The 144,179-nt window shown below is 40.0% G+C and overlaps 1 protein-coding gene across 1 annotated transcript; it reads left to right on the top strand.

The window, feature by feature from the left end:
- Nucleotides 1–43,608: 43,608 nt before the first annotated feature.
- RGS5 (regulator of G protein signaling 5) lies at nucleotides 43,609–131,476 on the top strand. The gene is made up of 5 exons (XM_003415209.3): nucleotides 43,609–43,727; nucleotides 85,078–85,188; nucleotides 92,271–92,332; nucleotides 111,223–111,389; nucleotides 125,703–131,476. The coding sequence occupies exons 1-5, from the start codon at nucleotides 43,684–43,686 to the stop codon at nucleotides 125,862–125,864; spliced, it is 546 nt and encodes a 181-aa protein (XP_003415257.1). The 5' UTR covers nucleotides 43,609–43,683; the 3' UTR covers nucleotides 125,865–131,476.
- The last annotated feature ends 12,703 nt before the right edge of the window (nucleotides 131,477–144,179 follow it).

The raw sequence follows: 144,179 nt of genomic DNA, 5'->3' as shown, positions 1-144,179 counted from the left end.
ACAAAGAAAAACAAAACAAACAAAAAATGACCATTATTCCATAAATATGTCACGGTTATAAAAGAAAATAAAAACTCAGGAACTAAAGAATCATGACAATAAAAGTGAAGAGTCTCTAAAGAGTCAGAGGTGTTGGATTGGATCCTGAATAAGGAAGAAAAAAAAATGAGATAGAGAACATTTTTGGTACAATTGATGAAATTTGTATATAGATTGTATAATAGATTGTATTATACTGTGTTGTACTGGTGTTAAACATTTGATCAATGTATTATGGTTTTATGAAGAATGTCCTTGCTTCTAGCAAAGACACATTGAAATTTGTGTAACATATGAAATGTGTGCACTTTCAATTTATTTAGAAAAAAATAGATGTGTGTGTAGATGATACGTAAATATATAGAGAGACTGGGAAAGCTAATGAAGTAAAATGTTAATAATGGGTGAATCTAGACGAAGGAGTGCGTTTTACTATTCTTGCAACTAATATAAATTTTAAATTATTTCAAAATAAAATGTTAAAATTCAAGAAGTGATGGAAACTGTGATAACCAGCAGAACACATGCCCAGTGTAATGCGTTCAAATTTAATTTTTTAAAACATTGTGTATCAAACAAAACACATCAGCAGTTCAGTTCAAACTTATAAACCACCAGATTGCAATCTCCTGGACTACATAACATAAAGCTCAGATTTCTTTCTTCAACCATCCACAGTCTCAACCTCACTTATCTTTCCAGACATTTTTCCCAAGGCTCTTCACACTTAATCTTGATGCTAGTTAATCTGGGCTGCTCCAGTACTCCCAGGAACATTCTGTTCTTTGCATCTTGGCTCAAGCTGTCCTTCACCTTGAAGCATTGTTTTTATTTCTCCATCTATGAATTTTCTCATGTCCTCCAAGTTCCTGTTCAAATTCGACCTCTTCTCTGAAATCTTTTCTGATGACTTCGGCTCACGTTCAAGTTTCCTTCCTTAGAACTCCTGTAATGTTTATTGTGTGTTACATACCATTGTGTTGATTGGTTAGTTAATCCAAAACAAAGTCAGCATATCGGCAGACTGAAGAGACAGGATTCAGGGCCTGCGTATGTCTTCTATTTAATGACATTCACTTTTACTTGTTGCTTGCCTTTGTGCAAGCGGGTCCCATTCTTGACTACCCCAATTCCCCAAAGAGGCGACCTATACTAAATACATGATTTGTAATGCTGCTGTAACAAACAATGCTACAAATGTTGGCTTTAAAGAACAGAAATTTATTTTCTCATAGTTCTGAAGGCTAAAAGTTCAGATCAATGTCTTGTGGCCCTCTCTCCTAGTTTCTGGTGGCTGCTGCCGTCTTCAGTGTTTCTTTGTTTGTATGTGGGTCCTCACATGGCATCTGTCCTCCCCTCTGTGTGTGTCTGTGTATCCTGCTCTTTTTATAACTCAGAAGTGATTAGGTTCAGAACCCACCCTATATCAGTAGGACCTCATTAACACAACAAAAGAAAACCCATATTTATAAACAGGATCACTTTCATAGGTACAGGGACCAGGCTTTCAATACATATTTTCGGGGGGAGGGGACACAATTCAATTCATAACACATAACAAACTTCAATCTACAGTCTCTGTTGCACCCAGACTTAACGAGGATAAAACTAAGTCTCTTATAACTGTGTTATACTGATCTGCAAGAGTTTGGTGAAGACGATATTAGATATATATATCAGATAGTCACTGTTTTCTTCAGAAGGCCTGAAGTATGAATAGTGAATGAAGAGGTATCTAGGTCATTTTTCTCTGCCCATGGTGTAAGAGTGATTCAGAGAACTGATTGTACTTTAGACAAACTGATCAGCATCATCCCATAATTTTTCCACTAAATAACCTATTAAAGAATTACATTGTTAGGTTTGAAATCAAGCTAAGAGAAAGCTTTGTTCAAGTCACCTTCACCATTTTACAGGAAAACAAACAAATCAAAAAATAGAGGCTTAGTAAGACTAAATGGATCACTCAAGGCTACAATTAGAAGGAAAGATGGATCTGGAATCCAGATCTCATGGCTTTTGTTCTTTTCTCTGTATATCAGCTTGTCTGATCTCTCCCTTAAATATGAGAACTTCATCTGTTAGGTTATAACAACTATTGTAGTTTGTGGAAACATTCTATTTCTGCATATCTACCAATAGCAAGGAAAGGTGAAAGGCCTGGTGTTCTAAAAGTGCTTTGAATCAAGCACCGATTTTAACCCTAATGAGAAAAAAATTCCCATTTAGTCTTTGTTTGATTTTACCGTTCACCAAGTAACAGAACTCTAACGAACATAAATGGTCCAAGGGACTTCGGGGCGAGGGCATAGACAAAAGGAAATGATACCAAATAAGTTCAGCTTATTCCCCATCATACAACCCACATTTCTTCAGGCTTACTTAAGCCTTGTGCAACCCTTTGGATTAAAAATAGACCCAACGTTTATTCTTGGGACGTTGTTTGGTTTACTATTGTTAAATCCTCCAGGCAAAGTGGTTTTTCCCAAGAGATGACACTTGAGGATCACAAAAGCTAAGGTTTTCCTGGAGTCTCGCCTACAAAATGTCCTTCCCTCCTAGTCACTCATAATGTGAACACTGACTCTATCCTTCACCACTACACAAACTTCAGCAGGCCAACTGACCTCTCCATGCTTCTTTCTTCTTGTCTGTAAAATGGGAATAATAATAAAACTGCTCTAGTCATTCCACACGTTCCATACAGCTCTAATTACGTGAATATGTGTAAGGGCATTTTACCAATCATAAGACACTGTACAAATGCACCAGGTTATTATGGTTGTCCGGGCCCCATATGAGGTATATTTCTTCAATACTATCTGTGATGATTGTACATTAAAAAGAGGAAAAATGTTGGGAAGATTTTGCTAGATCATATCTTTATACTCCTGGCCTGTTCCACTGTCTATCATAACTCCTGAGCTGCAGGCCGTTTCTCTCTCTCCCACCTCCACCCCATCGAATATTCTCATGTATTGGCCAGAGAGTGTCACTGAGCCAGGTGCCAGCAGAGCCTGAACTTTAGACTTCTTTTTAAAATAGAATAAGAAAGGCATGTGTTGGAACAGTGAGACCTAATTACCAGCCTTCCCCAGTAGACATGTTTGGCTGGGGTGTAGGTGAAGTCATGGATGACAAAAGCTAATTAGTTCATGTGGTGTTAAATTCACCTAAATCTTGGCCTTTTCTAAGTTAACCACTCAGAGACAAATAATATTACAGTTATTAGAATTAGCCATATAACTAACTTACTTTCTCCCCTCTTCTCTCCTCTCCTCCCTCCCTTTCTCCCTTTTTCTCTCTCTCCCTCTTTCCTTCCCGTTCTTCCACCATCCCTTTCTCTTCTTCCCTCCTTCTTTCCTTCCTTCCCTCCCTTTCTCCCTCCTTCTTCCCTCCCTTCCCTCCCTCTTTTCTTCCTTCCCTCCCTCCTTTCCCTTCCTTCCTTCCTCCCTTCCTTCCCTCCCATTCTTCCTTCCTTTCCTTCTCTTCTCCTGGTTGACAGAGAAGAAAAGAGAAAAGAAACTCTTTATTGCATTCCTACTATGTTGAGAATGACAACTTGAAGAAGAATGGTGTTGCATTCATCTTCAAAAAGAACATTTCAAGATCTATCCTGAAGTACAATGATGTCAGTGACTGGATACTATCCATACACCTACAAGGAAGGCTAGTTAATATGACTATTATTCAAATTTATGCACCAACCACTAAGGCCAAAGATGAAGAAACTGAAGATTTTTATCAGTTTCTGCAGTCTGAAATTGATCAGACATGCAATCAGGATGCTGGATAATTACTAGTGATTGGGGAATGCAAAAGCTGGAAACAAAGAAAAAGAATCCATAGTTGGAAAATATGGCCTTGGTGATAGAAACGATGCCAGATATCACATGATAGAATTTTGCAAATATCTTTTCACTAACATAAATGATGGCTGTCCACATGGATCTTGCCAAATGAAATACACAGGAATCAAATCAAATACATCTGTGGAAAGAGATGATGGAAAACTCAATATCATCAGTCAGAACAAGGCCAGGGGCTGACTGCAGAACAGACCATGAATTGCTCATGTGCAAGTTTAAGTTGAAGCTGAAGAAAATCAGAACGAGTCCACGAGAGCCCAAGTATAACCTTGAGTATATCCCACCTAAATTTAGAGACCCTTTCTAGAATAGATTTGACGCTTTGAACGCTAATGACCGAAGACTAGAGTAGTTGTGGAATGACATCAAGGACATCATACATGAAGAAAGCAATAGGTCATTAAAAAGACAGAAATGGAAGAAAAGACCAAAATGAATGTGAGATGAGACTCAGAGACTTGCTTTTGAACGTAGAATAGCTAAAGCAAATGGAAGAAATGATGATGTAAAAGAGCTGAAGAGAAGAGCAGCTTGAGAAGGCAAAGTATAATGACATGCGCAAAAATCTGGAGATAGAAAACCAAAAAGGAAGTACATACTTGGCATTTCTCAAGCTGAAAGAACTGAAGGGAAAATTCAAGCATGGAGTTGCAGTAGTGAAGGACTCTGTGGGGAAAATATTAAACAATGCAGGAAGCATCAAAAGAAGGTGAAAAGAATACACAGAGTCACGGTACCAAAAAGAATTGGTCGACATTTAACCATTTCAGGAGGTAGCATATGATCAGGAACGGACGGTACTGAAGGAAGAGATCCAAGCTCTACTGAAGGCATTGGTGAAAAACAAGGCTTCAGGAATTGACGAAATACCAGTCGAGATTTTTCAACAAAAGGATGCAGTGCTGAAAGTGCTCACTCATCTATGCCAGGAAATTTGGTAGATGGCTGCCTGACCAACCAACTGAAAGAGATCCATATTTATGCCTATTCCAAAGGAAGGTGATCCAACTGAATGCAGAAGTTATCGAACAATGTCATTAATATCACACAGAAGTAAAATTTTGCAGAAGATAATTCAAGAGCAGTTGCAGCAGTACATCGACAGGGAACTGCCCGAAATTCAAGCAGGATTCAGAAGAGGATGTAGTACAAGGGATATCATTGCTGATGTCAGATGAATCCCAGCTGAAAGCAGACAATACCAGAAAGATGTTTATTGTCTATGGAAAGGCATTCAACTGTGTGGATCATAACAAATTATGGATAATATTGGTAAGAATGAGCATTCCGGAACACTTATATTGTGCTCATGAGGAGCCTGTACATAGATCAAGAGGCAGTTCTTTGAACAGAACAAGGGGATACCATCTAGCTTAAAGTCAGGAAAAGTGTGTGCCAGGGTTGTATCTTTTCACTATACTTATTCAATCTGTATGCTGAGCAAATAATCCAAGCTGGACTATATAAAGAAGAATGTGGCATCAGGATTGGAGGAAGACTCATTAACAACCTGGATTATTCAGATGACACAACCTTGCTGGCTAAAAGTGACGAGGACTTGGAGCACTTACTAATGATGATCAAAGACTACAGCCTTCAGTATAGATTACACCTCAACATAAAAAAAAAAGAAAACAAAACAAAAATCCTCAGAACTGGACCAACGAGCAACATCATGGTAAATGGAGAAAAGCCTGAAGTTGTCAAGGATTTCATTTTACGTGGATCCACAATCAAAACCGATGGAAGCAGCAGTCAAGAAATCAAAGGACACATTGTATTGGGCAAATCTGCTGCAAAGGTCCTCTTTAGAGCATTAACAAGCAAAAATGTCACCTTGAAGACTAAGGTGCGTCTGATCCAAGCCATGGTGTTTTCAGTTGCCTCATATGCATGCGAAAGCTGGACTATGAGTAAGAAAGAGCAAAGAAGAATTGACACCTTTGAATTGCAGTGTTCGTGAAGAGTATTTGAATATACCATAGACTGCCAAATAAATGAACGCATCTGTCTTGGAAGAAGTACAGCCGTAATGCTCCTTAGAAGCAAAGATGGAGAGACTATATCTCACATACTTTGAACATGTGATCAGGAGGGATCAATCCCTGGAGAAGGACATTGTGCTTGTTATAGTAGAGGGTCAGCAAAAAAGAGGAAGACCCTCAGTGAGATGGAGTAACACAGTGGCTGCAACAATTGTGAGGATGGCACAGGACCTGGCAGTGTTTTGTTCTGTTGTACATAGGTTCGTTATGAGTCAGAACTGACTCAATGGCACCTAACAACAACAACGACTATATTCGATGCTCTTTTTCAATGTTAACAGCAATCCTATGAAGTTGAGAGGCCATTTATAGTTGTTTCTATGAATTTCAAAGTGATACCCGGGTTGTCTCATCTGTGTTTGATCCCAAGACTTCTGACTTCAATACAAAAGCTATTTTCAGTTTTACCTATAAATCTGAACATCTCATCTGCCAACGCTTTTTATTAAAAAAGCCAAAGGCCTTTGTGAACATGAATTCACTATCAATGGTGAGATAATAACAAGTTAGGTGGAGGTGTTATGACCTTTAATTTACAGAAGAATGAATTAAGGCTCAAAGAGATGAAAGAGAGGATTACTTCCAATCAGCCAGTGATTAGGTACCCAGGTTTATTATATATCATTCGTTCACTTAATTATTTAATTGATATATATTTGTTGAAAACTTGCTACGAGCCAGATATCTGGAAGGTAGTAGGAATTTGGCAATAAGCAAAAGAGATAAAAATCCATAACCTTATGGAACTCAGAGGTTGTAGGAGGCACCAGACAGTAAAGCAGGAAGTGGCTAAGAAGAATATGTCTATGTGTATGCCGTAATTTTAATTAGAATCGCCAGGAAAAGTAGTGCTGAAAGACTTTCAGCAAGTTAAAATAAAAACCTGAAGAAGGTGGGGGAGAAAGCCACACAGGTATTTGGAGACAGCATTCCAGGCAGAGGGAACTGGCAGGGCAAGAGCCCTGAGGAACGAGCATGTCTGGCTTTTGGGAGGTCAAGCAAGGAGGCCAGTGTGGCTAGAGCAGAGTGAGTGGGAGACAAGTGTTGAGATGAGTCTGGAAAGGCAGCAGTCACCACGAATGGGCATGGACAGAGTATACATCAATCTTGTGAGGCCTTGAAGGCTATTACCCTAACTTTGGCTTTTACTTAGTGAGATGGGAAGCCATTTGGATGTTTCCAGCAGATAAGCGGCATACTCTGACTCAGCTTTTAACACGATGTGATCACTCTGGTGGCTGTGTTAATAACAGAATAAAATAGACAGGTGTGGAGGAATGGAGAACACACAGGAGGCTGAAACAGTTAATCCAAGTGAGAGACCCTGGTGGCTTGAGCCAGACTGCTCACAGTGGAGGTAGTGAGAGTGGCTTATCCTGGTTATCACTTAGGATTATCACTCCTGCTTTGCTACTACTAAAACCTGTGAAACCAAACCTGTTGCTGCCGAGTCTATTCCGACTTATAGTGACCCTATAGAACAGAGTAGAACTGTCCCGTGGGATTTCCAAGGGGTGCTGGTAGATTCAAACTGCCTGCCTTTTGATTAGGAGCTGTAGCTCTTAACCATTGTGCCACCAGGGCTCCTCTCATCACTTAAATAAATGCCCATGTCTATAATGATGAATTTTTAAGACCAAAATGGATGAGGGCTACAAAACAACTTTGGCCTTGACAGGCAGTTATGGAGCAAGCAAGCATTTTATCCAGCTTTCTGTCATCTCTATATTAAAAGAGAGTTAAACACAAATAACCATAAAACCCCAATTACTTGAACTTTTTATTTTCAGCTAGGCATGACAGCAATCATCTCCAAAGACTTACACATCACATAAAAGTCGGCCTCATTTGTAATCATTTTTCTATTGTTGATTATGATAGTAATTCTGCAGCTTAGCTGTTCTTGGTACACATGATTGGCATTTGTTTCACTGGCAAAATCAAGTCAAGGAACATTCTATGGCCAACATATTGAGCACATTTAGCAGGATGGAGTTGCGTCTCAGAAGCCACAATAGATTCATGACACAGGCTCCCTCCTCCGAGGTCTCAGTCTCAGCCCCCAGGGAACCCTCCTTGGAGCCCAGAGGCACTAGCCCCAGTAGAGCAGGCTCCCTCCTCCTCGGAGATGTGAATTACAGCTCCATGGAGCCACTTATCCAGCCTTCAGATTAAACAATTCCAACCTCATCCCTTTGTTCCCCCAACCCTAGATGTGTTCAGTAGCTGCTTCCTGAAATTCCTATCTCAGTAATAATTTTGTGTTCCCTTTTTGCCTATTCAGTGTAATGCCTGATTTACAGCTTTTACTAGATTCTTTTCAAATCACTTGTGATTTTTACTTCCTTTGTGGACTCTGATTGAATTAGAAATTGGAACCAAGATTGTGCCAAGAAACAATCCCTCAGAGAAGGAGTTTCAGGACTGAAACTCATTGCTTAAAACTCATTGCTGAGCTTCTGGGCATGGGAATGGGATTCTAGTAATTTATGGAATACTGTGATGGCGTAGTGGTTGAGAGCTCGGCTGCTAACCAAAAGGTCAGCAGTTTCAATACACCAGCTGCTCCTTGGAAACCCTGTGGGGCAGTTCTACTCTGTCCTATAGGGTTGCTATGAGTCAAAAATGACTCTATGGCAATGGTTGCCCACCCCGCCCACCACTGGTGATATCAGGAGTCCCTGGGTGGTGCCAATGGTTAAGCGTGCAGCTACTAACTGAAAAGTTGATGGTTCAAACGCAATCAGAGGTGCCTCAGAAGAAAGGCTGGTGATCTACTTCTGAAAACTCAGCCAGTGAAAACCCTGTGGAGCACTGCTCTACTCTGCTAACACAGGGTCGCCATGAGTTGGAATTGACTCAACAGCAACTAGCTTTTACTGGTGGTAAACCCCAAAACCCAGTGCTGTCGAGTCGATGCCTACTCATAGCGACCCTAAAGGACAGAGTAGAACTGCCCCCTAGAGTTTCCAAGGAGTGCCTGGCAGATTCCAACTGACGAGCCTTTGGTTAGCAGCTGTAGCACTTAACCACTAAGCCATCAGGGTTTAACAATGGGCTCAAAAATAGCAACAATCTTGAGGATGATACAGGACCAGGCAGTGTTTTATTCTGTCGTAGGCAGGGTCACTATGAGTCAGAACTGACTCAACAGCATCTAACAACAACATAACGGAGGCTGTCTGCACTCCTTCTCTTGTGGCGCTTTCCTCACGTCAATCCAACCTCTTGCTTCTATAGTCACATGTGTTACTACTAACTCTGATCCCCCTACCTCCCTTACAAGTATGCTTGTGATTACATTGGGCCTACACAGATAATCCAGGATAATCTTCCCGTATCAAGATCCTTAACTTAATTGCATCAGCAAAGTCCCTTTTACTGTGTGTGTAGTAAAGGATTTAACCTTGCCCAAAGAAAGAAAGGTCTGATCTTTGCCTTCTGCTTCTAGATGGTAATCTCTAAGCCTTTGGAACGTCATGCCTGAAAGGAGTTTCTTTTTGCTTGCCTGGGAGTTTTGAGTCATACTAGGTAGTCTCACAATATGATTTAAGTTGGGGACTTTGGGTCACAGAGTATCAGCTAGACCTCTGAAGGGGCAGGAGACTGAGATCAACTGTGTGGGCAGTCAACTATGCACGTGTGATGGAGGCCCAACAAAAAATAACGGATGTGGAGGTTCAGGTGAGCTTGCTTTCCTGGTTGGTTATATTCCATATGTATTATTGTACATAATTGCCAGGATAAGCAGCTCTGCCCATGATTCCACTGGGAGAGGAAAACACAGAACTTTCCCGGACTCTGCACCAAGTATCTCTTCCTTTGGCTGAACAAATCTGTATCCTTTCACTGTGATAAACCATAACTATAAGTAAAACAGCTTTCAGTGAGTTCTGTGGGTCCTTCTACAGAATTATCAAAACTAAGGGTGGTTTCGGAAACCCTTTAACCTTGAAATTGGTGTCAGAAATGAGAGTGGTCTTGTGAACCATTGTCTAATTTCACACCACATGGGTTTAAGTTGACATAATCACAGGTTCCAGGAATTAGGACATGAATATCTTTGGGGTGGTCATCTTTCAGCCTACTATAAAAGAACAACATTAATTCTATAATCTTCCATAGACTTGGTCACATGGAAATATTGGATAGATTAATTTTGATCATTATCATATAAAAATATATAGATTGGAAAAATCTGAGCTTGTTAAGACTGTCAAGTACATAGGAAGAGGAAAAGATTGAGGAGCTGTTGCAGATTGAAAGAGACAATGACATGATGACTAAACACAACACATATTTGTGTACAGATTTCTGCAACTGAAAGAATAAAAAGGCATTATATGAATAGGTAGTGAAATTTGAATGGAATCTGTGGATGGGACAGTGCACTAACTATATTGATTCCCTGAATGGGAAAGTATGTCTTTATTTTAAGTGGTTTTGTACTGAGGTATTTATGATGATTGGGCATCATTTTAGAGAAAAGCTCTGTGTGTGCGTGTGTGTAGACAGAGGAGGAGACAAATAGAGATGAAGATGGAGGATAGAGTGAGAGAGGAGGAAATGTGGAAAAATAACAATCTGGGTGAAGAAAATGTAGGAGTTCTTTGTATTATTACAACTTTTTTTAGACTTGAAATTATTTCAAAATAAAAGTATATTGAGGTAAAAAACACAAATTATCAATATAAATAATGAAAAAGAAATGATCTTTACCAATTTTATGAAGATCAAAAAAAAGAATATTATGAACACCTTTATACCCATATATTTGATAATTTTGATAGAATAACTTCCTCAAAGATTACAACTTACTAAAACATACAAAGTAGAAAATTTAAGTAGTCTGACATCTACTAAAAACATTGAATCTGTTATTTAATACCTTTCTGTATAGAAAACCCCAAATCTGGATGACTTAATGGATAAATTCTTTCAAATGTTTATGGAAGAAATAATACCAATCTGGAAACCCTGGTGGCGTAGTGGTTAAGTGCTACGGCTCCTAACCAAAGGGTTGGCAGTTTGAATCCACCAGGCGTTCCTTGGAAACTGTGGGGCAGTTCTACTCTGTCCTATAGAGTCGATATGAGTTGGAATCGACTCGATGGCACTGGGTTTGGTAATACCAATCTTGCACAACATTTTCCTGAGAATAGAAAAAAAGAAACACTTTACAACTCATTTTAAGATGCCAATATAACCTGGATTCCAAAGGATATTACAAAAAAAAAGAAAAGTTATAAACAAATTTTTCACATGGAACGAGATGCAAAAAGCCTTTAAAGAATCAGTAAATCAAGGCCAGCAATATATAAGCAGGACATGCACCATTACCAGGTAAACTGGGTTCTCAAGGGTAGATTAAATTTTTAAAATCAATCAATATAAGATATGTTAAATTAGTGAGAAAAAGAAAACATATGATCATTACAATAGATGCAGAAAAAAATTTTCAATAGATCTGAAAAGGACTTTTCCTTTTATATAAGAGTATACAGATTTAAAGTTGCTTAACTTCATTTGTTATCAGGGAAATGCAAATTAAAACTCTGATGCAATACCACTGCATAACCAACAGAACAGCTAAAATGGTAAAGATAAACCATACAAAGTATTGGTGAGAATGTAGAGCAACTAAAACTCTTATAAATTGTTGGTAGGAATGTAAACTGGTATAGCCACTCTGGCAAACTGTTTGACAGTATCTGCTAGAAGCTAAATGTATACCGTATGTCCTGGCCATCTCCTAGGTGTGTGTGTGTGTGTGTATATGTTATGTGTGTGTATATATATATACACTAGACCCCTTGCTGTCAAGTTGATTCTGACTCATAGCGACACTATAGGACAGAGTAGAACTGCCTCCACAGGGTTTCCAAGGAGTGCCTGGTGGATTTGAAATGCTGACCTCTTGGTTAGCAGTCGTAGCACTTAACCACTACACCACCAGGGTTTCCTGTAGGTATATATGAATAGCCAAGAGAAATAAGTACATGTGTTCACCAAAAGACGCGTTCATAGTAGCAGTGTTCATAATAGCCCCAAATTAGAACAGCCCAAATGTTCATCAACAATGTACTGGAAAGATAAACTGTGGGTATAGTTACACAGTTATAGGAATGGCTCCCTAGTTTTATGGTCTCAGGAATTCTTTACGTTCTTAAAAATTATTGCAGAACCCAAGGAACTTTTATTTACCTGGCCAATGGTTAAGTGGTCAGCTGCTAACTGAAAGGTCGGCGGTTCAAACCCATCAGCTGCTCCATGGGAGAAAAGGCTTCGTGAACTGCTTCCCTAAAGATCACTGCCTAGGAAACCCTATGGGGCGGCTCTACTCTGTCCTGGAAGGTCGCTATGAATCAGACTCGACTTGATGGCACACAACAACAACATATCTATTAACATGTGCCAGATTAGAAGTTAAAGCTGAGAGAATTTTAAAAACAGGAATACGCAAGCACCATTGCATGTTATGTAGTCTCTGGAAAACTCCACTGTACACTCACGAGAGAATGAGAGTAAAAAAGGCAAATATCAAAATATTATTATGAAAATAGTTAAGAGCTGCAGACACCCTGAAAAGATCTTGGGAGTCTCTAGATCACACTTTGAGAACCTTTGCTTTTACAGCAATAGAACTGAACAAACTACAACTACATGGAAAAATATGGACTCGTCTCGCAAACTTAGGAAGAGGATGTACCATGTGACTCCATTCATGTAAAAAATACAGAAATTAGGAAAACTGAATTACGCTGTTAGAAGCCAGAATTAGGGAGTGCGGGCAGAAGGAAGCAGAAGGGGGATTTCTGGGGTGCTGTTAAGGCTTTTTTTGTTGTTGTTAAGGCCGTTTCTTAATTTGGGTGCTTGTTATACTGGCGTGTTCCATTTGTGAGAATTTATAGACCTGTACACTTGTACACACTTTCCTGTGTGCACACTATGCTTCAATGAAAAGTAAAACAGACAAAAATAAAACTTTTTTCTCTTAGTGAGCTGTTGATCTCTTTACTTCCACTCAGAGCCATAAAACCTGCTCATAAAAAATCGTTAAGTTTGAGAATTCTAGGCCCCCAGGAATAAGCCCACCTTTCTAGCCCTCGCATTAATGGGCTCTGTTTGAGGCCATTATAAACAATCGTTTTTGGGTGTGGAGGCACCAGTTTAATCTTCCTCTTGGTTCCCAGCAGTTTCCTTGTCCCCTTTGTAGGGTGGAGAACATTTAGTAGAAATTGCTTGGGAGTGGCTGGAGGCAATGTCTTTCACCACAATCCCTTTTCTTAATCGCCTGTCCCCCCATATCACTTCTCATTAATTTTACTTGGGGTAACACGAAGGGTGTTTTTAACCTTTGTTATGACATCCTTATGCAACAGAAAATTCTTTTGGTGAAACCTGTAGACCATTCTCAGAATAATATTTTTAAATGCATAAAATAAAATGTATAGGATTTAGGAAAAATTATATTGAAACATAGTTATGAAAAGATTAAAAATATGTTTATGACATTATCATATACATGCTCTTTATTAATTCAGGAAAGTTAATATCCAAGATATTAAAAAACAATTGATTTAAGATCTAGCAGTGGGGTCCACTGTAATTTCAAAGTTGTAATGAATGAAAATGATATTTTGAGATATCTACAACTATAATGTAGTATGAAAATATCTGGGTGACTAGTTACACAGATCCTACTGTAGGTTTGCTTGTTTGGTCTACATTTAAAATTAAAGGAAATACTAAATTTCAGTTAGAAGTTAGTAAAAATATATATATATTTTTCCTTCTGAGTACAAGTATCCTCTGAATTCTATTGACAGAGCCTTAAAGTGCCCCAGATACTTGGAACTCGTCAGTCAGTTTCAGCTTTCCTAACCCTGTTGTTGTTGTTAGTTGCCTTCTAGTAAATTTGACCTCGTGTGTCAGGGTAGAACTGTGCTCCACAGAGTTTTCAAGGCTATGGCCCTTCGGAAACAGATTACCAAACCTGTTTTGTAAGGCATCCCTGGGTGAGTTCAAACCACTGACCTTTCAGCTAGTAGTCTATCTTGTCACTTAACCCTTTGTGCCACTCAGGAACTTGTTTTCTAACCCTGTGTCATGGATTGAATTGCATCCCCCAAAATTGTGTGTCAACTTGGCTAGGCTGTCATTCCCAGTATTGTGTTATTGTCCCACCTCTATGATGTTAATCAGGCAAGATTAGAGGCAGTTATGTTAATGAGGTAGGGCTCAATCTACAAGATTAGGGATTGTGTTTCAAGTCAATCTCTTCTGAGATACAGAAAAGAGAAGCCAGCAGAGAGACAGGGGGACCTCCTACCACCAAGAAAGCAGAGCCAGGAGCAGAGCACATCCTTTAGACCTGGGGTCCTTATGCTGAGAAGCTCCTAAACCACGAGAAGACTGATGGCAAGGACCTTCCCCCAGACCCAACAGAGAGAGATAGCTTTCCCCTGAAGCTTGTGCCCTGAATTCAGGACTTCTAGCCTTCTAAATTGTGTGACAATAAACTTCTCTTCGTTAAAGCCTTTCACTTGTGGTATTTCTATTATAGCAGCATTAGATAACCAAGACGCACTGCATAGATCCAAATTATTGGATCTTGTTCATTTAGATTGCAGATTATAGCAAAGCTATATTTCTTCTCTTTTTTTCAGACAGGCCACTTTAAACCTAAGACCATCTCGGTCTTTATAAACCCATAACAAATAGACAATACAAGCCAACATTATAAATAGTGGGTTCCTCACTGCCCTATGTCCTGCCTCTTGCACTCAATCATTTCTACATTTTAGGATCTATTATTCAAGGCATGCTACCATGGGTACCAATTTCTGTATCAGTTAGTTTGCATTACAGACAACATGAATCCTAATTTAAAAGTTTTAAACAATAAGATTTAATAAATCACATATTTTAAAAAAAAAAATGCCATCAAGCCGATTCTGACTCGTAGCAACTCTATAGGACAGAGTAGAACTGCTCCATGGGGTTTCCAAGGAGCGCCGTGTAAATTCGAACTGCCGACCTTTTGGTTGGCAGCCGTAGCTCTTAACTGGGTTTCCAGTACAAGAAGTCTCAAAAAATGGTAGAATTCAGGTTCAGAATTATTTAGTGTCTCAACAATGTCATAAAGGTCCCAGGTTCTCTGCATTTTTCTCAGTGTTATTTCCAAAATGAATTCTGTAGAAAGCTAATCCCAGGAAAGATGTGGCAAAATAAAGAAGTAAAACCCCTGTGTGCTCAGGAAACATCATATTTTTTTAATAGAGTTGCAGTGCTCATTAGTATCTGTATGCATGTATGAATATTAGTCTTAAATGGTGGCTTTACTATTATAATTTATAGAATGTGTGCAGTTGTTTTAAGGAAGAACACGGATAGTGCTCTGTTTCCAGCCCCAAATTTCTTCTTCTTTTTTTTTGTTTTTTAAGTGTCAAATGATGATGCCTTCCAGAGACATTCTTACTGCATCCAGTGTTCCTTCACCCAAAAAACTCATAGCAAAGGCATGAGAGTTCTCTTCTTTTGATACACAGAGAAGGTGGATTAAATAGTTGAATCTTGTCATCTGAAAGAGACAGTGACTTGTTAACGATGCAGAGAATGTAGTTATTATGAAAAAGCTATACATAGGTCTTCGAGGTTAAAAAAAAAAGAAGCCAGACACGATGAGCCTCATTTCTCTGTTGTCTGATTTCACTCTGTGAGGAGTTTGTCTTTGATGTGGAACTCAAACACCTGTCAATCATGCAAGCAATGCCGAGGTAGTTAGTATTGAGTTCAGCAGACAGAGTAGCTATGAGAACCTGTGTGCAGGCACTGAGCAATTCTTCAATCTGAAGACATCATCTCTACCACTAGCATCTGATATGGCCAGTCCACTCCCGGGTGAACCTGGGAACTCATTGCTAAAGAATCTTGATCTCTAACTGTACATACTGGGGCTGGGAAATATGTGGCACCTAACGTCTCGTTTTGACATCTCAGTGTTACACACACACATACACACTGCTGGTGAGTCGGACTCATAGTGACCCTATAGGACAGAACAGAACTGCTCCACAGGGTTTCCAGGGCTGTAGTCTTTACAGAAGCAGCTGCCATATCTCTCTCCCCCATAGCAGCTGGTGAGTTCAAACCGTACACCTTTTGGTTAGCAGCTGAGCGCTTAACCACTGGGCCACCAGGGCTCGTTTTCAGCGATACATGGAGATCCTTGATTTAACGCTACAATAAGCTTTGAGGAGTCTAAAAAAAAAAAGCCAAACCTGTTACCATTGAGTCAATTTTGACTCATAACGACCCCATAGGACAGAGCAAAACTGCCCCATAGTTTCCAAGAAGTGGCTGGTGGATTTGAACTGCCGACCTTCTGGTTAGCAGCGGTACCTCTTAACCACTACACCACCAGGGTTTCCTTGAGGACTCTACAAGGAAGAAAATCTGATGAGTAGAGAGATCCTTTGGGTGCCATTTTTTCTTCTTCCAAAATTCAATGCATAAAGACAAAATCACACTGCTGTAGAACAGGCTGTCTAGCTCTCACATATAGGAGTTAAGGCTGCAGCGAAAGTTCAAAGAGCCCTTTTTCTTGAGCTGCTGTATCTAATTTGCATATTTTAGAGGCTGGCAGTTACTCTGTGGCTGTCAATTGCCGAAGTTGCAGGTACTGAGCAAACTGGGAGACAAAAATCTTGCATCATTTAGCCAAAGAAATAAGACATCAATGGAGTAAGATGATTTTTTTTTTCAAATACCTGCATTGTATTTTTTTTTTTATGATTTTTATTGTGCTTTAAGTGAAAGTTTACAAATCAAGTCAGTCTCTCACACAAAAACTTATATACACCTTGCTACCTACTCCCAATTACTCTACCCCTAATGAGACAGCCGGTTCCCTCCCTCCACTCTCTCTTCATGTCTATTCCACCAGCTTCTAACCCCCTCCACCCTCTCATCTCCCCTCAAGGCAGGAGATGCCAACATAGTCTCAAGTGTCCACCTGATCCAAGAAGCTCACTCCTCACCAGCCTTCCTCTCCAACCCACTGTCCAGTCCAATCCCTGTCTGAAGAGTTGGCTTCGGGAATGGTTCCTGTCCTGGGCCAACAGAAGGTCTGGGGGACACGACCACCAGGGTCATTCTAGTCTCAGTCAGACCATTAAGTCTGGTCTTTTATGAGAATTTGGGGTCTGCATCCCACTGCCCTCCACTCCCTCAGGGGTTCTCTGTTGTGTATCCTGTCAGGGCAGTCATCGGTTGTAGCCAGGCACCATCGAGTTCTTCTGGTCTCAGAATGATGTAGTTGCTGGTTCATGTGCCCCTTTCTGTCTCTTGGGCTCGTAATTACCTTGTGTCCTTGAAGTTCTTCATTCTCCTTTGATCCAGGTAGGTTGAGACTCATTGATGCATCTTAGATGGACAGTTGCTAGTATTTAAGACCCCAGACGCCACTCTCCAAAGTGGGATGCAGAATTTTTTTTAATAGATTTTATTATGCCAATTGACTTAGATGTCCCCTGAAACCATGGTCCCCAAAACCCTACCCCTGCTACCCTGGTCTTTGAGGCATTAAGTTCATTCAGGAAACTGCTTTTGGTTTAGTCCAGTTGTGCTGACCTCCCCTGTATTGTGTGTCGTCTATTCCCTTCGCCTAAACTAGTTCTTATCTACTATATAATTAGTAAATACCCCTCTCCCACCCTTCTTCCCTCCCCCCTCATAACCGCAAAAGAATGTTTTCTTCTCAGTTTAAACTATTTCTCAAGTTCTCATAAAAGTGGTCTTATACAATATTTGTCTTTTTGCAACTGACTAATTTCACTCAGCATAATGCCTTCCAGGTTCCTCCATGTTATGAAATGTTTCACAGATGCCTCACTGTTCTTTATCGATGCGTATATTCCATTGTGTGAATGTACCATAATTTATTTACCAATTCATTCATTGATGGGCACCTTGGTTGCTTCCATCTTTTTGCTTTTGTAAGCAGTGCTGCAATGAACATGCGTGTGCATATATCTGTTCTTGTAAAGGCTTTTATTTCTCTAGGATATATTCCAAGGAGTGGGATAGCTGGATCCTATGGTAGTTCTATTTCTAGCTTTTTAAGGAAGCACCAAATCGATTTCCAAAGTGGTTGTACCATTTGACATTCCCACCAGCAGTGTAGAAGTATTCCAACCTCTCCACAGCCTCTCCAACATTTATTATTTTGTGTTTTTTGGATTAATGCCAGCCTTGTTGGAGTGAGATGAAATCTCATTGTAGTTTTGATCTGCATTTCTCTAACGGCTAATGACTGTAAGCATTTCCTCATGTATCTGTTAGCTACCTGGATGTCTTCTTTAGTGAAGTGTCTGTTCATATCTTTTGCCCATTTTTTAGTTGGGTTATTTGTCTTTTTGTAGTTGAGTTTTTGCAGTATCACGTAGATTTTAGAGATCAAGCGCTGATCAGAAATGTCATAGCTAAAAACTTTTTCCCAGTCTGTAGGTAGTCTTTCTACTCTTTTGGTGAAGTCTTTGGATGAGCATAGCTGTTTGATTTTTAGGAGCTCCCAGTTATCTAGTTTTTCTTCTGCATTCTTAATTATGTTTTGTATGCTGTTTATGCCATGTATTAGGGCCCCTAACATTGTCCCTATTTTTTCTTCAATGATCTTTAGATTTTATATTTAAGTCTTTGATCCATTTTGAGCTCATTTTTGTGCATGGAGTGAGGTATGGGTCTTGTTTCATTGTTTTGCAGATGGATATCCAGTTATGCCAGCACCATTTGTTAAAAGACTGTCTTTTTCCCATTTAACTGTTTTGGGGCCTTTGTCAAATATCAGCTGCTCATATGTGGATGGATCTATGTTTGGATTCTCAATTCTGTTCCTTTGGTCTATGTATCTGTTGTTGTACCAGTACCAGGCTGTTTTGACCACTGTGGTGGTATAATAGGTTCTAAGATCAGGTAAAGCAAGGCCCCCCACTTTGTTCTTCTTTTTCAGTAATGCTTTACTTATCCGGGACCTCTTTCCCTTCCATATGAAGTTGGTGATTTATTTCTCCATCTCATTAAAGAATGTTTTTGGAATTTGGATCGGAATTGCATTAAATGTATAGATCGCTTTTGGTAGAATAGACATTTTTATAATGTTAAGTCTTCCTATCCATGAGCAAGGTATGCTTTTCCACTTATGTAGGTCTCTTTTCGTTTCTTGCAAAAGTGTTTTGTAGTTTTCTGTGTATAAGTCGTTTACATCTCTGGTAAGATTTATTCCTAAGTATTTTATCTTCTTGGGGACTACTGTAAATGGTATTGATTTGGTGTTTTCCTCTTCGATGTTCTTTTTGTTGGTGTAGAGGAATCCAACTGATTTTTGTATGTTTATCTTCTATCCTGATACGCTGCTGAACTCTTCTATTAGTTTCAGTAGTTTTCTTGAGGATTCCTTAGGGTTTTCTGTGTATAAGATGATGTCGTCTGCAAATAGAGATACTTTGACTTCTTCCTTGCCAATCTGGATGCACTTTATTTCTTTATCTGGCCTAATTGCTCTGGCTAGGACCTCCAGCACAATGTTGAATAAGATTGGTGATAAAGGGCATCCTTGTCTGGTTCCCGATTTCAATGGGAATGCTTTCAGGCTCTCTCCATTTAGGGTGATGTTGCCTGTGGCTTTGTATAAATGCCCTTTATTATGTTGAGGAATTTTCCTTCTATTTCTATTTTGCTGAGAGTTTTTATCACAAATCGGTGTTGAACTTCATCAAATGCCTTTTCTGCATCAGTGTGATTCTTGTCTTTTGTTTTATTTATGTGGATTACATTAATTATTTTTCTAGTGTTGAACCATCCCTGCATACCTGGTATGAATCCCAGTTGGTCATGATGAATTATTTTTTTTGATATGTTGTTGAATTCTATTAGCTAGAATTTTGTTGATGATTTTTGCATCTAAGTTCATGAGGTACATAGGCCTGTAATTTTTCTTTTTTTGTGGTGTCTTTTCCTGGTTTTGGTATCAGGGATATGCTGGCTTCATAGAATGAGTTTGGGGGTATTCCGTCCTGTTCTATGCTCTGAAATACCTTTGGTAATAGTGGTGTTAACTCTCCTTTGAAAGTTTGGTAGAACTCTGCAGTGAAGCCATCTGGGCTAAGGTTTTTTTTGGTTGGGAGTTTTTTTTTTTTTTTTTACCTTTTCAATCTCTTCTTTTGTTATGGGTCTATTTAGTTGTTCTACCTGTGTTTGTGTTAGTTTAGGTAGGTAGTGTGTTTCTAGGAAATCATCCACTTCTTCTAGGTTTTTAAATTTGTTACAATACGATTTTTCATGGTAATCTGATAGGATTCTTTTAATTTCAGTTGGGTCTCTTGTAATATCGCCCATCTCATTTCTAATTTGGGTTAATTTCTTCCTCTCCTGGTTTCTTTTGTCAGTTTGGCTAATGGTTTATCAATTTTGTTGATTTTTTCAAAGAACCAGCTTTTGGTCTTGTTCTTTCAACTGCTGTTCTGTTTTCTGTTTCATTTAGTTCAGCTCTAATTTTTATTATTTGTTTTCTTCTGGTGCCTGAGGGTTTCTTTTGTTGTTCTCTTTCTATTTGTTCAAGTTGTAGGGATAATTCTTTGATTTTGGCCCTTTCTTCTTTTTGTATGTGTGCATTTATTGATATAAATTGACCTCTGAGCACTGCTTTCTCTGTGTCCCCAAGGTTCTGATAGGAGGTGTTTTCATTCTCGTTGGATTCTATAAATTTCTTTATTCCATCCTTAATGTCTTCTATAATCCTGTCTTTTTTGAGCAGGGTATTGTTCAGTTTCCACGTGTTCGATTTCTTTTCCCTGCTTTTTTCTGTAATTGATTTCCACTTTTATGGCCTTATGGTCGGAGAAGACACTTTGTAAAATTTCAATGTTTTGGATTCTGCTAAGGCTTGCTTTATGACCTAATATGTGGCCTATTCTAGAGAATGTTCCATGTGCACTAGAAAAGAAAGTAAATTTGGTTGCTGTTGGGTGGAGTGATCTGTATATGCCTATGAGGTCAAGTTGGTTGATTGTGGCATTTAGATCTTCCGTGTCTTTATTGAGCTTCTTTCTGGATGTTCCGTCCTTCACCGAAAGTGGTATGTTGAAGTCTGCTACTATTATTGTGGAGCTGTCTATCTCACTTTTCAATGCTGTTAGAGTTTGTTTTGTGTATCTTGCAGCCCTATCATTGGGTGCATAAATATTTAATATGGTTATATCTTCTTGATATATTGTCCGTTTAATCTTTATATAGTGTCCTTCCTTACCCTTGCGTCGTATTTCTTTAACTGCTTCTTTTCCATGAGTGGAAGAATCACTAATTGTGGGTCTACATTTCCACAGTTCAGTTTTATCAGGTGAATGCTACATTGCTCACATAGTAATAGTGATGCACAGTTATCTTGGTCCTATGTTTTGCTTCTTATTACTTAGAGTGCAACTAAAAATAACAGAATACTATCTAATCATCTATGCCTACTGAGTTCATAGGTCTGTCTGCCCTTGTTATTAAACTTGGTGACATATAGCATAACAGAGCTGGTAAGGGCATGATTTGGCCAAGTATATCAATTCGAAGTCCCCAAGCTGTAACTTCCTGACAGCACCATCTGATAGGCAGTTCAGAGTCCTGATGGTGCATTTCCATTTTGGCTCATCCATGTATTTTCTACTCATAAGCATCTTCTGAAGAAGGTTATGTGATGGGGCCTTAAAAACCAATGGAGTCTATAAAGCCAACTATAATGTTCATACTTGTATGTTGCCAACTTTGGTTGACAAATTCACTGCCAAGTAATATTTATTTCAAATTGGATTTTGTTTGGAATAATTTGAAATGGCTTTATTTACCTATTATCAGGGCCACTTATAAGTTGAGAAGTCTGGGACTGGCAACCTTGCTCATAATGGGTCCTACAAAGCCATCTGCAAAATACTTGATGCTTTGCATGTCTGAGTTACTTGATAATATCTTCAGTGAACCCAGTATTACAATTACTGTTATACTTAACACAGAGTCTTTGTGGTTACAAATCTTTAAGATTGCAAGTCTTTAGAAAAATCTCCTAAAAGCAGTTTACTTACCGGTTATAAATTTCTACTGAGTGTGTGTGTGTGTTTCTTGAATTCAATCTGTCTATGGGGTTGCTATGAGTTGGATCCAACTGAATGGCATCTAAAACTAACAACAGTTATTATATACCATAGAGTAGATCCCTGCCGTTAAGTGCCATCAGGTCGGTGCCAACTCATAGCGACCCTGTGTACAACAGAATGAAACATTGCCTGGTCCTGGGCCATCCTCATAATCGTTGTTATGCTTGAGCCCATTGTTGCCACCACTGTGTTATTCCATCTTATTGAGGGTCTTCCTCTTTTCGATGACCCTTTACTTTGCCAAGCCTGATGTCCTTCTCCAGGAACAGGTTCCTCTTGATAACATGTTCAAAGTATGTAAGATATGTTCTCACTATCCTTGCTTCTAAGGAGCATTCTGGTTGTACTTCTTCCATGACAGATTTGTTAGTTCTTTTGGCAATCCGTGGTATATTCGATATTCTTCACCAACACCATAATTCAAAGGCGTTAAGTCTTTGGTCTTCCTTATACGTGGTCCAGTTTTCGTATGCATACGAGGGGATTGAAAACACTATGGCTTGGGTCAGGGGCATCTTAGACCTTAATGTGACATCTTTGCTTTTTAACACTTTAAAGAGTTCTTTTGCAACAGATATGTCCAATGAAATGTGACTTTTGATTTCTTGACTGCTAGTTTCATGGGTGTTGATTGTGGATCCAAGTAAAATGAAATGTTGACAACTTCAATCTTTTCTCCATTTATCATGATGTTGCTTACTGGTCCAGTTGTGAGGATTTCTGTTTTCTTTATATCGAGGTGCAATCCATACCGAAGGGTGTGGTCTTTGATCTCATCAGTAAGTGCTTCAAGTCCTCTTTGCTTTCATCAAGCAAGGCTGTGTCATCTGCATAACACAAGTTGTTAATGAGTCTTCCCACAATCCTGATGCCCCATTCTTCTTCATATAGCCCAGCTTCTGGTATTATTTGCTCAGCACACAGATTGAGTAAGTATGGTGAAAGGATATAACCTTGACACACACCTTCCTGACTTTAAACCACTAATTATCCCCTTGTTCTGTTCTAACAATTGCCTTTTGAAGTATGTACAGGTCCCTCATGAGCACAACTAAGTGTTCTGGGTTTCCCATTCTTTGCAATGTTATTCATAATTTGTTATGATCCATACAGTCTAATGCTTTTGCATTGTCAATAATATGCAGGTAAACATCTTTCTGGTGTTCTCTGCTTTCACCCAGGAGCCATCTGACATCAGCAATGATATTTCTTGTTCCATGTCCTATTCTGAATTTAACTTGAATTTCTGGAAGTTCCCTGTTGATGAACTGCTGTTGCCATTTTTTAATGATCTTCAGCAAAATTTTACTTGCATGTGATATCAATGATATTGTTCAGTAATTTCCCATTCTGTTTGATCACTTTTCTTTGAACAGGCACAAATATGGATGTCTTCCAGTCAGTTGACCAGGTAGGTATCTTCCAAATTTTCTTGGAATAGATGACTGAGTACTTCCAGTGCTGCATCTGTTTGTTGAAACATCACAATTGGTATCCTGTCAATTCCTGGAGCCTTGTTTTTCACCAATGTCTTCAGTGCAGCTGAGACTTCTTCCTCACAGAAGGAAACACTGCTGAGTCCTGCACCACCCTCACAATCATTGTTATGCTTAAGCCCATTGTTGCAGCCACAGGTGTCAATCCATCTCACTGAGGGTCTTCCTCTTTTTCGCTGACCCTGTACTTTACCAAGCATGATGTCCTTCTCCAGGGACTGATCCCTCCTTACAGCATGTTCAAAGTATGTGAGACATAGTCTTGCCATCCTTGCTTCTAAGGAGCATTCTTGTTGTGTTTCGCCCAAGATGGACTTGTTCGTTCTTTTGGCAGTCCATGGTGTATTCAATATTCTTTGACACCACAGTTCAAAGAGGTCAATTCTTCTTCAGTGTTCCTTATTCATTGTGCTGCTTTCACGTGGAGAGGAGGCAGTTGAAAACACCATGACTTGGGTCAGGTGCACCTTAGTCTTCAAGGTAACATCTTTGCTCTTCAACACTTTAAAGAGGCCTTTTGCAGCAGATTTGCCCAATGCAATGCATCTTTTGATTTCTTGACTGCTGCTTCCATGACTGCAGATTGTGAATCCAAGCAAAATGAAATCTTTGACAACTTCACCCTTTTCTCCATCTATCAGTATGTTGCCTATTGGTCCATTTGTGAAGATTTTTGTTTTCTTTATGTTGAGATGTAATCCATACTGAAGGCTGTGGCCTTTGATCTTCATCAGTAAGGGCTTCAAGTCCTCTTCACTTCCAGCAAGCAAGGTTGTGTCATCTGCATAACGCAGGTTGTTAGTGAGTCTTACTCCAATTCTGCTGCCCCGTTCTTCTCCACGTAGTCCAGCTTCTCAGATTATTTGCTCAGCACACAGTCTTCCTTGTAGGCATATGGATGTTATCCTATCACTGACTGTGTTGTACTTCAGGATAGATCTTGAAAGTTCTTTTTGATGACGAATGTAAAGCTCTGAGGGGACAAATTAGAAACATATATCGATGAATTTTATTTGTTTCCTCCATAAGAGTAAAGGAACTCTGTAAGGGCTGGAATGAGGGTTTGCCAGTCTTTCAGCTTTCACTTTTTACATGGTTTGCATTCCCTAGGCCAATGAGGGGTACAGGATGGGCTTAGTGAAACCTCTTGGCCTGGGGAATTTGAGCCCAAATGGCCCCCTGCCACCTCTTCCCCTTAATCTAGATGACTACAAAACACCACCTTTCCTTAGTCCTCTGGTGCACCTTGAAGTCTTGGACAAGGGAATGAGGCAGAGTAAGTAGTGCTCTCCTCAAGCACCTTCCCTAACTCCCATTCTTGTCATTGTTGGGTGCTGTGGAGTGTGACCCCATGTGACAAATTAGAACTGGCCCATAGAATTTTCTTGGCTGTGTTCTTTATTCTTTATGGAAGAAGGTCACCAGGTCTTTCTCCCATGAAGCGGCTAGTGGTTTTGAGCCATTAACCTTTCAGTTAGCAGCTGAGCACTTGATCACTTGCACCATCAGGGCCCCTTGACTCCCACTTTAGCAACATTAATGCTCTAAGAGGTTCTGGTGAAAAGAATTGTTTAATTTAGTTTCAAGCACTGCTCCCTAAATATATTTCACAATAAACATATTAATATCCTACAGAACCACTGTTCCACTGAACATGTTTCTGGAAACACTAGTCTAAACCAGACATTAAACTTGGCCTTCGGTGACTGTACAAGCCTTCTGCCTTGTAAAACTTTAAGCAATTTTCAGGGAGAGAGTATGCATGAAGAATGGACTCAATAAGTCTTTATTGAATTGAGGAAAAAGGAAATATCACCTGACCTCCATATTCTTAGTCTTTTCAGAAAGAGAAAAAGGGCCAATGTCACCATCAATGTTGGTCCGTGCTTACCATAAATGCTAATTTCCCTTTCATTCCCGTGATAATCCTGGCATCTCTTGGATCATAAATTATTTATGACTTTTTTTCTCTAAAAAAATGTAAGCAGTATTGATAAATCTTTCTGAAACTTTCCCAGAAAATTGATAGAACTGAATTTTATCAGTAGAAATCCAGATGAAATTTAGGAGTGGAAAAAAGAGATGAACTGTTAAGCAAAAAAGGTAAACAGCCTGGCATTTCTGTCTTAATGATTCTTCAATTTTCTTGTGTGTGTGTGTGTTTTTTTTTTTAATGAGATAGAGGTAAAACAATAACCAAGTGCTTGTCAGGGTCCAAAACTCTGTAGAATTTCAAGTTATTTTGAATGTGTATATAAGTGAGTATAACCAAAAAACAAACAAACCCACCACTGTCAATTCAATTCCAACTCATAGTAAAACTGCCCCGTAGGGTTTCCAACTCTGTAAATCTTTACGGAAACAGACTGCCACATATCTCTCCTTCAGTGGCCTTTTGGTTAGCAGCTGAGTTCTTTAACCAGTGTACCATCAGGGCTCATAAGTATATATAGATGCCTGTGAAATATTAGAACAAAATCTTTCTATGATATTTATTGGAGACCAATGTAATCATTTCTGTTTCTGAACAAAGTTGTGAATGACAATGGCTAATAAGTCCTTATTATGTGCCACTGGAGTTCTGGTGGCGCAGTGCTTAAGAGCTATGATTATTAATCAAAAGGACGGCAGTCCAAATCCACTAGCTGCTCCTTGAAAACCCAAGGGGGCAGTTCTACTCTGTCCTATAGGGCCACTATGAGTCAGGATTGATGCAACGGCAATGAGGTATATTATGTGCCAGGCATTCTAGTGTGTTTTACGTGCATTATTGTATTTAAGCCTAACAGGAACCCCGTGAGCTGAGTACTACTATTATCCTAATTTTATAGATGAAGACTGGAGACAGGAAATAAATTTCAGAGGCCACACATCGAATAAGTGGTAGAGTTGGGATTCAAACCTGGTTATGGAGGCCTCTTTCCTAGCCACTGTGCTGTACAGTCTACTGTGAAGAACATATTAATTTGAGGAACCACCCTGGGTTAGTGCCAAGCTGCCTTCCTTCCTGAGACTGAAGCTTTTTTTATGACTTAGATGATCTGTCTCTCCTTCCCTGAATTCAATGTAGCTATTTTAAGAATTGATCACTAGACAGAGGTCCAGCAGGCATAATTTTAGGGACATCCTGATTAGGGTAAAACGTTCCCAACTGACTTAGCACAACCAAGCCATGTAAAACGGTACTTATGATTTACTTCACTTACATATAGTTTGGACCTTGAAACACTTTCATGTTGTAGTAACACTAAGTTGTTTTCTCAAAACAGTTGCTGTGGGAGGATGGCCTGTAAGAAGGGATTCCCTTACCTTCTGGCTTCTGGTTTAGGTTTGACCAATAGAGAGCACTGGAAAGAGGAAGGGAGAGGAGAGAGTTCAGGATGTATACTCTCCTGGTTCCCTCCCTACTAGGAGACATGAAGATGGCTGTATCCTTCAGTGGAAGGAGACCGCCCCTCTTCGAAGGAGTCTCTCCACTGCAAGAGTCAACCCTGGGTGCTGGTAACCTCTTTCTTCAAAGAAATTTAAGTGACTAAATATATGTATGTTTATAAAAGTTTTAAAATATACTTTGGGTACAAAGCAAATGCCTAGTAGTAGTCCCTTGGGAAAAGGAGGGGAAGTAGAATAGAGAGAGGGAATGGAGGAGATTTCAATTTATTTGTAATGATTTATTTCTTTCCTAGCAATTTATTTAATTTTGTCCTGGTCTAAGAGTGTTGACAGCCCACTCTTTCCTGCTATTCCCTGTGGATCCCACACCCTCCACCTATACTTTTGTAATTAGTCCTTTTGTAAATGAATGCTCTTCCAATATCCTAATTCTAGTGTGCCACTTGTTTCCTGACTGACACAGTAGTATTGCGTGATTCCTGGGGGCCAGGTAGGTTCTAAGTGCTTTACATAGATTAACTCATTTAATCCTCATTAAATCCAATAGTCCAGCTGTGATTATTCACTACATTATTTAGATGAAGAAACTGACATCAGAGAGTATAGATAACTTGCCTAAGTTCACACAGCTAGTAAGTGACGCAGGCTTGGATTAGACCCAAGAAGCCTATCTCCAGAGCCTCTGCTTTTAACCACTGTACTCTGCAGCCTCTCAAATAAGTGATTTTGCATTCACATGATGGAATATGGTATAGCATTTATAAACGAATGACATAGAAAAAATATGAATCAATATGGATAGACCCCACACGTATAAGGTTGAGACAAAAAGTAAGTTTCAGAAAAATTCCCTTTAATGTATACTTTTAAATAAATATGCAAAACTAGATTTAGAGTATTACATAGAATATTGGAGTCCCTGAGTGGCACAAATGGCTAAGTGCTCGGCTACTAGCCAAAAGGTTGGCGGTACGAATCTACTCAGAGGTCCCTTGGATGACAGACCTGGCAATCTGCTTCAGAAATGTCATAGCCTTGAAATTCTTAGGGGAGTACGATTCTACTCTGTACACATGGGGTCACCATGAGTCAGAATTAACTCGATGGCAGTGGGTATAGTATATGTATATACTATAACAACATATATAAAAAAATAACATTATATATAATATACACATACATATGCTATCTATGTTGTTAGTTGCCATCGAGTTGGAATAGACTCTACAAGTAACAACAACATATATAATAAAACTAACAACAACATATATATGTATGTATATATTGCATGGAAACCCTGGTGGCCTAGTGGTTAAGTGCTACGGCTGCCAACCAAGGGGTCGGCGGTTCGAATCCACCAGGTGCTCCTTGGAAACTCTATGGGGCAGGTCCACTCTGTCCTGTAGGGCCGCTATGAGTCGGAATCGACTCGACAGCACTGGGTTTGGTTTTGGTTTTTTGGTATATATTGTATACATATACTATACCCGTTGCCATTGATTCTGACTCACAGCGACACTACAGTACAGAATAGAGCTGCCCCATAGGGTTTCCAGGCTGTAATCTTTACAGAAGCAGACTGCCATGTCCTTCTACTGCAGAGTAGCTGGTAGGTTCAAACCGCTGACCTTTTGGTTGGCAGCTGAGCACTTTAACCTCTGGGTCATCAGGGCTCCTTACATATACTATATAGGTAGTAAAAGTATCAAAAAATTATACATGTTTAGATGCAAACTAAATGCATTATAATGGTTTTCTTGGTAATAGAAGGGCATGTGTCTAGGGAAAGGAACAAAGGGGATTTCAACTTTAGCTGTGATGATTTATTTGTTTCAAACACCCAAACAAAAATGAATAATATGAAGACAAATGACAAAACCTTAGCGTTTTGTAAATTCTAGGTGAAGAGTATATGTGTTTGCTATTTATCCATTTCACTAAAACAGCGTTTTAAAAAGCTCAATTTAAAAAAAAACAAAACAGCAAAGATAACCAAAAAACACAGTGAAACACAATTGTTAATAGTGATTAGGAGGTGAAGGTATGGAGACTGGATGTGGAGATAATTCTTCCGAAAACTTTGGCCATAAAGAGGAGGAAAGAATTGGAGGTAGCTATGGAGAGTGATGAGATCAAGCAGGGTGGGAGTTCTTGAAGATGAGAGAGACAAGAGCATGTTTGTGTAATAATGGAGAAGAGCCTGTGGAAAGGGAGGGATTGATGATGAAGAAGACAGAGGGAACTATCAAAAGGAGTAAGGTCCTGATAGAGGTGAATAACGAAATAAATATTTTGTGATGTAAATACAAAGGAACTTGTTTCCAAAGGATTCAAGTTTTTGGTTTTTGTTTTTCCCCTCAAACTGATTTCTCCAGGCTGATACAATGGCCATCTGATGCCAACAGGGACTCAGCCTCCTTTGTCTTTCTACTAAGCCATCTGTCTCATGTACTCATGTTTGTTGCTTCAAGAGGAGAATGTATGTTCAACAGGAGCTGGATGAGACAGTTATGCCGGCGAGTGGGCAAATGAGCTTACTCGAGAAACCTGGTAGAATTTTTGGAGAGGGTCAGGTACCCATTTGAGGTTTCTGATCACAAATTTAGTATGTAAACTGTCTCCCCTGTTGTATGATTCTCTTCGAGAATGTACAGTGGCTTCGCGAAACTAGACTTGGGCTTTAACATGTGGATAAATGGCAGGGAGCAGGAGTCAAGGGGGTTGAGAGTGCTTGCAAGGACTAATTATAATTTAGTTTTGTGGAATCTAAGCTGGGCAAGTAGGAAAGGAAATACCAAACTCCTTTTTTCTCTTCACTAAACCAGCTGTAAAAATGGTGTGGGAGCAATATCTGACCTCCTCTAACTTCACAAGGGGGAAGGAGAATCAAGACCAAGAATGAGTCCTATGGGGTGGAGGTCAAACATCCTTCCTCTCCCCACCATCTTTACCAATTTTGACACCAACCATCCTTTCTAGGGCACTCTGTACTTCTCAGCTAGGTTAGATAATTCATAGCAATGGCCACACAGAGCTCACAGACCATTCTCGTGATTATGGGGTTTATTAGGGAAGTAACAGTTACAATTCAGGCTCAAGGACACTCAGGATACAGTTCATCAAGACAGCCACTTTCCAGCTGTACTCATAGGTACACTTCTCCCTGGTCCTAGGCCTCCACCCAAAGGCACTCAGCTTTCTCGCTCTGTGGACCGGGAAGCTCACGAAGCTGTCTCTTGCTGCCGGCTCTCAGCTGCTGCTTCTCACGGCCTTTAGCTCTGTCTCTGTCTGTCTCCTGGATCCAGGAGCTTTTCAGTGCAGGGATCCCAGGTCCAAAGGATGAGCTGGCTCGTCTTCCTTGGTGGTAGTACACTTTTGTTCCCATGCTTGTTGCCTCATGGCTACCAAGATGTAATGTCAACTGAATGCTATGTCCAGCATCAAGTTGGCATTGCAGTTACAGAGAAGAGAAGGAAGAGGAGCAAATGTAGAGAGCCAGCTGAATCTGCCCCCTTTTCAAATGAGTTTCTGGAAATCCTGCTCAGGATGTCTGCTTATATTCCATTAACTAAAACTATGGGACTTGGCTAACCTTAGCTTCAAGGAAAATTTAGTTCTTAATTTTTTTATAAAAGCCAGGCAGATTTCTGCTCTATACAAGATCAGTTTTCTGCTTTGGAAATAAAGAGAATGATTAATGCATAGACAGCTAGTAGTATATGCCATGTGTTATTTCCAGAGGATGTGAGTCTTCAAGGACGACTTTGTTGGAGCAGAGAGGCTTATTGATCTGGAAGTGAAAACACATAGTGAGGAAGAAAATTAAACTACCTGCTGGTCCTGAGATCCACAGGATATGAGGAAACAAATAAACAACCAAAAACAAACCAACCAACGAACCCTCTATTGTGAAGAAGAGCTCAATTTCAGTTAAGCCCAGGATGTGGATGGTATGATAAAAGGAGCTAAAGATAAGGAGAGTAAGCTAATTCATAAAAAGGGAAATACAGACAGGCCAGTGACAGGGACGTGAGAGAAAAAGAGACTGGGTCAGGAAAAAAAAAAATCAGTTGCCATCAAGTCTGTTCATGTCAGAGTAGAATTGTGCTCTATAGGGTTTTCCATGGCTGTCTCCTTTCAGAAGCAGATTGTTTAGGTCTTTCTTCTGAGGAGCCTCTGGGTGGACTTGAACCTCTAACCTTTTGATTAACACTTGAGCATGTTAACTGCACCACCCAGGGACTCCTGGGTATGAGAATAGTATGAGTTAATAGTTGATGAACAGTGAGTGAGGCGTTCAATTCTGGAGGGGCCTGAGGTAAACCAGGACATGAGACATGATGATGTTGGTCCCTAATAGCCTCTCAGAGGAGGATGTGTCTTTGTGTGTGGGTTGTGGTGTAGATGTTTAGGTTAATGGGTGGTTTAGGCTCCTGGAACAGATGTATCCTTATGTTACATGCAGTATATGAGGGGGCTATGAGGAAACCTTCTCTTCAGTTTTCACTGGAGGCAAGATGATGGTGTAGCAATGGCAGGGTGCCCAATACAGTTGTGTAGGTTGTGTTCTGCACACAAGCACATGACCAGGAGAGGAGCTTGGGGGCTGAAATTCATCCTGCACCCCACTAATCCAGCAGTGCACTTAAGTATTTTATACAACTGGAGTGGCCTCTCTTTTCTAATTCTTATTATCATCCCCCTAACAGAATTCTATCAATCAAAATGTGTACCAATTAAATAGAATATAGGTTTTTCAGCCATAATTCTTCCATGAACCTGGGCAGTGATGTGAAATTTAAGGTATTGCTAAATTAATTCAATCATATTTTCAGTGACAGAGATTTACTGATACAAATACTTCTGTCCTAGGCACTTCGGGGGACCAAAAGAAAAACGGAATGTGTTCCCTATTTAGTTCCAAGGAATTTATAAGAGTCTAGGGAAATAAACAAATAGTTGTGATCATCCAGAATCAAAAAGCCCTAGAATGTTAGAAATGGAAGGGAAATTAGAAGTCATCTACCCAAATCCCTCATTCAGATGTGGAAACCAAAATTTTAAAAACGCTGGTGAAGAAGATGGAGATAAAAGATTGAAGGACTAATCCTTGATTCAAAAGCTCCTACTTATTTCATGGAAAGAGAATTAAGCCCAAGGCATTTACGATCAGAAAGATCGAGACAGGCTTTGCTTTAAAAAGTCTTCCAGTCCTAAGTTGGATAATATTTGCAGTGAGAACATGAACTAACAGAATGTTCTTCCAACAGAAATTATTTGTCAGGGTAGGATGTTGTTCTCCAGGGAAAGGAACAGTCTTTTTAGCAGCCACTACTGACCTTGAGGATAAATACTACATGAGGATAATTATACTAGAAAAGCAGCTCTAGGAGAGCTATGTTGGCCGTCTGTTCCCTTTAGAGACCAAGTAGAACTCCTAGTTTCTAATATCTTCTAGAGGCAAGAAGCTGTGGAGTCTGAACCCAACTCCTGACTACTTCTGATTTAGCATTTGTGGTGAAAAACTTTAGGAATTTCCAAGGAAATTATCTTTTTCTGCACCTGAGTGGTGTTCAAATAGAGTAAGGCCTTCCCCAAAACAGAATACTATCAAAATGTGTAACAATTTAATAGAACATGTGGTTTCCAGACATAATTATTTCATGAACCAGATGGAAAATGCTAGAGTGAGAATCCTTTCAAAAATTCTGTGCATTCACCTCTTTCTCAACTGAGAAGATTGAGGCTACAGAGGAAATTCCCTCATCTTCTGTTCCCTTCATCTTAAATTTTCTTAGTCATCATCCATCCATTTTTCTTCCTTTCTGTCTCAGAAGAGACCTACGTCCTCTCCAAACCCAAGTCTACCCCTCTATTCAACATGTAGACATGCTCACACCTCATCCATTCTTTTAAAAATAATTCTTAACCTTATTGATACTCAAGCTACCGTAAAATTTCTCTCCTTTTGATCACCCCCAAACTTCTTGAAAGAATTATCTTGACTCATGGCTCCAACTTCCTCAACTCCCATTCTCTATTACATTTCTTACAATTGGCATTCTGCACCCCTGACTTTTCTGAAATTGTTACCTTCAAGTTATTCTCTCAGTCAACCAGTCCTGATAAACCTGAGTCAAATAAAATACATCACTCTCACTCCTGGGTTACTCCTGGCTCAATTCAGACATCCTCATGTTTCTAACTTGGGCCTTCCGTAGCTAAGATCCAGATTTAAACTCTTCCTTTCCCCTACCCAATCTCCAGGTTCCAGTCAAGACACCAAAATAAGACCTAGTTTGAAATCGGCATCCAGTAGAGCCTGGCAGGGGCAACTTAGACCTCTGACTATCATGAGGTCTATAAAGCCCAGAACACCCTTGGGAGAAAACTCTTACAGGAAATAACTCCTTAAAAGATGAGATCACAGACAGGAACTAAAAACCGTATGAGGAAAGTCAGGGTAATGGAAAACAAAACAACAACAACAAAAACAAGAGATAATTCTGATAGCTAATCTTTACCAAGTACTAACTGTGTTTAAGTCACTGCTATAAACACTTTATAGGCATTGTCTTCTTTAAGCTTCATGTAAGAGAAGAAAACACTGACGTGCCAAAATTTTAAGTAATGTGCCCATTGTCACAGGAAGTGGTAGAGCTATAGTTTGAAATGAGTCACTCTATTTAGTCTGTGCTCTAAACCACTGTGTTATACTGCCTGCTGAAAGGCAATTAATATCTTCTAGGATAAGTGTTTGTAAACATTTCAAGGCCATAAAGCAGGGCATAATATACATAAAGCTAAAGCAAGAATAGTTATGCCAAAGAACCAAGTAGAAACCTTAGAAATAAAATTTACGGCCATTAAAATTATATAAAACATCTTATTTTAAGGGTAAATAGTCAAATTGTCACAGATGAATTCAAAATTAGTGCACAGTGATCAGTTTTGTTTTTTTTTAATATATCTGCTAAATAGAACTTATGAATGTTTTCTTTGTGAACTTGATATTCTTGATATTTATGAATATTTCATGGACATTTAAGAAGAAGATATATTCTCTATTACCACACCAAAAAAAAAACCAAAAAACAAAAAGCTAAACCCATTGCCATCGAGTCCATTCCAACTCATAACTACCCTGTCCTACAGGGTCGAATTGCTCCATAGGGTTTCCAAGGAGCCCCTGGTGAATTCGAACTGCTAATCTTTTAGTTAGCAGACAAGCTCTTAACGACTGTGCCCCCAGGACCCCTCTATTACCATAGTATAGAAAAACCAAACCAAACCTGTTGCCATCGAGTGGATTCTGACTCATAGTGACCCTATAGAACAGAGTAAAACTGCCCTATAGGGTTTCCTAGGCTGTCATCTTTAAAGAAGCAGACTGCAGGCAAACTGCTGATCTTTTGGTTAGCAGCTGAGCACTTTAACTTCTGCACCACCAGGGCTCCTTCTGATAGTATAGAGTCTGATATATGTCTATAAAAACTACCTTTTTGGTTATACAATTTTGGTCTTCTATCTCCATACTTATTTTTTTGTCCTCTCTCGTACTAAGAGTGGTGTATTAATCTTATTGTTAGTGTGTTTCTGTTACCATAAAGGCGGTTGCTTTGTTATTTGGTACAAAAATATTTATAAGTTTACTATTTTCACAGTGAATTGTGGCCAACATTATGAAGTGTTTTTCTTTGTCATGCTTAATACTTCTTGGCTTGAGTTTTTCTTTATCTTATATTAAGGATACGGCCTTTGCTTTCTTCTTGTCTCCATTATGTCCATTAACCCGTTGCTGTTGAGTTAATTCTGACTCATAGCGACCCTATAGGGCAGAGTAGAACTGCCCCTATAGGGTTTCCAAGGAGATGCTGGTGGATTCCAACTACCAGCATTTTGGTTAGCAGCCAAGCAACCATTGCACCAGCAGGGCTCCATGTATACCATCGTTTATCTCATTATTTTTAACCTCTCTGAATAACTTTGTTTAGATGTGTCTCAATATACAGAAAATGGCTGGTTTCATCTAGTGAGGCTAATGCAAATTTTCTTTTAATAGATGAGTTAAGCTTATTCACACTTATTAATATGACTTGTATGTTTGGTTTCAAATCTGTCACAATATTATATAATTATGTATATTTTGGGATATTTTCTATGTTTTATTCTCTAAGAAATGTGTGTTCTTTGCTCTTTAATCTATAATTTTAACACAATTTTGGTATGTAGGAGGATTTGTATTTTTATTCTAATGCTTACCTTTGTATGTATTTCCTTCTTATTGTCCTTACTCTCCTGTGTTCTTATTTAACCTGTTACTATCTGGTTTATCATATTTTGTTGATATCCTTTAACTCCAGCCTATTTCCTATACAGCTATCAATGACCTAATTCTACTTTTTCTCTTTCCTTCTCCCTTTTCCCATTTTAAAATTTTTTATTGTGCTTTCAGTGAAAGTTTACAGCCCAGGTTAGTTTCCCATATAAAATTCATACACACATTGTTATGTGACCCTAGTTGCTCTCTCTATAATGTGACAGCACACTTCTTTTTTTCCACCCCGGATTTCCCGTGTACATTCAACCAGCTCCTGTCCCTTTCTGCTTTCTCATCTCACCTCCAGACAGGAGCTGCCCATTTAGCGTCCTGTATCTACTTAACTAAGAAGCACACTCTTCAGAAGTATTATTTTATATTTTATAGTCCAGTCCAATCTTTGTCTGAAGAGTTGGCTTCATGAATGGTTTTAGTTTTGGGTTAACAGAGAGTCTGGAAGCCATGTCTTCTGATGTCCCTTTAGTCTCAGTAAGAACCATTAAGTCTTTTTTTTTTTTTACATGAATTTGAATTCTACAGCCCACTCTTCTCCTGCTCTGTCAGGGGCTCTCTGTTGTGTTCCCTGTCAGGGCAGTCATTGATGGTAGCTGGGCACCATCTAGTTCTTCTGGTCTCAGGCCGATGGAGTCTCTGGTTTATGTGGCCCATTTTATCCCTTGGGTTAATAGTTCCTTCATGTCATTGGTATTTTTCATTCTCCTTTGCTACGGGTGGGTTGGGACCAATTGATGCATCTTTTAGATGGCCATATGCTAGCTTTTAAGAATTTAGATGCCGCTCACCAAAGTGGAATGCAGAATATTTTCTTAATAAATTTTATTATGCCAGTTGACCTAGAAGTCCCCCCAAACCATGGTCCCCAGACCCCTAACCCTGCTGCTCTGTCCTTTGAAATGTTTGCTTGTGTTCAGGAAACGTCTTAGCTTTGAGCTTAGTCCAGTTGTGCAGACTTCCCCTGTATTGTGTGTTGTCCTTCCCTTCACCTAAGATAATTCTTGTCTACTATCTAGCTAGTGAATTCCTTCTTCCCCACCATCGTAACCATCAAAGAATTTTTCTGTGTTTAAACCTTTTCTTGAGTTCTTATAATAGTGGTCTCAGAAATATTTGTCCTTTCGCAACTGACCAATTTCACTCAGCATAATGCCCTCCAAATTCATCAATGTTGTGAGATGTTTTGTGGACTTATCATTGTTCTTTATCATTGTGTAGTATTCCATTGCATGACTGTAACAATTTATCTATTCGTCCACTGATGTGCACCTATATTGTTTCCATTTTTTTGCAATTGTGAACAGTGCTGCAATGAACATTGGTGTGCATGTATCTATTTGTGTGACAGCTCTTATTTCTCTAGGATATACTCCAAGGAGTGGGATTGCTGGATCATATGGTCCAGCAATCTTCTATTTTTAGCTTTTTAAGGAAGTACTAAATCAATTTCCAAAGTGGTTGTATCATTTTACATTCCCACCAGCAGTGTTCAAGTATTTCAGTCTCTCTACAACCTCTCCAACATTTATTATTTTGTGTTTTTTGGATTAATGCTAGCCTTGTTGGGGTGAGATGGTATCTCATTGTAGTTTTGATTTGCATTTCTCTGATGGCTAATGATTGTATTTCCTCGTGAGCCCTGAATGTCTTCTTTGGTGAAGTGCCTGTTCATATCCTTTGCCCATTTTTTAATTGGGTTATTTGTCTTTTTGTTGTTGAAGTTTTGCAATATCTTGCAAATTTTAGAGATTAGACCCTGATTGGATATGTCATAGCCAATTTTTTTTTTCAGTCTGTAGGTTGTCTTTTTACTCTTTTGGTGAAGTCTTTTGATGAGCATAAATAAGTGTTTGACTTTTAGGAGCTCCCAGTAATCTAGTTTCTTTTCTGGTGTTTGTGCATTGTTAGTTATGTTTTGTATTCTGTTTATGCCATGTATTAGGACTCCTAGCATTGCCCTTATTTTTTCTTCCATGATCTTTATCATTTTAGATTTTATGTTTAGGTCTTTGATCCATTTTGAGTTGGTTTTTGTACATGGTGTGAGGTATGGGTCTTGTTCCATTTTTTGCAGTTGGATATCCAGTTATGCCAGTGCCATTTGTTAAAGAGACTGTCTTTTTCCCACTTAGTGGACTTTGGGGCTTTGTCAAATGTCAGCTGCTCATAGGTGGATGAATTTACATCTGGATTCTTAATTCTGTTCCACTGGTCTGCATATCAGTGGTTGCACCAGTACCAGGCTGTTTTGACTACTGTGGCGGTGTAATATAGGTTCTAAAATCAGGTCGTGTAAGGCCTCCCACTTTGTTCCTCTTCAGTAATGCCCTTTCCCATTTTTAGTTTCATTATTTATATACAGAATTCTTGCACATCTATATTGAAAGGCATAGTAGCCAAATACTAAAAATGCTTAAAAAATTGTTCTACACAACTTATGGAAGAAAAAAATTCAGATGGCCAATACAAATATGATGTTCAAATTCACTAGTAACTAGAAAACTAGAATGAAAATTGAGATACTATTTTTTGCCTGTTATTGGAAAAAATTAAAGCCTGACTAATGCTGTGTTTTGGGAAGAATGAGAGGGAGACGATGCTTTCATACATTTTTGTTGCAGGTCAAAATTGGTCAGACCAATTATGGAGTAATTTTGCAGTAATTATACCTCAAGATCCAGCAATGCCACTTTGTGAAATATGTAGAAACTTCTCATGAGACATATATAGGCGGGTGTTAATTGAAATACTTTTACCAGAAACAAACAAAAAAATTGAAATTACTCAAGTGTTCAACAGTAGGTCTATAGAGAAATACAATTACTTATGTACATGATAGAATTCTTCTCAGCAATTAAAAAGCATGAACTGGGGCCGGAGTATAGCCTCTATACTTGCTGTGTTAGTGCCGATGCTCTTTAACCTCCAAAAATTTCATTTAAAAGCTAAGAGTGTTCCCTCATTTTTAAAATTGTGATAATTTTACAACTTATCTCATGGGTTTATTGAGACAATTAAATATATAAACACATGAAAAGTGCTTAGAAAAGTACCTGGTACATAAAAGTATTCTATAAATACTAGCACTATAATTAAAAAAAATTTTAATGGAAAAGTGGAATGCAAATTATGTTATTATTTATATAAATCAAAACCACATGTGAATAATTACTATATATGTTTTATGAATCCATATGTACATAAAGGTATTAAAAATAATCTGGAAGACTACACACCAAAATCTTGATATGGACTGCCTTTGATGAAAGTGGGAAAAGAATGGGAGTGGTCATGTAAAAGGACCTTAATTTTATCTATTGTGATTTTATTTCTTTAAAGAAAAAAAAAAAAAAAAAGCCTGGAAGCAAATATCATAACCTGTTGACAGTATATATTTCTGGGTGGTAGGATCATGAGTGTTTGTTCGATATTCTTTGAACCTATACGTATTTTTAAAAATTTATCAGAAAAAGCAAGTCAAGCAACAAACAAGGTGAAGACTTTTCCTCCTTTTATGCTGCACATCAATAACCGGCCTCAGGGTGACACTGCAGCAGTAAGGGAGCTTGAAGAGTGGGCTGAGTGCCTGTCACTGACGTATACACAGTCCCAAAGGCCCTTGACCGAAGCTCTCCCTGTGGGTGTGCAATTGCTGGTTGTAAAATACCTCTCAATAAATGTGTTGCCAATAATAATTAAAATAAAGGCATTTATACATGGTTTAAGGAGCCCTGGTGGTACAGTGGCTAAAGCACTCACTCAGCAGTTAGACCCCACCAGCTGCTCCATGGGAGAAAGACATGAGAGTCTGCTTCCTTAAAGAATATAGCTTTGACTGGCATTAATCCAAAAAACACAAAGGAATAAATGTTGGAGAGGTTGTAGAGAGACTGGAACACTTATACACTGCTGGTAGGAATGTAAAGTGGTACAACCACTTTGGAAATTGATTTGGCACTCCCTTAAAAAGCTAGAAATAGAACTACCATATGATCCAACAATCCCACTCCTTGGAATATATCCTAGAGAAATAAGAGCCTTCACACAAACAGATATATGCACACCCATATTCACTGCAGCACTGTTTACGATAGCAAAAAGGTGGAGGCAACCAAGGTGCCCATCAACAGATGTATGGATAAATAAACTATGGTATATTCATATAATGGAATGCTACGCAACGATTAAGAACAATGATGAATCTGTGAAACATCTCATAACATGGAGCAATCTGGAAGGCATTATGCTGAATGAAATTAGTCAGTTTCAAAAGGGCAAATATTGCATGAGACCACTATTATAAGAACTCAAGAAATAGTTTAAACACAGGAGAAAATATTCTTTGATGGCTATGAGGGTAGGGAGGGAGGGAGAGGGGCAATCCCTAATTAGATAGTAGACATGAAGTATTTTAGCTGAAGGGAAAGAGAACACACAATATAGGAGGGGTCAGCACAACTAGCCTAAACCAAAAGCAAAGAAGTTTCCTGAATACAACCGAATACTTCGAAGGCCAGAGTAGCAGGGATGGGGGTCTGGGGACTATGGTTTCAAGGGACATCTAGGTCAGTTGTCATAACAAAATATATTAAGAAAACATCCTGCATCCCACTTTGGTGAGGGGTGTCTGGGATCTTAAAAGCTAGCAAGCAGCCATCTGAGATGCATCAACTGGTCTCAACCCACCTGCAGCAAAGGAGAATGAAGAACACCAAAGACACAAGGTAAATATGAGCCCAAGAGACAGAAAGGGCCACATAAACCAGAGACTACACCAGCCTGAGACTGGAAGAACTAGATGGTGCCCAGCTACAACAGATGACTGCCCTGACAGGGAACACAACAGAGAATTCCTGAGGGAGCACGAGAACAGTGGGATGTAGACCTCAAATTCTTGTAAAACAGAACAAAACAAACAGACTTAATGGTCTGACTGAGACTAGAGTGACCCTGGAGGTCATGGTCCCCCAACCTTTTGTTAGCCCCAAACTGGGACCATTCCCAAAGCCAACTCTTCAGGCAGGAATTGGACTGGACTATAAGACAGAAAACGATACTGGTGAGAAGCGAGCTTCTTGGTTCAAGAAGACACATGAGACTAATTGCGCAGCTCCCATCTGGAGGCAAGACGAGAAGACAGAGGGGAACAGGAGCTGGATGAATGGACATGGGGAATACAGGGTGGAGAAGAGGAGTGTGCTATCTCATTAGGGGGAGAGCAACTAGGAGTACATAGCAAGGTGTATATAAGTTTTTGTATGAGAGGCTGACTTGATTTGTAAACTTTCACTTAAAGCACAATTTTAAAAAATGATTAAAAAAAAAAGATTACCGCATTGAAAACACTACAAGGCAGTTATACTCTGTCTTATAGGGTTGCTATAAGGTCGCTATGACTCAGAATTGACTTGATGGCAATGTGTTACACATATTTTACTTAAAAAAATAAATCAGAGCAGCTGGGGAGGTTTGGGGGAGACTGGAGGGTCCATGATTTCATCTGATAAAAATTTTCAATTACTCCCTCTGTTTCCAGCCCTTAGAGAACTCCTTTCCTCTGTAATGTTATCTAGCATTTTGTAGTAGGAACATCTGTGGCATCCTGCAGGGCAGATGGATACCTCCTTGGAGTGTCCCTTGAATTCCTCCATTAGTTACTACTCCTAACCACCTCTTTTCCTCTTCCACAAAGAGGTTTAAATGACTCAGAATTGGATTGCCTGTTTCCCTTTTTCCTTATTGTAATAGGTTTATATATTTTCAGACATTTCTATCATTTTGAGGGGTGCTCAAGAGGAAAAGCAGATAAAAAAATAGTTCAACTTATTTTGGAAAAAAAAAAACAAATTTATTTTATACGAGCATGCCCTTTTACGTGTTCTTTGGCTCTCCCATCCTTGAGAAGTTTTTTTTTTAAAAACCAATATATGTTGGATTTAGTATGTATTGTATTTTAGTATGTATTGAGTTGTAGGTTCTATTCCATCTTTTAGTATGATTGAGATAATTTTTATTCTTCTTAGAGTTGGGACAGTCAGAAATTTGCTTCTACCATCAGCCATGGCCCAAACATCACCTTTCATTGCATGTCTTTAATTGAGATTTCCATATTATTTACCTCCCAAGGCCTGTTGGGCAGTGTAATGGTTAAGGTTGTGTGTCAGCTTGGCTGCGCCATGATTCTCAGTGGTTCGGCAGTTATAATGTAATTTGGCAGTTATGTAATCATGCAATTACCCGCATGATAAGAGCTGATATACTATAATCACCTCCATGACGAAACCTGCTATAAGCAGCCAATTAGCTGAAAGGAAGTTCCCTTGGGGGTGTGGCCTGCATCGAATATATGTGGACTTTCTGGCAAAGCTTACTGGCTTTTGCTCTGCTCTGTGTCCTGCATTCTGCTTGTCAACATCTGATCTCACGTTTTGGGGATTTAAGCCAGCAACCTGCCCTCTGACCTGTCAATCTTCCATTCCTCAGCCCCTGTAGCTACGAGTCAGGAGAAGCCTCCAGCCTAATGCCTGACCCACAGACTTGGGACTTTCCAGCCTCTATAACCATGTGAACTATTTCCTTGATATTTCTCTTCTCTCTCTGTACATATATATATAATATACATACACCCTTCACTGGTTTTGCTTCTCTAGAGAACCCAGCCTAAGACAGGCACCAAACAGTGATTTAGGTACTTGCCGAAGGAGTCTCCTCTGCTGGTTTTATAATCCCACTCTTAGACTCAATAGCCAATAATGAGTTGAACAGCAACAGTGTTCATATCTCTAAGAAATGGCGATGAATTGATTTGCTGGTATTTACTTGGCAAGACTTGGACAGCAGCGTTTACTTCAAATGATATCTGTGTCTATGTGCCTGACTTGCCAAGTGCTGGGTATCAAAAAATTAATATGAAAGTGTTCCTTGTTTCTTTGTTTGTTTTTTTAATGGCACAGAACGGTGGCTTTCAAACCTTTTTGATTATGACCTATAGTTACAAATACAGTTTATGTAATCACCCTATGAATATGTTCATATTGATAAGTGAGACAAAATTTCAAAAAACAATACTTAGCTTTCTACATGCAATGTTCTTCGATATTTGCCTATTCCCCTTATTTAATTTATCAGTCGTAATACGATACATTGATTTTATAGCCAATAATAGATCTTGGTCAACTGATAAAAAGGGAGGGAATCATTTAAAACAAATGATATCAGATAACAAGGAAAATTATGAGAATGATTTTTATTTCCAAGTTCAGAGATTGCCTTACAGGTTATGTAATGCTGCTTATTTTTAGCTTGTAATCATGCTTCCCCCATAGGCATTTGCATTTATATATTAGGAATTTATCAATACCCAGGATTCTGGCAGGGTGAGACACAATTCAGGTAAATTTGGGTGGAAATAATCCTTGGGTGATTGTTGTTAACTGCTGCCGAGTCAGTCCCCGACTCACGGGACTAACCTAGCCCAGAGCTGGGTGCCACCTTGTTCCAGTCATTGAAATAAAGAATAATCAGAAGACTCTCAACAGAATTAGAAGAGTTTGGGGGAAGGGGGGCAATATCTAGTGGATAGAATCGTGTACGGCATTTTTTGTCTTCCATCACTGAGGTCAGTCTTGGTACCCCCGGAGACTCACAACATCCTGGGCCTGCCTCCATCACTCACTTGCTCATGTGGTATTGACCTGATAGGTTCTGGGATCTTGAGAGCAGGAGTGCTACTTTCTTCTTTGAATCTGAGCATTCAGCTGAGTGTCTGGCCTGTGGTGGCACCAATGTAATGTTTACTGGACATCTCCAAATCTCCATCTCCTCAGCTGTGAAGAACAGTTGAACCGAACCACCTCTCAGGACCCTTGCAGCCCTAACAGCACGTGACTTTGCCAGATCCTAAACAGCCCAGGGCACACCGCTTCATAGCAAAACCCACATCTTCCCTGTGGTTGGCCAGAGATGACGTGTGAAACAGGAATGACCCATGTGTGGCTTGGGGCCTAACCCTGGCCTGGCAAAGAAGGAAAGGAGTGTGCTGATAAGAGCAGTGGGAAGCCTAATGCTGAAGCAGCTCCTGCAGCAGAGAAAGAATTCCAGCCTCCACCGCAGACAGGACTGCTGCTGCTCCCTCGCCTGTAATTTCCTCTAAGGCTCTTGATTGGTCCAAAGAGCGACAGAGGGCTGGGAAAGAGCCTCTATATAGTCCTCAGATGGAAAGGCTGTCCCAGGCAGTTTGGGAGCTTTCAAAGACTTGCCGTGCTGTTAAGAATCTGTGCCCAAAGCTGAGGAGCGAAGCCACTTGCCAAAATGTGCAAAGGACTTGCAGCTTTGCCCCACTCATGCCTGGAAAGGTGAGAAACCAAGTTCTTTTGGCTTAAGAGTTGGAGATACAGAGAGCCTTTACTCAGGGGAGGATACCAACAGGGGCCACTGTAGTTTGCAGCTAAACTGAGGTAGAACAGGTACTTGATTCTAGGTTGGGAGTTGTCTCTTCTCTGTTAACAATGCAGAGATGGACTTTAGCAGTGATTCTGTAAGTTCCAAACCAGAAGCCTGATATGACATGGGATATTTCACACACCTTTTAATATCCACAACATCATTTCTTCCAAGGAGGTGCTTATTTTATAGGAGTTTGTTATGAGTAAAATATGCATGGTTAAGTACGTGGAATCTAAAGTCAAACCGCCTGGGTATGAATCCTGGTTCCTACTTACTATCTGTGCGATGTTGGGCAATTTATTTAACCTCTCCGTTTCTCAGTTTCCGTATCTGTAAAATGGAGATACTAAGAGTATTTACCTCATAGTCTAGTTACGAAGAGTGAATGAATTAATGCAGCCTTGGAAACCCTATAGGGCAGTTCCACTCTGTCCTATAGTGTTGATATGAGACAAACGGATGGTAGTGGGTTTTTTTGTTTGTTTTGTTTTGGTTTATTCTTTCTTAGGAGCTATACCTCTCAAGCTTCCTGGTTGTCCTTAGGCTGGACAATATTCTGGAGGGAGTCAAGGTATCTAGGTTTTAAGTAAGTAGAAAAAGAGCAAGTATTGACTTGCTAGAAAATTTAATCCAACAATCCTACCTGATGCAGAGAAGTAGGGACATTTCTTAAGGGATGGATTTGATTAAATTTGGTTCTATCCTCCATTATTTAAGGAAAAATAAAAAGGTAGCATTTGTGCAGCCTAACTCCATCCCTTAAGGCACCTATGATGTTATCTTAGATGAGAGCGTTGCTTAACGGGCCGTCTATGACTTCTGCAGTCTCTTACCAGCTCAGGCCTCCTTTTTGATGACTTCCACCCTACAAATAAACTAAAAATGATTTTTATAGAGATAGCATTGTAGTATAGGAGTTTTTGTTTCCAGCAATACTGTCTAGTGGCTGAAAATAAAGCCTGCACTCACTCCGTGCCATCCAAAGCACAGATTATTTAAAGATTATCATAAAAGAAACTAATAACAGTAAAGGTACTATTTAGATTGTACTAGCGAGCAATAATCAAAAAGGTCGGCAGTTCAAATCCACCAGGCACTCCTTGGAAACGTTATGGGGCAGTTCTGCTCTGTCCTATAGGTTCTCTATGAGTCAGAGTCGACTCGACAGCAACGCAGTGAGTGAGCAATCCTGGTGGCATAATGGTTAAGAGTTTAGCTGCTAACTAAAAGGTCTGCAGTTTGAAGGTCTGCAGGCGGTCCCTGGAAACTCTATGGGGCACCTCTACTCTGTCCTGTAGGGTTGCGATCAGTCAGAATTGGCTTGATGGCAATGAGTTTTGGGTTTGGTGAGCAATCCTGAGGAGTCCTGGTGGCACAGTGGTTAAGATCTCAGCTGCTAACCAAAAGGTCGGCAGTTCGAATGTTCTGGAATTTGGCAGCTTCCTGCAGTTATGTGTATTATTCTACTAATTATTCTACTACATATGTTTTTTTCATGATATGTTGCCATTGCAAATAGAGTCATATTTCCAATTGCAATGCTACCCATGAGGAGTGCTTTGGAGAAGTGGAATTTTGAGCCGTGCTGATATTAGCACATACTCATGGAAAGGATAAAGGAACAAGGATGAAAGGTGGTCTATTCTAAGGGAAAAGTGATACTTGAATAAATGCTTCGAAACCTGCTTTCCCTTCCTGGACACTCTGTCCACCTCCCTCACCATCACAGACTCCCCACCTCCCCATGACTTCTGTCCAAATTAAAAAAGGAGCACCGATATGCCTTGATGCCTAGACACACAGATATTTAAAAATTCATTCTAAAACAAATTCAGCCAACAAATCTGTGTCACAAAACAAGTTGGTTTTAATGAAAAGCTCTGCTAAAGAGTTAAATTGCAATTTCCCTATTGCATTGGAAATAGAATTCAGTTTACAAAAATATGATTAACATGCTGTCATTTGTTATAGTGGAAAGAGCACTGGGTAAGGAATAAGGAGCACACTGATTTTTGTCATCTAAATTTGTGACACTGAACAAGTTACCTCATTTCCCTAGAACTCCATGTTCTTATTTAATAAATGAAAGTTAAGTTATCAGCCCTATAGGACAGAGTAGAATTGCCCCATAGAGTTTCCAAGGAGCGCCTGGTGCATTCAAACTGTGGACCTTTTGGTTAGCAGCCATATCCTTTAACCAAGGGTTTCCAAATATCCTTTTCAGTTCTACACAGCTAAGATGAAGTGAGATGAAACTGGTTTCAGTGACTGGACAGAGAGGTGATTAGAAGCAACTTTTCCCTAACTTATTTTTCTCTAAAATTTTGGTACAGAGAAGAGTCAAATAACAAGCAACCACCAAGGACCCAAATTTGTGGTGAAACCACTGGGTTGTGTCGAAAGCAAATCTACTCATTGATTCTAATACTGGTTTACCAAAAATATAATTTACTTCATGGAAGAAGAATTTTAATCATAGAAAATAGCCCTTTCTTAATGTTTAGGGAAGTATTAAGCCACCATCAACTTTGCCACCCTTGTAGAAAGCTATTGCTCATTTATTTACTTAGATTTTTAAGACTATTGCTCATTAAACCTCAAAACAGATCTCATAATATTTTTAAATATTTAAAGAGACAATCCAAACATTGGCTCAATGAGTGGGTGATATCACAAAATTTCTCTCCGCTGGCATATCCAGAGCTGTGCTGTCTGAGTGTGCTGTACGGGTGGAAATCTTTAGTGGAAAAGGAAAGAGTTGAGTCAATCGAAGGTCTTATTTTATCAGTGATCTTCAACTTTGAATTTTAGACTTCGTTTGATAATTCATGTTATTTTCAGAGGCTTTCAATTTTCTCCAAACAAGTTTGATTTTTAGAGTAAATATTGCATTTTAGAAAGAGATGGAAGTATTCTGAAATGAAAATGGGTTATTATTATGATTCCCAAAAAGTTCTCATAACCATAGAAAGCAACCAATACGACTATTATTATTTTTATTCATTAACATTGACTAGTTTTGGTACCAAATTCACAGCCTCTACTTAACTTCCATGAGAAGTAAAGGTGTATCTAAGACTAAGCTGGCGGCAAAGATGAAACTTGCCCTGGTATACAAATGAGGTAACATAGACTTACCCCTGTAGGGGTCTGGTACAGATCTGATTTTTATTTTATTTTAGAAAAGCAGCTAGTGACCCTGAGTGGAGCAAATGATTTGAGCTCCTAAAGTTTGGTGGTTCAAACTGACCCAGTGGCACCACGGAAGAAAGACCTGGAGATCTGCTTCCGTAATGGTTACAGCCAAGAAAACCCTGTGAAGCAGTTCTGCTCGGTAACACAGGGGGTCACCGTGAATAGGAATTGACTTGACGGCAATGGGTTTGATTTGGTTTAGTGACATAGTGTATTTAATCTACAGTTCACCCAGGGGGTCCCGGCTACTTCAAGTGTATAAAAAATCCTGGGAATTTCAGGAACTGTAGAAAGTCAATGGGGAAGGTGAAATTTCTTTCTTTCTTTCTTTCTTTTTATATTATTTTACTAAACATTCCATTTTTACCCACCTGCTCTGATTTATACGGGTTTAAGGATGGACAATATGCATTAGAAATGTACCTAATAAGTGGGGCTACAAATTAAGCTATCTTCTTTTAAAGTTGTTAAGCCCCATGGAAGATCCTGAGTGGGTCAAGGCTCCTGGGTCTGCAGGAGTAAGTGCCCTGTATCCATTGCAGTCGAGTCAATTCTGACTCATAGCGACCCCATAGGACAGAGTAGAACTGCACCATGGAGTTTCCAAGGAGCGGTTGGTGGATTCAAACCCCTGATCCTTTGGTTAGCAGTGGTAACTCTTAACCACTGTGCCATCTGGGCTCTGCATCAGTAAGTAAATACAGCCTTTTCTAAAGGTATAAGCACAGCTTTGAACCAATTATAGAGAAAATAGACATACTGAGTGAGTTAAAACTATGGTAATTAACTTGAACAAATGATATCACAGTCAGTATAATTGCAGGATCTTCAAAGAAGCATAAAGAGATAGTTGCAGACCCTCTCCTGGAGTTTAGGATCATGCTTGTGGGGAATACTGTTAAGTGTGAATCTGAAGTTTGCTAAAGCTGATGGGGGGAGCCCTAGTGGCACAGTGGTTAAGAGCGCAGCTGCTAACCAAAAAGTCAGTGGCTGGAATCCATCAGGCATTCCTTGGAAACCCCGTGGGGCAGTTCTATTCCATCCTATAGGGTCGCTATGAGTCAGAATCGACTTGATGGCAATGGGTTTTTGGGGTTTATAGCTGATAGAGTCAATTAATTTAGTTATGAAAATATTGCAAGGAAACTTTGTAATATCAAGGAATTGAGTGAACTATTTAATAGAATGGGGGAGAATCAGAAAGAAAAGCTTTGTTTTGAATTTTATTGGTGAAACAATATCAGTTATTTCTCTGCATTGTCCTTCAAAACCTTCTTACTTGCCTTAGGCATAAGGGTGAAAGACTCACGGAAGTCTCAAGATTCAAGGAAATTGCAGTCTAGTGGGAGAGATAAATACGAAAATAATCAGTACACAGTGTTGGGTTCTACTACTAAGGAATAAATGTACCCAAGTGCTAAGAAGCCCAGAAGGGGCACCTCATAGAGCTTCTGGTAGACAAGAAAGACTACTTTGCAAGAAGTTACAGGGAATGATGGCTGAAGGAAGTATTAAAGGAGGAAGGGGCTACCCAGGCCTAGGTGGGAAGTGGAAACCCTGGTAGCATAGTGTTTAAGAACTACAGCTGCTAACCAAAAGGTCGGCAATTTGAATCCACACACTCTCCTTGGAAACTCTATGGGGCAGTTCTACTCTGTCCCATAGGGTCGTTATGAGTCGGCATCGACTCAACGGCAATGGGTTTGGTTTTTTTGCTTTTGTTTTTTTTTTTTGTCGGTGGGAAGATGGAGTCCCTGAGTGGCACAAACAATTAAGCGCTCAGCTACTCACTAATGTTTGGCGGTTCAAATCCACCCAAATGTGCCTCAGAAGACAGGCCTTGTGACGTGCTTCTGAGAGGTCACAGCCCTGAAAACCCTATGGAGCACAGTTCTACTCTGAATCACATGGGTTGCCATAAGTCAGAATCAACTTGGTGGCAACTGGTTAGGTGGGAAGAGGAGTGAGAAAGAGGGCATTTCGGGCAGGTGTGCACGTGAAAAGCAGGTGAGAGAGCCTGGCCAGCCTGGCTGATGTCACAGCATCTTCATACAGCCCATGTTATCTCTCAGAGACAGGTGGGGGCAGGGCGGGAAGAGCCTCTGAATTTCCTACCACAGTTAACCAGCCTTCTGTGCAGCACACCTTCATACTTGTCTTTGGAATTTGCCCAGTACCCTTCTGATCGCAACTCTGAAAACTCTAAAGAGGTTTGCTCAAGGGAAAGATTTTTCTTTCCTCCCCTTTGCCTAAAAAATTTCACTTACTGGAAAGACAATCTATTCAAGGCACTATTGTTGTTAGCTACCATAGAATCAGCCCCTACTGATGGAGACCCCACACACAACAGAACAAAAGGCTATTCTGTCCTGCACCATCCCTAGGATCGGTTGTGGTTCAGACCATTGTGATCAACACAGTTTCCATTGGCTGATTTTCAGAAGTAGGTCACCAGACCTTTCTAATACATCTTAGTCTAGAACCTACCCTGAAACCTGTTCAGCATCATATCAACACACAAGCCTCCAGAGGCAGATGGGTGGTGGCTGTACATGAGGCATATTGACTCGGGATTGAACCTGGGTCTTCCCCATGGAAGTTGAGAATTCTACCACTAAACCACCAGGGCCCCTATATGTGGCACCTAGTAGACACTTAATAAATATTTTGTCAAAAGAATGCACAGTGAATTTCAGCAAATAGAGACAGGACTGCTCCTAGTCCAGCTTGGTGTTTTCTCTGATCCTAAGGGGTTGGAAGAATGGTATCAGCAGTAACATGAGGCTAAAATGGGAGAAAAAATGTGTGTTGCTAAAGAAAGAGGGATTCTTGCTGGGGGAATAGGAATGAGGAGAAGAAAGGTGGAGGAGAACCTCCAGGGTTTCTATAATTTCATCAGGAAAACCGTGTTAAGAGATTAGTCTTCTTTTGTTATAATGATGGGGTACTTTTATCTATTGGTGGACTTCAATATATTGTATAGCCTTGGCCATTTCTCAGGCAGTTACTGGCCCAGCTTCTTTAATGAATTCAATCCTGCATTCTAACTAGTTGCCTCTCTCCTTTCTTCTCATTTAGTCTGGGCTATGTTGAATCATGAGGTGTCAATTAAGTTTGGAAAGGTTCCTGAATGGTTACCTAATTTGTTCTTCCTTCTCTAGTGAGGTCAACACACTATTATGGGATAGATGATATCTAGGGAAGGAGTCTATTTGTGTTTCTGGAGCCAGTGTTAATAGTTTTTGTCTGTCCTGCTGGCTGGAAAGAAAAGGAGCTAAGCTTGAATCAATTCCGTCAAGAGCAATCATTAGTAATGTGAACCAGAATATGACTGGAGGCCAGAAGATAAGAAATGTCAATCCCTTTCCTCCTTTAAAGTTCCCAATCAGTTCTCAGATAATATTGGGCCTGGGCTGTATTTTAAAGGCTGAATCATCGAGAAGATACAGATAGTGAAAGCCTGGTTGTTTTTGACTGCCTGAGACAGTTAGCCCTAAAATCACAGGGTTTAGGAATACAAAAGAAAAACCAGAGTAAGGAGGATGTGAGCTCACAGTCCATCCTCTGCTTTAACGTTAGCAGAATGGCCAATAAGGCCTTCTTCCAATGACAGTGTGGTGGAGTGGCAAGAACATGGAGGTTGTAAGTTGACTTCCTAGCTGTGCGACCTTGGAAAAATCACTAAACCTCTCTGAACTCTATTTTCTCATCTGTAAAATAAGAGTATTTATCTTGTGTGTGGGGGGAGGTGCTGTAACAAACAGGTGACATAACATACACAAGGTGACTAACTTCAGTAAATAGACCTCTATTATATAATTAATTCCTTTCCATACTTTTTATCCTCTTTGCAGAAAACATCTTCTAAGTCATTCAGTTATGTGTCAAGGACTTCTGAATGAAATATTTCTTTTTTTTTTTTTCTTGCTTATCAAAGTCTCATCTTTGAAAAAAGAATAAAGTTGAATTTGTATAGTATATTATTTTTACTATTTCATCCATAATTCTTTCAGTGTGTATCTCTTTAAAAAAAAAACATACCAGATCTTTAAAAAATATTGTAAAACTCATTAAAAACCATTATTGTACTTAAAAATTAGCAATAATTCTTTAATATCAGTACTATCCCAGTAAACATTCAAATATCCCCAATGGTCCTTTTGCGGTTGGATTTTTTGCACCAGGATCCAACAAAGAGATTTGTAATTTCTTAAATCTCCCTTAATCAATAGGTTTCTTATCTTTTCTCTTGCAATTTACTTGTATAACACAGAGTTTTAAGATAGAAGATGCTGTATAACAAGTGGGAAGGGTCCGGACGGGGAACAGGTGTCCTGAGTTTTAACCTTGGTTTTACCAGCTAGTAGTCCCTGGGTGGTACAAACAGATAAACAGTTGGGTGCTCACAGAAAGGTTGGCAGTTGGAACCCACCCAGAGGTGCCTTGGAAGAAAGACTTGATGATTGTTTCCAAAAGATTAAAAACCAAAACAAAACTGTTGCTATTGACTCATGGTGACCTGGCGTGTTACAGAGTAGTACTGCTCCATAGGGTTTTCTTGGCTGTAATCTTTATGGAAGCAGACTGACAAGGCTTTCTTTCACAGTGCCACTGTGTCGGTTCACACTATCAGCCTTCAGGTTAGCAGCTGATTTTGTAAACCACTTGCACCACCCAGGGACCAATTTCAAAATGTCACAGCCATGAAAACCCTATGGAGTGCAGTTCTACTCTGCAACACATAGGGTCACCATGAGCCAGAATCAGCTTGACAGCAACTGGTTTGGTTTTGGTCTACTAACTAGCGGTGTCATGAGTCAGGAGTCCCTTGCCCTCTCTGGGCCTCACTCTCATATTTGTAAAAGGAAGCAAATTGATTATATGATCCTCTGCATTCCTTCCAGCTCCCCCACTGTATGATTCTGAATTTGAATACTACGTATTTTAAGGAAAGATTCATTTTCATTCTAATTTTGCATCTCATCCTAAGCCATACAGGAAGTTGTTGTTAAGTGCTGTCAAGTCAGTTCCGACTCACAGCCACCCTATGTACAACAAAATGAAACACTCCCTGGTCCCATGTCATCCTCATGATCGTTGTTATGCTTGAGCCCATTGTTGCAGCCACTGTGTCAATCCATCTCATTGAGGGTCTTCCTCTTTTTCTCTGACCCTCTGATTTACCAAGCATGATGTCCCTCCCCAGGCGACTGATCCCTCCTAATAACGCATCCAAAGTATGTGAGACAACATCTCACCATCCTTGCTCGTTTCTAAGGAGCATTCTGGCTCTACTTCTTCCAAGACAGATTTGTTCGTTCTTTTGTCATTCCATGGTATAGTCAATATTCTTCGCCAACACCACAATTCAAAGGCATCAATTCTTCTTTGTTCTTCCTTATTCATTATCAAGCTTTCACATGCATATGATGCGATTGAAAATACCATGCCTTCGGTCAGGTGCTCCTTAGCCCTCAAGGTGGCATCTTTGCTTTTCAACACTTCAAAGAGGTCTTTTGCAGCAGATTTGCCTAATGCAATGTGTCTTTTGATTTCTTGACTGCTTCTTCCATGGGCATTGATCGTGGATCCAAGTAAAATGAAATCCCTGACAACTTCAATCTTTTCACTGTTTGTCATGATGTTGCTTATTAGTCCTGTTGTGAGGATTTTGTTTTCTTTATGTTGAGGTGTAATTCATACTGAAGGCTGTAATCTTTGATCAGTAAGCGCTTCAAGTCCTCTTTACTTTTGGCAAGCAAGCTTGTATCATCTGCATATAACACGTTGTTAATAAATCTTACTCCAATCCTGGTGTCCTGTTCTTCTTCATATCGTCCAGCTTCTTGGATTATTTGCTCAGAATATAGTGAAAGGATACAACCCTGGTGCACACCTTTTCTGACTTTAAACCACAAGGTATCTGCTTGTTCTGTTCGAATGACTGCCTCTTGATCTAGATACAGCTTCCTCACGAACACAATTAAGTGTTCTGGAATTCCTATTCTTTGCAATGTTATCCATAATTTGTTATGATTCACACAGCCTAATGCTTTTGCATAGTCAATAAAACACAGGTAAACATCTTCCTGGTATTCTCTGCTTTCACCCAGGATCTATCTGACCTCAGCAATGATATCCCTTGTTCCACATCCTCTTCTGAATCCGGCCTGAATTTCTGACAGGAAGTACAGGGAACAAACTCTGGGTGTAGTTTATAAGAAGCAATCAATTAAAAATATGCAATCTTCTTCCCACCACTTTTAATTTCAAATGAATAAATTAAGAACCCTATATTTCTCTTTTTGGGTATATTTCTCTAAAAGACTTGTGACAAATTCAAAATAAGCTCCAAATTTTTGAAAGTCTTATATTTAGATGCAGTGAAGAGTGTTTTCATTTGATGAATTCCATGAAGAGAAAGGATAATCTCAGTTTCCTACAAAACTTAACAGTTGCTATTGAGTCAATTCTGACTCATGGTGACCCCATATGTGTCAGAGTAGAGCTATAATCCATAGTGTTTTCAGTGGCTGGTTTCTTTTGGAAGTAGATCTCCAGGCCTTTCTTCCAAGGAACCTCTGGGTGGGCTCTAACCACCAACCTTCTTGGTTAGCAGCCCAGCAAGTTAACCATTTGTACCACCCAGGGACTCCAGTAAAAGTAGAAAGGTTCACAGATCATGCATTCAAATAGTCTATGATTCTCGTACTTTGTTTATAGTGATTTAGATGTTTCTTTTCTCAAGAGTATAAGTTTCTTAAGGGCAGGGAAGAAAAACTCAACCAAGTACACAAATGTGTCTGACTTTGGTATGTGTCGCCATTAACTACGTTAGTACTGCGTCACATTTTTCTCCAGCCATGCCCTTCTGAATATTGTCCAGAAAGAGAGAGACTCATATTTTACCTTAACAGCGGATGAGTTTCCATCCTTGAGGCCAACATGAGAAGGGTGAATCAGAGTTTCTAGGCATTTGCATAATTAACCAGTTTGTGTCCACCAGCCAGTTAGATCCTGGAACACTGACAATTCTTGGAAGTAGCATGAAGATTGTTTCTGACTGTATCAATCCATGTCAGGCAAGTACAATCGTGCCAACTGCAATTTCCAACCAGAATCGGAGCATCTGGTTTGCCTCTAGACAGAGCATCAGGAATTGGGTTTTTCCTAGGAAGTCCTGTAGGTGTGGTCAAGCTAATCCCAGGATGTACACACCATCAACACAGCTAATGCTCATGGGGCTTTGGGTTTATTTGCCCAGATCATAATTCTCCTGGAAGACCTAGATAGGTTCTTTCTTTGCAAGGCCTCCTTGTAAGTTGTTATGTCCAGATAGAATAACTTGTTCTGCCATCTTCTTCAAAAAGAAAATATTTCAGGGTTTGAAGGATTCAGCTAAGCCACCTCTGAATACTTTGGTAAGTAGATAGTTGGTAATCATGTTGGCTTTATGGCCAGAAAATAAGGCTAAGACCATTGTTCTTTAGTCTCCATGTTTTCCTTTTTCCTTCACAACTTCTTCCTCAGACAGTTCTCAAAACAGCACCTAACCCATCTGGACAGAATCTCACTCAGGTCCTTAAAACTCGACATTCAGAAAAGATGTTGGAGATATCACATTAGAGTCAGATAAGGCCAGGCAGCGTGAAGTAAAGCACTTGGAAAATGTGAAGTGCTCTATTCGGTAAGTGCTTGTTATTAACAGTGAAGTCTGTGAGCTGGTTTGGTCAAGCTACCGCTTTTTGACGCCTTCTTGGGCAGAACATGAGTTTCTTGATGAGATGCTTGTCTGAGAATTCAAGAAGTTTCGAAAGAATCAAGATGTTCCATTAAAAAAGTATCTTTCTGTGTTTTGGAACCTTCTTATAAGTGATAGTTTATAAAAGGTACCTGGGTCAACAGGAGCGTGGGACTGAGTGACCTATGTAGCTCTGGGACAGGTCAATAAATTCAGACACTGAAGACGTTCTCAGAAGAGCCCCTTATCACGTATGCATACATGTGCGTACACACACAACTTATGGTTTTTCGTGGCTTGGTTTGTTTGTCGAAATTAGAGATTCCTGCAGACAAGTTGAAAGTGTGGCTGAGACTGGTGGCGGGAATACGTTTTTCTTTCAGTAAAGATGAGTGTAGATTGATTTTTTTTTGTCTTTGGCAAATATGTGCATCTTTCCTTCATATTTTGCACTTTACACTTTCTCAATGTTGAGAAAAAACTCACTGTAGGTTGCAATTTTTCTCAACATTCTCATCTGAGGTCTCAAAAAGACTTTGTTTTTATTATTTTTTAATTGCCCTCTAATCTTTCATCTTCCAGATACACTAAGCATAGCTCTTCTTTTCTCTCCCTTCCCAGTCCAGACAGGGTCCTAGTGTTTGTAATTATGCTGACATGTGAGTGCAGATGGCTGGGCTGCAGCTTAATGAAAGGAATACGTAACTTTGCTTAGCCACGTATGGAGCACATTTTATTAAATGGATACTGGCTTACGAGCACCAAAAACACAAGAATAAAAACACCAAAAAGACAAGAATGGCAAAGATCAAACGATAATCAAAGAGTAGGAATGAGTGCCTAGCACAATATTGATCACCCAAAGTATTCAGTAAGAGTCTATTGAATTGACTTGGTAGATTCTGGTCCTGGAGATAGCTAGTGATTTTTTTCCCCTCCTCTAGTCTGACCATCTTGGGATCAGACTATGAGAATACGATCTGGGTCACAGACTAACCCCTTCTTTTATAGATGATGAAACAAGTCCAAACAGTTTTGGTGACTTGTCCAAGGTCACATAGCTAGTTAGAGTTGTAGCTAACGAAAGTCTCTGGATTTACATATCCTTCATCTTATTTTATCTGACGAACTCTTATTTCTGACTTTTTGGTTATGTAGCCAACATTTTGTAAGTCTTCACTCTTAAAAAAAAAAATGTATTCTTCCATTGACCTTGGACAAGTCACCAAACTGCTTGGACCTGTTATCTCGGCTATTGTCTTCACTTTTAAAATATTTATTCTTCCATAGACACCCTATTTTTAAAAGGCTTTGGCTACTAAGCAAGCTTCAGTCATTAAGAAGAAATTAATGGTTCTTCCAATTTTTTTTTGCCAGGAGCATATAGCTGCCAATGCGAATATTCTGAGCAGCATGAGAGAGCTGCTTCGGGTAAACCACCTAACTTCCTTGTGACTCACTTTTCTCATTTGTAAGATGAGGGTAACAGCAATATCTACTTCACAGGATTGTTAAGGTTATTCATTGTATGTGTTGAGTAACAATTTGGTTAGCTGGAAAATTTGGTCTTTCTCTTAATCTTTTGAAATATTAGCATGAGTCATTGGACTCTTGCTATCTCCAGGTTGGGAGAAGTTTGCAGACAAGTTTCAGAATGGGTCTAGAACAGGAAACTAGAAAGCATCAGGAACTGTCTTTGTTCCCCTACAGTGCTAAATGGGAGACATGGGAATGGGACTCAAATGGGAGGACTGGCTGCAAGAAACATTAGGAAGTAAATGAGACAATTGAGTGACAGGGAGCAGAAGAGAAGCAGGGATCACAGACGAGCCAGCTGAGAGAATGGTTGGACTATTGACGTGATATAGTTGGCTGGAGAGGAAGTTTTGTTCAGACGTAGGTGATGAGTCAATTCTTCTGAACTCTGACCTTCTCTTTCAGGAATTCTTAGATGACGTCAAGTCAGAACCCCTTATCCTGAACTTTCTGGACAGTTTTATAGATGTTAAATTGATGTTGAGATAGTTGCTAATCATTAATTTGATTTGAAAAGCAATGTAAACAAAACAGCTGCAAGATTCCAGGGAGTAATTAATGCATAACATATGCCACAAAAAATGAAGCCTATATAATGTCATGGCTATGCTACGAAACTTGTTTGCCTTGAGATTTTTGGCCAAAGGGGAAGGAGTAAGATTGGAATAGATAGCTGTGATTGGTAGGGAAATAAGAGAACTAAAGTTTCCAAAACAGATTATTCAGTAAAGGTTAAAGAATTAAGATTATCTGTTAACTGAAAGGAGCCCTAGTGGTGCAGTGGTTAAGAGCTCAGCTGTTAACCAAAAAGGTTGGCAGCTCGAATCCACCAGCTGCTCCTTGGAAACCCTATGGGGCAGTTCTACGCTGACCTATGGGGTTGCTGTGAGTCAGAATCAACTCAACAGCAACGGGTTTAGTTTTTTGTTTTTGTTTTTGTTTTTTTTTTGGTTAACTGAAAACAGAACAGTAGAATGAGGACCAGAAAAGGGTCTCACTGATTTTAAGTCTATTTTCTGTAGTTGAGCAAGTTTAAAAACAAACAAAAAAAATAATAGTTTCATATTGCTATTGTAATAAATTACCACAGGTGTAGTGGTTTAAAACAGTATGCATTTATTCTCTTATAGTTTTGGAGGTCAGAAATTCTGAAATGGGTCTCACTGGGCTAAAATCAAGGTGTTGTCAAGGCTGCATTCCTTCTGGAGGCTCTAGGAAGAATCCATTTCCTTGCCTTTTCTGGCTTCTAGAACCAAAATTCAAACCAAACTCTTGTTGCCGAGTCGATTCCGACTCATTGCAACCCTATAGGACAGAGTAGAACTGCTCTATGGAGTTTCCAAGGAGCGCCTGTTGGATTTGAACTGCCAACCTTTTGGTTACCAGCTGTGGCACTTAACCACTATGCCACCAGGGTTTGCAGCTTCTAGAAGCCACCTGCATTCCTTGGCTCATGGCCCCATTATTCATTTTGAAAGCCAGCAGCGTAGCATCTTTCGATTTCATCCCCTGCTCCCTTGATCACATTGCCTTTTGTGATTTTGACCTCCTGCCTCGCTCTTATAAGGATCCTTGTGATTAGATTGGGCCTGCCCAAATAATCCAGAATAATCTCCCCATCTCAAAATCCTTAACTTAATCATATCTGCAAAGTCCCTTTTGCCACATAAGGTAATATATTCACAGGTCCTGGGGATTAGTACATGGACGTCTTTGAGGTCTTTATTCAGACTATCAGAGAGTGAGAAGTGGGAATGTGACATCTGCCATGTGACCCATGCCCCCTTTTTCTTCTGTGTCTGTTTCTATGCCTTGCAGATTAGTGTCCTGTCACTGAAAGTAGAAGCTTCTCAGGTGCAGACCAAGCCCACCAGGGGTTTAATGAGATACTCTTCCATTTAGAATACATTGTTCTTGCCTCCTTTTGTTCTGTGGGATAATCCTAGCACCCTTTCTTACCATGCCTCCCTAAGTCCTCAGGTCTTTTTTCCCTTGTTATGTTTTGTTTCCAATGATATCCTATCAGCTACAACTTGCGTTTGCAAAATATAAAATTACATTTGCATTTTTTCTAAGATCATTCATGTCTGAAGTCTAGGGTAGGGTTCTCAGCCCAAAGACACCTGCTTTGCATTGCTCTTTTGGCTATTGGGTGGTCTTCTGCTTGGTTCCTGGACCTTGTTCCCATTTCTCTACTTAGTAATTCCCATCCCAGTAACCATACAATTTGTGGGAGTCATCATTCTTCGATAACTGAGTGCCACGTGCAGACTTCATTGCTCATTGGGAGAGAAATACGGGGGCGGGGGGGTGGTACTCTAAGAGCACTGGGGAGAGGTTTGCAGGACCCTATGACAAGTGAATGGATCTTGGGAGCCTCTTTGGAATTTTAAGAAAACATATTAAGAAGTTATAAAACCCAAAACCCACTGCTGTCAAGTTGATTCCAACTCATAGAAACCCTACAGGACGGAGTAGAACTGACCCAAAGAGTTTCCAAGAAGCACCTGGCGGACTCGAACTGCTGACTTCTTGGTTAGCAGCTATAGCACTCAACCACTATGCCACCATAATAAAACTTTGAGAACGGGACTTCCCATAACAAATCTTTCTGGAGGGGCTCTGGGGAGCTGAAGGAGGACAAGAAGAGGGTACCTGCTTTTGGATCCAAACCAATAGCCTCTCCTCCCCCTAGCACACAGGGTGCTGCCAAATTGTACATCCTCAAACATCAGCCCTTCAAGGGAACTTTCTTTAATTACTCCTTCAGGGAAAAACTATTCCTCCATCCTTGGGACCCTCACGATGTTTTTTCATCTTCTTGTAGTTCAAGTCACTTCTTATCCTATTTTCCTCAGATTTAACTTTGATTGGATAGAGAGAGAGAGAGAGAGAGATGACTGATAGATAGACAGACAGATAGATAGATAGGTGCCATTGGATGTACTCCAACTCATGGTGCCCTTATGTACAACAAAATGAAATGTTGCTTGGTCCTACATCACCCTTACAATTGCTGGCACGTTTGAGGCCATAACTGTGACTACTTTTGCCAAATATGATGTCCTCCTCCAGCAACGGATTTCTGCTAATGCTGTGTCCAAAGAAAGCGAGTTGGAAAATGTTGTTGTGACCTGTAGGGTTTTCACTGGCTAATTTCTGAAACTAGATTACCAGACCTTTCTTACTAGTCTGTCTTAGTCCAAATCTGGAGCTCTTTCCATAATATCATTGCCGTATTCCAATAAAAGGTATATAGTGATCTTTTCTTAATAAATGGGAGCAACTTGAGGTCAGGAATAATGTCTTACTAATTCTGTAAATTATTCTCATTGTATTTAGTGTGTTGTTGGGTGCCATTGAGTCAACTCTGACTCATAGTGACTCTATGTTCAATAGAACAAAATGCTGCCCGGTCCTGTACCATCTTCACTGTTGTTTCTATGTTTGAGCTCATTGTTGCAGCCACTGTGTCAATTCATCATGCTTTGCAAAGTAGAGGGTCAGCGAAAAAGAGGAAGACTCTCAACGAGTTGGATTGACACAGTGTCTAGTACAGTCCCTGACAAGGAGTGGCTCTTCTAGTAAATTCTGATAAGTAAATGAAAAAATAATGAATGTATGAATCAATAAATGGATAGTTCTTGAAAACAGAAATCTTGGGAGCAATAAGGTGCTGTTATATTTTTGGAGGGAGAAGAGAAGAGATGGTTTAAATCAAATTCTAGGCTTCAGACAAGAAACAGTCCTCATATTTCTCATTGTTTTGTCATGTCACAAAAAAGCCTTTTAATAATTTGGCAAAGACAAATGGTGGCCAAGCATTCTGATTATTTGGGGTAATCAATTTGTATCTACTACAAATCCTGCTTTACGAATCAATAGAAAACATGCTGTAAATTCACTAAGAGGACACAGTAAGTGCTAGGAACCATAAATTTTATTAAGTAATGCGGTACATGTTAAAATGTTTAACACTCATGCCTGGTGTTTACTAAGGCCTCAATAAATTTAACTTTCCTCCTCTTTCTCTGATTTTTTTTTTAATTACCTTTTGTTCTTTCTTTCTTTCTTTTGTAATGTATAAAATAAGTTAAAAAGCCTGGTCCATCTACAACTAGAGATTTTCAGTCTATAAAGTCCCTTTTAATAATTTAAAGCAGCAGGACATGGAGATACACAAAGGCTGTGGTTCACTTCAGTGTCCGGAGACGCTCTCACGGGAATCCTTTCTGACCCCTCCACCTCTGGAACTCAAAATAAACCATAAATTTCTGCCTTCTTCAATTTGAGGGCCATTTTCCCACTATTCACCATCTGGCTTCTACATGGAATTGCCAAAAGCCCAGAAACACTGTCAACAATGTTTTGGATAAGATGGGGAATTGAAGGTCAGAGGAAACTGTCTTAGTCACCTAGTAGCGCTGTAACAGAAATACCACAAGTAGATGTCTTTAACAAAGAGAAATTTATTCTCTCACAGTCTCAAGCAGGCTAGAAGTCCAAATTCAGGCCACCAGCTCCAGGGGAGGGCTTTCTTGTCTCTGTCGACTCTGGAGGAAGGTCTTTGTCATCAGTCTTCCCATGGTCTAGGAGCTTCTCTGTGCAGGAACCTTAGGTCCAAAAGACACGCTCTGCTCCCTGCACTGTTTTCTTGGTGGTATGAGGCCCCCTTCTCTGCTCACTTTCCTTTCCTTTTCATCTCTTGAGAGATAAAAGACGGTACAGGCCACACCCCATGGAAACTCCCTTTACATTGGATCAGGGGGGTGGCCTGGGTAAGGGTGTTACAATTCCACCCTGATCGTCTTTAACATAAAATTACAATTACAAAATGGAGGACAGCCACATAACACTGGAAATCATGGCCTAACCAAGTTGACACATATTTTGGGGGGACACAATTCAATCCACGACAGGAACTAAACTGCTTCCATCCTGTTCATCTTGTCCCTCCCGTCTCTCCTTTATTACCCCCCAGTGACTCACAATGTCTCATTTTCCATGGGAATCCTTGAGTCAACAATGGGTAGTGCTTGGGAAAAACAATACTCTTTTTTTTTTTTTTTTTTTAATAGGAACACAAGAGGATAGTACAATGTAATTTTAGCTGTGCTGCGCAGCCACAGGAAACCCTGGTGGCGTAGTGGTTAAGTGCTACAGCTGCTAACCAAATCGTCAGCAGTTCAAATCCACCAGGCGCTCTTTGGAAACTCTGCGGGGCAGTTCTACTATGGCCTATCAGGTGCCCATGAGTCGGAATTGACTCGACAGCAGCGGGTTTGGTTTTGGGTGATCTTTACGGAAGTAGATCACTGGGCCTTGCTTCTGCAGCAGCACTGGGTGGGTCTGAATCGCCAACCTTTCAGTTAGTAGTTGAGCGCAAACTGTTTGCATCACCCAAGGAACCCAAAAGCCCTTTAAGGTCCCTTAAAAATGCCTTTATTTTATGATTTTCTGTTAGAGAAGAGAGAAAGCAGTGTAGGACAGATTACCATATTTTCATGCAAACAATGTGGGCCTACCATGTTTGTCTGCCAGCCGTGCCCTTTCCCATGAGGTATTTTCATAACCTCTGCTATGCCTTTTTTTTTTTTTTTTTTTTTTTACATGTTGCTGTAAAAATTTAGCATAGCACACTTAGGAAAGTGCCTCATGGGGAGAGGGTGCAGTTGAGAAACAAATGTAGAAGGTGTGCATTATTTGTGTAAAAATACTGTAGTTATGGATGATTCAGGAAAAGACTGACACTTCTCTAGGCCTAGTATATTAGAAGAACTGTAAAGTATCACAGGGCTGGAGGTGAAGGCAGGGGGAAAGGAGCCTGTGCAGAAGTAGGAACTGATGACCATGGTGTGTTTGGGTGATAATGAGAACAACAAGACTAGGAATACAAGTGGCTGTGGAGAATAATGGGGGATAAGGTTGAGAAATCTGGGAGCAAAATATTCTAGAGGACTAAGGAACCCTGGTTGTGCAATGGTTAAGCACTCGGCTGCTAACTGAAAGGTCTGCGTTTAGAACCTACCAGCCATTCTGCAGAAAAGACTTGGCTGTCTGCTACCACAAAGATGACAGCCTTGGAAACCCTATGGGGCAGTTCCACTCTATCCTATAGGGTTATTATGAGTCAAAATCAACTTGATGGCACGCTACAAGGAGGCCAGAAAATGACGTTTGAAATTGATATGGTAGGTTAATGCTTTTCAATGTATGTCCTTCAGACCAGAGATGTAAATTCTCCTGCCCCATGTCAGGCCTACTCAGTAGGACACTACAAGGTGGTTCCCAGCACTCTATTTGTTTTTAACAAGCCTTCCATGTGATTCTGATGCACATCCAAGTTTGATAACCTCTGTGGTTGATAATAGAGAACCATGACAAGAGAATAGGGGATTGTTTCTGCAAGGCTGCTTTGGTAGTGAGCACAGAACGTACAAAAGTAGGAAGAGGGAAATAGTGAAGTGAGTAACCAAATAATTCAGGCCTGGAGAAGGAAGGAGCCCTAGTGGTACAGTGGTTAAGAGTTTGGGTGCTAATCAAAAGGTCGGCAGTTCAAATGCACCAGCTGCTGCTTGGAAACCCTATAGGGCATTTCCACTCTGTCCTATAGCATCACTATGGATCAGAATCGACTCCTATATGGCAGTGGGTTTGAAGAAAGGAGGTAAATTTAGGTGTGGGGAAGAAAGGGAACATTGAAAAGAATTTTCTAGAAGAAAAGACAGCATCTGTGACAGATTAGCTATTGGAGTGAAGAAGACAAACAGTTTAATGTGAATTAAAGTTCATGAATTATGAGATTAAGGAGATGATTGTGGTTATAGATAAAAACGGCAAGCCAGGCAGGAGGGCCAGGTAAAAGAAATACATGTCCTCCCAAACTCCCAAGTCACTTAACAGCTCTGTTCCTTACTTATAAGTGTTCTGACTTATTTACTAAAGATGCTGAATTTGAAAATCTTGAAATCTTAGATTACTGGAATTAGAGGAAACACTAGAGGTTTTTTCATTCAACTAACTTCCTCCTTCTCTCCCTTCCTTCCTCCCCACCTCCTTCCCTCCCTCTTTGCTTTTTTTCCTTCTTCCCCCTTTCCTTTCTTTGACAGAGAACAAAAGAACTTAAATAACTTACTCAAGGTCTGCTAGCAAATTAGTTACCAAGTTTCCAGTAGGGTTTTGTAGATAGCAAATGGTACCCTGTGGCACTATTTTTCCCCTAAGGTTCCTCCAATTGTTACTTTCTATGTTGAGATCTGGCAGTGTTCTGGTTAAGAGCCTGGCTGCTAACCAAAAGGCTGGCAGTTCAAATCCACCACCCACTCCTTGGAAACCCTATGGGGTTGCTATGAGTTTGGACCGACTTGAGCATCTTTAACAACAATGACGACAACCTGTTGAGATCTGCATTTGCTCTGTGACAAGATTAGCCATTTCCCTTTATTGGCACAGGACTTTTTGTAATTAACAATAATAATAAAAAACCCTGCCATTTATGGATTACTTATCGCATGCCAAGCACTGACATAAGTGCTTCACACAGAGTAATTCATTTAACCGTCATAAAAACCTTATGAGGTAGGTGCCATTACTATCTCCATTTGACAAATGAGAAAAAGAAAGCAAGATAAGGTTAAGAAACTTACTCAAAGGAACACATACAGTAAGATGTAAGTCTAGAGTCTGAATCTGGAAAGCCTGACTCCAACATCCATGTGTCAACAGCTAAGGTACACTGTCTTTTTTCTTAAATGAAAAAGAGCTTGACTTTGGTGTTAGTCAGGCTTTCTTGGTAGAATCTCAATGCTCCACCTCACTTTCTCTCTAGGAATAGCCTTTTCACAAGCATCCTAGCTGCTTTCCATATCCTTCTATTTATATAACCTGAAACAGGATTTTTACCACAGTTGGAAGCGGGGCATTTTCTCTGCCAAGTGCAGGGAAGAGGTTTAACACAAGCGAACATGTTAATTGTGACTGTACTAATAGACTCCAGATCTGGAAAGTATCTTATGAGATCATTGGGACAGACCCAGGTGCTCATATGACTGAGTTATCCAAAACAACTGGTTGCTAGTCTCTTCTTGATGACTTTTCTTCAGCAATGGAAACTTCTCCATATTTACCGTTCATTATTTCCATGGTTTCATCACTATTATGGTTTGTAAGTTCTCTGGGACAATCTTTTTTTTATGGGGGTGTTTTCACATGTATAGGTGGCTGGCTTTTGAGAAATTTTTAAATGAATGAATCACTATTTATATGTTTCTTTGTTTGAAGCTTCACAGTCCCTTGAAGTCACTCCAGGGTCCCTTGCCTGGGTCTGGGTATTACCCTGAGTGAAGCTGAGAGCTCTGGTACTTATGGTCAAGTCTCCTTAGGGAAACCACACAACTTCCCTGCTTGTGGTCTTATGCCTCCCAGCAGCCCCAAAAAGGGGTGTGTGTGTGTGTGTGTGTGTGTTGTGTGTAGGTGGAAACGGGGTCTGACTAGTTATGGAGCTCTAGACCGCAGTCCTCTGACCTCTCAGAGATTCTGTCTTTTTTCCCTCTCTATTTTTGTTTCTTTCTTTCTCACCTGCCAAAAACATAGCCTGTAAGTCCTTCTCTTTGGGAACAACCCAGCTCATCTCTTCAGTGAGCTTACTAAAAAAACCCAGTTGCTGTTGCGTTGACTCCAACTCATGAGTAGAGCTATGCTGCATACGGTTTTCGATGGCGGATTTTTTGAAAGTAAATCTCCAAGCCTTTCTTCTGAAGTGCCTCTGGGTGGATTCGAACTGCCAACATTTCAGTTAGTAGCAGGCTGCTTAACTGTTTGTAGCACTCAGGGAATCCTCAGTGGCTTTAGGGATTTGGAAGACACAGGCCAGAAATGGGAGACTGTCTTTATCAACACCAGCTTTTGACCCTACAACACAGCTCCTCCACAGGTAAGAAAGAACAAGTGATTCACTACCTTCTTGTAAGTAAAAGAGAAAACTCTATGTAGAGAAAAACATGAATTAGCATCTCAATAGATTAATATTTTACCTAAGATATATTAGTATCTTTAAGAGTTGCTGTAATTCACCTGTTTCCTGCTGGTTTACGGTAATGACAAATGGCTTCTTGGCCATGAGTGGAGCCCTGGCACCTAGATTCAGGGATTGTACAATGAAAATGAAAGTCTAGTGACCTAGCCTGGTGTTCCACACTCAGCTGGTGTTCCAGGATCAGTCAGGGGTCTGGGGGAGACAGAAGTGTGTTTCTCCCCCAGGTGCTCAAGGAAGAGGTTACATTATCAAGTAGAGCCAGGATTTGTCACGTGCCCGAGACCAGTCTGTGTTAGATACTCAGCGAGCAGACAAAGGGCGCCACAAACATAGATCTTTCCAGTCTGCCTCAGGGCCTCACTTTCTTCCTTTGGCTACTGATTTTTAGTCAAATACCTTCCTGGCTTTTAACATCTAGCTTTCCTCCCACCTTCGCCAGTGTAGTCACCAGGAATTTCTTGTGACTCTCTCTAATTCTCTTACTTTAATTTCTTGTTACCTCACCAACCAAAAACCAAACCCAGCCCATTGTTGTCTAGTCGACTCTGACTCATGGCGACCCTATAGGACAAAGTAGAAGTGCCTCATAGGGTTTCCAAGGAGCAGCTGGTGGATTTGAACTGCTGACCTTTATTGTTAGAAGCCGTAGCTCTTAACCAGCATGCCACTGGAAAGCAATACTTAAGGTCTTTAGTCTGTTCATCCAACCAAGAGAAAATGAGGTCAATGCGATCAAATGTTAATATCCCAGAAGTTAAAGGAACCTGCTACAAAGGGTGAGACCAGGCAGTATGAGTGTTAAATATGTAGAGGTGATGATGATGATGATAATACCGGCTAACATGTATTGCCTGTCATTTTACATGCCAAGTACTGTGCTAAATTTTACATGTATCACTTCATACACTCTTCGCAGCAACCTTACATAGCAATTGCTAACATTCTCATCTTACAGATGGTAGAACTGAGCCCAGAGATATAACTTGTATAGGTCACACATGTACGTGGTTACTGAAAATTAGCTTAAGTCAACTTATTCATGTACAGCCCTTAGGTTCTTTCTGACAGATAATGGTAGCCATTCGTGATTGCAGAGTGATAGTCATTTCTTCGTAACTTCACTCCCAGTTTACGAAAGCAAGACTACCACACGTATGGTGAAACCCAGTTGCACCAGGCTCATTAACAAGCAGACACAAAATGCGTCTACAGTCAGTTCCGTAAGTTCAATAGAGTCCCGGTTCTTTGTGCTCTGACTACACCTTGCATGAAAGATTCACTCTGACCCAATCATCTGTTGAAGCAGGATTCTGATACTCTTATGTTGGCATCAGGCATCAAGAAACCTTGGAACCAATGGATGGACACAAGATCACTTAGGGATCAAGCTACAAGCGCCATCTCTAAGGAAGAAGAACTAATTAGATTCTTGTAAACATTTTTATGGAAAGGGTGGAGAGTATTTTCACAGTGGTATCGCCAGTCCAAATGACTTAAATACCACTATTGTGACTGGAGAGAATCCATTATCTAATGAGCAAGTCTGCCCTTGGGACCTTACCACTACCCGTGATCTGCTGTTTGGCAGGGCATCTGGTGTTAACCCAGATAGGACATCTGAGGTGCCTGTAGTGGCCACCTCTAGAGCATGGCCTTTCTAAAAACTTACTGGCCACTACTTGGAAGTGAATTCCTGATTAGGGCCAGGAGCTGAAGCTAACTAGTACATACCTAATGTCACCCTGTAGCAATTATAACCAGCTTAGATTCTAACCAACCAAACGTTTTCATTTCATTGTTTTGATCTCTTGTTATTTATTTGTCTTTCCCAACTAAAACAAGTGCTGTGCCAGGACCTTAGTGCTTTATTTCCCTGGGGATTTCAAAGCCTGTAATAGTGGATGGTACAAGGCAGGCATTCAATAAACACATTTTTAATTTGTTGAATAAATAAATGAGCAAAAGGAGAATTTACAAAAGGCCAGGCTTTTCTGTCTCCACTGTGTTCTTGGGAAATCAGGTCAGCTCATTTAAATAAGTATCCTTGTAGACCCCGAGTCTTTCAGTACAGACTGCCTGTGGGGGGCCCTGAGTGACAACAAGTTAATCTGGGGCAGTTGTGGTAAGAACTTGAACACAAGAATGGAAATATTTATTATTAGGAGAACTTACTAAAGGGAGAGGTTAGAAGATTATTGGAAGATTATTATGGAAGGAAGAGCACAGCCTTGACATAGTTAATTGCAACTTTTTCAGCCACCTCGTAGTTTGCAGTGGCTTGTGATTATCAATTACTAATACAAAAGAAAGCACTAAAACATTACCAGGAGCTGATTCAATCACATTGGAAACAAAGCTGTCAGTTCCGTAGTAATACGTAATAATTTGTTGTTAGCTGCTGTCAAGTTGGTCCCTGACTCATGATGGCTCCATTCACAATGAAACTAATGCTCCCTGGTCCTGTGCCATCCCCATGATCATTTACGAATTGGGCCATCGTGATCCGTATGGTTCACCGGCTGATTTTTGGAAGTAAATCACCAGGCTTTTCTTCCTGGTCTGTCTCATTTTGGAAGCTCTGCTGAACCTGGCTCAGCATCACAGCAACACACAGCTGGCCACTGACAAATGGGTTGTGGTTCTGCATGAGGTGCAGTGGCTAGGAATTGGACCTGGGTATCCCACGTTGAGGAAACCCTGGTGGCCTAGTGGTTAAGTGCTACAGCTGCTAACCAAGAGGTCAGCAGTTCAAATCCACCAGGCGCTCCTTGGAAACTCTATGGGGCAGTTCTACCCTGCCCTATAGGGTCGCTGTGATTCGGAATCGATTTGACCGCAATGGTTATACTACATTGAAGGCAATAATTCCACGACTGAGCTAATATTGCTCATAATACATTAATAGTAATAGTAATACATTAATAGTAATAATAGCATACATTCTTTAGCACTTTCTCCGTCTTTCTCTCATTTGGACCACAGAGAAGTATTTCATCCCAACTTAAAATTTTTTCTTTTTTTTTAACCATAGAGTCATTTTCCATAATGCATTATATAGTAATATTAAATCAAGTAAGAAAATAAAAATATATTTTAACATGATATCACACTGTATCAGTAGCCTGTTTCCTTTTCTGTAAAAGCATAAGCACCTTATGGGTTTTGTTGTTGTTGTTGTTGTTGTTCAAATTGAAGTCGGTGAATTCAAGAAAGGAGTAGATGCCAAATCTCTACATCTGCTTTCTACCAAAATGACCTGGCACTACCTGCCCCCCCCATCACCCCGTCCCTGAGAGCCAGGCTTGATTTTAAGGGACCATGTTCAAAGGATTCTGGGTACTTAAGAATTTTAGTTCCAGGATTGCCCTGATTTGTCTACTGATTTTTCCATTAAGGAAACCCTGGTGGCGTAGTGGTTAAGTGGTACGGCTGCTAACCCAAGGGTCGGCAGTTCGAATCTGCCAGGCGCTTCTTGGAAACTCTATGGGGGCAGTTCTACTCTGTCCTATAGGGTCGCTATGAGTCTGAATCGATTCGACGGCACTGGCTTTGGTTTGGTTTGGTTATTTCCAATAAACATTGTCAAAATCGCTTATTAACCCCTGTTTCTCAACTTTTAAATGAGCTGCCAAGAGAAAGTCTTCCGGTCTTCAACCAAATGAATTGGTCTAGGTGTTGCGAGCACAGACAGCACACAACCTCTGGGCTCGCCTCTCTGTCAGCCTCTGTTCGGTGTCTGTCTGTGTGATTCAGGCCTCAGCTGCATAGAATTCAGAGGCCCTCAATTCTTCTTGGATCTCAGATTTGGCCGACCAAGTACTCACCAGCTGTGGAGATTGGTTGCTAACAACTGCTTCAGAAATGTTTATTTGACTTATTATATTTTTAAAGGCCAAGAAAGGACATGCCCTTTTTACTCATGGGGAAACAAGCTGTGTGGTGTTTTCTTCCCAAGGAAGCAGCCTGAAACAGAACTGCTGTCTGGTTAGTTCCTCACTGATGCTCATGCCCCCCATGGCCAGCAGGGGGCACCTGCAACTCAGATTGAAGTAGGATTCACTTTGAAATGGAGCACCTCTTTGGGAAACCTGTGGTGAAAACCGTCCTACACTTTACAACCGTCCTGCATCTCTTCTTCCTTCTTTCCTGTTCCTGACATGATGTCGGGAGTCTAGAATAAAACCTGGACGTCTTCCAAGCGTGGGGTTGGTCTACGTCTCAAGGCTACTTCTGTTTGAGTCCTGATAAATTATGGTCTCATAATTGATTCTGATCAGACTGCTAGAGAGTGTAATTACCCTCCCTGTCTCTTCTAATCAGAGTATGTCCTAGGCAAAGCTATATGGTGTGAAGAACTGAATGAGTACCCTTAATTTGAGCTCCACTTGTTTTCAACCTCCTTAAAGAGCAGAAATTGAATCCCATTAATTTACAGTTCTTGTAGTCACTTAATGGCTTTACTTCTGTCCAGTTAACCACATTAGAGATGTTCTTGTGCTTGAAGAGGAGTCTTTGGCTACTAAGACTAAGGTTGGTGGTGAAATCCACCCAGAGGCGCCTGGGAAGAAAGACCTGGTCATCTACTAAAAGAGCACAGCTATTGAAAACTCTGTGGGCCACAGTTCTACTCTGACACACATGGGGTCCCACAAGTCAGAACCAACCCAGTGGTAATTTGTAGTGCTCAATGACTCATTCTGTGCCAAAACGCAATGTTTCATGCAACCAAGAAGAACCAAACCAACTCATTGCAACCCTGTGTGTTACAGACTAGAACCACTCCATAGGGTTTTCTTGGCTGTAATCGCTACAGACTACAGAAGCTGATCGTGAGACCTTCAGCAGCACCATCATGTGGGTTCAAATACCAACCTTTAGGTTAGCAGCTGAGAGCAAACCGTTTGCACCACCCTGGCAATTTAATTCATTCATTCATTCATCAACTTATATAGCAAATATTTATTGGGTGACTACTAAGTGTCAGACCCTGGGCTAAGTAGGTGCTAAGGCTATAATTATGGACAAAACAGATATAGATCCTGCTATTGGGGACCTGGCACTCTAGTGGGAGAGACAGATAAAACTTAAATATAACAAACCAAACCCATTGCCATTGAGTCGATTATGACTCATAGCAACCCTATAGGACAGGGTAGAACTGCCCCATAAGATTTCCAAGTCTGTAAAAAAGTGGGTGCCACATTTTTCTCCTGCGGAATCACTGGTAGATTCGAACCACCAACCTTTCAGTTAGCAGCTGAGCGCTTAGCCACTGTACTACCCCCAGGGCTCCTCCTAAATAAGAACACAGATAAGTTCAAACTGATAAGTGCCATGAAGGAAAAATACAGGGAGCTCTGAGAATCTTGTAAAGTCAGGTGTTAGAGTTATAATTGCTCCCTGCTCTCATCCCCTATCCTACTGTCGTCATGTTATCACATTATCGTATGTTTGAGCTCCTTGAGTAGAGGCTATGTTATTTTATTATTATATTCCACCCAGTTTTATCAATGGTTATAAATATATCTAGCATATAGATTGTGTGTATGTCCTACATTCAATTGCTCTAAGTGTCCCAAGACAAGGAACATCTTTGTAACCCTTGAAACACCTAGCACAGGACTTTATATATAGTTGGTTTGTAAGTTTTGCTTGAATATAATCGTGATTTAAAAAATTCAGCTATGGTTCTATTTTTAGTGATTGCTTTACTGATTTTGCACGTTTGTTGTTGTTAGATGCCATCCATTCGCTTTTGACTCATAGCGACCCTATGCACAACAGAACGAAACACTGTCTGGTCCCGCACCATCCGCACAATCGTTGCCGTGATTGAGCCCATTGTTGCAGCTGCTGTGTCAGTCCATCCCCTTGAGGGGCTTCCTCTTTTTTGCTGACCCTCTACTGTACTAAGCATAACATCCTTCTCCATCCTGGTCCCTTCTGATAACATGCCCAAAGTAGATGAGATGGAGTCTTGCCATCCTGGCTTCTAAGGAACATCCTGGCTGTACTTCTTCTGAGATGGATTTGTCCGTTCTTCTGGCTGTCTTTGGTATAGTCAGTATTCTTTGCGAACACCATAATTCAAAAGCAGCAATTCTTCTTTGTTCTTTCTTATTCATTGTCTAGCTTTTGCATGCGTATGTGGTGATTGAAAATACCATGACTTGGGTCAGGTGCACCTTAGTCCTCAAGGTGACATCTTTGCTCTTCAACACGTTAAAGAGGTCTTTTGCAGCAGATTTACCCAATGCAATGCATCCTTTGATTTCTTGACTTTTGCTTCCATGGGTGTTGATTGTGGATCCAAGTAAAATGAAATCCTTGACCACTTCAGTCTTTTCTCTGTTTATAATGATTTTGCTTGTTGGTCTAGTTGTGAGGATTTTTGTTTTCTTTATGTCGACGTGTAATCCATACTGAAGGCTGTAGTCTTTGATCTTCATCATTAAGTACTTCAAGTCCTCTTCACTTTCAGCAAACGAGGTCGTGTCATCTGCATAACGCAGGTTGTTAATGAGTCTCCCTCCAATCTTGATGCTGCGTTGTTCTTCATATAGACCAGCTTCTCGGATTACTTGCTCAGCATAAAGATTGAATAGGTTTGGGGAAAGGATACAACCCTGACAAACACCTTTCCTGATTTTAAACCAGGCCGTATCCTCTTGTTTGTTCAGATGACTGCCTCTTGGTCTATGTGCAGGTTCCTCAGGAGCACAATTAAGCGTTCTGGAAGACCCATTCTTCGCAATGTGATCCATAATTTGTTATGATCCACACAGTTGAATGCCTTTGCATAGTCAATAAAACACAGGTACATATCTTTCTGGTATCTCTGCTTTCAGCCAAGACCCATCTGACGTCAGTAATGATAGCCCTCATTCCACATCCTCTTCTGAATCTGGCTTGAATTTCTGCCAGCTCCCTGTCAGTGTACCTGCTGCAACCGTTTTTGAATTGTCTTCAGCAAGACTTTACTTGTGCATAATATTAATGATATTGTTCGATAATTTTCATATTCTGTTGGATCACCTTTCTTTGGAATGGGCACAAATGTAGATCCTTTTCTGTCGGTTGGCCAGGTAGCTGCTTTCCAAATTTCTTGGCATAGAGGAGTGAATACACGCACAGTGGAGGCCAGGGCTTTTTGAAATTTGATTTCCTGGCCAGCATACCTACACAGGGAGCAGATTTAATACTCCACAACCCTAGAATTATTCAAAGCCTATTCAGTTTGAAATCACCATGTATGAGTCATCTAGAGAAAGAATTGTCTTCCCCTGAGCCTTCAATTAAAATCTCCACCCAGGCATTTCCAATTGATTTTATCTCCAAACAAGTTTTTCTTTATAAAGCAAAAGGATTACAAAGTGGGAGGTGAGATGAGAGGAGATAAAACAATGTCTTGTTAATAAACATTAGTGTAACTTTTCCAGGAAAAATCACTAGCGTGCAGTCAAAAGCAGCTGTAGATTGAATCGCGTAAACAAATTAGAAAGCTTTCTTCTCTAGACAGCGTGGTTTCTGACATTAAATTGATGTCTTTTACATTCAAACTTATCTTTAAAAGGAGAAACAATATGGTTTTGTTTGATGGTCTGTTTGGTTTGGTTTGTTTCCTCCCTGTATTTATGTATACGAGGCTACGTGGGGAGGAAGGGAAAACCAAAAAACCAAACCCATTGCCGTGGAGTGGATTCAACCCATAGTGACCTTACAGGACAGAGTAGAACTGCCTCATAGAGTTTCCAAGGAGCGCCTGGCGGATTCAAACTGCCGACCTTTTGGTTAGCAGCCATAGCACTTAACCACTATGCCACTAGTGTTTCCTGAAGAGGAAGGGAAAAGGAGGGTGAGATAGGACTCCAGGAACTTGTGAGGAGCAACACAAATCCAGAAACTTTCTTTATTCTTATAAAAAGAGTGAAAGGTTTAAAGTGATTTGAGCTTCAGCATCGGCCAAGTCTTCCGCTTTTAATGTTTTACCATTTTATAAGAAGAAAAGAAAAAAAAAAACCCGTTGCCGTTGAGTTGACTCCAACTCATAGCGACCCTATAGGACAGAGTAGAACCGCCCCATAGGGTTTCCAAGGAAAGCCTGATGATTCAAACTGCTGACCTTTTGGTGAGCAGCCTAGCTCTTAACTACTGCACCACCAGGACAATAATATTCATTCTCTAAATTGTATCAAATTCCAAATTAAGCCACATGGATTTTCCAACTTATATACTCCAACTTTTTTATGTCCTATATTTGAGCCTATCCTAAGCCAGGAATTTGAAGTCATAGAATGAAGTGTTTTCTAATGCACAGTTTTTCCTTTCTCCCATACATCCCAGGGGTAAGACAAAAAAAAAAAAGGTGAGAAAAGAGTAATCCGGTGTTCTGGGATCTTTGCTCTCAGGAAATGGAATGATTTTCTACAAGCAATGTTATAAATGGTAGCTGACTTCTAGCTCATCCACAAAAAAACAAAATCTAAGTGATTATATGATATAGATAACATAGTGCTAGGGTTCTGATTCATTCCGTGATAAAAAGGTTTTTGTAGGATGCCTTGAAATTTAACCACCATTAATAAACACTATTTTTATGGGAGAATGCATCCTGGAATAATTGACAAAAGAAAATGTAGGAATAAATTGAGTTCATAAGATAGGATGCTACCTCTTTACATAGAGACAGTCTTTGAAGGCAACTTTTCATGCCGATCTACCTGTTGTATTCATACTCGGCTTGCTGTTGCCTGGGTACTGTGCAGAGGTCCCTCCATCAGCCATCTGTCCATTAGGAGGGGGAGACAGTATAAGACAGCCTCACCTAACATCGCACTTGGCCCTCTGTAATCACACTTGATACTCAAGCAGCACAAAATTACTATTATATCCCCGAAAACAACATGCATTGACCCTTCTCTCTGCCTGGAAGACACATCCCTTCCTTAATTACCTGGTAAACTGCTGCTCATCCTCCAGCTTAACATTTGCCTCCTCTGTGAAGCCTGCCTTGACACCTCCATGTGGACATTTGTGCTTCTCCATCAGTGATCTGCTGCTCTCTCTGAACGTTCTCCTCTTAAACAGCTCGTATGATTGTTTACAAATCTCAGACCTCAATAGGCACTAAACCCTTTGAAGGCGGGGACCAAAGATTATTGATCTTTGTCTCTCTTTCCTGGATACTGCCTGACACAGTAAACATGATTGGTGAATAAGTTAATAATGAATAAATGAATTCATTAATGAATAATTAAATACCTGACTCCTGCATTTTAATTACACTTTTATGTCCAACTACTACTCTTTTACCAGATAATCATACAAAATATCTCTCTGCCTTTTACGAAACCACATGGCTCAAATGGAGCAAAAGAGAAAGAGGAAAAATAAAGAGAAGTTGAGAGAAAAAAAAAAGTCAGAACCAAAATCTAAAAATTATAAAAGAAAACCAAATAGAAAAAAACAAGTGTATGAGAAACATTCATTAGATAATTTTTTGTCTAAATATTGGTGGGTAGACTATTTGCTCAATGTTGAATTTAAAAACAGCTGCTAGCTCATCAAAAGGCTTTACCAAGACACTAAAAAGAGAATCTATGGACTGGGAAAAAATCTTCAGTAACAACATTTCTGCCACAATTCCTAAAATATATACAAAACTTCAACAACTCAACAACCAAAAGGCAAACAATCCAATCAAAAACTGGGCAAAGGACATGAACAGACACCTCACCAAAGAGTGCATTCAAGTGGCCAGCAGGCATAAAAAGATGCCCACAATCATTAACCGTTAGAGACACGCAGATCAAAGCTTTAAATCTCACCCCTGGAAAAATGTCAATGATCAAAAAACAGAAAACAACAAATGTTGAAAAGGTTGTGAGGGGACTGGAACTCTATACATTGCTGGTGGGTTTGTAAAATGGTACAACCACTATGTAAAACAGTATGGCACTTCCTCAAAAAGCTAGAAACAGAAATAGCTTATGGTTTAGCAATCCCATTCATATATATATATATCTCCTAAAGATACAAAAGCAGTGACATGAATAGACATATGCCCACCTATGTTCATTGCAGCATTATTCACAACAGCAAAAAGATGGAAAGAACCTAAGTGGCCATCAACGGATGAATGGATAAACAAATTGTGGTGCATACATACACATTGTTGTAAGCAACTCTAAAGGTTAGTGGGGAATCAGCTAACATAACATGGACGAATCTGGAGGACATTATACTGAGTGAAATAAGTCAATTAAAAAAAGACGAATACTGTGTGGTCCCTCTATAGTAAAAAGTCAAGAATAGATATACACACAGAAAGTAAAGTTCTTTGCTAATCGCCAGGGGTGAGAAGGAGAAGGGAGGGGGGAATCATTTTCTAGATAGGAGGCACTTGTTACTTTTGGTGATGGGAAAGCAATCCAAAAAATGCATGAAGTCAGCATGACTTGACCAAGGTAAATAAGACACTAAGAAGTACACACACAAAAAAGGACAATTACAGTAAATGCTGTAACATATACAATTTTGCAAAACAGCCAAAAATATGTGTGTGGCTCCGTAGGTAGATATGGATGTATATGTGCACATAGGAAGCCATATGTGGGTAAATGCATGTGAGTGTGTAGGTGTATCTGTAGGTATATATATACATATATTTGTTTGTGCTGCATGTATGTATTCGTATATATAACAGACAGAGCCCTGGTGATGCAGTGGTTAAGAGCTACAGCTGCTAACCAAGAAGTCGGCAGTTCAAATCCACCAGGCACTCCTTGGAATCTCTATGGGGCAGTTCTACTCTGTCCTATAGGGTGGCTATGCGTCGGAATATACTCAACGGCGACAGGTTTGGTTTTGGATATAACACAACACATAGGAAGCACAGTTACAGAGGCTTCCTAGACATATCCAAACAACCCACAGGATTGGTTTACTGGGTTTGAAGGCTTGGGACCATAGTCCTGGGGGACAGCTTAGTCAGTCGGCACAACCTGGTTCACAAAGATAACATTCTACATCCAAGTTTGGTGAATAGATCTGGGGTCTTAAAAGCTTGCGAGCATCCATTCAAGATATGGCTATTGGTCTCTACTTCTATGGAGCAAAAGAAAATCAAAGACTCTAAGAAGAAACTACTCCACAGGGCTAATAGCCCATGGGAATCTCAACCTCTTCAATCCTGAGACCAGAAGAACTAGATGGTGCCCGGCTACCACTACTGACCATTCTGACCAGGGACACGATAGAAGGTCCCAGGTAGAATGGGAGAAAAATGTAGAACAAAACTCAAAGTCCTAAAAAAGGCCAGACCTAGTGGACCCATAGAGGCTAGAGGAACCCCTGAGACTATTGCCCAAAAATATCCTTTGAACTTGGAATTGAAACGATTTCTTTTTTTATTTTTTATTGCACTTTAGATGAAGGTTTACAGAACAAACTAGCTTCTCATTATACAGTATACATATTGTTTTATGACATTCGTTAACAACCCCATGACACGTCAACAGTCTCCCTTCTTGACCTTGAGTTCCTTATTACCAGCTTTCCTGTCACCTCCTGCCTTCTAGTCCTTGCTCCTGGGCTAGTGTGCCCCTTTAGTCTAGTTTTGTTTTATGTGTCTGTCCAATCTTTGGCTGAAGGGTGACCCTCAGGAGTGACTTCACTACTGAGCTAAAATGGTGTCCAGGGGCCATACTCTCAGAATTTCTCCAGTCTCTGTCAGGCCAGTAAGTCTGGTCTTTTTTTGTGAGTTAGAATTTTGTTCTACATTTTTTTCCAGCTCTGTCTAGGACCCTCTACTGTGATTCTAATCCAAACAGTCGGTGGTGGTAGCTGGTTACCAACTATTTGTACTGGATTCAGTCTGATGGAAGCTGTGGTAGTTGTGTTCCACTAGTCCTTTGGACTAATCTTTTCCTCATGTCTTTAGTTTTTTTCATTATCCTTTGCTTCCCAAGGGATGAGACCAGTGGAGTATCTTAGATAGCCACTCACAGGCTCTTAAGACCCCAGACACTACTCACCAAAATAGAATGTAGAACATTTTCTTTATAAACTATGTTGTGCCAAATGAGTTAGATGTTCCCAAGACTATGGTCCCCAGAGCCCTTAGCCCAGCAATTCGGTCCCTCAAGGAGTTTGGATGTGTCTATGGAGCTTCCATGATGCTGCCTTGAATGAATTGACCTGGCTTCCTCAGTATTGTGCACTGTCTTACCTTTCACCAAAGTTACCACTTATCTATTGTCTATTTAGTGTTTTTCCATTGCCACCCTTCCGCTCCCTTGTAATCATCACAGCTTGTTTCTTTTTGTGTGTAAACTTTTTCATGAATTTTTATAGTAGTGGTTTCATACAATATTTGTCCTTTTGTGATTGACTTATTTAACTCAGTGTAGTGCTCTCCAGATTCATCCATGTTGTGCGATGTTTCACAGATTCATCATTGTTCCTTATAGTTGTGTAGTACTCCCTTGTGTGTATGTACCATAGTTTGTTTATCCATTCATCTGTTGATGGGCATCTAGGTTGTTTCCTAGACATGAACGTAGGTGTGCATGTCTATTCCTGTGAAGGCCCTTATTTCTCTGGAATATATTCCTAAGAGTGGGATTGCTGGATCATGTGGTATTTCTATTTTTAGCTTTCCAAGGGAGCGCCATATCATTTTCAAAAATGGTTGTATCATTTTGCATTCCCACCAACGGTGCACAAGAGTGTCAATCTCCCCACAGCCTCTCCAACATTTGTTATATTCTGCTTTTTTTTTTTTAATTTGTGCCAATAATATGGGGATGAGATGGTCTCTCATTGTGGTTTTGATTTGCATTTCTGTAATGGCTAGTGATCACAAGCATTTCCTCGTGTGTCTGTTAGCGGCTTGAATGTCTTCTTTTTCCTTTCCTTTGCCCATTTTTTAATTAGATTATTTGTCTTTTTGTCATAGAGGCATTGGGTTTTCCTGTAGATTTTAGACATTATATCTTTGTCAAATTTGTAATAGCCAAAAATTTTTTCCCAGTGTGTAGGTTCTCTTTTTACTTTTTTGGTGAAGTCTTTTGATGAGCATAAGTGTTTAATTTTTAGTAAATCCCAGTGATCTAGCTTATCTTCTGGGGTTTATGTGTTGTTAGTTGTGGTTTTTATCCTGTTAATGCCAGGTATTAGGACCTATAGGGTTAATCTTATTTTTAATTCTATGATCTTTACAGTTTTGGGCTTTATATTTACATCTTCGATACATTTTGAATTAGTTTTTATGTATAGTGTGAAGTATGGGTCCTGTTTCATTTTTTTTGCAGGTAGACGTTTCATCAGCACCATTTTTTAAAGAGATTGTCTTTTCCCCATTTGATGGATTTTGGGCCCTTGTTGAAGATCAGGTGACTGTAGGTGGATGGATTTACTTCTGCGTTCTCAGTTCTGTTCCATTGGTCAATGTATCTGTCATTGTACTAGTATCAGGCTGTTTTGACTACCAAAGCTGTATAGTAGCTATATAGGTCAAGTAGTGCAAGTCCTCCTATTTTATTGTTCTTCGATAGTGTTTTACTTATCCAGGACTTTGTCCTTTTCCACATAAAGTTAATGATTAGTTTTCCCATCTTTTTAAAGAATGTTGTTGGTATTTGGATAGGGATTGCATTGTATTTGTAAATTGCTTTGGGTAGAATTGTCTTTTTCGCAATGTTGGGTCTACCTATCCATGAGCATGGTATGTTTTTCCATTTATGTAGATATCTTTTGGTTTCTTGCAGTAGTGTTTTGTAGTTTTCTTTGTATAGGTCTTTTACATCCCTGATTAGATTTATTCCTATTTTATTTTTTTAGGGGCTATTGTAAATGGTATTGTTTTCCTGATTTCCTTTTCATCGTTATCTTTATTGGTGTATAGGAATTCAATTGATTTTTGTAATCTGCTGAATCTTTCTATTAGTTCCAGTAGTTTTCTCCTGGAATCTGTTGGGCTTTCTGTGTATGTCATATCATCCTCAAATAGGGAAGATTTAACTTCTTCTTTACCAATCTGGATGCCCTTTATTTCTTTTTCTTGCCTTATCACTCTAGCTAGGACTTTCAGCCAATGTTAAATAGGAGTGGTGATAATGGGCACTCTTGTCTTGTTGACAAGAGGAATGTTTTCACCCTTTCTCAGTTAAGAATGATGTTGGCTATTGGTTTTGTACAGATGCCCTTTATTATGCTGAGAAATTTCCCTTCTATACCTATTTTATGGAGAGTTTTTATCAGGAATGGGTGCTGGAATGCATTCTGTTGTATGCATTTTCTGTGTTGATTGAGATGACTATGTGATTCTTTTATTTGTGTGGTGGATTACATTGATTGATTTTCTAATGTTGAAACATCCTTGCATACCTCTTATAAATCATACTTGGTTGTGTTGCATTATTTTTTTGATATGATGTTGAATTCTGTTGGCTAGAATTTTGTTGAGAATTTTTGCATCTAAATTCATGACAGATACTGGTCTCTCATTTTCTTTTTTTGTGGTGTCTTTTGGTATCAGGGTTATGCTGGCTTCACAGAATGAATTCGGAAGGATCGCTTTCTTTTCTGCGTTCTGAAATAGTTTGAGTAGTGCTGGTGTAAGCTCTTCTCTGAATGTTTGGTAGAATTCTCCAGTGAGGCTATCTGGGCCAGGGCTTTTGTTTGTTGGAAGTTTTTTTTTTTTGCTTTTTTTTTTTTTTTTTTTACTGTTTCAATCTCTTCTCTTGTTACAGGTCTGTTTGGATTTTCAACATCATTTTGTGTTAGTTTGGATAGGTAGTGTGTTTCCAGAAATTTGTCATTTCCTCTAGGTTTTCATATTTGTTGGAGTACAGTTTTTTGTAATACTGTTACAATTCTTCTTATTTCAGTTGCGTCTGTTGTAATGTCCCCCATTTCATTTCTTATTTGGTTTATTTACAACCTCTCCTGTTTCTCTTTTGTCAGTTTGGCCAAAGGTTTGTCGATTTTGTTGATCCTTTCCAAGAACCAAGTTTTGGTTTTGTTGATTTATTCTATTGTTTTTTTTCTCTTTCTTTTATTTCTGCTCTGATCTTTACTATTTCCTTTCTTCTGGTGGCTGCAGACTTCTCTTTCTATTTGTTTGAGTTGTGTAGCTAATGTTTCGATTTTGTTCCTTTCTTCTTTTTTGATGTGTGCATCTACTGCTGTAAATTGACCTCTTAGCATGACCTTTGCTGCATCCCAAAGGTTTTGGTATGATGTGTTTTCATTCTCACTTGATTTTAGGAATTTTTTTATTCCATCTCTGATTTCTTCTATTATCCTGTGCTTTTTAAGAAGGGTGTTATTCAGTTTCCATGCAATTGATTTTTTTTTTCCTTGCTTTTCCTGTTTGTAATTTCTACCTTGATGACATTGTGGTCAAAGAAGATACTTCGTATTATCTCAATGCTTTAGATTTTGTTGAGTTGTTCTGTGACCAAAGGTGTGGTCAATTATGGAAAACATTCCACATGCAATGGAAAAGAATGTGTGCTTTGCAGGTGTTGGGTGGAATGTTCTATATAAGTTGGCTGATTGTGTCCTTTAGATCTTCTGTGTCTTTGTTGAGTGTCTTTCTAGATGTTTTGTCTTTTACTAAGTGTGGTGTGTTAAAGTCTCCTCGAATTACTGTGGAACTGTGAATTTCTCTTTTCAGTGCTGTTGGAGTTTTGTTTTTTTTTTAATGTGTTGTGGAGCCCTGTCTTTGGGTGTGTAGATATTTATTATGGTTATGTCTTCATGATGGATCATCCCTGTAATCATTATATGGTGCCCTCCTTTGTTTTTTATGGTGGATTTTGTTTTAAAGTCTATTTTATCTGAGATTAGTATTGTCACTCCTGCTCTTTTTTGGTAGCTGTTTGCTTGATATATTTTTTCCATCCTCTGGTTTTCAATAAATTTACGTCTTTGTATCTAAGGTGAGTCTGTTGTAGATAGCACATTGGTGTATTCTGTTTTTTATCCATTCTGTCACTCTCTCTCTTTATGGGTGCATTTAGGCCATTTATGTTCAGTGTTATTACCAATAGGTGTGAGTGTATTACTGTCATTTTGTAGTGCTTTCTTTCCTGTGGTGCAGATGTTTCTTTGTTCCTCTTACTCTCTTGTACTGAATTTCTTTTGTTCAAGGATTTTTTTTTTCATTCCTTTGTAGATTTGTTTTTTACTGAGACTTTATGTTTTTCTTCATTTTGTTGAGTAAGTTTGTAAACTTCCTTTGTGGTTACCTTGAAATTTATCCTTACCTTCCTAGGTTTGAACCAGTCTATTATTACTTGGTACCACCTTGCCTTCCTCTCCATTAGAAAGTTCTATACCTACACCATTTATTCCCTCTTTTATTGTTCCAACGTTTTTGTCATTTACAGATTAACCTCTCTGGTTCCCTGTTGTAAATCTTTTGGCTTTGAATAGTCCTTGAGAGATCATTTCCAGGGTTGGTATCTGGCTGGTACAATCTTGCATCCTAGATTCAGGCTGTGGTATGACATTGTTTGTTCCCAAACCAAAGGACTCCCCTTAATAATTCTTGTATGTTTGGTTTTACACATTCCACTAATTTCTGTTTATCTGGAAATGCCCTAATTTCGCCATCAGATTTGAATGTGAGTTTTGCAGGATATGTTATTCTTGGTTGGCAATTTTCCTCTTTTAAGGTTTTTTGTATGTCATCTCATTGCCTTCTTGCCTGCAAGTTTTCTGCCGAGTAATCAGAGCTTATTGTTTCCCCTCTGTATGTGACTTTTTATTTTTCTCAAACTGCTGCCAGGATTCTTTCTTTGTCTTTGGTTTAAGGAGTATGATTATGGTATGCCTTGGTGATTTTCTTTTGAGGTCTATCCTATATGGGGTTCGTTGAGTTTCTTGGATGGTCAGCTTTTCATCCATCATGATATTAGGAAAGTTTTCTGTCAGCAAGCCTTCAATGATCCTCTCTGTATTTTCCATTTTCTTCCCCTGTTCTGGAACTCCAATCACTTGCAAATTTTTGCTTTTAATTTTATCTCACATAATTCTCAGGGTTTCTTCATTTTGTTTTTTCTGATTTTTCCTCAAACAGAGTGGTATCCAAGAGTTTGCCTTCAATTTCACTGATCCTGTCTTCCATTTTTCAAACCTGCTCCTCAGACCTTCTATGACACTGTCCATTTCTGAAATACTGTTGTTTATCTTTTGGATTTCTAATTGTTGTTTTTGAATTTATTTTGATATTTTGTTCCTGTATTATTTTCCTGAATTCTTCCATTTTTTTTGGTCTGTATTTCCCACCCCTGAACCACTGCCTAAAATTTTTCTCACCCTGACACATGCATGACTTTCACATGTGATACATGAGTCAGAACTAACTAAATGGCACCTGACGATTGTCTCTGGCTGCAGTTCCAAATATTAGCCAGCAGGAGGTAGCCACAAATATTGCATGCAGTTCCCCCCCAGTGTAATATGTTTTCTTCATATTTCAAGCTAATATAAAATTGGCAATTCTTGTCTCTAGAGGTAGAATATGGGAGGAGGTGGGTGTAATTTTTTAGTAACATTTGGGAACATTTTTGAATGTTGTAACTTGATGTTCTAAGCTAGGGAGCATCAGCTGCCTTTTGGTTGAAAAAATAACTTTTCAGTCAGAACTAACACTGAAGACGCAGTATTTATTATATGCCAAATGTTGTGCTAAGTGACTCACATGCATTAGCATATTTAACCATCACAAAAAACCTAGGAGCATATGCTATTTTATCAGTCCCAGTTTCTATGTTTAAAAGAAAAAAAAAAATCCTAAACTTTACATGATTTAGGTAACTTGTAGAGCCCAGAATCAAAGCAACAACTAGTCTTACTCACTACGTTATATAAGCCCCTCCATAGAACATTCCCAGACTTTGGCTGCTGCATTTGTGGGGAGTTTCAACCATAATGGTATGCTTGGGTCAGCGCAATCTACTGTATTGTGGGGCCCAAGTTGGCTTCATGCAGAGAATCCTTGGGAAAGAATGCAAGTGGAAAGAAATAAAAAGGGAAAGACATCCTAGCAGTGACTATTTCTATATCATAGCTTTAAAATCGTATTTACTACACAAAAGGAGAATGTGATATAATAATTACTTATGGGTATTTTGTAATTTGTATGGTAGATTTCAATAATTTTTCTCCCTAATATGACTTACCATAATTGCTTATGTTGCCCTTTTTATTTACTTAAATGTTCTCAGCACCGTCTCCATGTAAATATATGGGGAAAGTGTGGTTTAGAGCAGCAAGATCCTGTCAAGCCACAACTGAACTTCCTTGCAGCCCTTTAAGACTTTGGTTATCTTAAGCATTGGCTGGAGATAAATTTTAGTAAATGTGTGAGAAACAAATCAAGATGTTTTTAGTTCAATTCAGCAGATTTTTTTTGAATGTTTACTATGTTGCCAAGCGTTGTGCTAGGCACAGGAGTTAAGTAGTATTTAGGACCCAATTCCTACCCTCAAAGAATTCTCCTGCCTAGCCTGGAAAACAGACACATAAATAAATGACCATAAGAGAATATGATAAACTCTATCATAAAAGGATATTTAAAGTACCCAGGTGACAGTGAGAGGACAGCTTTCTTGGTCTCCCAATAGACAGTGCTTGTTCTACTGATTAATATTGAAGATTTTCTTGGTCTTTTTAGAGTTCAGACTCATGATGAGATGGTGGATCGTTCAGAAGGTTAGTTTTGAAACTAGCATGAAGCAGTGGCATCATACCACGGAGGAGTACACGGAATTCTGACCACATCTACTCACTAGAATGTTGAAGTCAAAAGGGAATAGTACAACCCTGATGCACATCTTCTCGTTGTTGTTGTCATTGGCTGCTGCCAAGTCAGTCCTAACTCATGGTGACAGAACAAAATTTTGCCTGGTTCTGTACCATTTCTGTGATTGTTAAGGATCAGAATGTTGTGGTCCATAGGGTTTTTAATGAGCTGATTTTCAGCAGTAGACCACCAGGCCTTTCTTGCTAGTCTGTCTTAATTTGGAAGCTCCCTTGAAACCTGTTCAGCATTATAGCAACACACAAGCCTCCACTGACAGAGGGCTGATGGCTGTGTATGAGGTGCCTTGGCCAGAATCAAACCCAGGTCTCTGGTATGGAAGGCGAGAATTCTACCACTGAAGCATCATTGCCCCCAACATGCATTTTACTGCATGTAAAATACTCCAACAGTCATGTTGGAACAATGGGAAAGGTATTGGAAAAGAGAGTCAAATCCACCCATGAGACAAATGAAGAATATAGAGAAATAAATCACCAACCAGAATCATTTAATTGTCTAGCTGGAAATGAAGAACATATCTACATTATCTCTCTCATTTTACAGATGAGGAAACTGAGATCTGGCAATTATTTATTTACTTCAAATGCCATACATCTAATTAATCGTACAGCTGGAATTAGAACCCTCAGAAGATTGGTAGGCAATGCAATGAGTAGCTCTGCCTTTAATAAATACATTCAGTAATTAAGATTAAAATGAGATAATGCATATTTATCTGGGACTTAATAAGCTTAATAAATGCTAATTATTAGACCTCCTACATCCTAATTTCTGCATTAGTATTCTTTCTGCCACAACACACCCAGTGAAATGGGGTTTTGTTTATTTTTGTTTCCCTGATGCTGCAAGAAATCTCTTTTTTAGGTCTGTATGCTCATGTGGTCTTCTCTTCCCTCTCTTCATCTTTTCTTTCAGGGCCAAGGAGATTAAGATCAAGTTGGGAATTCTCCTCCAGAAGCCAGACTCAGCTGTTGACCTTGTCATTCCATATAATGAGAAGCCAGAGAAACCAGCCAAGACCCAGAAGTGAGTCATGCATATGGATTCCACTTATTTTCCTCAAACAGATGGTTATTTTTCAATTGTAAAGCACCATTCCTCATCTGTAGAGCTCCCTCCTTCCATTACTGGCTGAGGACCATAAGGACCCTCAGCGAGTGGGTTTGTAGATAAGCATTTTTTGAATGCTTCATGTTTGGAGCATAAGACTGGATACTGACTGACTGGACACAAACAATAAATGATAAGGCTCTGCCTTGGGACCTAGCTGGAGAGACAGCGCCTTATTAACGGCACCAGCACTTCATCAGCTATTAGCTAACCTGCTCCTTTGCCGCCCTTGGGTCAGGTAACCATCCCTGATCCAGTTAACTCTGATCATTGGATGTCACCTGCTAAGGGACTATGCAAGGCTATTTCCTCAGCAGGGAGATCAAGTGGGAACATTTTCCTCGGGAAGATGCTGAGGACATCACAGGCATTTCAAACCTAACAGTTTCTTTCCTAAGATGTTGACCCTCCAAGGTCCGGTAGAGGATAGGAAGACTACTACCTGAAATAGGAATGAATACTAGTGCCTTAGTGGTCTAGTGCTGCTATAACAGAAATACCACAAGTGGATGGCTTTAACAAAGAGAAGTTTATTCTCTCACAGTCTAGTAGGCTAGAAGTCCGAATTCAGGGCACTGGCTCCAGGGGAAGGCTTTCTTTCTCTGATGGCTCTGGAGGAGTGTCTTTGTCATCAGTATTCCCTTGGTCTAGGAGCACCTCAGCACAGGAACCGCAGGTTCAAAGGTTGCACTCTGCTCCCAGTGCTGCTTTCTTGGTGGTATGAGGTCCCCCTGTCTCTCTGCTCACTTCTCTCTTTTATATCTCAAAAGAGATTGGCTTAAGACACTGTCTAATCTTTTAGACCTCATCAGTGTAATTGCCGCTAATCCTTCTTATTATATCATAGTATGGGATTTACAACACATAGGGAAATCACATCAGAAGATAAAATGGTAGACAATCATACAATCATACAAGGGAATCATAACCTAGCCAAGTTGACGCAAATCTGGGGGGGACACAATTCAATCCATGACAGTTACCCTAGGGGTACTTTGTCTTTTGCTTCATGCCTGTTATTTTCTTTTATCAAAATCTCCAATTATGGAAAAAGAAGCCACCCCATGGTACTGGCTTTATAAACATCGTCACCTCCATACTGAGCAAATGTTGTGGCACTTGATCTCCCAGTGCTTTTCCTTCCACCTGCACCTAATCCCAGTTACCACAGGGCAAACGTCAGTAATTATGCTGCCCCTACACGCCAGGGGTTTGATCACTTCACTTACCACCTGTAATGGAGTTTCTATAGCCTTAAGACAAGAGGAAGATCTATTCTAGATCCAGTTTTGGGACTCTGATTTCTAGGGTCATTCCTGGTACCGCTTGTCTTTGTTCAGACTCCTTGGGTCATAACCAAGCCAAGTTGACAGATATTTTGGGGGGAAACAATTCAATCTGTGACAACTAGCTATTTCTTTTTAATGCACAACAAGCATTTCCTCCCCAATAGTTAACTTCATATTCCTGAGTGACTGGATTTCTGAGGTCCTCCTCCTTACCCCCTACCCCTGACATACAGTTTCTCCCATCAATTTCGGCATGGTGGGAAACAATAATGCTGAAGAATGAAGATGTCGTCACAGTTAATCTAGATTTCACAGTTTGCACTGGCCCTCCTTGAAACTTAATAATATTGCTCATTGTATCGCCATTGTGTGCTGTGGTTCCATGAGCTCCGTAGCCTACCATTGCCTGAAGAAACACACCCCATCATCCCTTTAAAACTGATAGTCATGAACGTAAAGAAACGGGAGAGGAAGAAGAAAAGCCAAATGTGTTCGAACTCCTTTACCCTACTTATTCCCTAAAAGCTTTGAGGAATCACAGAATCGTGGTGAAAGGACAGGAATTCCATTTAACCTCCATTTCTCTTTTTCAGTTTAACATTTGTCTAAACTGGTCAACCCTTCCTTTGGCCAAATGACCTTCAACTTAATATAGATTGAATTGGTTGGGAGATAGATATATGTGCTATTATTTTTTAATCTTCTTCCATCAAAATAAGTGGGTATTTCCATCCTCCTCCTTTTATTACTTCAAAGTGATCCCAAACCAGAAGTAAGGCATAATTATGTTTTCTGCACTTAAAAAGGGAATGCTAATTCAATGTGGAGCAGCAGACACCAAGCTCTAAGAACCACATTTTACAGCAACAACAGATCAAAAGTCTATTTTGAAGTAAACAATGTGGTAGTTATTGATCTGTTGGAATTATCTTTAAAAAAATAAACATAGTACCACATTTCCTGCTTTGATTCTCTGCTTCTAATATCCCACAAAGGCTCTTGAACTTTTTGGCTTAACAGGTTTTGGAAGAAAACCTGGGGCTAATATTTACTGGATTTACTTCTCATTTCTCCCATCCCCTTTCTTCTTCCAGAAGTTATTGAATTGTTTTAGAAAATCCTTCTTATCCCTAGATAATATTTGCGTGTCTGTATTGCATAACAGAGCCCTGGTGGTGCAGTGGTTAAGTGTTTGGCTGCCAACAAAAAGGTCAGCAGTTCAAATCCACCAGCCATTCCTTGAAAACCCTATGGGGCAGTTCTACTCTGTTCTGTAGGATAGCTATGAGTCAGAATCTAGTCAAGGGCAATTTTTTTGGGGGGGGAGGCTACTGCGTTTTTAGCCGTGACCACTACAAACCTTTCCTCACCCTCTTCTGATTACTCAAACCCCATCCCACCTCCTCACGTTGGACAAATTTCTGTGCCTTTTACCTGATTAAGAAAGATTAAGTTCTTTCCAGCATTTATCTGTATATTCTACCCATGTTTTTCCTCCCAGAGAAGAAAATAAACCTTAGAAGAGAAGATAAACTTCCTGAATGAAGATATTTTTAGCCTTTCTTATCTTCTTTGGGTCACTGACAGCAATAGGCTTTTATAAATGCTTTTTCTTTTTTAATGCATTTTCCATTTTTAATACACTTTATCCTTCTCATCAGAAAAAAAAAAAAAAAAGAGAGAGAGAATCAAATGAGAAACATAGAAAAAAAAAGAGAAAAAATCTGCTAACATGCAAACGGTTAAACAGACTGTGGCTGCTAACCTAAAGGCTGGAGGTTTGAACCCACCCAGAGGAGTTCTGGAAGAAAGGCTTGGTGACCTTCTGAAAGAAAAAAAAAACAGCCACTGAAAACGCTATGGAGCCCAGTTCTACTCTGACACACATGAGGTCACTATGAGTCAGAAACAACTCGACAGCAACCACCATCACCACCACCACCAACCTCTCTAAACTGAAAGGCTTCTTCCTTGCCCTGTCTGTAATGTCTGACTGCACAACTTTCTTTCTTAAAAGCCTCTTCCCTGACTTCTTACACTCTATCCCTCCACCTCCCCACTTCTCTTCTCTCTAAATGCCCCTACTTTTGCCTACCCTCTATATACGGGAGTATCCGTATGGGTGTGAAACAACAAATAAACCGATAAGCCACCTAAATTTAATTTTTGAAAACTGCTAACATGGATTATAATCAAATTCAAAATGTTCAGGAACTGATACAGATATTTTTGTAGTCTATTTTATTTTGCAGATGTTCCATTTCACCCTGCCTGACTAGCCACTTTTTACCTCCTTCTCATTATGTCTTTACCACTTTATAACCCCTTGATAACTCTAACACCCACACCTAACTCGCTCACGACCTGTGAACAGTGCAGAACAGCTGCAAGTAAGTTTTCGCACGCGTGTTCTTACTTGGTTATCTGCAAAGTGAGTGTTGTTTTGAGAGCATTAAGATGTATATACGCAGACCCCACTTTAAGCAGCGGTCACCTGCCGCTCTTATTTGGGCTGAACTCCCCCCAAACCAGCCGTTACTGACTTACCACTAATACTTAGAGCGACTACAAATTATTCTGGTGCTGTTTGTCTCTAGGAGATATTTGCTAGTCATTTTTAAAACCGGAGTATCCGCATGGGATGTGTGTCACATGTGAAAGTCATGCATGTGTCAGGGTGAGAAAAATTTTAGGCAGTGGTTCAGGGGTGGGAGGGAGGAAAAAAAGGGGAGACATTGCTTAGATAGTGCTAAGTTCCTGTTTATGGTGATGGAAATTGGCCATGGATATTGGGGATGGTTGTAAAATATGATTAATATAATGGATGTCATTAAATTGTACATGTGAAAATTTTAAATTGGCAAATATATATATTCGTGGCTTTCGTCAACCAAGCTAACTCTGGATAAACAAACCCATCATTCATTTGCTCTTTGATTTGACGTGCATTTATTGCAGGGTAGATCAGTGCTGTGGGGAATTCTCCACAGAGTAGACTAGGAAAAGCTCTTCATGAATGACAAGCTATAACCTTAGGCAGTGAGCACATCACTGCCATGTCAGAAATTCTGGGAATAAATGTGATAAGACTATAGCAAAGGGAGAGAGTGCTTCCAGCTGGGAAGTTCACTTCCTGGACAAGGTGGCATTTACAGGGGGCATTATAAAACCTGTAGTTAATCATCTCTCTAAGCATTTATTTTGCCTTTCATTTGAACTGACTTTCCCCCTTCCCCCGCACACCTACACACACAGATTCCGTGTCCACCCTTTATGGCCAGTTTTGACCTTTCAAACCACGGTACTTATTGGTCATTTAGATTTGCATCTATCCTGTTGCCAAAGAAATCAGGCTTAATGAGGGCTGGCAAATTCTGAGAATTGGACAGCATGAAGCTGTGTTACCTCCTTGGCTGGTAATCAGAACACTGGGCTTCATGCTGGGGCAATGTGTCCTGCTTAACCTTGTCCTTGAATCAGTTTAACCCCCAAGTGAGCTCTGCACATGTCCTTTGCGGGACTTTCATCTTGGCTGTGATGTGCTGTTGAGATTGATCATTAGTCTGCTTCTAGCAAGACCATTTTGGACAAGTTGCACCTGGTAACATGCTTAAGCTTGGTGCACCTGCTCATGTCATTTCTTCTTCCTGTCTTCCTTTATACTAAGGAGGGGGAAAGGTGAGGGAGAAGGAAGGCAGATTCATTTCATGAGAATATCTGTAAACTCAGAAAGAGACTCAGCGAAGCCCCCCTCCCCATTGCTCTAAGCCAGTTTTGTTGTTGTTGTTATTATTGTTCAATAATGTCCTGTCAACAATAATAGAGACTTCATGGGTGTCTCCCTTGAGCAAAACTTTGAACCCAGTGTTGTGAAGAATTTAAAAAATGTAAGTACAAAGTAATACATACATAAGAAAAGATCTCAATATGAGGTCACACAGAAGAGCCCAAAAAAGCTGTTGACCTCTAGAAAACAGGTCCTTTCTGGTTAGGAATAATATGAACATAGGGACATACTTGTAATCCCCTGATCATGTCATTTCTCCTTTCTGTGCTCCTTTATACAAACTAGAAAGAAAAGCAAAAGAGAGACAGTTGTTCACTTTTTGGAAAAAAGGGTTCCTGGGTGGTGCAAATGGTTAACACAGTTGGTTGCTAACCGAAAGGTTACAGTTTTGAGACTACCTAGAGGCACCTCAGAAGAAAGTTCGGGTGATCTACTTCTGAAAAATCAGCCCCTGAAAACCCTATTGAGCACAATTCTTCTCTGATACACACAGGTTCACCCTGAGTCAGAATTGACGCGAAAGCAACTTTTTTTTTTTTTAGAAATATATTTCCAAAGAATCTATGATTGAAAAATGAAAAACTCACCTAAGATTATTTCACTAGGTTTGTTGATTGCTTTTTTGCCCTGTTTAACCTTCAAACAGGGAAAATATAAAACTGTGAAAATCATACGATTAGGACTCCCAATCTCCGTGGGCCCTACAAGGAGGAGCAGAGAAGTGAGGGAGTTATTCACAATACTGTAGCCTAAAAACATACCACTGTCTTAAACTCCTTACATAAATAAAATGAGGCTGAATCTGAGCCTGGGGCAGCAAAATGAAAAGTAGAATTAGCAATTGTCTTATCAACCTTAATTGCTAATCTGAATAATTAACACCCCAAGAGAGTGATTTTTCACAACCAGAAGCAGCAACTTCCCTGGGCTGTCTGGGCAGTTGTATAAACAAAAGCTAGGGAAATTCCAGGTAAAAATAATCTCCACTGGCCTCAATATTGAAATAAATGCCTTATTAGTCTGTTTTGATATAATAGTGAAGAATTCACATCCTAATGCAAGAGTTTGAGCCAGGTGAGCCTGATAGAGCACAGTCAGCCATTTTTCCCAGACAAGACCAGCTGGACCTGACACAATCCTGCTGTGACAGAAACATTGGTACTTACAAAGAAATAGCTGCAGGGTTCCTGCATACATAGATGTTACAATAAAGACAGCCTAAGGGGAATTACATGTTGGCTATTTGCTTCTCCTTTTGAGTCAACATCTAACAGAGCATTTGTGCACGACATTCCTATTTGCAATGTATTCCACTTCTCAGAAAGAGTAAATCTTTTTAAACATATTTTCCTGTCCTAATTAGGTAGGCACAAATTCACCCAGATTTTTTTCAAGTGTAGATTTGCCAAGAGCACATTCCCAGCATGAGTCAGCAGTGCTACTCTTACTGCCTTCCGCTAGCCTTAATGAGATGGCCTTGAGATGTGGATGAGAAATCCAACGTCCTTCACTGATTTCATCAGGTGTTTGGAGTGCAGCACGGGTGAGGCAGAGAACATGAGTTCAATCCCTGTGATGGGCTCACCGGAATTTGCTAAGTTACATGTGGAAAAAGACCACAATGAGAAATGAGAGAATTTCAAAACACATGTCTCATGCCAGTACAATGTCCTTTTGAAGGGACAGGCTCAAGCCAAATTGTTCCAAAAGAGATGAAGATATGCAATATAGACATATGAAAGAAAACCCAGCTCATTACACCCAACTGCTTGAAAGTACACAACTCAAAGTCCTTTGGCCTGAGGATGGGTCACCATTTTTATCATTTCCACCTAAAAAAACAGGGCCAGGTAATTGTTGGTACATGTGTTTAACTTCCTACTTATGGCTTTCACCTTTTTCTTTCTTAATTCCTGATTTAGACCCTTGCTGAACGAGGCCCTGCAGTGGCGTGATTCCCTGGACAAGCTCCTGCAGAACAACTGTGAGTTCACACTACCTTTTTTTATTGTACTTTAGATGAAGGTTTACAGAGCAAACTAGTTTCTCATTAAACAGTTAGTACACAAGCTGCTCTGCAGGCATTGGTGAAAAACAAGGCTCCAGGAATTGATGGAATATCAACTGAGATGTTTCAACAAACAGATGCATCACTGGAGGAGCTCACTCATCTATGCCAAGAAATATGGAAGACAGCTTCCTGGCCAACTGATTGGAAGAGATCCATATTTACTCCTATTCCCAAGAAAGATGATCCAACCGAATGTGGAAATTATAGAACAATATCATTAATATCACACGCAAGCAAAATTTTGCTGAAGATCATTCAAAAACAGCTGCAGCAGTATATCGACAGGAAACTGCCAGAAATTCAGGCAAGTTTCAGAAAAGGACATGGACCCAGGGATATCATTGCTTGATGTCAGATGGATCCTGGCTGAAGGCAGAGAATACCAGAAGGATGTTTACCTGTGTTTTATTGACTATGCAAAGGCATTCGACTGTGTGGATCATAACAAGCTATGGGTAGCATTGCAAAAAATGGGAATTCCAGAACACATAATTGTGCTCATGAGAAACCTGTACATAGATTAAGAAGAAGTTGTTCAGACAGAACAAGGGGATACTGACTGGTTTAAAGTCAGGAAAGGTGTGTGTCAGGGTTGTATTCTTTCACCATACCTATTTAATCTGTATGCTGAACAAATAATCCGAGAAGCTGGACTTTATGAAGAAGAACGGGGCATCAGGATTGGAGGAAGACTCATTAACAACCTGCTTTATGCAGATGACACAGCCTTGCTTGCTGAAAGTGAAGAGGACTTGAAGCACTTACTAATGAAGATCAAAGACCACAGCCTTCAGTATGGATTACACCTCAACATAAAGAAAACAAAAATCCTCACAAATGGACCAGTGAGCAACATCATGATAAACGGAGAAAAGACTGAAGTTGTCAAGGGTTTCATTTTACTTGGATCCACAATCAACAGCCATGGAAGCATCAGTCAAGAAATCAAAAGATGCATTGCATTGGGTAAATCTGCTGTAAAGGACCTCTTCAAAGTGTTGAAGAGCAAAGATGTCACCCTGAAGACTAAGGTGTGTCTGACCCAAGCCATGGTATTTTTAATCGCATCATATTCATGTGAAAGCTGGACAATGAATAAGGAAGACCGAAGAAGAATTGACACCTTTGAACTGTGGTGTTGGCGAAGAATATTGACTATACCATGGACTGCCAAAAGAACGAACAAGTCTGTCTTGGACGAAGTGCAGCCGGAATGCTCCTTAGAAGCAAGGATGGTGAGACTGCATCTTACATACTTTGGACATGTTGTTGGGAGGGATCAGTCCCTGGAGAAGGACATCATACTTGGCACAGTACAGGGTCAGTGGAAAAGAGGAAGACCCTCAACAAGGTGGGCTGACACAGTGGCTGCAACAATGGGCTCAAGCATAACAACGATTTTGATGATGGCGCTGGACTGGGCAGTGTTTTGTTCTGTTGTGCGTAGGGTTGCTATGAGTGGGAACCAACTCAATGGCACCTAACAACAACAACAACACATATTGTTTTATGTCGTTGGTTAACAACCCCACAACATGTCAACACTCTCCCTTCTCGACCTTGAGTTCCCTATTACCAGCTTTCCTGTCCCCTCCTACTTTCTAGTCCTTACCCCTGAGCTGGTGTGCCCTTTAGTCTCATTTTGTTTTATAGGGCTGTCCACTCTTTGGTTGAAGGATGAACCTCAGGAGTGACTTCATAACTGAGCTAAAAGGGTGCCCGGGGGCCATAGTCTCAGGGTTTCTCCAGTCTCTGTTAGGCCAGCAAGTCTGGTCTTTCTTTTTGAATTAGAATTTTGTTTCTAGATTTTTCTCCAGCTCTGTCTGGGACCCTCTATTATGATCCCTGACACAGTAGTCAGTGGTGGTAGCCGGGCACCACCTAGTTGTACTGGACTCAGTCTGGTGGAGACTGTGGTAAATGTGGTCCATTAGTCCTTCTGACTAAACTTCCCTTGTGTCTTTAGTTTTCTCCATTCTTCCTTGCTCCCGAAGGAGTGAGACCAGTGGAGTATCCTAGATGGCCACTCACAGGGTTTTAAGACCCCAGACACTATTCACCAAAGTAGAGTCACATTGCCTTTTATAGGGAGGTAGAGGTTACCATACCTCTCCATATACCATAAGGAGCCCTGGTGGCAAAACAATTAAGTGCTTGGCTGCTTACCAAAAGGTTGGCAGTTCAAACTCACCAAGCCACTCCATGGAAGACAGATCTGGCAATCTGGGTCTGTGTCAAAGGAGTTCGCTGTGAGTCAAAAATTGACTCAATGGCACCCAACAACAACAGGCGTGTGTGAATCAGAATTAACTCTAAGACAATGGGTAGGGACGAACAGAGACAAAAAACACCCTTTCTCGCCCAAGTGTCCTTCTTCCCCAACTTTGACACTGTTCCAAATTTTCAAAACCTTCCAAACAAACCCTGATTAGCTCAGGGTGTCAAGAAAGTATGAGGATTCAATTCGCGAGAAGAGGAAGTTCCACTGTACTGTTCGAGAATGTGAAAATAAGGTGCCCTAACAACTTGCAATTGCAGGTTGTGTTTTCATCTGTCCTGCTTTCTTGTGTGAGCCAGGGCACATAGCTTCATCTACGTGCTTCTTCATATTCTCATCAGTAAAACAGGGATACTGGTTTTCCAGCTTAGCCTTATAATGGATTGATAAAGATTGGGCGTGGTAATGGAAAAAGCAGTGGAGTATGAGTTGTAGTCCTAGTTCAAACTGCTATTAATTTCTCTTCTGACCTGACATGGGCAGCTATGGACCCCCTGCCTCAGTTTCCTCTCCTAGCAGCATACCTTTTACATCTTCATTCAAGATACTACATATGTGCTGGCCCGCACAGAACTCCAGTCCAAGCTAATACCAATATACCAGTGAGCACTACTTGCCTTTCACCTAATCCGAGGACCTACAGAATAAAGTTCAGATTTCTAATGTTTAAGATTCTCCAATGTAACTTATAGGGTACGGGTCTGCAGTCAAATGGAACAGTTCTCTGTTCTGTATAGGATTTCTACATGTAATCCCTTTGCCCTGAATATCTTGCATTCATATATATCTACCTGTTGAAATTCTCATTCTCCTGTGAAAGCTAACCTAAATGCTGAATGTCTAGAGTTCCTTGACTGTCCAGAAAGGTTTATCTTCCCTCTGAATTTCCAGCCACTTATCTGCACATCTTTTATGTCACTTAATACTTTCTACCTTGTATTCTTCTCCAAATCATTTCCCTTCTACTATAGGTCTTTAAACTCTTTAACAGAGGGACTTAGTCTTTTTCAGCTGGATAATCCCTCAACAGGTTGTGCACAGTATGGGGAAAACAAGTATTTGTTGAATAATTCACTCTAAAAGTATCATTCATCTTAATATATCCAACCCATGTTTATTCACATTAACTACAAGAATGGAATATGAAACTTCGTTAGATGTTTTGCAAAAATAAGCATTGAAAAATGTTTATCACAGAACCAGTGTAATTAGTGGGCCCAGAGTAGAAAACAAAGAGTATATGTTCAATTGAGCATGAACGCTCCTTGCATTTTGTTATTGTGTGATATATTTGGTAAGTTTCTGCTTATGTGTGATAGAATCATCTCTCCTTTTATTTGTGACAGAACACCAAAACCTCTAATTCGGAACTTTCTCATTTTTTATTACCTTCTCATTTCTTGTGCTTGTTTAATCTGTTTGACTACCCTGTCTTGACACATACCAGGTGTTCTATAAATATTTAGCCAATGAATGAGTGAATGAATTAATTCATTTTGCTTCTTGGATCCAGAAATTTCATGAGGTCAATTTTGAAAAAAAAAAGAAAAAACTTTTTTTTTTTTTTTAATCATTTGCCTTATTTATTCTTATTCACTGGTTTTGGGACAATAGCAGTCTGAGAGATGACACTAATAAATTATGAATGCTAAAGACCTTGTTGTTGTTGTTAGGTGCTGTGGAGTCCATTCCAGTTCATAGCGTGACCCCATGTACAACAGAACGATACACTGCCCAGGCCTGCATCATCCTCACAATCATTGTTATGCTTGAGCCCATTGTTGCAACCACTGTATCAATCCATCTGGTTGAAGATCTCCCTCTTTTCTGCTGACCCTCTACAAGGACCCTAAAAAAAAAAAAAAAATCCTGCTGCCCTGGAGTCAATTCCGACTCACAGTGACCCCTACAGGACAGAGTAGAACTGCCTGGTAGGGTTTCCAAGGAGCAGTTGGTGGATTTAAACTGCCGACCTTTTGGTTAGCAGCCAAGCTCTTAACCACTTCTCCACCAGGGCTCCTAGGTACAGGTATTTATTGCTATTGTCAAGACACCTAAGTGTTACCAGAACTATTTCCATGTTTCCAAACCATTAAGGAGGGTAATATTTATGTAACCATATACAATCCTTTTAAGTCACACTAGTCCTTAGAGCATTATGTTCATATTTTTTTTTTTTCATGGATAGAGTTGTTGAGATAAGAAAGCTAGAAGTATGAACCAAAGGCAGCTAGTGTAAAATCTTAGGATTTGTTTAGGGACTGGAGTCTTTCAGCTTGAAAACAGATGATTAACATAGTATAAACTTGAGGCCTGAGCTTCTTATGGTAATATTTTCTATTTTTTAGAGGAAAAAAATATATGTATGAGTGAATATATGCATATGTATATAATCTTAAAAAAATTTTTTTTTTTTTTTTATATAATCTTAGGAAACCCTGGTGGTGTAGTGGTTAAGTGCTACAGCTACTAACCAAAGGGTCAGCAGTTCTAATCCGCCAGGTGCTCCTTGGAAACTATGGGGCAGCTCTACTCTGTCCTATCAGGTCGCTATGAGTCGGAATCGACTCGATGGCACTGGGTTGGGTATAATCTTAAGTTAAATTCCACATAATTATCCACTTAAGTAATTAAAATTCTCAAGACTTTTGCAATTAATTTTTCCAAACTAATAAATGGAAAACCTTTCATAACTATTCTAGTCACAATTCTTTCCTTGAAGGGGACATCTATCCATTCAAACTAGGGCAAGCGAAAAAGAATGCTTATGGTAAAGATATTGAAATCCGCAGAAACAGAAGAACCATGCACTGTGGGAGCTGAAGCTGGCTCTCAGAAGCCACCAGTGAGACAGCTTCTCCCTCTCCGTCCCTATTTCTCTGGTCTTATCTGTCTCTGTCTCTATTTCTCTGTTCTTCCCTGTCTCTTATCTCTTTCTTCCTCTTTATATTTCTACCCCCATCTCTCTGTCTATGCTTCTCTTTGACTTTCCTTCCTACTCTCTGTCTCTCTCTTGCCACTTTGTCACTGATCTCTTCATTTCTATGTCTATTCCTAGAGAAGGCCTTGTGGAATGACAGGCTAGCCCAAATAATTCTACTCTATCACCACTGACCTGAAGAAACACTATTTGACCTATTCCTCTAAATACCAGCCACTGTGCATCATGAATTACTTTTGAAAACCATGTGGAGCTCTGGTGCCGCAGTGGTTAAGAGTTTGGCTGCTGACCAAAAGGTCGGCAGTTCGAATCCACCAGCTGCTTGTTGGAAACCCTATGGGGCAGTTCTACTATATCCTATAGAGCCACTATGAGTCAGAATCAACTCGACGGTGATGAGTTTTGACGGAGCACAGTTCTACTCTGAAACACATGGATTGCCATCAGTTGGAATCGACAGCAACTTCCTTTTTATACCCTAGTTAAGTTGACATGTAAAATCACATACGTTTTGCCTTCAATTCTGTAGTCAGCACAAACTGTTTTCCTTTGGTAGGTCCATGGGGCATATAACCAACCTTTTTTCTATAAACACAAAAATAGATTGCCTATGAGAGTTTAAGTAAGAGAGTGATGTGAAATCATTCCCCACGTGATGGTCTTTCAGACCAAAGGAAAAATGAGACAAAGTCCAGCAGCAGCAAAATTTCCATTTGGTCCCCTTTTGCCAGGAGGTCCAAAAGGTCAGGACACTATCTTGAGACATCCTTGAGATTTGGACTCTGCTTTGGGGAGCTAAGTAGACTAGCTGTGGGCTTGCCTCTTTGTTTCTATCTTTTCATTCTCCTTTTGCTTCTTTCTCTTTGGTGTCTGATTTTCTTCCTTTACTGGCTCATCTTACCCACTAGCAAGTGCGATTTTCTTTAAAACAACAATAACTCGTTGTTGTTGTTGTTAGGTGCTATTGAGTCAGCTCTAACACGTAGCGACCCGATGCATAACACAACAAAACTTTACCTGGAACTGTGCCATCCTCCCAGTCATTGCTGTTTGAGCTCATTGTTGCAGCCACTATGTCAATCCACCTCTTCGAGGGTCTCCCTTTTTTTCGCTGACTCTCTACTTTACCAAGCATGATGTCCTTCTCCAGGGACTGGTCCCTCCTCATACCATGTCCAAAGTATCTGAGATGTGGTCTTGCCATCCTTGCTCCTAAGGAACATTTTGGTTGTACTTCTTCCAAGACAGATTTGTTCATTCTTCTGGCAGTCCATGGTATATTCAATATTCTCCACCAATGCCACAGTTCAAAAGCATAAATTCTTCTTTGGTCTTCCTCATTCACTGTTCAGCTTTTGCGTGCACATGAGGCCATTGAAAACACCATGGGATCGGTCAGGTGCACCTTAGTCTTTTGCAGCAGATTTGCCCAATGCAATGAGCTGCTTGATTTCTTGACTGTTGCTTCCATGGGCGTTGATTGTGGATCTGAGTAAACTGAAATCCTTGACAATATCAAACTTTTCGCCATTAATTATGATGTTGCTTATTGGTACAGTTGTGAAGATTTTTGCTTTTTTTTATGTGGAGGTGCGATCTACACTGAAGGCTGTAGTCTTTGATCTTCATCAGTCAGTGCTTCAAGCCCTCTTCACTTTCAGCAAGCAAGGTTGTATCATCTGCATATCACAGGTTGTTAATGAGTCTTCCTCCAATCTTGATGCCACATTCTTCTGCATATATTCCAGCTTCTTGGATTATTTGCTCAACATACAGATTGAATAAGTATGGTGAAAGGATATAACCCTGACACACACCTTTCCTGACTTTAAACCAAGCAGTATCCCCTTGTTCTGTTTGAAAAACTGCCTCTTGGTCTATGTACATGTTCCTCATGAGCATAATTAAGTGTTCTGGAATTCCCATTCTTCACAATGTTATCCATAATTTGTTATGCTTCACGCAGTCAAATGCCTTTGCATAGTCAATAAAACACAGGTAAACATCATTCTGGTATTCTCTGCTTTCAGCCAGGATCCATTTGACATCAGCAATGGTATCTCTGGTTCCATGCCTTCTTCTGAATCTGGCTTGAATTTCTGGCAGTTCCTGTTGATGAATTGTTGCTGCCGGTTTTGAATAATCTTCAGCAAAATTTTACTTGTGTGTGATATAATTTCTACATCCAGTTGGATCACTTTTCTTTGGAATAGGCACAAGTATGGATCTCTTGCAGTTGGTTGGCCAGGTAACTGTCTTCCAGATTTCTTGGGATAGACCAGTGAGCACTTTCAGCACTGCATCCATTTGTGGAAACATCTCAATTTGTATTCTGTCAATTTCTGGAAGGTTTTTTTTTAACCGTTCTTTGGATGAAGATTTACAGAGCAAACTAGTTTCTCCTTAAACAGTTAGTACACATATTGTTTTATGACAGTGGTTAACAACCCCACAACATGTCAATACTCTCCCTTCTCAACCTTGGGTTCCCTATTACCAGCTTTCCTGTCCCCTCCTACTTTCTAGTCCTTGCCCCAGGGCTGGTGTGCCCCTTTAGTCTCGTTTTGTTTTATGGGCCCATCCAAAGTTTGGCTGAAGGATGAACCTCAGAAGTGTCTTCATTACTGAGCTGACAATGTTTCCGGGGACCATACTCTTAGGGTTTCTCCAGTCTCTGTCAGGCCAGCAAGTCAGGTCTTTCTTTTTGAGTTAGAATTTTGTTCTAGATTTTTCTCCAGCTCTGTCCGGGGCCCTCTATTGTGATCCCTGTGAGAGCAGTCGGTGGTGGTAGCCAGGCACCATCTAGTAGTACTAAACTCAGTCTGGTGGAGGCCGTGGTAAATGCGGTCCATTAGTCCTTTGGACTAATCTTTCTCTTGTATCTTTAGTTTTCTTCATTATTCGTTGCTCCTGAAGGGGCGAGACCAGTGGAGTATCCTCGATGGCCGCTCACAGGCCTTTAAGACTCCAGACACTACTCACCAAAGTAGAATGTGGAACATTTTCTTTATAAACTATGTTATGCCAATTGAGCTAGATGTTCCCTGAGGCCATGGTCCTTTCAGCCCTCAGCCCAGCAATTCGGTCCCTCAGGGAGTTTGGATATATCTATGGAGATTCCATGACCTTGCCTTGTACAGGTTGTGCTGGCTTCCCCAGTATAATGTACTGTCCTACCCTTCATCAAAGTTACCATTTATCTATTGTCTATTTAGTGCTTTTCCATCCCCACCTCTCTACTCCCGCATAACCATCAAAGATTTCTTCTTTTGCTGTGTAAACCTTTTATGAGGTTTTACAGTAGTTGTCTCATACAATATTTGTCCTTTTGTGATTGACTTATTTCACTCAGCATAATGCCCTCCAGGTTTATCCATGTCATGAGATGCTTCACAGATCCGTTGTTGTTCTTTATCATTGTATAATATTCCATTGTGTGTACGTACCACAGTTTGTTTATCCATTCATCTGTTGATGGGCACCTAGGTTGTTTCTATCTTTATGCTATCGTGAACAATGCTGCAGTGAACATGGGTGTGCATATGCCTAGTCATGTGAAGACTATTATTTCTCTAGGATGTATTCCTAGGAGTGGGATTGCTGAATCGTATGGTATTTCTATTTCGAGATTTCCAAGGAAGCACCATATCATTTTCCAAAATGGTTGTATCATTTTGCATTCCCACCAGCAGTGTATAAGAGTTCAGATTTCCCTGCAGCCTCTCCAACATTTGTTATTTCCTGTTTTTTTGATTTGTGCCAGTAATGCTGGGGTCAGATGGTATCTCATTGTGGCTTTGATTTGCATCTCTCTAGTGGCAAGTGATTGCAAGCATTTCCTCACATGTCTTTTGACCACTTGAAAGTCTTCTTTGGTGAAGTATCTGTTCATTTCCTTTGCCTATTTTTAAATTGGATTATTTGTCTTTTTTTTGTAGAGGTGTTGGATTTTCTTATAGATTTTAGAGATTAGAACTTTATCTTATTTGTAATAGCCAATTTTTTTTTCTGGAACCTTGTTTTTTGACAATGCTTTCCGTGCATCTTGGACTTCATCCTTCAATACTATCGGTTCCTGATCATATGCTACCCCCTCAAATTGTTGAACATCAACCAATTGTTTTGGGTATAGTGATGCTGTGTATTCCTTCCATCTTCTTTTAATGCTTCCTGCATTGTTCAGTAGTTCCCTCATAGAATCCTTCACTATTGCAACTGGAGACTTGAATTTTTTCTTCAGTTCTTTCAGCTTGAGATGTGAAGTGTGTTCTTCCCTTTTGGTTTTCTAACTCCAGGTCTTTGCAGATGTCATTATAACACTTTACTTTGTCCTCTTGAGCCACCCTTTGAAATCTTTGGTTCAGCTCTTTTACTTAATTATTTCTTCCATTTGCTTTAGCTACTCTACCTTCAAAAGCAAGTTTCAGAATCTCTTCTGACATCTATTTTTGGTCTTTTCTTTCGTTCCTGTCTTTTTAATGACCTTTTGTTTTCTTTATGTATGATGTCCTTGATGTCATTCCACAACTTGTCTGGCTTTGGTCATTAGTGTTCAAAGTATCAAATCTATTTCTGAGATGGTCTCTAAATTCAGGTGGGATATACTCAAGGTCATACTTTAGCTTTCATGGACTTGTTCTAATTTTCTTCAACTTCAAAGTGGATATAAGCAATTGATGTTCTGACTGATGATATTGAGCTTTTCCATCATCTCTTCCCACTGATGTTGTCAATGTGATTCCTGGGTATTCCATTTGGTGAAGTCCAAATAGTATGGTATGAATCTAGGAAAACTGGAAGTTGTCAAAAATGAAATGGAACACATAAAGATTGATACCCTAGGCATTAGTGAGCTGAAATGGGTTAGCATTGGCCATTTTGACAGAAATCATAGTCTACTATGCTGGGAATGACAAATTGAAGAGGAATGAAATCATGTTCATCATCAAAAAGAACACTTCAAAATTGATCCTGAAGTACAAGGCTGTCAGTGATAGGATAATATCCATACTTCTACAAGGAAGACCAGTTAATATGACTATTATTCAAGTTTGCATACCAACCACTAATGCCAAAGATGAGAAAAGTGAGGATTTTACCAACTTCCGCAGTCTGAAATTGATCAAACTTGCAATCAAGGTGCATTGATAATTACTGGTGATTGGAATGTGAAAGTTGAACAAAGGAGAAGCATCAGTTTTTGGAAAATATGGCCTTGGTGATGGAAACAACATTGGAGATAGCATGACAGAATTTGCGCTACCAACAATTTCTTATTTCAAATACCTTTTTTCAATAACAAAAGACGACTATACAAGCGGACCTCACCATATGGAAAACACAGGTATCAAATTGACTACGTCTGTGGGAAGAGACGATGGAAGAGCTCAATATCATCAATCAGAACAAGGCCAGGGACAGACTGTGGAACAGACCATCATTTACTCATGCAAATTCAAGTTGAATCTAAAGAAAATCAGAATAAGTTCACAAGAGCCAAAGTATGACCTTGAGTATATCCACCTGAATTTAGAGACCATCTCAAGAACAGATTTGATGAATCGAACACTAATGACCAAAGACCAGATAAGTTGTGGAATGACATCAAGGACATCACACATGAAGAAAGCAAGAGGTCAATAAAAAGGCAGGAAAGAAAAAAAGACCAAAATGGATGTCAGAAGAGACTCTGAAACTTACTCTTGAATTTAGTGTAGCTAAAGTAAAAGGAAGAAATTTTGTACTAGATTAGCACAAATCTCCTCTCCTATATATATCTCTCCTAGGAGAGAACAAAAAAGTGAAATGTTATTGATAGTAGATAAGTACAAGTCGGAATCGACTCGACAGCACTGGGTTTTTTGAAGTACCATTAGTTAGCTTATTGGTTCAAAGCATGGGCTCTAGAGTGAAGATTGCCTGGGTGTGAAAATTTGGGCAAGTTATAGAGCCATTGCCTCATCCGTTCAATGGAATAATAATGATTAAATAATTCATGTAAAACTCTTATCATGGTACTGAACATAACAGTAGCTCAGTAAATACTGGCTTTCATCATCATTATAACAAATTTAAAAGTAAATTGAAGGCCCAATTCAAACGCCACCTCATATGAGGTGATCTATAGCTACTAACATCCAACATAATGAGAGAAGAGATCTCTTTCTGTTCTTTTGCTGGGGTTGTTTGTTTACATATCTGTCTTCCTCAGTAGACTGTTAATTCTTTGAGTTCAAAGTTTGAGTTTCACTTATCTTTTCTCCTCTTTTACATTCACTTCCTAGCCTGAATCTATGCACCTAACATGCATTTAATAGTTCACGTTGACCTAAATATGACACAAGAAGGAAAGAATTTTCTCCTGCATCACAAAACTGAAGAACACAAACTTTAAAGAAAAAAAATGAATTCATTGATGTTGCTATTGCTGTGGCATCTTATTTATGGGCAAGTTACCTAACTTCTCTATGCCTCAGTTTTCTTATCTGAAAAATAGGGGTTGTTATTTTACCTTCTTCATAAAATTATTACTATCATCAAAGAAGCTAATATATGCAAAGTTCTTGTGATAGTACCTGGCACAGGGTGAATAACAAATGTTAGCTACCACTGTTATCCTCCACGTGTCTGCCAGGTTGTCACACCGTGGGGGCTTGGGTGTTGCTGTGATGTTGAACGCTATGCAACTGGTATTTCAAATATCAGCAGGGCCACCCATGAGGGACAGGTTTCAGCTGAACTTCCAGGCTAAGACAGAGTAGGAAGAAGGGCCTGGTGGTATACCTCTGAAAAGAGTCAGCCAGTGAAAACCTTATGAGTAGCAGCCGAACATTATCTTATATAGTGCCGGAAGACAAGCTCCTCAGGTTGAAAGGCACTCAAAAGACAACTGGGGATGAGCTGCCTCCTCACAGTACAGTCAACCTCAATGATGGAGATGAAGTCGTGCTTTCAGGACTTTCAGTTACTGAGTTGAGACCATGACTCAAAATGGGAAGAAACTGCTGTAAACATCTATTAATAATCAGAACATGGAATGTATGAAGCATGAATCTAGGAAAACTGGGAGTTGTAAAAAATGAGATGGAATGCATAAAGATTGATATCCTTGACATTAGTGAGCTGAAATGGACTGGTATTGGCCGTTTTGAATTGGACAATCATATGATCTACTATGCCAGGGATGTCAAAAAGAACATATCAAGGTCTATCCTGAAGTATATGTCAGTGATATGATAATATCCATACCCCTATCAGGAAAACCAGTTAATAAGGCTATTATTTGAATTTACACACCAACCACTAAGGCCAAAGACAAAGAAACTGATAGTTTTTACCAACTTCTAGTCTTTGAAATTGATCTGACATGATATCAGGTTGCATTGAGAATTACTGGTGATTGGAAGGTGTAAGTTGGCAATAAAGAAGAAGGATCAGTAGTTGGAAAATATGTCCTTGGTGATAGAAATGATGCCAGAGATCTCATGATAGAATTTTGCAAGACCAATGACTTCTTCATTGCGAATACCTTTTTTCAACAACATAAATGACTATTCTTGGGGACCTCACCAAATGGAATACACAGGAATCAAATTGACTACATCTGTGGAAGGAGATGACAAAAAAAGCTCAATATCCTCAGTCAGGAGAGGGCCATGGGCCGACTGTGGAACAGATCAGCAATTGCACATATGTAAGTTCAAGATGCAGCTGAAAAAATTAGAACAAGTCCATGAGAGCCAAAGCATGACCTTGAGTATATCCCACCTGAATTTAGAGACCATCTCAAGAATTGATTTGATGCTTTGAACACTAAAGACCAAAGATCAAATGAGTTGTGGAATGACATCAAGGACATCATACATGAAGACAGCAAGAAACCAAGAGGTCATCAAAAAGGCAAGAAGGAAAGAAAAGACCAAAATTGGTGTCAGAAGAGACTCTGAAACTTGTTTTTTAAGGTAGACTAGCTAAATCAAATGGAAGAAATAATGAAGTAAAAGAGCTTAAGAGAAGATTTCAAAGGGCAGCTCGAGAAGACAAAGTATTATAATGACATGTGCAAAGCCTGGAGTTAGAAAACCAAAATGGAAGAACACACTTAGCATTTCTCAAGCTGAAAGAACCAGAGAAAAAAATCAAGCCTCGAGGTGCAATATTGAAGAATTCAACAGGGAAAATATTAAATGATGCAGAAAGCATTAAAAGAAAATGGAAGGAATACACAGAGTCACTATACCAAAAAGTACCGATCAACGTTTAACATTTCAGGAGGAAGGATATGACCAGGAACAATGGTACTGAAGGAAGAAGCCCAAGCTGCACTGAAGGCATTGACAGAACACAAATTGAGATGTTTCAACAAAGGATGCAACACTGGGAGTGCTCACTCCTGTATGCCAAGAAATTTGGACGACAGCTACCTGGCCAACAGACTGGGAGAGATCCATATTTGTCCCCATTCCAAAAAGTGTGATCCAAGGGAGTGCATAAATTATAGAACACTGTCATAAATATCACACAAGTAAAATTTTGCTGATGATCGTTCAAAAGTGGTTGCAACAGTTTATCACCAGGAAACCACCAGAAATTCAAGCTAGATATAGAAGACAATGTGGAAGGATGTCTATCATTGCTGATGTCAGATGGATCTTGGCTGAAAGAAGAGAATACCAGAAAGACGCTGTGTTTTATTGACCATGCAAAGGCATTCTACTCTGTGGATCATAACGAGTTATGGATGACATTGCAAAGAAGGGGAATTCCAGAACACTTAATCGTGCTGGTGAAAAACCTGTACATAGGCTAAGAGGCAGTCATTTGAACAGAACGTGGGGATACAGCATGGTTTAAAGTCAGGAAAGGTGTGTGTCAGGGTTATATTCTTTCACCATATTTATTCAATCTATATGCTGAGCAAATAATCTGAGAAGTTGCACTATATGAAGAACAGAGCATCAGGATTGGAGGAAGACTCATTAACAACCTATGACATGCAGATGATACAACCTAGCTTGCTGAAAGTGAGGAGGACTTGAAGCACTTACTGATGAAGATTAAAGACTACAGCCTTCTTTATGGATTACACCTCAACATAAAGACAACAAAAATCCTCACGACTGGACCAGTAAGCAACATCATGATAAATGGAGAAAAGATTGAAGATGTCAAGGATTTCATTTTACTTGGCTCCAGAATCTACACCCACGGAAGCAGCAGTCAAGAAATCAAACGATGGATTTCATAGGGCACATCTGCTGCAAAAGACCTCTTTAAAGTGTTGAAAAGCAAAGATGTTACTTTAAGGAATAAGGTGCACCTGACCCAAAGCGTGGTGTTTTCATTTACCTGATATGCATGTGAAAGCTGGACAATGAGTAAGGAAGATGGAAGAAGAATTCATGCCTTTGAATTATAGCGTTGGTGAAGAATATTGAACCATGGACTGCCAGGAGAATGATTAAACCTGTCTTGGAAGAATTACAGCCAGAATACTCCTTAGAAACAAGGATTGGGAGACTTCATCTTAAGTACTTTGGACATGTTATCAGGAGGGATCAGTCCCTGGAGGAGGACATCATGCTTGGTAAATTAGAGCACCATCAAAAAAAGAAAGACCCTCAATGAGATAAATTGACACAATGGCTGTAACAACGGGCTCAAGCATCACAATGTTTGTGAGGATGGTGCAGGATTGCACAGTGGTTTCGTTCTGTTGTTCATAGGGACCCACTTGAGTGGGAATTGGCCCAATGCACCTAACAACAACGATAGCAGTATACAATGTTTTTCCTTTGTGCTACAACTGACTAGGATTTGTCTAACACTCATTTTATGTTCAAAGTGATCTTACAGGTGGTTTTATTTTGTCCTTTGGTAGGAGTGCGAACTCTATTTTACATGGATGTCAAAAGCAACATTGCTCATTAGGGCCAACTCCAGGATTTAATACAGGTCACAGCTCAGATTGTTTTGCTAAGACCAGAGAGTCAGGGGGTTTGCAACTGCTTCTTAGTGGATTCCTGAAGGGCTGTGTGGAGGGATATCCTGGGGCTCTGTGCAGGCTCAGCAGGGAGAAATAGGATGGTTCATCAGGGATGTGTGCCAGGAACTCTACAGGGGTGTGGAGTGGGCAGAGGGAATGGTGGTAGGGCAAGAAGAACATGTGTGTGCCTTGCAGAATAGAGACGTTTGGCCTGGAGTCTCTTTGACCCAGGAGGACTTCCTTAGGGGTGATGGGAATTCAACAGAGAGTCTCTGAGGAGTAAACCAATAGACAACCAGAGGCTAAGTGGGTAGTGGATGTTCGGAAGTCCTAGCAAGGGAGCCTCCAGAGAATCCCCCAAAGCCAGATGAGTGTCAAATGAGCTTTAAATATCTCCCACACCAACAGAGCATGAAGCCATTATATGAAGTTGAGTCTGGGTTTAAAGTCTGTAAACTGACAAAAAGCTTTGAAATTATCTTGTGGATGCCAATCAGAGTGATGCAAGCAGTACCCAGGAAACAGACTCATTGCACTGGGAAGTTATCTTGCAAGCTCCTTCCTTGGATATGTAGTAAATGTTAACATTGTTGGAAGTCCTGGAGTGTGCCTTCACGTCCTGAATGGCAGTGTTTGGGAGGATTGGGATTTTATCTCTACATTTCAAAGATAAAGATGCAGATGGGCAACTCAGAGCACCTGATCACTGTGGGGACCTGAGGCTAACGAGAATGAAGTTATTCAGCCTTATTTTGTGAAACTGTTTTTTCCTCCACAGCCTTAAACCCAATTGTCTGGGAGCTCATAAGACTTCATTCCTGCTGTCATTTCCTGACAGCTGGAAAGTGCCTGGGAATTTTTCCTTTTGACAAAGACTTTCTGACACCTTTTTGTCTAAGAAACAATGAAAGCTTTAACCATGACAGAGAGAGAATTAGGCCTTATTTCTACTTTTGACATATCCATAGTCTCCTGTGTCACTAAATTATGACAAGCAGTGCTGGATATATAATAGGAAATAAGGCCAGAGAGAGCAAAAATACAACTGATTTTATCCAGGTACAAGTTATCAAATGGGTTTAGAGTCATTCCTCTAGCCAAGTTTCTAGAGAAAATTGTTTATTCTACCTACCATGGCTGCCATGTGCATTTTTAGGTGTCAAAAAATAGGAAATATTTTTAGGGCAAGTACTGGGGGAGGAGATTGAAATGTGAAGTGCCTTGTTTTGGATTCTGAATTCTCTCGTGGCTCTAAACCATGGTAATGATCACACGAACCATTTGGTTTCTTTAGCATCATTGAATGGGGTTGAGGAGACCGTGAAGGGCATGGCGACAGTAAAAATGTATATAAGGTAAATTGGAAAAAGGACAACCTTGTATCTCCAGTTCCATCATCAGGAAAATTGTGTGCTCGTGTGTAAAATCAGCTTATTAGGCAGTGAAGAGTGAGCCCATCGAATGGAAATTTAGAGTCTATAAAGAGAACTGGGGAGAAATATTTAAGGGAAAGGAAATGGACGGGAATTAGGTCAAAGGAAATGAATTTGAAACACGAATACGTTCCCCTAAGCAGAACTAATGGATTTCAGAAATGTCTCTTGGAGGGGGCAAATTAGAAGAAAACTGGACTCAAGTGCTGTGAGAGTCAGTCCTGCCCTCTGCCCAGGGAGGCAAAGTGACAAATTCCTAAGGGTCAGCTGGTAATTTTGACACAGCCTGTGGAAAACCAGAATTTTTCTCTTTCCCTTCAGAAATCTTTACTTCTCCTAGTTAGTATATGGACATGGGTTCTCTCCCAATAGATACACATTTGTTAGAACTTTGGCTTAAAAATTCATGTATCTATATATATAGGTAATCTAACTCTAAATCTCTAGAATATATAAAGTCGGAGCTTAAAGAGGAGGAAAGTAAATATTAGAGGCTCAGAATGATTTTTTCATTATTCTTCTCCAATGCCTTCCTAAATCCTCAGAATGCCTTTTACTCACGTACCGTTTGGATGTTGGAGCTGGGAGGGTAAGAAAGATAAAGAAAACAAAAGGTTAAGTCCTAAGAATCTTGTAATATTTATATAGATGTATATGTGTATATGTATTTGTAATAGATACATATACACTTTAAGTTATAAGCTGAAGTCTATTCTATAGTGTTCACAAGCAATGGAACACTGAAAACAGAATTACCACAGTTATATTACATTTAATATTTAAATTTATAATTGATTATGTTAATCAAACTAATGATTTAATATGTTTCAAAAACAAATGTGTCATTGATAACTGGATGCCTCCTCCCACTCATCCTTCAGGCCTACGTTGAATGTCACTTCTTCATGGAGGCCTTCTCTAACCCTAAACTGAAGTTAGCACCCTCCTGACACTATCTTTCGTATGCTTCCTTCATTGTGTAAATGCATCTTTCACATCTTTATTTTCTTTCTGCTTCCTCCAGAATCTATAAGCTTTGTTAGGGCAGGAACCATGTGTATTTTACTCCCCATAGTGCCTGGAACATACTACTTGCTCAAAAATCATCTGTAGAAACCCAAAAGAATAAAATAAGATTATAAGCTGTGTATATAAAAAATACCATGGTCAATATTATACCATGGTCAATATTAACATTACTTAAACAACCAAACCAAGGTTTTAATTTACTCTTTTCTCTTTGGGAATGGATTACTGTGCAGAATAGCATTAGTGTTACTGTTTGATGCCATATCTTGTTTAACATTTATCACCCAAATATACAATGCGCTCAATTTTTTTTACAAGATAATGTGGTAAATTCCTATGTCGTGTTCCCTGTGACTCCCCATGATGGCGTAGGGCTCAAGCATCATGTTCTCTCCCATCTCCCTACATCTCTGTCCTGTCCCTCTTCCATCCCAGTGAAGGTATATAGAAAGGCAGATGTGAAATAACTAAACCTTGTGCATAGAGTACCATTGGTAAACCCTCTTCTATTCTCTCCCTGATATGACATTTGTTCTGACCTTATATTTTTCTCAGTCCAAGTGTGGTAGAAAGCAGGCGGCCATTATTGGACAGTTCCTGCTCCAGGAAGTTGAATCATTCAGTTATTGAGAAATAGTTTAGAATAATGGATAAGTGCAGAGACTCTCAAGTCAGATGGCCTAAATTTGAATCCTGACTCTGCCACTTACCAGCTGGTTAACAGTAGATAAGTCACTTACCCTCTGGCCTCAGTTGTGATGGTTATAGTGTCTGCCTCTTACATATATGAAGTGGATTCAGAGAGTTGACATCTGCAAGATTCTTACGCAAACCACTGAAATATATAGTGAATAAGCTTAAATGGGCTTTTCCATAATGGAATACCCAAAAACCAAAAAACCCATCGCTGTTGAGTTGATTCCGACTTACAGAGACCTTTATAAGGATAGAGTAGAACTGCCCTCATAAGGTTTCCAAGGAGTGGCTAGTGGATTTGAACTGCTGAACTTTTGGTTAGCAGCTAAGCTCTTAATCACTGAGCCATCAGGGCTCCATAATGCAATACAGTGTTTGATAAATAAATATGTACATACATACATACATTTTCCCCAATTGATTTTGTTTGTTTCTTGATAGATGGACTTGCCAGCTTCAAAAATTTCCTGAAGTCTGAGTTCAGTGAGGAAAACCTTGAGTTCTGGATTGCCTGTGAGGATTACAAGAAGATCAAGTCCCCTGAGAAGATGGCTGAGAAGGCAAAAGAAATTTATGAAGAATTCATCCAAACTGAAGCTCCTAAAGAGGTTGGTCCTGAGGCGTAGGTGGATGAGCAAGGGCAGTGAGAGTCAGGCCAACAACTACCTGGAGAGGATGTACATCTGAGATATAGGCCTATGAGTTTAGAGCCTAGAGGTTAGGTCACCTTTATTAAGCACCTACTGAGGGCAAGGGTGAGCAATATGGTCAAGCAGATGTAAACTTGAATCCTATTGAGACCGATTCCAGCTATATGAACCTTACTTGAGTAGTAAGTAATCTCGAATGATAATAATACCTCTTGTGTGATCTTGGATGAACTACTGAATCTCCCTTTCTTTTTTTTTATTATAATGTTTTATTATTGTGTTTTTGGTGAAGTTTACACAGCAAATTAGGTTTCCATTTAACAATTTCTGTACATTTGTTTGGAGCCCTGGTGGCACAGTGGTTAAGAGCTCAGCTGTTAACCAAAAGGTTGGCAGTTCAATTCCACCTGCCCTCCTGGAATACTCTATGGAGCAGTTCTACTCTGTCCTCTAGGGTTGCTATGAGTTAGAATGGACTCAATGGCAATGGGTATGATATAGATGTGTTCACTGACGTTGGTTACATTTTTCATGGTGCAGTGGTTAAAGCAATTGACTACTAACTGAAAGTTCAGCAGTTTGAAACCACCAGCAGCTCCACGGGAGAAAGATGTGGCATTTATAGCCCCAGAAACCCTATGGGGTCGCTATGAGCTATGAGTCAGAATGGACTCAACAGCAGTGGGTTAACATTTTTATTACAGTCATGCGTTACTTAACGTCCACAATACATTCTGTGAAATAGGACATTATGTGATTTGGACATTGTGCGAACACCATATCATGTACAGGCAGTCCCCGGGTTACGAATGACTACTTACATACAACCTGTAGTTACGAATCAACCCCCATAAAGTCTATTATATTGAAACCTAATGGGGGCCTGCTTTTGGTCGTCGTTGTTATGGCTGCTGCCACAACAGTGACTCAGAGGGAGTGGACTGAGATGAAGCAAGCGAGGAGGGAGCAAAGCGCCCCCACCTTCCCCACCCCCACCCCCTGCTGAGGAGCAGGAACAGCCCCAGTCCTGCAGCTCCTATGCCACTGCTGTCTGGCTGCCTGCCTTCCCCCCTGGACAAAGCCCAAGAGCCTGCGTCCAGAGCCATGTCCTCTGCCTCTTTGTCTGTATTCCACCCATGGTCCACTGCTGCAAGAGTCTAGATTTGGAGCCTTTAAAACCATTAGGGGGAAATAATGGCCAAAAGGGAAGCTGATTTCCCTTAAAAAAAAAAATGGATCATCAAACTATATGTGGTCAGATGTTACCTGAACAGACGTTATGTGACGCATGACTCTATTTCTGTTCTGGTTGTTCCGTTTCCATTAATCTAGCTTCCTTGCCCCCTCCCTTACATTCTCATCTTTGCTTTAGGGTAAATGTTGACTGTTTGGTCTCATGTAGATTATATTTTAAAGAAGCACAGTACTCATGGGGGATATAGTTTATTTTATGAGCCAATCTGTTACTTAACTGAAAGGTGACCTCTATGTTTCAGTACAAACTTTGAAGGGTATCTCAGGGCACTAGTCTTGAGGTTTCCTCCAATCTCTATTGGTCCAGTAAGTCTGGCCGTTTTTTAGCAATGTGAATTTTGATCTACATTTTTTTCCCATTCCATCCAGGAATTTCTGTTTTATCCCTGGTCAGAACAGTCAGTAGAGGTAGACAGGCACCATCTAGTTCTTCAGGTCTCAGGATAAATGAGGCTGTGGTTCATGTAAGCTATTAGTCCTGTAGACTACTTTATGTTTTGAGTCTTTGGTTTCCTTCTTTCTCTTTTGCTCCAGATGAATAGAGACCAATAGTTATATCTTAGATGGCTGCTTTCAAGCTTCTAAGACTCCAGATTCTCCTCTCCAAACTAGGGTGTAGAACATAAAGTTTATGAACTACGTTATACCAATTGACCAAGTTGTCCCATGAGACTATTGTCCTAAACCTTCAAATCGAGTAAACCAATCCAGCAAAGTGAGTGCTTATGTCTAGAAAGAATCTGTAACTGTGACTCCTATATGCCTTATTACATATACGTGTGTATATATGGAGCCCTGGTGGTGCAGTGTGTAAGAGCTTGGCTGCTAACCAAAAGATTGGCAGTTCGAATCCATCAGCTGCTCTTTGAAAAACCTATGGGGCAGTTCTACTCTGTCCTATAGGGTGCTATGAGTTGGAGCCAACTCAATGGCAATGGGCTATGTATGTACAGCACACACATATGTGTATATACATATGCCTACAGATACGACTATACGTGCACCCATGTATACACACATATACCTTCCTATGCACATATATGCATACATATCTACCTATGTAACCACACTGATAATTTTGGTTGTTATTGCTGTTGTTGCAACATTTATATGTTATCGCGTTTATCAAATATATCTCTTATTCTTGATACACAAGTGTCATCATTTACCCTGGTCAAACTATATACACTTTAGCAACATTTGAGATTGCCTTTCCCGTCCCCCAAAATAACAAGGGTCTGCTGTCTAGAAACCGACTCCCCTGATAAGCACCAATGAACACTGATTTCTGTATGCATACCTCTACTTGTCTTTTTATAAGATTGTGATCATACAATATTTGTCCTCTCGTGATTGACTTATTTCACTTAGCATAATGTCCTCCAAATTCTTCAACTTTATAAAATATTTTGAGAACTCATCATTATTCATTATAGCTGTGTAGTATTCCACTGTATATATGTTTCACATTTTGTTTATCCATTCTTCCACAATGGACACTTAAGTGGTTCCCATCTTTTTTCTATTGTGAATAATGCTGCAAAGGTATCCATAGGTCTACTTGTGTCACTACAATTAGATCTCTAGGTTATATACCTTGGAGTAGGATTACTGGATCATAAAGTATCCCCACACTTGTCTGTTAGTTTGTTGTACAATACATGCTGCTGTGATGCTAGAAGCTATGCCACCAGTATTTCAAATACCAGTAGGGTCACCCATGGTGGACAGGTTTTAGTGGAGCTTCCAGACTAAGACAGACTAGAAAGAAGCACCTGGCAGTCTACTTCTGAAAAAATTAGCCAGTGAAGACCTTATGAATACGAGCAGAACACTGTCTGATATAGTGCTGGAAGATGAGCCCCTCAGGTTGGAAGGCACTCCAAATAAAACTGGGGAAGGGCTGCCTCTTCAAAGTAGTGTCAACCTTAATGATGTGGGTGAGGTTAAGCTATCACGACCTTCATTTGCTGATGTGGCATGACTCAAAATGAGAAGAAACAGCTGCAAACATCCATTAATAATCAGAACATAGAGTGTACAAAGTATGAACCTAGGAAAATTGAAAGTGGTCAAAAATGAAATGGAACACATAAAAATTGATATCTTAGGCAATTGTGAATTGAAATGGACTGACATTGGCCATTTTGAATTGGACAATCATATGGTCTGCTATGCTGGGAATGACAAATTGAAGAGAAATGGCATCATATTCATCATCAAAAAGAACGTTTCAAGATCTATCCTGAAGTATCATGCTGTCAGTGATAGGATAATATCCATACACATACAAAGAAGATCAGTTAAAAAAAGACTATTATTCTAACTTACCCACCAACCACAAAGCAAAAGATGAGGAGATTGAAGACCTTTAACATATTCTGCAGCTAGAAATTGATGAAATATGCAATCAAGATGCAGTGATAATTACTGGTGATTGAAATGTGAAAGTTGGAAACAAAGAACGATCAGTGGTTGGAAAATATGGCCTTGGTGATAGAAATGATATCAGAGATTTCATGACAGAATTTTGCAAGAGGAATGACTTCATTACAAATACCTTTTTTTTTTTTAACAACTTAAATGGTGATTATACAAGTGGACCTCGCCACGCAGAATACACAGGCATCAAATCAACTACATCTGGAAGATGATGGAGAAGCTCAATATCATCAGTCTGAACAAGGCCAGGAGCTGACTGTAGAACAGACCATCAATTGCTCATATACAAGTTCAAGTTGGAGCTGAAGAATATGACAGCAAGTCCACAAGTGCCAAAATATGATCTTGGATATATCCTACCTGAATTTAGAGACCACCTCAACAACAGATTTGATGCATTGAACACTAACAACCAAAGATCAGACGAGTTGTGGAAAGACATCAAGGACATCATACATGAAGAAAGCAAGAGGTTATTAAAAAGGAAGGAAAGAAAGAAAAGACCAAAATGAATGTCATAAGAGACTCTGAAACTTGCTCTTGAACTTTAAGAGCTATGGCAAACGGAAGAAATGATGAAGTAAAAGACCTGAACAGAAGATTACACAAGGCAGCTCTGAGACAAAGTAAATTATTATAATGAAATGTGCAAAGACCTGGAGTTAGAAAACCAAAAGGGAAGAACACACTCAGCGTTTCTCAAGCTGAAAGAACTAAAGAAAAATTCAAGCCTTAAGTTGCGATATCAAAGGATTCTACGGGGAAAATATTGAATCCAGGAAGCATCAAAGAATATGGAATAGACAGAGTCACTGTATCAAAAAGAATTGGTTGACATTCAGCCATTTTGGGAGGTGGCATATGATAAAGAACTGATGGTACTGAAGGACGAGGTCCAAGCTTCACTGAAGGCATTAGCAAAAAACAAGCTTCCAGGAATTTACAGAGTACCATTTGAGATGTTTCAACAAACAGATGCAGTGACAGAGGTGCTCACCTATCTTTTTTTTTTTTTTCAATTGTGCTTTAGGTGAAAGTTTACAAATCAAGTAAGTCTCATACAAAAAGTCATGCACACCCCACCGTATACTTCCGGCTGCTCTCCCCTTAAAGAGACAGCACATTCCCCCTCTCCATCCTGTATTCCCCACGTCCATTCAACCAGCTCCTGTCCCCCTCTTCCTTCTCATCTCGCCACCAGACAGGAGTAGCCCACATAGTCTCCTGTGTCTACTTGAGCCATGAAGTTCACTCCTCACTAGCATCATTGTCTATCTTATAGTCCAGGCCAATCCCTGTCTGTAGAGTTGGTTTTGGGAATGGTTCCAATCTTGGGCTATCAAAGGTTCTGGGGACCATGACCACCAGGCTCCCTCAGGTCTCAGTCAGACCATTAAGCCTGGTCTTTTTAACGAGAATTTGAGATCTGTAGCCCACTATTCTGCTCCATCAGGGATTCTCTGTTGTATTCCCTCTCAGGGCAGTGATTGGTGACAGCTGGGCACCATCTAGTTCTTCTGGTCTCAGGCTGATGGAGTCTCTGGTTTATGTGGCCCTTTCTAACTCTTGGGCTCATATTTACCTCGTGTCTTTGGTGTTTTTCGTTCTTTGCTCCATGTGGGTTGAGACCAATTGATGCATCTTAGATGGCCGCTTGCTAGCGTTTAAGACCCCAGACGCCTCTCACCAAAGTGGAATGCAGAATGTTTTCTTAATACATTTCGTTATGCCAATTGACCTAGATGTTCCCTGAAACCATGGCCCCCAGACCCCTGCCCCTGCTACTGTGGCCTACGAAGCCTTTGGCTATATTCAGGAAACATCTTTGCTTTTGGTTTAGTCCAGTTGTACTGACTTCTTCTGTGTTGTGTGTTGCCCTTCCCTTCACCTAAAAAAATTTTGGTCTACAATCTAGTTAGTGAATATCCCTCTCCCTCCCTCCCCACCCTCATAATCATCAAAGAATATTTTCTTCTGTGTTTAAAACCTTATCTAGACTTCTTATAATAGTGGTCTCATATAATATTTGTCCTTTTGCAATTGACTAGTTTCATATAGCTCACTTGTCTTGCCAAAAAATTTGGAAGATAGCTCCCTGGCCAACTGGAAGAGATCCAAGGAAAGGTGATCCAACAAAATGCAGAATTATTAAACAATATCATTAATATCACACACAAGTAAAATTTTGCTGAAGTTCATTCAAAAGGAATTGCAGCAGTACATTGACAGAGAGCTGCTAGAAGTTCAAGCTGGATTCATAAGAGGACATGGAATGACGAATATCATTGCTGATATCAGAGGATATCAGAAAGACGTTTACCTGTGTTTTTTTTTTTTTTTTTTTGACTATACAAAGGGATTCGACTATGTGGATTGTAATGAATTTTGGATAACATTCTGAAGAATGGGAATTCTAGAACACCTAATTGTGCTCATGAGGAATCTATACAATAGGTTGTAGTTCAAACAGAACAAGGGAATACTGCGTGGCTTAAAATCAGGAATGGTGTGTGTCAGGGTTGTATCCTTTCACTATACCTATTCAATCTGTATGCTGAGCAAATAATCTGAGGAACTGGACTATATGAAGAAGAATGTGGCATCAGGATTGGAGGAAGTCTCATAAACAACCTGAAATATGCAGATGACACAACCTTGCTTGCTGGAAATGAAGAAGACTTGAAGCACTTACTAATGAAGATCAAAGGCTACAGCCTTTAGTATGGATTACACCTCAACATAATGAAAACAATCCTCACGACTGGACCAATGAGCAACATCATGATAAACAGAGAAAATACTGAAGTTGCCAAGGATTTCATTTTACCTGGATCAATAATCAATGTCCATGGAAGCAGAAGTCAGGAAATCAAATGATGTATTGTATTGGGCAAATCTGCTGCAACAGACTTCTTTAAGGTGTTAAAAAGCAAAGCTGTCACTTTGAGGACTAAGGGCACCTGACCAAAGCCATGGGATTTTCAATCACCTCATATGGATGTGAAAACTGGACAGTGAATAAGACCGAAGAAGAACTGACACTTTTTAATTATGGTGTTGGTGAAGAATACTGAATATACATACCATGATCCTCCAGAAGAACGAACAAATCTGTCTTGGAAGAAGTACAGCCAGGATGCTTCTTAGAAACAAGGATGGCAAAACCTCATCTCACATACTTTGGGCAGGTTATCAGGAGGGACCAGTTCCTTGATAAGGACATCATGCTTGCTAAAAAGAAGACCTTCCAGGATATGGATTGACACAGTGGCTGCAACAATGGGCTCAAACATAATGATAGTGAGGGTGGCGCGGGACCGGGCAGTGCTTCCTTCTGTTGTATATAGGGTCGCTGTGAGTCAGAACCAACTCGAATGCACGTAACAATAAACAAGAACAAGATATTTCTATTTCTAGCTTTTTAAGGAAGTTCCATGCCATTTTCCATAGTGGTTGTATGTAACATTTTGCAATCCCTCCAGCAGTTTATAAGGGTTGCAGTCTCCCCACAACCTTGTCCATCGGCATTTATTGTTGTTTTTAGTCAGCGCCATTTTTGCAGCAGTGAGATGATATTGTAGTTTTGATTTGCAACTCTGTAATGGCTAATGATCACCAGCATCTTTTCATGTGTTTGTTGGCCACTTGAATGTCCTCTTTAGTGAAGATTCTTTTCATATCCTTTGCCCATTTTTTAATTTGTTTGTATTTTTTTTTTTGAGGTGCAAAATTTTCTGTATATTTAGAGATTAGACTTTTATCAGATATGTCACTCTGAAAGATTTTTTCCCCACTCTGTAGGTTGTCCTTTTACTGTTTTGATAAAGTATTTGATGAGCATAGTATTATGAGGATGAAATCACACAGTACATGTGAAAACATATATCTCTGTGTATGAAATAATGCCAGATGTGTTTGTACTACTTGCCTTTCCTCTCCCTCTTTCTCTTTCCTTCCCTTTCATTTTCTTTCCTTCAATCTTCTCTCATTTTCACTTCTACCTTCCTCCATCATCCTCTCCCCACCCTATTATGCCTTTGTCATTCACTATTTTATACTCTAATTGGGACCAAAGGTCATCTACTCATTAAAATCAAAATATTACAAGGCAACGGTGCTAGAAATGTTGAAAGTCAGTAGGCCATTAATTGAGCGCTATAGACAAGATGTGTATTGATTTCAAAGAATTATTAACATATCTGCTCTTTTCTTTGCTATTTATGAAGCCTACTTAAAAATCCTGTGGAATTCAGTTTGACCACAGCAAGACCATCGTGATTTGGCCAGACCACTCTAATTCCGCATTGTACCCTTCAATCCAATCTGTATGTGTTTTCTTTTCATCTTTTTCATTGTTTTTGATTTTGTATTTGCTGTGTCTTTATGTTTTTCTTCTTTCTTATTTTGATGTGTAGGATTGTTAGTTTCCTTTGTGGTTACCTTAATATTTACCCCTATTTTTCTAAAAGTAAACCAATCTTTTATTTCTTTATGTCTCCTTGACTTCCTCTCCATGTGAAAGATCTATGACTACATTTTTTAGTTCCTCTTTTTTGTTTTAATGCTGTCATCTTTTACATATTAATGTCTTTGTTTCCCTATTTTTAGTGTTTTAGCTTTGATTTATTTTTGTGACTTCCCTATCTGGTTGATACCTGGTTGCTCTGTCCTGTGTTCTAGCCTTGGGCTGTTACCTGATGTTATTGATTTTCTAACCAGAGGACTTCCTTTAGTATTTCTTGTAATTTTGGTTTGGTTTTTGCAAATTTCTTAAACTTCTGTTTATCTGGAAATGCCCTAATATCACCATCAAATTTGAGAGATAGTTTTGCTGGATACATAATTCTTGGCTGGCAATTTTTTTCCCTTCAAGGTTTTATATATGTATTCCATTGCCTTCTTGTCTTCATGGTTTCTGCTGAGTGGTCCAAGTTTAGTCTTATTGACTCTCCTTTGCAGGTGACTTTTCATTTATCCATAGCCACTCTTAAAATTTTCTCTTTGTCTTTGGTTTTGGCAAATACGATTATGTCTTGGTGACTTTCTTTTGGAATCTACCTTACGTAGGGGTCAATGAGCATCTTGGATAGTATCTTCTCATCTTTCACCATATCAGGGAAGTTTTCTGCTGAAAAATCTTCAACAATTCTCTTTGTATTTTCTGTTACCCTCTCCTGTCCTGGTACTCCAATCACTCCTAGGTATTCCTCTTGATAGACTCCCACATAATTCTTAGGGTTTCTTCATTTTTTAAAATTATTTTACCTGATTTTTCCACAAATAAGTTGGTGTCAAGTGCTTTATCTTCAGTCTCACTAATTCTGACTTCCACTGCCTCAATTCTGCTCCTATGACTTTCGATTGAGTTGTCTAATTCTGAAATTTTATTGTTAATCTTCTGGATTTCTGCTTACTCTCTGTGGATTCTTGCAGCCTATTAAATTTGTGATTGTGCTCTTCTATAATCTTCTTAAATTCCTCTATTGCTTTGTCTCTGTGTTCTTTGGCTTATTCTGTATTTTGCCTGATCTCCTTCCTGATCTCTTGAAGATTTCTGTATGTTAATCTTTTGTGTTCTACCTCTGGTAATCCAGGAAGTTATCTTTCTCTGGAAGCGATCTTGATTCTTTGCTTTGGGAGCTTGCTGAAGCCATCATAGTCTGCCTCTTTATGTGATTTGATATGGACTGTTGTCTTCAAGCCATCAATAAGTTATATTTATTTATTTTATGTTTGCTTACTGTGTCTTAGCTTCTTGTTTTATTTTGTTTTGATATGCTGAAATAGGCTGCTCATGTGAGCTAGTTTGACTATTGGTGCCTTTGAAGCTCTAATATCCTGTCACCAGGTGGTTATATTTGTTACTAGGTGTGCGAGCCTGGGAGTCCATTTACTTTTCTGTATGGATTCAGCTCAGGTGTACAGATAGTTGGTCACAAGTGTGTGGTGCAGGTACTTATCTACAGTCCTAGACAGGCAGGGGTGATTGGAGTAGGCACAGGTATCTGGCTGCAGTAGGGGTCATGCACTGAGCAAGGCAGGAGGCTGATGCCCCTGTTCCCTAGAGAGCATAGGTGGGTGAGTTTTGCAGCCAGACTATGGGCACCCAATGCTGTTGGCTGTAAGGAAAGGACTGGGAGACACCACTTATTCTTGGACCCTTGTTGCAGGTGACTAGGTGGTGTGGGTGGATCAACCAGTCCTCAGGCCTCTGATGTGGGTAGTTAAGGAACCTTCTTAATGTGCAGAGGGATGTCAAATGTCATGAACCTACCACTCCACCATATAACTGATACAGTGAAGTTAGGCTTCAGGTATATACCCCGTTGTACTGTGCTAATGAGGGTCTATGCTGTTGAAATGGGCCTACACAGGTCTATGCAGGGGTGAAAGGAATTCAAAGTCCGTGGGCCCCTTATGCCTGTGCCTAGGCAAAGGAGCTGTATCCGCCCTGAGTTCCTGGCTTAGGGGAGCTGAGAGATTTTTTTTTTTCCTGTTTGTTAGTTCATTCCCTCTCCCAGGCCAGGAGAATGGCTCAGAGCATATGATGGGCCCTACTTCTGGCCCAGGGGAAGTGGCAATCACTGAAGCTGGCCTGGGACATGGTGCAGAGCAGGGAGGGAGCAGGGAAAAGGGAGAGAAGTTCTTCCCAAATGGGGTGTTTTTTTATCTACATGGTAAGTTAGACACATGTACTTATCTTTTGCCTATTGAGGGCTACTTCTCACTGGTTCTAAAGAGTTGAGCAGACTCTCTGCCGCTCAGTCTCTCCTGATGTGGAAAATGCTCCCTGAACGCCTGCTTGCCTCACTGCACTTGTCAGCTGATCTGGCCTGCAGGGGCAGGGTGCCAGTTCCCACCCAGTCAAGTCCTGCAACTCCTTGCTGCTTCCAAACTGTCTCTCCCTCCCCCACGACTCAGTTCAATCCCTCACCTTTGCCTTTGATGCTCAGGGCTCCTAGATTGTCATATATAATCAACTCACTTGTTTTTTGGGGTCTTTTGTTGTAAGAGAGACCACTAGAAACATCTCATTACTCTACCATCTTGGCCCCTCCTCCCTCAATCCAATCTGAACATTAAGATATTTCATCAGGGTTTGAAGTCAAGCACAGCGGTGATCTATGTAAGGCCTGTGGATAGGCAGCAATCTACTTAAGATAATTTGAGATGGGAAAACTCCTAATACCTCCTCTCCCTCACACATGCTCTAGGCTCCTAGAGTTCCACCATTTCCTATTTTTTCCTTTGGTTATGAATTATTCTTCACTGAGCTTTTTATTTAAAAGTAAATATGTTTGAGTGGATGGACACATCATATATCTTAATACAAAAAAATGTGCTTCCTCCATGACCCAGGTGATAGAGGTTAGGATCATGAGAGTATAGAGGACTGTGGGCCAAGGTGGGAATATGAAAGGGTACTATTAGGGAGCTAGGTTTAGTCTTACTGTGGGCATTAATTTTGACATAAATTTGACAGTCTCCCCTTCCACTCTTCATTCTCTCACCCCATGCACATTATGTTTGCATTTCCATACTTAAGATTCCATTTGTGCTGGGCCATCCTTTCCTCCTGTGTGCATGGAATCTCTACTTGTGAATGTTAACAAGGAGATTAATTTAGTGTTAAATTAGATGCAAATTTCCCCTGTTGAACAGGACTACCTGTTTCCAGCCAGCTTTCCTACCAACCTCATTCCTTTTACAAAATCCTGGAATTTGTTAAAACAGCTGCAAGTGCTGGTGTTCATTGCTCTGAGCTCTAGGCAAACATTGTTTCCATGTTCTTTATTAAAACATCAAGGGTTATCATGAAAATATGAGACATTAAAAATGAAGTTGAAAAATAAAGCTCTGGCTGACTGAGTTGCTAGAATAACCAAATGGTGGCCCTCAATTAAAAGGACATATGGGCTGTAATTTAGATAGAGCTGGCCTCCATTCTAAATAATCTCTGCTCATGTAGGTGTACAATAACATGCATAACAGCCCCAAATGCAGACAACCCAGGGTAATGTAGACTAATGAACCTGCACTGGCTACTAGAGAGAATGTGAATCCTACTTCTGGCACATAATAAGCAGCCAATAAATATTTATGAGATGAACGGATGTGATTATTCCAGCTCCAGACCTTCCTAGATGTATGATTTAGAGCAAGCCTCTATCTAAGGCTCTGTAATGTTCAGTGTCCTTAACTATAAACATCTCACATGTATGTGTGTATACCTATGGCATATTTATTAATTGTAGCTACTGTTTTTCTTAATTTCTCAAGTCTTGTATTTTGACCTAAAAATTTACTATTTCATTTTGATAATTGGCAGATTGACCTATATAACAAATTTACTCAAGCAAATAATACCGTATATTTTTCATCTCAGAACATTCACTTAGCTCTTTAATATCAGGAAATGACCTAGAGATACAGTAGTGAGAATTGCAGACAAAGTTTATTTCAATAAATAATTTGTGCATTGCAAATTGTCATTTGACCATATTTAAAAATAACAAAATACACCCACTCTTCGCTTATTGATGTAGTTAGATTCCAAAGATCAGTATTTCATGAAAATGGGGGATGACTACAACAGATTGCAAAATGGAGGATGACTACATCATTATATAACTACCGATCACATCATTATATAACTGCCAGATTAGGTCATTATTTTACTACCAAATTACAACATTACTTAACTGTGCCTCACAGCTCAGCATTCGTTACTGCCAAACATAAGTCATTAACATGCAAAATAGATAGTAGCTTTTTTACTATTGCTATAAATGTGAAATGTTGGATAACAAGATAGTTGATAAGTAAGGAGTGAATGTAGTATTTTCCTGCCCTTGTAAACAGATAAATATATACCAGAAAGATTCACTGGAGCTGAAGAAGGCCTATCCACATAAAAATAATAGGAAAATAGCTATCATTTGCTAATGGACACTGTGTATTAGAGGATTTTAAGTGTATTGCTTCTTTTTTTAAAAAGTAAGTTTAGGAGATACTTTGATAATTTTTAGAAATTCAACCATTTTAAGTTAGGCTGCCTACCTAGCTCAGTATATATTTAATATAAGAGAAGGAAGAAGCATTGCTCTCCTGTGAGGGGAAGAATAATAGGCTGAGAATTGAGAAATCTGTGTTACAGGCTCATGGCTGCCATATACAGTTGCCTGTGGGCATGTCACTTGACCCCATGGGGCCTCAGTCTTCACATGTGAAGGCAAGCATTGGGCTGCATCGCAGACTGCTATCTGTTGTGGAAGTTTGGTCTTCTACTGGTCTGCATAAAGCACGACAGCCCCTTTCACCTATGAAGATGCTTTCCTACCTCAACTCACTTCATCCTGGACTTTCAAGCATAGCTTCCTCCTGCAGTCTGTTGTGGCCTGGTACTCCCCAGCGATGCCTTTGTCCTTCATTCTGACCTGTAGCTGCTCCATAATTCTCTGAGCCTGTATAGCTCTTCTCAGTACCAGGGACCACTAGTAGCCCAGAAGAGACCTGCAACATTTTCCAGTGTACACTTTAGAACTGTTAGGCTGGCTTTGGGCTCTGTTTCTTTGTCTTTTACAATCAGACCCCTTAAGAGTCTTTAAAAGATATGATGTGATATATGAAGCTTCCTCTTAAATCATACTCAGACAAGCCCATGCAGGCTATACCCTGCACAGCTCCGGCGGCCCCATTTGCACAGACCCTTCTAAAAATGGTATTCCCTAGTATTGTGCAATGTAGCAGCCCTCAGGACAAATAAGTCACAACGTCTTCCAATGGTACAGTCTACTGGTTAAAAGCTTAGGCTCCACATTGCCAAGGATCTGAACCTTCTGCCTTCATGGCATCAACTATAAAATACGGATGACAGTATCTTCCTCTTAGAGTTGTAAGAGTAAAAGAGTTCATCTATGCACTCAGCACAGTGCCTGGCACAGACTAAAAAAAAAAAAAAAAAGACTAAGCACCCAATAAATATTAAACTCAATAAATATTAGCTGGCATTTTTATCATTATTCAGTCAGAACCACTGTTTCCTATGTCCTTGCTCTTCTGCATCCATCCAAAAGTTCCAGGTCCCTAGTCACAATTTCCTTCTCTCTCTTCACTCCCTCTACTAGGCATGAAGTCAAATGCTGTGATGGGTGGATTATAGCATCAGGACACTCTGGATTCAAATTCTAATTCTCTGGATTCAAATAAAGTTATTAACCTTGTAATACTGAAGAAACCATTTAACCTTTCTTCATATATATATATATATATATGCTGTAAAAGAAAGGAATGGTAGGGTTGTTGTGAGGATTATATGAAGTACAAATGGAATAGCTGATAGTAAGGGTCTGATATATCTAAACGTTGATTGAATCTTAATCTGAGTCATGCATATATTGGAGCATCAGTACCCCTAATGCTGCTTATCCCATTGCCTATAAAATAGAAATGTTTCTTACTCCTTTTGACTCTACCACCCTCATTTGTTTCATGGTGAGAAATGTTGATGCCTCCCCGCTCTCAGCAAGCCCTGTACCCCAGGCTGACTCAGTGACCCTGTCTCTTGACCTACAGGTGAATATTGACCACTTCACGAAGGACATCACGCTGAAGAACCTGGTGCAGCCTTCTCTGAGCAGCTTTGACGTGGCCCAGAAAAGAATCCATGCCCTAATGGAAAAGGATTCGCTGCCTCGCTTTGTGCGCTCTGAGTTTTATCAGGAGTTGATCAATTAGCAATTTAGTCAAGCTCTGAAAATTATCCTGTGTGTTATTCTTCAATAGTAACCCTGCATTTTCAAGTAACCTCCATATCTTCCCATAACAGCTTTGCTCAAAGATACTCAAACAGGGAAAATCCCAGGAAGCATTACATACTCATTTTGTACACATTGTTTTAAATGGTTGCCTATTGTCTGAATGCTTTCCTTCCCCAGTGCCTTCCTGCTCCATTCTTAATCAGGCTTGTTGTTTTCAGAATCATAAATCAAGGAAATATAAGACAAGAATATGATATTATTTAGTAGGGGCCAATTTGGCTTGGGTAATGGATCTCCACCTAATTTGGTCTGGAAAAAGTAAATGGATGTGGAAAGACCAATTTTAAGGAAGCTTGTTTCTTCAATTCTGATGGGGGAAATGGAAATCATCTCTAATTTTTTTTGGACTTGGTTGGTAAAAGATTTGACTTTTTAATAAAATACATTATTTAAAGTATTGATGTTCCCCTCAGAGTAACTTCATGTCAGCTAGAGGTTATAAATAGGAGATAGGACCACAAATATGCTGTGCTTATACGAAATCAATCTGAACACAGTTTATATTGATTGTATCTCCCTTATCCCTCACAAGTTTACCAAATTAAATCAGTTAAATCAATGACCTAATTTTAACAATGGGCTCTTTTATAAATATATCTACATCTAGGATCTAGGCCCCGTGTTTCCATTTTCAAATTATTTTGAATCCTTGTGAGTATAAAAGTCCCAAATTTCTAACTTCAATTACATAAAATAAAACTCTTGCTGCCCAAAGGTCATGGACGCTCCATAGACACAACCAAACTCCATGAGGGACCGAATTGCTGGGCTGGGGGCTGTGAGGACCACGGTCTTGGGAAACATGTAGCTCAATTGGCATAACAGTTTATAAAGAAAATGTTCTACATTCTACATTGGTGAATAGCATCTGGGGTCTTATAAGATACTCCACTGATCTCACCTCTTTGGGAGCAAAAGAGAATGAAGAAAACTAAAGACACAAGGGAAAAATTAGTCCAAGGAATAATGGACCACAACTACCATGGCCTCCACTAGTCTGAGTCCAGAACAACTAGATGGTGCCCAGCTACCACCAGTGACTGCTCTGACAAGGATCACAATAGAGGGTCCTGGACAGAGCTGGAGAAAAATGTAGACCAAAATTCTAACTCACAAAAAAAAGACCATACTTAATTGGCCTGACAAAGACTGGAGAAACCCCAAGGGTGTGGCCCCCAGACACACTGTTAGCTCCGTAATGAAGTCACTCCTGAGGTTCACCCTTCAGCCAAAGATTAGACAGACCCGTAAAACGAAATGAGACTAAAGGGGCACACCAGCCCAAGGGCAAGGACTAGAAGGCAGGAGGGGACAGGAAAGCTGGAAATAGGGACCCTAAGATCGAGAAGGGAGAGTGTTTACATGTCGTGGGTTGTTAACCAATGTCATAAAACAATATGTGTACTGTTTAATAAGAAGCTAGTTCTGTAAATCTTCATTTAAAGCACAATTAAAAAAAAAAAATAACACTTGCTGCCCATGGCAATGGGTTCCCACCTCGATGTCGAGAAGGCTGTATGCTAAATTGGAAAATATAATGCTAAGCCTAAAATGGCTGATTATCCTATGATGCCATCTATTTGTTTAGTAAAAAGTTACTATCTTCAGGATACCAAATTCTTTTGAAAAATTAATTTGACTACATACAGAAGCTTTCTGAGTGAGACGGAATTACCAAGTACCCTGGATTTTGTAAAACATTGTGGTTTCTTAACAACCCCAATTTTCCCTCACTATTTTGCTTCCAGTATTAGTGAATTGTATTTATAGTCAAAGGGCACATTTATACACCTAACATGCCTCATATGCAGCTAATTGATATGGCAATTGTATTTTTTAGCAGGTTTAAATTTTTAATTCTGTATTTTATTATTATAAGCCTTTATAGTTTTTTTTTCCCCTTCTCTTTAGTAGATTTGAAGAGTCAATGATTTGCATAATTTAGTAACAAAGAGAATAAAACTAAACCGTGTATGGGGGATAATCAAGACGAGGATGTTGAGTTGCTTCAAAAGTAAGAGACTATTTTTAAAAGGGTAAATAAAATTCTGAAATGCTTAAGTAGAAGGGTACATTTTTTAGTCTTATAATCCTCCCTTTGTTTTCCGTTTCATTCACACATTCCTAGTTTCACATATTTAGAGCTCTTTCATTCAGCAGTTTCTTAAGGTTATTGAACATGGGTAACTATATCACTGTATTCTTTAAGTAAACACTGAAGGTGTTTGTTGAGTTTTCCCTATTTTGGTTATTTCAAAGGACAATATGCCTTTCCTGAATACTTGCCATTTCATGTTCTGTAAATGGGTTGCAGTGATTGGCTCTCCTGCCAACAATTGCTAACGTGGTGTGAATTAATTCATATTTGTCAATATTGCCCACTCAAAGAAACCCTTCATCAATCAGATCAATATCGCGAGCGTGAAGGAGACTCTCATCCCATACGTTTGTGTAGGATTGACAAGCAACTCAGATTAAAAATTCCAGAGCATACTTCCTGACACCACTATCCTCAGTATCCATCTACCCTGCCCCAAGTCGGGAGAGATTTGCCAGCCCTTTACTTTCCTATGCAGCCAGAAGTTTTAAGAACTCAGGAATGTTAGATGAGTTATGTTTTCTTGAATGCCAAAACATTTTTAAGAAACATTCTAATTTAGTGAAAAATTCAAACATATGATTTGAAATATCCAAGTTTTTTAAAATGCACAGAGAGTTAACTTGATATTATAGATCTCACCCAGCTGGTTGATGCTTTGGGGACTTGAGTGGACTGTTCTCATGAGCACACCTGTGTAAGTGGGTTGATTTGTCAGTGGAAGATAAGAAGAGCCTTCACCTTCTCATAAGCTGAACTCAGGAGGTGGAGGGCAAGAGAGGGTACCAAAAGGGTAGTGCTGTGAAGGCTACAAAAAGAATGCCTTCCAGTCAAAGAACATTAACTGTACGTATATATACACATGTATATTTGAAAGTCTTCTAACATATGAAATGATAAAGTTAAAAAACACAAAAACTCCAGTCCCAAATGAGGAAACAAACATTAAGTATTAAAATTGCCTTAGAAAATTTATTTGAAAGCTTTAAAAAAAAATTAGGAAAAAAAGAAACTCATGGGACTGTTAGTTTCCATGGTAACAAAGAAAATACATTCTTTTCATGCTGAGAAATTAGAAAAATTGCGATGATCTTTCCAGGAAAGAAAAAAAGAAAAATGTGAAGTGTCTATTTATCACTCTCTTGCCTTCCTCCCCCTCCTCCCTACTTTCCCCAGAGTGAATTGTCTGGGAAAATATGAGGCTTAATAGGAGCCCTGCGGTGCTTGCATTTTCCTTTCTTGTGAAGATGTAACTACAGTTGTAAGTGGAGTTGGGATATGGAGAGGTGGTGGAACCAAATTGTGGTCAATGGGAGCAGGAGTAGATGCTTCTCATTCTTGAGAGAAACATAAGATTTGCCCAGGAAATGACCCACAACCTAGACTTCTCTGTCTGCTTAATCTGAGTTGGAGTCATACTAAGAGCTGAATTGGACCAGGACAAAGAGATATATTATTGACTTTATAGTAAGTTAGGGGGCTATATTCTATGTTTATCTGCTAAAGCAGTGCTTGTTGGTGTGGACAACCCTGTGCCTGCCCCTTACACACACACACACACACACACTTTTCTCTCTCCAGATAGACACATTCTGAAATACATCAGTTACAGGGACATTTCAGTAATTTTGCCTTCAAATCAGTAGTCAAGTGTATAGAAATATTTTGTGCCCCATGCCCTATATCTCTGGATTCCAATTCTCTGCTGTATAAATTATGCTTTAAGTGATTTCAGCCTTTAGCAGATAGAGAGAGGAACTTGGTGAAAGAATTTTTCAACCTTTACCAAGCAATGGATTTCACTGGATCGATGTGTTCTCTGTACACGCCATTTTGATAGGATGGCACTATTATTTCCCAAAGAGTAATAGGTGTCCAAAAATTTCATTAAATACTTGATCATTAACAATTCAGTTAATAAACTGATAGGTGTTACTTGCCAGGACTTTGCAGAATTATCAGTTTCCTCAAAAATTTGACAATTTGAGAATCATTTAAAAGGCTGATTACATTTCATGGAAGTGATTTTTATCCCTGAAATCACTCACTCTGGTGATTTTTCCCTTGTTTCCTAGGAATTTAGCAGGTTTAGGAGACAATGGAATCAAGAGAAGAAAGGGGAAGAAGGAGAGAAGGAATGTGGGAGTGAATTAAGTGCTCAGAACCCATTAATTAAACCCATTGGTAAAGAAACTTTTAAGAGCAGCTCAAAGTTATTGAAAATCCAATTTACTTCTTGCTCTCATCTTCCAGATTTGCAGGAAAGAATTTTTTGACTCATCATGAAGCTATATGAGAAACTTCACTTTAACACTCTAGAGAGTATTGACTAGAGAAAAAAAACAAATATGGGGAATCTGCTTTCCCCGTTTGGCTTGCAGGTACCAAAAAGTAGAGAGTGGAGAACTCATTTTCCAACATCCAAGCATCCAAACCCAAGGGCCAGGCAGCTCTATGCAGGTTCTGGACTGAGATCTTGGTGCATCTCAGTATATTCTGTCTGAATTGTCATTAGACTTCTCTGATTTTCTAGGCTTTCCATTGTATTATGCAAAATGTACATTTGACACTTGCTTTGCCCAAGACTCTTTAGTTAATGATTTAGCTGCTGCTGCTTAAGTCAAACACACTTTTCACTCAAATAGGTGATGTGGCAGAACAGAGCAATAGATATCCAAAGAAAGAGTCTCCCCAGCATCAGTAAACCATCCTGAAACTGAAAAGATCAACTCTTCCAAATGTGGAGACATTTGTGGCTTTGAACAGAAAGTCATAGCATAAAGTTGCAGGCCAAAAATTTTAGGAGCATTTAATAATAATCATCTTTTTTTTTTTTCTAGTAGAGATACTGCAAATCAACTTCTCAACACATATGTGCAGTCTCTTGCAAGTTACTTGTCCTCTCACTTGATATAGTCCTCCTTCTCACCCCAGCCCCATACTCCTTTTGTCCTCTCCCCCAGAAGAGGAGATATTTAAGAGTTGGGAATAACCACAATTACTTGATAATGAATAGATTAAAAACATTTAACTTCCTATCTAGGAAAATGTAGATGCTAAGACTTCGTGAGCATAGGCGAAATGAAGGGAAATGATGAAAAATTTGCCTTTGGAGACAAGTTATCTGGATAACTTCTGCCAAAAGTTTTTTCTTCTGTCATACACTACCAGGATATGGGAGAACTGAATTATAATTCTCAACTCTTCTTCAGGTGATACAGCCCAGAGAATGGAATAAAAATGAAAGGTTTGGAAGTTCATTTGTCAGCACTATCTCGTAAGCTTTTCATTCAGGAACTGTATTTATCTTCTGGATTTGTATCCAATACTTTATGTACTATGTGAATCATACTTCTTGATAAGTAAAGCACCAAATATGTATCTGTAACCATGATCACATACAATATATTAAATATATATCTACATAACAGTCTCACATGAATCTTTCTTGACTCCTAAGCATTCTTTATATGAAACACTTTTCCTAAAGATAGGCTCGTTTCTTCACTATGCTTTTTATATCTCATGAGCTCTTGATCGATTGAGAAGATCCCTATCCCAAGAAGTATCAACCATAATATAGTATGGCAAGTAAAACTCAGAGAGGGAGATATAAAGTGTTCCATTTTTAGGTACTCCATTGACCATTTTCAGGTGACAACAATGTATTAACCCACTATCATCACTGTTAGGAACTAACTGAACCCATTAGATCAATTTTCAGTGACTATAGCCATTCTCTTTTCCTCCCACACCAATGAAAGGTCTGAAATCCAGGTACCCCTGCAAGCAGCTCAATTCTATGACCTTAGATTCAGTCCCTGGATCTCGAATCATCATTTTGGAGAAGCTAAGTTATTTCTCTCATCTGATTTAGTCTTTTTGTTTGTTTACTTTACAAACAATAAAAAAACCAAGCCCACTGCCTTGGAGTGGATTCCAACTCATAGAGACCCTACAGGACAGAGTAGAACTGCCCCATAGAATTTCCAAGAGGCATGTCACGGATCGAATTGTGTCCCCCAATAATATGTGTCAACTTGGTTAGGCCATGATTCTCAGTATTGTATGGTTGTCCTCCATTTTGTGATTGTAATTTTATATTAAAGAGGATTATGGTGAGATTGTAACACCCCTACAAAGGTCACATCCCTGATCCAATGTACAGGGAGTTTCCCTGAAGTGTGGCCTGCACCACTTTTTATCTTACAAGAGATAAAAGGAAAAGTAAGCAAGTAAAGAGTAGTGACCTCATACCCCCAAGAAAGAAGCACCAGGAGCAGAGTGCATCTTTTGGACCTGGGGCTCCTGTGCAGAGAAGCTCCTATTCCAGGGGAAAATTGACAAGAAGGATCTTCCTCCAGAGCTGACAGAGAGAGAAAGCCTCCCCTGGGGCTGATGCCCTGAATTTGGACTTCTAGCCTACTAGACTTTGAGAAGATATATTACTCTTTGTTAAAGCCATCCACTCCTGGTATTTCTGTTACAGCAGCCCTAGATAACTAAGACAAGGTGGCTGGTGGATTCAAACTGCCAGTCTTTTGATTAGCTCTTAACCCCTGGGGGCACCAGGGCTCCTTACAAACAATAAGATTCCTAAAATCCATTCTATTAAAAAAAAAATTAAAAATTGACTCTTCCATTCAGTTAATAAATACTTATTGAGTGTCTGCCATGTTTAGGCCATGTATTCAATATCAACCTAAAGACGCCACCAAAGATGAAAGCTAAGCATCTAAGTCCTATCCTATACCTCACAACTTTGAGTGAGTTTAGGGGATTTAGTTTTGCTTTTGTCAATTTTTTCAGTGTCTTTGGCTGTTCTTGCTCAAGACTTAGAGGTGTTCAGGATTACAGTGTCTCATGTGCACCACTGACTCAGTGCTGAATTGCAAACTGGGCACATGGCATGGCCCATATGAGTCACGGGAAATACTTTAAGCAGGAAGCAATCTTTCATTCAAAGCATAGTTGTTAAGAATATAGAGAGATATTTTAAGAAGGTGGTGATTGTGGGAGGTGATTGAAAGGGAGAGGTTTAAAACCCCAAAGAAAAAGCTGTGCAGTTTCTAAAACAATTTTTTTCTAATTTTTCTGAAAATTATATGCAAATAATGAATTATCACAAAATAAACATACTTTTTTACCCATATAAATCGAACTACGGAATTTTACCAGGATCTAAGAGGCTCCCTCACGCCATCTCACAATCTTTTGTTTATTCTGACTTATAACAACAAAGGTTAAATTTTCCTGTTTTTGAACATTATTTAAATGGAATCACTCCGTATATGTTTTTTCACTCACAGTAAAGTTTTTGAGAATTGTCCATGTTTAATGTTTCATTATATGAGAACACCACAAAATATTTATCCATTCTACTCTTGGTGGTCTTTGAGGTGTACCAGTTTAAGGCTATTGTGAAGAATGCTGCTATAAGCATGTCTTTTGGTGGAGCTTCAACTCTGATTTTGATCCCTCAGGCACAGTAAAGTGCTGTGAGTCCACTATTCAGCTTCTCAGACTTTGATCCTAAGCAACTGGTTGGCTTCTAGTCTATGAGCCTCAGCTCCAAAATTGGCAAATGTCTTCAAGGGAAGCAACATCAGATGAAGGGCTCACTTCTTTGGACTTCTTTCTGGGATCTTGGCCCCACATACCTCACTGCTTGGGAGTTCTCCATTGCTTTTAAACAGATTTAAAGACATTTTGATCCATGTTTTCTATTTGCTTTCAGCGGATGTTTGATCTGAAATAAGGCACTCTTCTAAAGGCTGTTGAAGCAGAGGTTTAATATATGGAGTAGTTAAAAGGGACCAAAGTCTTAAGGCATAGGTAGGCTTTACTTCTGGATGGTCAAGAGCAAAATTGTATCGCTGGACCAACAGAAAGCAGAACTCAGGTAATTTCTCCCCCACTAACGATGTTCAATCAAGAGAAGGCTTGGTGGTCACTGGATCCTGATATTCCTCATCCACAGAGTTCCTCCCAGGACCAGACTTCCCAACCTGAAGCTCCACCAATCTTCCTTTTGATCTTTTCTTCATTTTCTCTCCTTTACGTTCTTGCCTGGACTCAGCGTTTCACATCACTTAAGGTGGGTGTAAGAGGATGAGTGAAACATTTGTCTCTTCCTGATCACAAAATCTCCGATATTTTCTCCATTTTACATCTGAAATTTAGAAGCAAAGTGTGTGACTTTGTTGCCCTCAGATCCTCCTTCATCATCTCTCTAGAAGCTTCCTAAATTGGAGGAGGTCACAGGATGATATCAAATATGGAGAGGGGGAGGCCAGACCAGAAAACGTATGAACATGTTATCTCGTCAAATGTTTTTATTTTTACAAAATTCATAGTATATAATAAGAGTCTATTTGAAAGCTGTGTTTAGGACAGAGGTAAATTTTATCTTAAAATCTAATTACATTTTAAAATCTAAATTCATCCTTAAAATCAAGAATGAGAACCTTGCATAAGTTTTGAATGAATTTAATCATTGGAAAAATCCCCTAATGCTTTCTTCCTTGAAAAGAGATTCTGAAAAGTGATCGAAGCCCAGCTTTAGAAGATAAATCCTATGAAGATGCAAGTCTGGCTCTTTTATGGGTGCTTGATTTTTCTTCGTCAAATATAGGCATACCTTGGAGATAGTGTGTGTTCAGCTCCTGATCACCGCATTAAAGCGAATAAGGCAATAAAAAGAGTCACGTGAAATTTTTCGTTTCCCAGAGCTTGTAAAAGTTATGTTTCCAGTATAGTTTAGTCTATTAAGTGTGCAATAGCATCGTGTCTAAAAAAAAACAATGTATATATTGTAGTTAAAAAACACTTTATTACTAAAAAATGTTAACCACCATCTGAGTCTTCACGAGTTATAATCTTTTTGCTGGTGGAGGGTCTTGCCTCGATGTTGATGGCTGCTCATTGATCAGGGTGGTGGCCACTGAAGACTGGGGTAACTGTGGCAATATCTTAAAATGAGACAACAATGAAGTTTGCTGCATTGATTTATTCTTTCTTTCATGAAAGATTTCTCTGTAGCATGCAAGGTTATTTGCTAGCTTGTTACCCACAGTAGAACTTCTTTCAAAATTAGAGTCTGCTGCATTATTGAATAAGTTTATGTAGCACTCTAAATCCTTTGTCATCATTTCAACAATGTTCACAGCATTTCCACCAAAAGTAGTTTCCATTTCAAGAAACTGTTACCAGAGAACAGCCTTGGTTCTTGTCTTTGGTGTAGGGAAGAATTCAAACACTGAGATAAATGGTGCTAACTGAGTACAGGTTTATTAGCTAGCAGAGGGTTAGTAGCAAAAGTACATTTGACTAGAGAGTACCAAGTGGACTACTCAGAAAGTCTGAGTGCCCCAATACAGTTGACTTCTTGGGGCTCTATATCTCTTTTCTCCTACCTCTCCCTGTCAGTGTTTAACTGCCAAGTCAGGGACCCCTGTGGAGACTATTTCCTTGGCTTAACATTTAACTGCCAAGTCAGGTACCTCTGTAGGGACTATCTTATTGAGGAATGTCACCACCCCTGTCTCTTCCTCCTCCCGAGTGTAAGCTCTCCCCCTCCCCCTTACATATTCCTCCCCAAGTGCCATTCTCCCAAATCTTTGGGGTTGTTGAAGGGGGGTGGGCCATCCTCTGTAGCTACTTTTTGCTGTGCGCTTGTTCCCTAATGGGGAGTTTGCTTGACTTCGGGACCCGAGGATGGAAGCACTGGGCAACTTGATCCAAAAGGCTTTCAGGGCTTGTGTTATTTGACGATGTCTGAATTACAGCCATTTGTAATTGAAACTTTTGTAATCTGGAGGATACAAAATGAGTTAGTATTTTAAGGAGGCAGGGTCCAAACAGTAAAAGAAGAGTCAAAGACATTAAAGGGCCAAGGAACAGTATTAGCCAAGATTCCCATGACCAGACGGATGACCAAAAGTCCCACCCTTGTTCGGCTTGTGTTTGGAGTTGTCTGGCCTTATCAAAAAAGTGGTGGGTATGTTCGTGGACTTGGCCAGTTTGGTTCACCCAAAAAACAGCACTGTTCACCTAGCGTGGCACATATACCCCCACAGCTAGCCGCCAACATGTCTAATCCTTTTTGATTTTGAAGTACTGCAGCTGCCAAAGAATTTATTTGGGTTTGTAGAGTAGCTGTAGAGGCTGTTACCTGGGTATTGAGCTGGGCTATTTCAAGTGAGAGGTTTGCATAAACTTGGGCAGTTCCTAGCACCCCGGTTCCGGCTGTGAGGCCGGCAGTTCCTATAAGACTGCTAAGTCCTATGAATATGGGAATTAGGAGCCCTGCTCTTTTTACCACTTTATGAGTGGTGCTTAAAGGTAAAGGGATAGGAGCTCCTGCTTCTGCTAAGGACACAGGAGGGAGGACATATCCTACTGTGCATAATCCCCTCCAATCTGTGGTAGGCATAGATAAGCTGCAGTTCCACCTACATGACACAGGCCTGAAGAGAATGGAAGACAACCTGAGACATGGTGTACACCTAATGAGGTGTAATTGTATGGCGTTGGCTTTTGGAAGGCAGAGGTTTATTTCCAAAAGTACGTGGCAGCCAGGGCAGCCACTCTTAGTGGACAAAAGCAGTGGGTAATGTTATGGGTGGCATTGTTTTTTAGGTTTTCCCAGAAGATTATTCTGCCGATGGATTCTATGAAAACCTTTTCCTTGGCAGTTTCATGTACCTAGGTGCCATTATTTCCTTTGGTGCTGGATTTTCATGTGGAAGTGGCCAGAAGGGCCAAATGATTGCAACCCAGTGGTTTCCCCTGGCAAAACCCTCCAGTGTAGTCTGCCTGTGTGTCTGAAGAGGTATTAGCAGGCATTCGAGGGGGGAAGGTTAACCGGTTGGACGAGGGCAGAGGATCAGGGAAAGATGTAGTTAGGTTTCTGAGGTTGTGTGTTATCATGACGGTTACACTGCAACAGGAGTGGTTTAGAGATCCTACATGACATGAGTATCTTTGGGCACCCAGCGAGTATATGCTGGCTTTGCCCCCCTCTTATTTGTACTCCTCAGTACATGGCCTCTGTGATAGGGTGTATGGTTTGGTTATTGTAACTTTTGAACACCCCCTGTGTTCTGGTGGAGAGGGTATAGTGAAGAAAGCCTGACATTTGAGCCCAGACCTGCCAAGAGGTGAGCCAGCTTTCTGCGGACTGTCCCCAAGCCTGTAGACAAATCCAGCAGGACTGGCTGTATTTGGTATGTGTAAGTGCCGTTATGACACCCTGCAATGGCTTAATAAATGGGGAGATAGTGTTGGGCTGTGTTAGCTAGGCAAGTGAAAGTCTTATGGCACAGAAAAGAACACAATGCATTTTGACTTATCTGTTGTTCTTGTCTTGTTTTCTTTTGAACAGATACTTCAAGTCTTCCATGGGTTCACAAGTCCACTCTTGATGTTGGCTCAGGGTTTCTTCAAGTGTATCTTTAGCGTGGTAGGGTTTCACCCTGGAATGATGTATCTAGCTAGAAATTCCTGGCACCTTTACAGCCGTAGGAGTAGAAAGCATAATAGTATATGGTCCCTTCCACACTGGGGCAAGTTGGGATGCCAGGGACCAATCTTGCCAAGTTTTGACTAGGACTAAATTTCCTGGCTTGTAGAAAGGGACTGAACTGTGTATTGGCGATTTTGGTACTCCTAGCTCTTGAATAGCTTGTTGGAAACTTGCCAGGAAACTTATGAATTGTACTAGTTGGTTGGCTTCTTCATCTAGGACCAGATCTGTTCTAAGAAATGGTTTGCCATACAGGATTTCAAAGGGACTAAGCTTTAAATGAGAAGTAAGGCTTATCCTCATGCAGAGCAATGCTATAGGGAGGGACTGGATCCAATTTTGGTGAGTTTCCTGGCCCAGCTTGGCTAAAATTCTTTTTAGTGTTTGATTTGCCCTCCCTGCCTTTCCTGAGGATTGAGGACTCCAGGCGGAGTGTAAGTTCCACTTGATTCCTAGTGCTATACCTACCCTTTGACTTATGGTTGAAATGAATCCTGGGTCATTATCACTCTGTACAGACCTAGAAAGTCCATACCTGGGGATGATTTCTTTTAGCAGTTTATTTACAACTTCCTGGGCTTGTTCAGTTTTTGTGGGAAATGTCTCTACCCATCCTGTGAAGGTGTCTATGAAGACTAATAAATATGTGTAGCCCAGGCATTTTGGCGTCTGGGTGAAATCTAGTTGTCAGTCTTCTCCTGGATATGACCCAGTTCTTTGGACAGGTTTTACTAGCACAGGTGGCAGGCGGGCACCTTGAGGGGTGTTTATGGTACAAAGGGGACATGCTTGGATAATTTACTTAATAGTTTTCTGCAGCCCTTTACCTGAAAACAGGTGGGAGCAAAGCTGGGTTGTTTTATCTCAGCCAAGGTGGCATGAATCATGTAGACCCTTTAGGACTTTCCATTGAATATTTTGGGGCAGATGAATGGCTCTTTCTCTTTGATACCACCCTTCTTTATCTTGGGAATACCCATTTTTCTTGGCACACTGGTTTTCCTCTTTGCTGTGTTGTGGTGTAAGGCATTTTAAGTTGGCTGAAGGAAGTAGGGCACCAATTAATGGGTCTTTGGAGACTGCAGCTGTCTTTGCCGCCTGATCAGCTAGTTGGTTACCTAAGGCTGTTTCACTATCTCCTTTTTGGTGTCCTTTGCAAGGTATTACAGCTACTTGTAGAGGCGGGTGGACTGACTCCAGAATCCATAAAATATGGGGCCCATATTTTATGGGACTATTCTTAGGGTTTAGATACCCTCTTTCTTTCCATAGAGCTGCATGGGCATGTAGTATAAGGAAGGCGTACTTAGAATCCATGTAAATGTTCACCTTCTTTTTCTTTCCCTTCTCAAGGGCCCAGGTCAATGCAATTAGTTCTGCCAACTGTGCTGAGGTTCCCTTGGGTAAAGATTTAGCCTCAGATACATTCGCATACCCTGCGTGTCGCTTCCCTTCTTTGACAAAACTGCTGTCATTAGTAAACCATTCCTCATCAGGGTTTATGAGAGGCTGGTCTAGATCTGACTAATGACTTCACAGCAGTTGTGAAGGTTTGGGTCCTTAGGATCGGGGGTAGGTAACAGGGAAGCAGGGTTTAGAGTGGAGCATTCTTTTACTGTGACTTGTGGATTTTCTACTAAAACTACTTTATATCTTAGGATTCTGGTATTTGTTAGCCACTGAGGGCCCTTGTTGTTTAACAAGGGACTGATTTGGTGTGAAGTATATAAATCAGTTTTCTTCCCTAGCATTAATTTTAGAGCTTCCTCTACAAGAGCAGCGGTGGCTGCCATCAATCAGAGTCAGTGACTCTACCCCTGAGCTACTGTATCAAGTTCTTTAGATAGGTATCCTGCTGATCTCTTATTGGGCCCCAAGGTTTGGGTGAGGACTCCTAGGGCCACTCCTTTTCTCTCTGTTATATATAGTTGGAAAGGTTTTTCTGGGTTGGGTAATCCTAAGGCAGGAGTTTGTAGGCAGGCCTTTTTTAGGTTTTCAAAGGCATGTTTCTGCTCTTCGGTCCACATTAATTCATTAGTTCCCTGTTGGTTCTTTATTTTGAGGGCGTTATAGAGTGGCCTGGCTTTTTCACTGTATCCAAGAATCCACAGCCTGCAAAAACCCATTAAAGCTAGGAAGGATCTGAGCTGTTTTGTGGTGGTGGGCTTGGGGATATTTGCTATGGCTAAAACTTGTCAAGGAAATAATCGTTTTTCTCCTGGGGCCAGCCTTAGTCCTATATATTCTACTTCTTGTTATAAAAGTTAGGCCTTTTCCTTTGAGACTTTGTACCCCTTTTCTGCCAAGTGATTTAGAGTTTGAATAACATGTTGGCATCCCAATTGTTCTGTGGGGGAGCAGATGAGCAGGTCACCTACATATTGAACAACTTGTCTGCCCCCCTCAAGTGTTAGGTCCTCTAAGTCTTGTGCCAAAGCTTGGCCAAAAAGATGGAGGCTATCCTTGAACCCTTGGGGTAAGGCTGTTCATGTTAACCGTTGTTTGTGACCAGCGGGGTCAGACCATTCGAAGGCAAAAAGAAACTGGCAAGCCAGGTCTAAAGGGATGCAAAAAAAAAAAAAAATGCATCCTTCAAGTCTAAAACAGAAAACAATTGGGTGTTAGGCTGTATTTCTCCCAAGATGGTGTAAGAGTTAGAAACCATGGATTGGAGAGGAATTACAGCCTCATTAATGATCCTAAAGTCTTGGACTAGCCTATATTTCCCATCTTTCTTTTTGACAGGGAGAATGGGGGTATTGCAAGGGGACTTGCAGGGAGTTAATACTCCATGTTTTAGAAAGGTAATAATTATGTTTTGCAGTCTCTGCCTAGCTTCTAAGTTAATGGGGTATTCTTTTTTTCTTGGAAATTTGTTGGGGTCTTTTAACCTCACCATTACTGGGGTGGTGTTACACGCCCATCCTGATATCTCGGTAGCCCATACCTGGGGGTTTAACTCTTGTTGTTTATTTATATCTATGCAAGCTCCATTCCAGTTAATTTGTAAGATCATTATTTGGTGAGGAATTAGATCTTCTGTTGAGAAGATCACTCAAGTTTTTACCTTACTTAATATGTCCCTCCATAGAAGTGGGACAGGACATTCTGGGAGGATTAAAAATTGGTGTGAGAAGCTTGTTGCACCCCACAGACAGAGCAATGATGAAGTAAAATATTTTACCGTGGGTTTCCCTTTTACCCCCTGAACCATGCTTTTGTTAGAAGAAAGGGGTCCTTGATAGGAGGTTAGTAAGGAAATGGCAGCTCCCATGTCTAAAAGAAAAGTTATTGACCTTCCCACTACATCTAGGGTGACCCTTGGCTCCTCTGCACCGATGTTGATGCTTTCAGTGTTCCCACCAGGAGCCCCTTGAAGCCCAGGGCACCGTCAGCTTAAGGCCATTTCCATTGAGGGATCAGGCCTGGGAGTCCTTTGCCTCTCAGGGCAGTCTTGCCTCCAAAAGCCATGCTGTTAGCAACTGTGACAGGGCTTCTGGGCAGTTTGTTCAGGGGGCAATCCCTTTTCCAGTGGCCAAGTTGACCACATTTGTGATATGCACTGGGTGGAGCATCTTTGGCTCTTCCTGCCAGCAGTGGGTGGTGCCTGCCCTGTAGGGCGGCAAGGAGACGGGCCTGACTTTTCTCTTTTTTATTCCTCTTCCGGGTCGGTATTGTAGAAAACCATGGAAGAGTAGTTCATTTAAGGGAGTTTGGGGTCCTAGCCCTTGTTTTTGAAGCTTACTCCTAATGTCTGGAGCAGTTTGAGTTAGAAATTTATCTTTTATGACTAGTTCCCTTTCTGACGATCCTGGGTCTAAATAGATATACTTTAAGAAGGATTCTTATAGTCTTTCTAGGAAGGCAGTGGGGTTTTCTTGGGGCCCTTGGTCAACAGTGGCCAGTTTATTGAAATTGGTAGGTTTTATCCTGCAAGCTTTTATTCCCTCCACCAGGCACACTAATATGTGGTCTCTCACCCATCTGCCTCCTTGGGTATTATAATCCCATCCTGGGTCTATGCCTGGGACTGCAGCAGTGCCCAAGGGGTAGGCCTGTTGGTTTTGCATATATAGCCCATCTGCAAATCGCCTGGCTGCCTTGGTGAGATTTAGCCTTTCTCCTTGTGTGCGCATTTGGTTACAGATTATCATTGTGTCTTTCCAACCTAAAGCAAAGGTGAGTGTTAAGTTCCTAATTTTTTCTACATAGTTGTTAGGGTTGTTAGAGAAACTTCCTAGCTCCATTTTTAGCTTTCCTAAGTCCTGCATTGAAAAGGGAACTTGTACCCTGACTGGTCCACTAGGGCCAGCCACTTCTTGAAGGGAGCACAGGTAAGGTGGTAAGGGTGCTGTGGGCGAGAAATTGGAGTAGGGAAGAGTAGGAGGAACAGGCATTTCTTTGGTATCTAAGGGTGGGGTTGTAAGGTTGGTAGGGTCTGGGTCTAAGGTGTCCATTGCTTGGTTTGTAACGATGGCGAGAACTGTGGGGTCTATCTTACTCTTTTACACAGTTCTGGATTTTCCTTTAAGGCCATAAAAACCTGGACATAAGGGACCTCTGTCCATTTGCCTTGTTTCCTGCAGAACAGATCTATCTGTAGGATGGTATGGTAATTTAGACTCCTCTGTTCTAGCCCAATTTCTCCATCTCCCAATTTATATTGAGACCTTGTGGTGTTACAAAAGAAGACTAATCTGTTTTTCTTCAGGGTTTGAGGGTCAAACCTGTCCCAATTTTTAAGGATACATCCCAAAGGCAAAGCTGGTGATACTGAGTTTTTGTTTCCCATGTGGAAAGGAGCAGAGTGAGTCATAAGCAGTAGGACATCTCCTGCACCCCCTAGGTTAAATCACTGCTCAGAAAAGGCGTCCCTTCTCAGGCCTGGGCTTCCAGAATTAACTAGTCTTACTGTGTAGCCCGCATCTGAATTTTCTTGCCCAGAAACTTCCTACTGCCTCTGTCCTAGGGGGCCTTGCCTTTTTCTGCTTCTATAGTCTTGATGGGACATGAACCTATATATTTTTTGATGTCCATTCTGCCAAGAAACTGATTATCGTATACCCTGCCAGCCATTTTAGGGTGGTGGTCTTTTGTGCCTCTGTCTGGGAAGTCTTCATTTCATTGGCAAACTTTGCTATCCATTGAAGCTGACACCTTGATTGCCTCGCCCCCACACATACCACATAATCCTGAGAGTTCTTTGGAATTGGGCATAGGAGATGATTTACCATTTGTGGGAGCCCCTCTTCTGTCCACACCCAAGGAGGGCTAATATTATTCTTTGGGACCCTCCCTTCTTTTTCTCGGCAGAACCAACATCCTGTTGCTTATGTCTTCCCCTCTCTGTATATTTTATGAATTGTTTCTGCACACTGAAAGAGGGAATCAGGATGCAGAGGGCTGTTATAAAGTAGACTTCTGCAGCCCACTTCTTTGTATACTCCCAGACATTCAGACTCTTTGTAAGGGAGTAGTAGATACAACTTTAGTTAGTCTAATGAATAACCTTAAGATTCTTGATTCAATGAGGCAGATCAGTGTGTCCCTATTCATTCTTTTATAACATGAAAGCAGGAGGAGCTGATCAAGGAAAGGCCGCCTGTGTTTAGCTTCACAACAGTGGTATAAACAGGAAAGGGAGAGAGGTCCTTTGCCAGAACAATTATCCCTTAAAAAAAAAAAAAAACCCAGTGCTGTCGAGTCGATTCCGACTCATAGTGACCTTAGGACAGAGTAGGACTGCCCCATAGAGTTTCCAAGGAGCGCCTGGCAGATTCGAACTGCTGACTTTTTGGTTAGCAGCTGTAACACTTAGCCACTATGCCACCAGGGTTTCCAATTATCCCTTAGCCTATTACAAATACAACATTGATCTCTTTTGCAAAGCACACATGGAGGATATAGATATGTTAGCCAGAAGTTGGATAGGGCTGAGAGGTGCAAAAGGTAGATGGGTGACTGGTCTCTTAAAGAGACTCGCTGACAGCATGACTGTTGCTAGGGGTCAAGTGTTCTGATGTGCTGCTTTGTGAGTGGGACTCCTAGACGGTGTGACCCCTCTAGTCTACTGATGCTTCTCTTACATGTCCTGGTTTTTCTCCTGGTTGTCTAAGACAGTCAGGAAGGCTCAGAGCGTTGGGTAGCCAACCCTTATGTGCACATCCCCAGATAAGCCTGGTTGTTAATTAAGGGAAGTTGGAAGTCCCTATGAGGCCCCTGCACATCTTGGGTTTGACCCAGACACCTCTGCAAAGCAGAGGGAGAAAATGCCTCTTATCTTCGGAGTCTGAGTCAGACACTCATTACTACCATATTCTTGTTAATTGTCAGACCAAGTACAGAAAAATCTTTCTAGCACCTCTCAGACCTCCTGCCTAAGAAAAAACAAAACAAAAACGTAGAGGTAAGGATACCTCAACGCAGGGCTGGAAAGGAAAAAAGAGAGCCTGTGCTTTGAAGTAGACTTACCACTTTCCAGATAAATGAGGTGAAAGTTTGCGATCCAAGTCATGACACCAGAAGATGTCACCAGAGAATAGCCTCGGTTCTTGTCTTCGGTGTAGGAAAGAATTCAAACACTGAGACAAATAGTGCCAAGCAAGCAG

This window comes from Loxodonta africana, chromosome 3 (genome assembly GCF_030014295.1).
Source record: "Loxodonta africana isolate mLoxAfr1 chromosome 3, mLoxAfr1.hap2, whole genome shotgun sequence".
Lineage (NCBI taxonomy): Eukaryota > Metazoa > Chordata > Mammalia > Proboscidea > Elephantidae > Loxodonta > Loxodonta africana.
This window is presented reverse-complemented; position numbering and strand designations above follow the sequence as displayed.

What these genes read in the sequence shown, in the direction of transcription:
- RGS5 (XM_003415209.3), top strand. Translation starts at nt 43,684, where the DNA reads ATGTGCAAAGGACTTGCAGCTTTGCCCCACTCATGCCTGGAAAG. An exon ending in AAACCAGCCAAGACCCAGAA is followed by an intron (nt 85,189 to 92,270) that starts GTGAGTCATGCA and finishes TTCCTGATTTAG; the next exon opens with ACCCTTGCTGAACGAGGCCC. An exon ending in AAACTGAAGCTCCTAAAGAG is followed by an intron (nt 111,390 to 125,702) that starts GTTGGTCCTGAG and finishes CTTGACCTACAG; the next exon opens with GTGAATATTGACCACTTCAC.